The 121,896-nt window shown below is 47.1% G+C and overlaps 2 protein-coding genes across 8 annotated transcripts; both read right to left on the bottom strand.

The window, feature by feature from the left end:
* Positions 1-727: 727 nt before the first annotated feature.
* MAN1C1 (mannosidase alpha class 1C member 1) lies at positions 728-69,309 on the bottom strand. Its single transcript, XM_030038842.2, has 13 exons — positions 68,954-69,309; positions 67,155-68,168; positions 46,249-46,345; positions 23,908-24,023; positions 21,641-21,721; positions 19,323-19,417; positions 14,812-14,935; positions 12,264-12,357; positions 8,568-8,683; positions 8,167-8,386; positions 5,816-5,988; positions 4,862-4,977; positions 728-4,188 (listed from the first exon to the last, which is right to left on the bottom strand). The coding sequence occupies exons 2-13, from the start codon at positions 67,725-67,727 to the stop codon at positions 4,071-4,073; spliced, it is 1,923 nt and encodes a 640-aa protein (XP_029894702.1). The 5' UTR covers positions 67,728-68,168; positions 68,954-69,309; the 3' UTR covers positions 728-4,070.
* Positions 69,310-90,094: 20,785 nt separating this feature from the next.
* Positions 90,095-110,417, bottom strand: LDLRAP1 (low density lipoprotein receptor adaptor protein 1). 7 transcript variants are annotated; one of them, XM_041128975.1, is made up of 10 exons: positions 106,405-108,013; positions 105,891-106,323; positions 105,529-105,671; positions 103,813-103,925; positions 100,913-101,027; positions 98,000-98,072; positions 97,463-97,546; positions 95,928-96,058; positions 94,263-94,297; positions 90,095-92,209 (listed from the first exon to the last, which is right to left on the bottom strand). In XM_041128975.1, exons 3-10 carry the CDS (start codon positions 105,622-105,624, stop codon positions 92,065-92,067), a joined length of 792 nt encoding a protein of 263 aa, XP_040984909.1. In that variant the 5' UTR covers positions 105,625-105,671; positions 105,891-106,323; positions 106,405-108,013; the 3' UTR covers positions 90,095-92,064. The 7 variants fall into 7 exon arrangements, 6 of the variants coding, with proteins under 6 accessions (XP_040984909.1, XP_029894875.1, XP_029894872.1 ...); XM_030039015.2 differs by lacking the exons at positions 105,891-106,323; positions 106,405-108,013 and adding an exon at positions 110,204-110,417; XM_030039012.2 differs by lacking the exons at positions 105,891-106,323; positions 106,405-108,013 and adding an exon at positions 108,430-108,605.
* Between the last annotated feature and the right edge of the window lie 11,479 nt (positions 110,418-121,896).

Below are 121,896 nucleotides of genomic sequence, written 5' to 3'. Positions count from 1 at the left end.
CCATCTGACAACCTTGTTTCTCTTGGGGAATTACAAAGGCATGGATTTAGAAACACATTTTTTGTTTTCACAACTTGCTCAAAGCAACTTTATCTTCCCAAGTTGCTGAATGAACCAAGTTGCTGAATACCAAGAGAATGTCACAAGAATGGACAAAAATGTTCCATCACCAAGGGCCACGCAGCTTTGCAGTGACCAGAGGAAAGGCTGCTGGGAGAAAAGATGCCGATCCCAGATCCAGCCCTTGTTGCAGGAACAGTTAAGCAGGTACTCACGACTGCCAGGGTCAGAACAGGAGTGGCATGTGAACACCTCTGCACAGTCATCCTGCTTAGAGTCACAGAGGATGTGCAGGCTAAACTACTAGTTCAGTGGCCAGACGCATGGAAGAATCCGGCTTCAATTTTTTCCTTTCTTTTTCTTCTGTTACTTCATTCCAGAAACAATGTATACTGAAGAGCAAACTTGGCGGGGGATTATTTATTTTTTGCTAGAAAAATAAGACATTTAGTAGAACTCCTGCTAACCCGTATGAGATGGTGAACAAGCAATTTAAGAGAGCTGGTGCAGATGGGAATTGCTGTCCATACACCGGCTAGATTACTCTGGAAATCAACATCTATTGTGAAATATTCTTGAAATCAGCCAGTATTGTCACGTAGTTATTCCAAGCATGATGTAACAGGTCTTTGACAGATGGCTTTAAAGAGGATCAACCCAAACATGCTTTTTATTTTACAAGACTTTTATTCTGTTTCACAGATTTGACTATTACAGCAGTGAAATTATTACAAGTGACTCATAACATTTAGTTCCAAATAAAAGTAGAAAAACACAAAAACGATAAAGGAAAGTTAAATGAGATGTGATGTGCGGTAAATGTGTTTTAAGAGCACAGAAAAGGTATATAAAAATACATCAGGATCAAGAATTTTGCAGACAGGTTTTGATTTAGTTACAATTTTAACACCACAGAATCACAGAATGGTTGAGCTTGGCAGGGACCTCTGGAGGTCATCTGGTCCAGCCCCCCTGCTCAAGCAGGGTCACCTAAAGGCAGCTGCCCAGGACTGTGTCCAGGTGGCTTTTGAATATCTCCAAGGATGGAGACTCCACAGCCTCCCTGGGCAACCTGTGCTAGTGCTTGGTCACCCTCAGAGTAAAAAAGTGTTTCCTCATGTCCAGAGGGACCCTCCCGTGTTTTGGTTTGTGCCCACTGCCTCTGGTCCTGTCACTGGGCAGCACTGGAAAGAGCCTGGCTCTGTCCTCGTTGCACCCTCCCTTCAGGTATTTATATACATTACTAAGATCACCCCTGAGCCTTCTCTTCTCTAGGCTAAACAGGCCCAGCTCTCTCAGCCTTTCCTCATAGGAGAGATGTTCCAGTCCCTTAATGATCTTCGTGGCCCTTTGTTGGACTCTCTCCAGTATGTCCATGTCTCTCTTGTACTGAGGAGCCCAGAACTGGACACAGTACTTCAGGTGTGGCCTCACCAGTGCTGAGTAGAGGAGAAGGATCACCTCCCTTGTGCTGCTGGCAATACTTCGTCTAATGCAGCCCAGGATACCATCAGCCTTCTTTGCAGCAAGGACACACTGCTGGCTCATGGTCAATTTGGTGTCCACAGGACCCCCTAGGTCCTTTCTGCCAAGCTGCTTTCCAGCCAGGTGCCCCAGCATAGATTGGTGCATGGGGTTGTTCCTTCCCCGGTGCAGGACTTTGCACTTCTGCTTATTCATTAGGTTCTTATCAGCCGGCTTCTCCAGCCTGTCGAGGTCCCTCTGGATGGCAGCACGTCCCTCCGGCATATCAGCCATCCCTCCTAGTTTTGTGTCATCAGCAAACCTGCTGAGGGTACAGTCTGCCCCATCATCCAGATCATTAATGAGGATGTTGAAGAGGACTGGACCCAGTATTGACCCCTGGCATACTCTGCTAGCTACTGGCCTCTAACTAGACTTGGTGCCACTGATCACCACCTCTATGCCCAACCATTCAGCCAGTTTTCAACTCACCTCATTGTCTGCTCATCCACCTCATACATCAACAGCTTGTCTATGATGATCTCCTTTGACAGTATCAAAGGCCTTCCTGAAGTCCAGCTAGACAATATCTGCTGCTCTCCCCTCATCTACCAGGCCAGTCATTTCATCGTAGAAGTTTATCAAGAAGTTTACCCCTTGGTGAAGCCATGCTGGCTACTCCTGAAGATTTTTTTGTTGTTCACGTGCCTGGAAATTGTTTCCAGGATTAGCTGCTCCGTCACCTTCCCAGGGATTGAGGTGAGGCTGACGAGCCTATAATTCCTTGGCTCCTCCTTTTTGCCATTCTTGAACATAGGAGTGACATTTGCTTTACTCCAGTCTTCGGGCACTTCTCCCAGTTGCCATGATCAATCAAAGATTATTGACAGTGGCCTTGCAATGATATCTGCCAGCTCCCTCAGCACTTGTGGGTGCATCCCTTCAAGGCCCATGGACTTATGTATGTTCAGTTTGCTTAAGTATTCCCTGACCTGATCCTCTTCCACCAAGGGTACATCTTCCTTGCTCCAGCCTTTCCCCTGGTCTGTGGAACCTGGGATTCCTGAAGGCCGGTCTTGCTAGTGAAGACTGAGGCAAAGGCAACATTTGGTATTTCAACCTTTTCCATGTCCTGTGTAACCAGGTCCCCTGTCTTGTTGAGCAGTGGGCCCACATTTTCCCAGTCTTCCTTTTGTCACCTATGTTCTCATAGAAGCCCTTCTTGTTGTCTTTGATATTCCTGCCTGAATTAAATTCCATTTGGGCTTTAGCTTTCTTAACGTAAGCCCTGGAAGCTCAGACAATGTTTCTGTAGTCCTCCCAGGTTACCCATCCTTGGTTCCACCCTCTATATGCTTCCTTTTTGTGTTCAAGTTTGGCTAGGAGTTCTCTGTTCATCCACACAGGCCTCCTGGCATTTTTGCCTGACTTCCTGCTCACTGGAATGGAACTCTCTTGAGCTTGGAGGACATGATTCTTGAATATTAACTGGCTTTCTCAGGCCCCTCTTCCCTCCAGGGTCTTATCCCACAGGACTCTTCCAAGAAGATCTTCGAAGAGGCCAAAGTCTGCTCTCCTGAAGTCCAGGGTTGTGAGTTTGCTTTTTACCTTTCCTGCCCACAGGATCCTGAACTCCACCATCTCATGGTCACTGCGGCTAAAGCTGCCTTTGATCTTCACATCCCCAATGAGTACCCCTCTTTGTTGGCTCCTCTGTCACTTGGAGGAGGAAGTTATCATCAAACCACTCAAGGAACCTCCTGGATTGCTCATGTCCTGCTCTGTTGTCCCTCCAGCAGATATCAGGGTGGTTGAAGTCCCCCATGAGGACCAGGGCCTGCAAATTCAAACCTGAGGCTGCTTCTATCTGTCTGTAGAGGGCCCGATCCTGTTGTTCCTCCTGGTCAGGTGGCCTACAGCAGACAAGACACCCACTGTAATGTCACCTTTACCTGTCCTCTCTTTAATCCTAATGCATAAGCTCTCAGTCAGCTCTTCATCCAGCCCCAGGCAGAGCTCTATGCACTCCAGCTGCTCTCTCACATAAAGGGCAACTCCCCTTCCTCGTTCTCCTGTCCTGTCCTTCCTAAAGAGCCTAGAAAGCTTACCACCTAGAAAGCACAGTATATTGAAAACTGTTAATTAGAAAGGTGATAAATCCAACAGTATATAAAAGGCAAAAATGAAACAGAAAAACGAAAAGAGGACGTCTGTGTGTGTGAAGTCTATTTTATGGCAAACTTCCAGTCCTTTGGCCACTATTAAGCAAAGTCAGTGGATTTCATATAAATTCTCTGTATAAAGGAATGTCTATGAACTGTGTACAATATGGCCCAGAATAAACATCTCATTATCAGGCTAATAGAGCTCCTCACAGAGGAAAAGAAGGTGCTTACGTCATGGTTTCATCTTCCCAATATAATACTGTCCGGAATTGGACTAGTGCCCCAAAATACCATTTTAGGAACAATGCGAATTCCTTTAATGGAAAGGAAATGCAGTAACCCGCCGATGCTGCAGAAGCATGGTGCTGGGCAATGGCCTCACTACTGCACACTTGCTTTAAAGTTCGTGTGGTTGACTGGCAGGGGGTGAGCCTCTGTGTTGAACACCCAGTCGTCCAGGGACAGCACGTCATCTTCACAGAACAGAAGATAGAGGTACCTGGAGCCATAAGGCAAGGGTGGGTGGGAAGAAGATGGACACAAAGGAAGATTAAAGGAAACTCAAGTGGAACTCCAAGCACGCACAAGCAAGCACTGTCAGCAGGACTGTGATGGGGACTGCCATTGGCCTCAGCTGCCACGATTTATGGTGACACATTTCCTGACTCCCTGTCTCACTCTCCTGCTGGAAACTACCACTCCTGGTGCAAGGGTGGCAAAACGGGATAGGCATCTGCACTCAGCCACCCCACAAACATTAGCTCACGCTACCAGCAAAGGCAGATCTGCACCAAGGGGCAGCAAATTCAAGCCATGGTCATGCCTCCTCCATATGCAGGACATTAACCTGGCAGAGGAGACAGCTGTCTCTTAAACCATCAGGGCTGAATTCAAGGAAGCTCAGCAGTCGGAGCCCCCCACTTAGAGCAGCTCTAAATCACAGGAAGAGTCTTTTAAATCTGGCACATGAGCATAAACCTCGAGAGTGCCAATGACAGCAGTGGTTCTACTGGAGGAAACTACCAAAGCTTTGCAGCACCCAAAGACCAGCCCAGTTTTCCCCACAGAGGATAAGACTTCCCCCTTATTCTTAGAGACTTTTTAAGCAGACAAGAGTGTTGATGCTGCAGGAATTATGCTACTCTGAAAGGCCTCTGTGATACTAGACTTACTTCAGAGTCTCTGCGAGGAAAAAACTCTGTTGCATGTTGTCATGGGTTGGGGTTGTGGTGTAAACATCTCGGATGCCAGAAAAGCCAGCTTCTACTCTACAATGTTTTTCCAGGGCCTGAGAAAGGAAAAGAAATCTCAGTAACACACAATAGCATGGAGTAACTCATTAATCATCATCAGTTGCACTACAAGTCAGCTTTACAAATTAAATTCCAGGTTTGTAGTAGTCTTTGTCTCTCACTGAAGAGCATGGTGATTACTCCAGACTCTGGGAATAAAGCTAGTTCTAATGAAATAGCAAGAGAAACATAAACCACCTAACTTAGTTGATTGATTGATTGAGCTTGACGTTACACACATAGCAAAACCAGATCTCAAGTAGCAACTCTAACTGTTTGCGGAGCCTCTTTTCCAGGGCAGCAGACAAATGACAGTTCTGCCACTGAAACGCAGCCCCTGCTAGGATATGGGGCAGCAGCCAATGGGCTATTGCATGAGCTAAAAAGAGGTGAGGGACTTTTTGGCTGGGTGGTCTTTGTGGGAAGAAGACGAGACAAAGGGCAAAGCAGGTTTGTTGATTTTCCCTGGCCAACTACGAACCAGTGGTTCTAAGTAGTTGAGATATTTCAAATAGAATGTTGACTCCTTTTTGCAGAGGGCTGTTACATTAATAGCAGGTTTTGGTGTCTGCAGCACTCCTCCCATAAACCTCCACTGTTTTGATTGACTGATTGATTTTAGCGTAGCCCAAAAGGGAGAAGAAAACATTCACAACGATCAACAGAGACACAACACTAAATTGTTCTATTTTGTGTATTCCTGCCCCATTGCTAATGTGTCTTAGTCTCTAACACAATTTAAATAATTTCTGCTCTTTTCATTGACCGAAGGAAAGATTTCTGTAAGAATCCAGCAGCCTGTAAGAGTTATTACCATGAGTTTTCCAACCGTACCTTCACAACCTCCCAGCCCCACTGTCTGTACTTGGGATCGTGTGTCAGCCGCCACATATACATGTAGCTTTCTACCACTTCTGGACGTAGGATGTAGTAGCGCTCGCTAAGCCTGGTTGCCATGGCTTCAGTTCCAGCATCAAAGCGAAAGGCTTCAGGGCCGAGTTTGGTATCTAGACAAAATCACACACATGCAATGATCAGTTTGAGGAGAAAGCAGGTAAACACTGTCCAGGTGCTTTTATGCTGCTCAGAGTGCCAACATTTAACGAAGGCTTGCGTGAGGTCAGACTAGCAGGTCAGTCAGGCCTGTGTATCAGATCAGCCTCACAGCTGATGTCAAAATAGGGGCAACTCTACAGAGTGCGTGAGCTGAGCCCACTGCCACTCCAGGTGTTGCTCATCCTCTGGTATGTCTGGGTACTATCCAGGTGAGGATAAAATGTTTCCGAGGGTGGATACAACTGACAAGACACAGACTTGGGCCAGATTTGGGCATGGAGAGGGGCAGGTACAAAATCCCCCCATGTCCTAGGACTTTTGCTGGGCTGGTATTTGCTCCTAGGAATTGCACTGTCCCTGACCCTGAGAGCAGAGTTCGTCATTGAAGACAAACTCAGAACCCATATGAGAAAGAACAGAGAGGCAGACCCCGTCATAAAGCCTCAAAGAGAAAACACATTCAAAGGAAAATCTAGCCATGCAGCTGACCCTGCCATCACAGAGATACTGATACACTGCTCCCAGGCAGGGGGTTTGTTTCACAATTATCAGTCACCATACTGAGCCATTTTGCCTGCACTGCAGCAGGGAGGCTGTAAAAAGTAGTACCTGAGACCTGCAATTACTTCTGCCTTTCCTTCTGGTCCATGAGCAGCCTCTTTGAAAAGAAGACATTAGGATGATGGGGAAGGCTTAATCAATTTCACTGGTATTTTATAAACAAAACCTTAAGAGTACCTTGGTCTTTTTGAGTGTCCCTTACATGAGAATCTCAATCTCTTGCAAGCATTAGGTAGCGCTCAGATCCCTGCTTTCACCACCAACCCTTTCCCTATCTGAAAAACAGGGAAACTGAGCATAGAGGTTGCTTATGATCATGCTACAAGGTTTCTCTTGCTGCACCCAAGCGTCTACCACAAGGCTGTGTTTCAGGGAGTCTTTTTATTTCTCTAAATATTTTGCACACCTTCCCTGGGCCCTCCTGTCTGCGTGGGGAATCTAACAGTTGTTCACTAGTTGGACTATTTGCTGAGAGCCAGGGTGACATGCACAGACATTCTCTGCAAAACAATGAGCTTGCTGAAATGACAGCACTGTAACCAGTGCAGGCAGGCTCGCTACTGTCCTTTCTATGCTGATGGATATTGTTGAAGGTGAAAATTGGCTCCAGGCACTCACCACGAGAGGGTTATTAGTTCAGGTGGCTTGTTTTAGTTCTGTAAGTGCTGGGAGGAAAAAAAGAGTTACTTGCAAACATCATTTCAGGTTAGCTTGAAGTTTATTGGGCAAACATGTTGGACACCGGCTGCCAATATGGGCTTGCTGATATGGTGAAGGTGTGAAACAATCTTTGGGAACAGTTAGTGCAGACAGACCTGTGCTTGACAAGGTCCTGGAAAGCAGACTGCTGCTTCACTGCCTGCAGTCTCAGAAGAGCTACAGAGATGCCTACAAACAAAGGAGTGGTGTCCAAAGCAAGCTCATCTTGCTGAAAGCCCTGCAGGCAGAGAACTAACCCAGTCTCTCATTCATCACCAGTCACTGCTCTCCCAAAGCACTGACTGATAAAGCACACTGGGTGGTGAAACAAATTTTACTGGACTTGTGAAATGGAAAGACTTAGCCAGCCTCTGCTTAGACAGCTGGGAGAGGCTGAGCAACTTCATTTTTTTGGTTCCTACCAGCAGCTGCAGGTCTCCAACACCTTCCTGTTGGACTTCTCAGCTGCTCTGCTCCATATAGTGGGACACCTTGCCATTAATCTCTGGTAATCTCCCCTTCTTGTCTGCAAAGGGATGTGCAAAGACAGACTCAAACTATAGTCTTGTTGGGACAAGGCTAGTTGTGTGACTGGGAGGCAGGACTAGGATTCAGCTCTGGGTTCATTTCCCAACTCTGCCACAGAAGCTCACATCTGCCTGTCCCTCTGCTCCAGCTGTCCACTATGTAAAATCTATTGCTTTCTCTTCTAGATATCTCAGAAAAGACAAGTGAAAATCATACACAGGGATGCAGATGTTGCTGAAGCACAAAACAGCCTACTGCCAACCTCTGCCACACAAAAGCTGAGTCTCCTAAGGCTGCAGGCGATCCCTTACTAACATTTTCTAGGCAGCCCACAGGTTTACCTGAGCGTGCATAAGACTCGTGACATGTGTTTGTTATTTCTGCGGCAAGATCCATGTAATGTTGCTTCCTCTCTTGTCCAGCGTGTTCAGCTCCAAGTGCTATCATGCCCCCAGAGAAGCAAGCCAAGTGACCCATTTTGTGATCCAAGATGCCACCCCTCCATTCAGCAATGTAGGTCAATCCTCCAGCAGACTTCTTGACCAAATGCTTTTCTATTGCCTAAAGGGATGAAAATCAGCATTTAAGGTTACTTAGTGGATAGTAAGTATAACTTACTTATTAACTTAGTGGACAGGAGTGAATACCAAGGAAACCCAAAGATCTAAGACATTTTTGCCTGAAACATTCTGATGAACAACGTCCCACACAAAAAATACAGAGCAGCAACCTTGCTCCTTACCTCTAGGGCATCATCATACATCTTTTTAGCTTCAGAGTCTTTCTTGTCTGACATCAGCCAAGATTTGATGAGATATTCATAAAAGCTGTCCCCAAGCCCCCCAATGGAGACGTGGTCTGTGGTGGGAAAGCCAGAAAAGAACTTCAGGTTCATGATATACAATGAGCAGTTGCTTTACAAAGAGCAAACAACCATGTCCTATTTAATGCCCTTGTTCTCTCCTTCCTCTTTCCAGTTTCCTGGGGAGAGCTTGCAGCATTTCTTTTTCAAAAAGGAAGAAAGGTGGAAAGTGCAATCAGAAGAAAAATGTTCTGTCATTTTACAAAGCATTAGTATCCCTTACCAAAACTATTCAGAGGTCTTATTTTGCAACAGTTATTTATACTGCAACTTGAAGATGCTTCCTGTTTATGAAGCAATCATCATAAATCCCAGCCTCATAAACCAAAAGCAATGGCAGGTACTGATAGATCTCTACCTATATGAAGCCACTGGGTGCTGCCTCCCTGCCTCAGGAAAGGGAGAACGCATGTTGGATCACACAGAGCTCCCAGGAAGGGGCTGCTGTAGGGACCTCTCAATTGTGCCATTTGTATTCCTGGCTCATGGTGGGACTCTGTGCCCTGGGGAAGGCTGGGGCTGTTGGCGTATTAAAATGATAAAGTCAGGTACAAGGATGTGCACTGAATATTTTCTTCTGCAGAAATCGGATTTTCAAGGCTATCTGTTCAGAGTACACAATGCTATGACCTTACTGGAGAGGAGGATGCTAAAGAATTGCACTGTGAAATGGGCATGACAGCTGCAGGTTTCTGCCTGGGGGGAACTGCTGGATGGATTTATATCTTTAAACTATACCACAGGGGGAAAAGCAGCATTCATTCTTTCAAGCAGCCAAGTACTCCCCTTTTTAGATCAGCAAGACAAATTACCCACCACGGACTGAACCATCCCTGTTAATTAACAGTGTCCACCTCTGTGTCTACACGCATCCTCATTTTAAATGTAAGCAGATGCAGCAGGGTTTTCGGAGTTAGCTGTTCAGATTTTTATTTTCCCTTTCACTGTACATATATAAAGTCCTGAGGCTTATCCTAAATGCTAAATCCTACCAACAGAAGAGATCAACAGCCATGCATTTTCCTGACCTGAAGAGCAAATATCCCTGATACAGTGTGTCCAATGATCCATGGAATAATCCATAGCAAAACAATGAGATTAGACGCATGAATTCAGAAAAAAAGAGGACAGACTATTTGCAAACACCGTCTGCACAGCCTGTCTTTAAAGAGAAGCTCTGTGATCCTAAGTGTGTCATTCATAAAATCACCAAAGCAGGAGCTCTGGTACATAATTGCTTTCCATATGGCATCAGCTTTGCCAGCATTTGCCTCCTAGGCACTTTGCATAAACAAATCTCTTATTTCAGCAGGGGACCGTGCTTTAATTTTCTAAAGGTAACAACGGCACTCAGAAGAGGTACAGCACTGCCTCTTCATTTAGAAGATCTGCTCATTCAGCCAGGTCAAAGATACACCTTTTAAGAAAATCACAGCAATTCCAAGAAAAACAGCTCCCCACAAAGAGCTTTAATGACAAGAGAGAAAATGAGAGCCTGGCACCTACAGGGAACATCTCTGTGGCAGGCTGCAGCTGCCTCCCTACTTTGGTCCTAATCTATTTCTCACCAGCAGCATTGGAGATGCAGAAGAGGCTGATCAGTCTTTTCCTCACTGGAATACGGATTCAGACCACAAGGTCATATTATGAGCAACTGCCACAAACAGCCTGTGCCATGAGTTGCCCTCATGACGTGAAAGTCTAAAGAGAGGCTATCTCTAGTCCTTTGGCATAAACCAGCCTATCCCAGAACAAGTAATCGGAGGCTACTTTTAATAAGCTCCAAGAACCAGCAACAGGCCCCTCTAGATGTCAGCAAGGCGTGGGAGCAGGTCAGTACAATGAAGTGAAATTTGCAGACATAAATAGAATTAAATTAGTGGCAGAAGAGATGAATACTGAGCATCAAGCTGAGTATTTTAACCATCTGAATTAAGAGCACAGCTCTTCAGTTTCCCAAAGATTCTGTGATGATCAGTTAAGGCAACAGACAGGCACTTCTCCTCTCAGCACCAATGAATAGGCAGAACTAATGCTTGTGTCTGGTAAAATGTGCAGTATGGCTGCCAGTTGGGAATAACCTAAAGAAAATGGCATCTCAGGGGTGCGGTAGGGGATGGGAGATCAGCTTTTCAAGTGGAACATATTGCAACAACTCTGCAGAGACAAATGTGGAGAGGAAGCTGAACTGCTTACAAAGGGACTGGATAACTTAGAAGATCAATTAATGGGACAAACACAGAAGCCTATTTTCTTTTCTCATGGCACCAAAGGACAGCTCTGGTTTAATGGGACAACTACAACCATCCAAAATGCTTTGCTGAGACACCTTTCAAGCCAAGCCCTGTCAATTACCATTAGAGGTGCTGACATGGCAGTTAAAGGTCAGGGACTGCTCACAGCTAGAGCTCCCTCACTGTCTCAGATGATGGCAGCCATGCAACTGCCTGTCAATTACAATCAGAGCTATTAATACAGTAGTTAGAAAGGTCTGGAGCCACCTAGCAGAGCAAACAGTGCAACAAGACATGGGGACACAAGGTAATGCAATGACTCAAAGAAAACCGCTTAAACAATATAAATGTAATCCACTGACAGGTTAAAACTAGCTTCTGCAAAAAGAGACTTTTCTTTCCTTTGACAGAGAAACACGAAATCCAGCAACTCTCCCTTGCCAAAACAAGCAAACCCTTAACAGAGCGGAAAGTTAAGGTCAGAGATCTGGGGCACAGCAGCAGAAGTAGCCTCTCATGTTCCTCCCAGAGAGCAAGCTTCTGCCCTTTGGTGGCACAAAAAAGGGGTACAGTCTCTTCTCTGGGTAAGGAAGAGGCTGTGTACGTAAAGCAGGAAAGTAAATAATCTTTCCGTGGGTACACTGCTTCTAATATTTCCTTGCTCTTTTCAAGTCCTTTCCCGGTTACTGCTCCTCTTTCCTATCAGAACAGTATCTCATTTAATGGTCATGTCTTTAGTGCTGGCCAGTGCTGGGTTCCCAACAAGAGAAAAGAACACATACTTGTCTCACTCTTCTTGCACAAAATTGCACTACACAGTGGTACCATGGTAACAAGTACACGAATGCGCACAAGAGAACGCATCCCTAGATCCTAGGGGGATCTGAGACTCTGTAAGCCCTCTGCCTCTCCGGGTGGTTCCTTACTTGCTGCAGCACACTCAGGAAGTAAATCTCATAGTGCTTCTGTTCATAGCCTTCACGTCCAACTCCCAAGTAGGTCTGTGGGCTATGTGATGACTGCAGGATGAGGTCTCAAAAAGATGTGCTGATTTCTAATATCTGTGTGATGAACCATGTACCATTATCCTCCCCTGTGCAAGAGAGGCCTTAATTCTCTCTGGAGGTGAGACAGTTAGCTGGAAACAAGGCTGATGGAGTAAGTGTACAATTACTATATTGCATCTTACAAATCGGGTTGCATTATCTAATCACATGTATAACAGGCTGCCTGACAAGACATTTTCTTGGCTTGCTGCTCTGACAGTTGCTATTGCTTCCTAAAGAATAATGGAAAGGCTGAAATGCTCCAGGCAGGATTCTGAACGCGGAGTGATACCTACGCTGCACCCAGTTCCCTGTCACCGGGCTGAGAAAGTTGGGATAAAGGCCCTGTGGCTTCTCGACTCTGTTCAGGACTTTGCGGATGTTCATCACCTAGGAGAGATGAGAGACAAGAACTATGTTACTTCTCTGCTGAAAAAGCCGACAGTTTTGCACTGTCACTGTGAACTCTGTAATTTATCAGTGCTGATCCCTGGCTGAACAAGCACAGCAGCCTGTAATGTTGTGAATCATCATGCAAACAGAACCCAATGACATGGCTCTCCGGCGAGACGTCTGTGATGGAGAAACTTTTCGGCTGGACTCCTCAGCACAATCTTTATCCAGCTGTGTGGGATTTTGGAAATGATTCTAAAAATCCTGTAAGGCAAGCAGTTCAGCAAGCAGTAGAAGCTGTTTGCTAACAGTCATCCAGAAGCAATCCTGAGGGTTTGGAATCTGGGTGGAAATGTATGAGATGTAGAGGGTGATTTTTTCCATGATCCAAAGGGAAAGGAGTGGCAGGGATGAGTGACTCACACAGTACTTAAATTCACCATGTGGTCACTTAACATGATGAATTGGGGCCTTTAATTTCAACAACAGACAGCTCCTTTAATATGCTAGACCAGCTGTACTTATTCTCTAAAACCTCCCTTGGCTTCACCCCCATTAAATCCAATAGGCCTTTCCCATAAGGGACAAAGTTAAATGGTATGCAGCATAAATATTCTATTATAACCTACAGAGCAGCTAATACACTCTAAACCTTTTATAAAATTAGACAATTTGTACGCCAAAAGCTGGCTACAGACTTAAGTCGGTGCTTCCAAGTAAGTCGTCAGGCTGCATAATATTTACTGAAGTTTAGTAGCATGGCATATTAATGACATGTTTGAATAAAAGACACAGATGGACTTTATTCTTGCTAAAATCACACAAGTCCCAAGCTGCAAGTTAATGAGTTGATCTGTTCCTCTGAAGTAATTTCCCACAGGATGGGCTGTTTGAGCCCACATCATCCTACATTTTTTCTCTCAGGGGGTGTTAGGATGAATGCAATACATTTTCTGTGGCACACACCAGGCACGCTCAGCGCAGGAGAGTCCATTAGAAAAGTTCTGCCCTTATCCCTCTATGGGCTTAGAAGGCAAAGAGGAAAACATGTTAGGCTAGGGACAGAGGCTTGACCCTGGCTCAAAATGCCACAGTTTGAACCTGGAATATGGATGCAGATCTAGTTTTTAACAGTGCACCTTCTTGCCCTTGGGTTTTCGGTGCTCATCTCTCCTCCCCGCCCCCTTCATTTCCTTCTCACACATTTTCTTTCAATTCCACTGTTCCCTTTACTGGTCTTTTCTCAGCTCCCCCCTTAGCTTGTCTCCTTTATTTCAAATTACCAGTCTTTCTTTATCTTCCTTACAGAGTTTCCTGGGTTTCTAGTTTTCCTTCACCCTCTGCGACACTCCTCTTGCTCACCCCAACCTTAATCCTTTCCATACACTCCATCCTATTCTCCATTTTGCTCTCCCAGCTTCTTCCTTCTCTTTCTTCCTGTCTCTTCTTCAAATTCTTTTCTTGTTTTTTCACAACTGACAGACCTGCACTGGAAATATCCTGGAAAAGTACCATTTTGAGCTTTTTACTGGCAATCCTAGAACCACTGTCTGTTTTCACCCCACTGTGGGACTCTGGACAGGCCCCATTTCCTTTGGGCTCATGGGGGCAGTTTGGATTCTAACTGGAACAATTTGTCTCCCTCAAAGCTGGTTCCTCAGGGACGTGCAGTGAAAGCTAATGACTTGCTGGTATCCAACAGCATATTTATTAAGTTCCTCTCACATGCACTACAAGATCACTTGTGGAAAAAAAAAGCTCAAGGTAATGTATAATATTAATAGATTTTCAGTTACAAGTTACACAAAAGGAATCCAATATGTCAACTGTCAGGCCTTTCCTACACAAGAAACCTCAGCAGAAATCTTGCTGGCTGGAGCATAACATTTACTGCCTGCTTAGAGTAAAAAGGTCTGCAAGTACAAGGCACTAGTATTAGGATATCAGAATTAACAATTATCTTTGCAGTCTGCATCCAACAGATGGTTTGATTTTGGCTGTGTCCTTGTCTGAGTAAGTTTTTGCTACAGCTTCACACAACTGAGACATTGGGAAAAACATCCCCATCTCCCTGGTGGCTGCAAGTGATGGAGAGGCGGGTGAAGGGGCTACAGCAAATGTAAATGACCAAAGAAAACATGGGGGTAGCTGCCTTCCCAGGGCCTATTGGTGTGACAGGATCTCCAACAGGAGCTCTCTGTAACCTTTTCAGTGAGCTGGTGCATAGGATGCTCTGAGGCCTGGCGACCTCTGCAGTCTGCAAGGCACAGGTTTCTGAACCCGCGTCCCGCTCTGGAAAGTTTCTCCTCTGGTGAGTTGTACTGGTATTGGGAAGAAGGAACACTTTGCTGCCACATTGTCTGCTGCAGGCAGACGAAAGTGCTGCTCTGCTCCAGCACCTCAGGAGTATGAAAAGACCAAACACTAAAGACCAAATTGGGAAGTACTTGCCTTTTCTGCAAACACCGGATTGCCAGAGAGCTCCGAGAGGTGCAGGAATTCTAAGTGCAAGGTACCAAATTCTGCTAAGATGCTGCTTCCAGCAGATGCCCAACCCCAACTCCAACTCATGCCACTGCAAGGAGAGAAAAGGGAGTCTTCATTGCCAGGAAAACACAGCCAAAGCCTGAGGTCCCCCCATCGCCCCAGATCCTGCCTTTGCTATGTGCATGCGCTGCACACCAGGTCTCAACGGGGGCCGTGTAAAGGACATACATAGATTTTTATGACTCTCACATGGAACAGGATGGAGCAGTAGTTTTACAGAGGATTGTTTAGGATAGGGCAAACACATGGACGGCACATACTGGGAAACTGCATTTTTTGTGGGAGAGTAATCCCTCCCAAACAGATCAGCTTAAAGCAAACTTTGGAAGAACACCGACAACCTGCCCTACACAAGATACTTTGGGATAAAATGTGTCTGTAAGTTGCCTAGGCTGAACTCTCGCTTCTCAAATGCCCCACAAGTCCAACAAGTCTCCTATTTTATGGAGAATCCAGACTGTCCCTAAGCACCTTGTTTCAACAAGATCTCACGCTCTTTATGTACACTTGACGCTGACACTCCCAGCATGTGCTTGCTTGCAAGGGGATACAGCAACATCAGTGCTAGGGGAAAGATGCCACTGGGCAAACCTGACTGTAATGCAAAAAAAAAAAGGGACTCTTAACAACTGCACAAGACAAATCTGACTCTGAAAGCACCCCACTGGTGCTCATCTCATGCGCCTTGCAAGAATAGGAGGGCCAGCATAAAACTACAGAAGGTGGCAAACACTACCTGAAGAAGCCAGTTATACAAAGTGCCTCTGCCCCTACTTTTGATGTACTGGGATCCCTTCTCAGTTTCTGTTTGTCTCCCCTCACCCTGCCAAATCCATGCAAAGGGCAAAAGGGCAGGGATAGATAGAAATCATCCTTGGAGAAGAGCTAGGAGCCAATTCTGGGCATAAGGAGGGCATCACTTCTCTCTTAAATCTGAAAGAAAACTACCCAAAGGACATGGCAGGATAGAGGCTCTTCCAAGCACTAACAGCCTCACCCTTGGATTTGGTTTTATGTTCAACTACTTCCTTCTTGTATCCCACTGCTACAGATTACAGCTCTGTGCCTCTCTGAAATCTACACAGACATGAAAATGCCCTACATCCTTAAGCCTTGGTCCCCAAACAGCCTCTGCAGGTGCTGGCCCAGGGAAGCTTGGCTGAGCCATCTCAGAAGTGACGTGGCTTTGATTTTCACGTCTCTCTGCGAGCGCTGTTTGCGGTTGATACTGATGAGGTAACAGGTTTCCAGTGATAGGGGGGGCGGGGGTAACACTAGATGGCGCCTGAGAGGATTAGAAGAAAGAGAGGAGGAGAAAAATAAAAAGAGGAGGGTGAAAAAAAGTTTCCCCTCCATGTGATATACAGAAAACCATTTCAGGTCCAGAGCTGTTTGTTTCGCCTCCAGACAAAAAGAGCCATTAGATAAGCAATATGTTCATGCTGTTTCAAATTGCTCAGTCACTGCCAAACGTCAGCCTTCCCTGCAAACTGTCAGGAGGCTGTATCACCAAGCTTTTCATTTGAAAACACTGTATGCAGCTAAAATGGGTACCCCAATAACATTGAGTGTTTATGGCAGAGACCTCCCTGTGCAGGCAGAAAGGTCCTCCAGTCTGACCAGGTTAATGTTGATATTAATACAGCATTGGACATATCTGCTGAACCTGGCAGCAGCTGGCCCTGGGATTGGTGTGCTAAACAATCCCATGGTGTTCTCATATCTATAAAGAGTCAATTACTTTTTCTTTATTTACTGCACTGAAGGGAGTTGTAACAAATACGATCTCACAAACAGAAACTGCCTTCTGAGCTAGTTCAAATGAGGAGTGCTTGGAAGCAGCCAAATAGGGCCGTGTTTGTTGTGACAGCAGCTATGTGGGGTCACAGCAGCCGACACAACCCTTCCCCGGGAACTTCCGTCCCAAACGCACAGCCAGGCCCTGCCTGCAAGGACCGTGCTGCCAGGAATCCAAGCTCTGGGTTACAAATCACAGCAAAACTCAAGGAGAGGTGGTCTGGAGGAAACAGAGTATGTCTGCAATGTGTCCCTGGGTTAAAGAGCAGCCTGAAATGACCCCCTGCAGGAAAACATTTTTTCAGCATTACAGACTGGACAAACTGGGTCTTCACAGCTGGCCTGTTTTATAACATCTCAGATGAAACTAGCCTTTAAAAGACCTTGGTCTTCAAGACAAAAGAAAATGCCCAGAGCTCGCTCTATCCACCAGAGAAGTGGGTCTTCCTTAAACACTGTCCAGTGCAAGCATGGACTGAAAATGGTTGCATCATCTTCCCTCACAGAGATCCAAAGCAGCAAAACAGTGCCAAGTCAAGAAAGAGACCAGGAGAGGACGACAAAGCAAAATCTGGAGGTGCAGAGGGTTTAGGGGAGATGTGAAGGAAAGCAGGGGCCAGGGACCTGGAACAGGAGGCATGGGGAGAGAAATCACAGTGCAACACAGAGGCAGAGAGCACAGAGTAGCAGCTTGAGAAGACAATGTACTCTAGGACCTGGCAGACAACGTGGCAGTTGGACCAGCAGGATGGAAAACAAGCTGTGTGAGATATGATACAGTGCCTCTGTGAAAACAGAAGGCCACAGGGAAGCACATCAGCAGAGAGGGGACACAAGAGGAAAAGGTGGTGTGAGGCGATAGGAAGAGATAAAGCCAGTTGGCTATGGAAAGAGCTGGGAGGGGTGGGTGTCTTTGTACTTGGGTCCTCAAAAATGTATATGCAGAATTGACTTAATGCCAGCTTTTGTTTGTTTCAAATTTCTGAATGTCATTTTTAACCCAGCCCCCAAGCTACCACCAACAAAAGCCTACACATGCTGCAAGACTCTCCTCTGTTTGAGATGATGAGGTCTCTCTGGAATTAGCACATCCTTGCAAAAGCAGAATTGGAGAGAGAATTCCTTCTTGCAAAACTCTTCTGGGCTTTGATTTGGCCCTGACATTTGGGTCAGCATGCCCTCACAGCATCACCTCACTCTCTTCTGCTTCTACTTCCACACGCTATCTCACACTGAATAACTCCCTTCCCCTTTGGGTTTACAGCCTTTGGCTGTTCATTATGTTCCTGCAGTAGTCAGACTACAGATTTAGCTTGCTTCATCCTTGCTCCTAAATCAATTGATACTCCGAGCCCTCACAGAAGTTTCATGGCCCTGAAGCCAGAGCTCAAGCCAGTAATATGGGTTCTGGATTGTGGGCTCAGTGTTATTTTGATTTTCTTTGCTCTTAGTCAAGGTCATCAGCAAAACATTTTGGGAATGTCTAGGCAGACACAGTCTGTTTCAATTGTCTTCACAAAGGGCAGGGGAGGGTTTGGCATTTCTGTGAAAGGTTAGTCTATGCGGAGTCTTTATCAGCCACAGAGGAAGCAGAATGTCTCTTCTGTAAAAAGACACAATTAAAGTTGTGGTGGTGGCTCAAATTTTCACTGGGATCACGTACAGGTAAGACAACTGAAGGGTGACAGTGATATTTGAGCAATGGATCAGTGTGAGCCAAACATTTTAAAGTCTTGCACTTCACAGAGACATGAGCCAAAGAAGAGATTTGGGCTAAGAGACGAATTATGATTTTCATGGCTGCTGCTCTGAGTTTTGCAAGAGGTGAGGACGAAAGGCTTTTGTTAACCCACATTTCCTGCTGTCTCTGTTTCAGTCGGCATGCAGCTTTTACCCTGGGGGATTTGTTTGTAGGCATCAAAATGAGCCAATGAGCCCTTTTTGGCAGGGAACGCTGTCTACTAGCAAGAATCAGACACTGGGAGTCCAGCCCCCAGGTTTGTATCTGTTTGCCGAGAGACCTTCAGCAAGGTATTTAACCCAGCTGCCTCAAATCTCCCCTCCAGCATGAGAACACCACCTACCTGACATGAAATGTTGTGGCTCTAAGTGAAGGATACACACCTGGCTGAGTGCTGCTGGCAGGGAGAAAACTAGAGGATCTGTATAATCCCCCCTTTCTAGCAGCAAAACTGTCAGCCGGTCCCATCCAGTTCCTTTCCCAATTTTTCCAAACATGGAGCTTGAATAAATTCACATGCATCTAGTTGGGCACACTGCAAAAATACAGAGCACTGCGTGCTACGTGCAGACTACAAATAACCTTTCAAAGAAAATGAGAGCGAGGAAAATGCTATTGCAGCAGGGAGCCCTGCCAAGAGGTAGAGGAAGAAACTGCGGATAGCCCAAAATTAATAAAACACAGCTGGGTTTAACTTGAGTCACCTGCAATCTCTGCCAAGGCACCTCTTGGTTTTGAGTTGGCAAAACAAATGACCTCGAAGAATCTGCACTAGAGGGGGGCACCTCTGAGGAACTGCTGCTGTTCCTGCTTGAATCCTGGTCTTTTACAAACATTCAGTAATAAAATGACATGCTTGTAAGGACGTGTGTCTTGCCTGCCCAGATTTATGACGCCACGTGGGATACCAGTGGGGGTGTTAAAAGCTGGCAAAAGTTTCTCTCCAAGTTCCAGAGCTTTACTCTTGAACACCTGTTAAAAGAAGAAGAGAGGATAAATATTTGATGGACTGCTTGTGAATACTAGTCACACTGGATTCTTTCAAATCCACTTTTTCAAACACACCATTATAAAAAACTAAAACTGCTGCACCATAAGAATCTCCTGTTTCAGGTATGCTGCTGCCCTAGTTCCACTGCACGATAGATCTGAACCAAAAGTCATGCTGAACTTTGGTATCTATCTGAATGTCCTCTAAAAATCTACATTAAACCAGTCCCAAGTCCCCTGCCAAACCATCAGCCTGGATGAGAGCAGCCAGAGCTGCAGAGCTCAGAACACCTCAAATACCTCAGCAGCAAATTTCTGTGATCTGAACTGATACAAAGACTACTCTTTGGGGATAAATTCTTCCCTTTTCCCAGGGTGGCAGAGGACAGAGGGAGGTGAAATGACTGAATTAAAATCAGAAGAAATCTTTCTAGGGTGAAGCATTGTTAGATTTACAACATGGGTTTGCCTAGCTTGTGTCATCTCCTGTTGTAAAAAACCCATGATTTCCAATGAACAATCTTTTACTTGCAACTCTTTTCCAGGAAGGATTCACAGTTTCATGGCTAAGCTGCTCCTTTTCCATTTGTAATGCCTCAGTTCTGGGCTTTCAAATCAAATTATAGCTTATGGTGGCTTGCAGTACAAAGCCACCATACACAATTATTTTGGGACAAACTGATACAAGCACTAATCTTTGCTCCAGAGATTAGTCCTGATCAAGGGAAGCCTGTAAGTGACTTAGGAGATAAAGCACAAGCCTTTTACCTCTAGCCCCCCTCCACCAGCCCAAGCTGTCATAGTAGTTCTCAGAAAGCAGGAATTTATTGCTCTAAAAATACAGCACTGAGGAAACCTGAGCTCTCCTGTGGGCTTGCAGACCTTTGATACACTCACAAGGAGATAGGGGTTTGGTTCAGAAGGGAAAGCAAGAGACAAGGACTTGATTTTTGCCTTTCAGCCTGGTGACACTGACTGGGTATGAGACAGGCACTGCCCTGGCTGCTGAGCACCACTGCTGACTGCACTTCAAGAGGTCACTGCTGGAGTTTTATGGTTTAATGTGGTTTCTTTTTGCTCTGTTGATCTGAAGCCTGTTGAAGTTGTGACTGAGACAGGCCCTGAGTTGGGGCACTGAGTCTTTGAGAGTTTTCCCTGGAGGGAAATCACAGAGAGAAGTCATTCCTGGAACTCATTTAAAATGCAACTAAAGTAACAGAGCTGCTCCTGTGACTCCACGGATCAATGGTGCCACTATGCAGTGATGAGCCATCCCATCCTATTATGGTGGACAGCACCCAGCCACGGTCACTGTATGGCATGAAAGCTAAGTTCTCATTTAAGAGCCAGTCTTCCAGTTCCTTCACTCACAGAACTCCCCCTTGAATCAGACTTTCTGCTCGCCTAAGACTTCCAGGGCAAAGGAATAATCTCTTCATCTCTCTACAACCAGCTGTAAAATTCCAGTCCAGTCACATTACAAAACAGATTATGGCATTAAGCCCTGGCCTCTGCTGGGCTGGAGAGAAAGAAGGAAAGCGAAGCGAGAGCCTCCTGCTTTAGCCAGGACTCCTGGGGGATGGGAGCATCCACTGAACAGGTGCTCTACCACACTGCAGGAGAGGCTGTGACACCTAGCCCACATCTACTGGTCAAGGAGACATTTTGTGGAGCTGTATCACCTTGTCACATGAGTTGGCAGGATGCGGGTACCCTGCCCTGGCAGTTTGCCACCCTCCTTTCCGGTACCCCAGGGCACTTTATCTTAGAAACTACTGCTATGGAGAGACTGGCCAAGTAGAGTTTGGAGCACTTGTCACTAACCAGTTGCCCTCCTTAGTCCGAGGCAGAATCTGGAATGATGTTTGATGAAATATTGCCTATGTTTAGAATACAAAGGAACAAGTACAAAGATCACTGCAAATGGCATTTCACTGGGGAGCAATGTGTCCAACCAAAACCATGTCTTGCTAGAATTGCCCACAGGAGAAAAGATCTTTGCAAATGAGCCATGCACGGTGTGTGCAAGGTAATTATGCGAGACTTAATTAAAAGAACATTAGTGGCATTTCGATATTCATAAAAATGATAGGTTTAGCCTGTTGTTATGTAGGGATTATCTGATGCTCAGAGAAAAGCTGCTGGAGAACCCTTTCAGTTCATTATTGGTGACTACGTGAGACATGCAGAGCTGCTGAAACAAACCTCTTCTCCAGTTAAGTAGTATGCAGCCAACAGTCCTCCAATATAGCGGATGTTCACCTCAAACAAGGATGCTTCTCCATTCTGAAAATACATAATGATATACTTGACTGCAAAGTCTCCACACACAAATGGCAGCTAAGGGGAACAGATTGTAGGCAGATACTTAAGTCTCCCAGTCCTCACCCACAGTGTAACACAGCTTTTTGTCTAAGATCTCACAGCACTTTATTTGCTCTACAGTGACAGGTGGAGCTTGAAGGGAAGAGAAACACCCAAATTGGTCATTTATCACCAGCTGACAATATGTAAATCAGTTAGGGCAGATGTATTGTCCATTCATCCAACCCCATCTTGGGTTATGCCTTGCAAAAAGCTGTGAGTTAGTTTAGGGCAAAAATTTGCCCCTTGAAATGTTTTATTTAAAGAGAAAATTGTACAGACACATAGAAAAATTACTTTCTCCATTTTCGTGTGAAGAGGGCACTGCATTAGCTAGACGTAATGCACTTCCCGCATTAGCTAGATATTTTCTGTCATTCAAAGACTCACCCCAGTCTGCAGGCTCAGAGAGGACCACAGCCAAGAGGGTGCCTGTCATGGGCGTGCTTACGGAAAGACAAACTGTGTGTTGTCCATGTGCCCCCCCACCACAGACAGCAGACACAGATGGATATGGTTCACTGAATCGCTCAAGAACCCACTCACCTGGAACAAGTTTTGCTCTACCTACTCAGCTGATGATCAGCAAATGTCAAAACGATTGCATTCAAAATGTGCCTTTAAAAAATACATGCTCCTGGCCATTGAATCTGCATGATAAATGATTCCTACCCTCACGCAAATGCATAAAGCCAAAAACCAGAAAGATCTTCCACCAACAGAACACTTTCAGTGAGCAAAGGGGCACTTGAACCTCTGCACTAGCCTGCCCCTTCCAAATACCTGCAGGTTACAAATCAGAGCAAGTGCTTTCTTGAGATGGTGACTGAAATTGCATGAGACAGATCACAGCACTCAGCTTCAAACAGAGCTTGTGGGCCTTGGAGTCCCTGCCTCACTTTTCTGGACTATTAAGAGTTCCTTGTATAGAGCCAATTTTTAATTAATTTCCCTCCTTCTCTCCCTCTGCTGTGCTTTCTGACTCCACCGATCAATCCACAGCATTCATTCTTGTCTTTGCAGATCAATCTATTCTGCAGGCCAAGATTAAAAGCTTTTATGAAATCCAGATAAATTATCTCCCAGTTGATTTTGTCCCTTGTTTATCGATTCAGTAACATACTGAGAGCATTCACCAAATTTATCAGATGTGGTCTTCCTTTTATGAATATATGAATGCCAGTTGTGCCCTCCCAAAGGATGCTTTTCTATAAAGGCAGCTGCATGCATTGTTCCCATGGGGAGAACTGTTTTTTGCAACAGGCAGCTAGGCTGGCATTAAAAAAAAAGTTTAAACTGCACTCTGGTTTTAACATTCTCCATATGCCACTGATGAGATCCCATCAGCTCTCCCACAAGAAATGCAAGAGCTGGCTTGGAGACCAACAGTCAGAGCTAAGGCAAGGGGCCCCGGCCACAAAGTGAGATAAAGGACAGCATCCTTCATTTGATAGCACTGCAAGGCATGTGTTGCATCCAGAGTCCCAGCAAGTCTAACATTAGCTCTAAGAAGTGGCTAGGAAAGCCTCAGGGGCCACAGACAGCAAGGATCTCTGGCCATCTTGAGATGACGCCCTTTGTTCCAAATCTAGGCTCGCTATGTGCTCCGACTTTGCTGCCCAGGTGCCACGTTTCCACTGCAAAAGTCCCAGCAATGACATACCAACAAAGGGCCCAGTCAAGGAGATCAGCATTTTCAATCTTAATCTATAGCATGTAAGAAGAAAACTTGTCTTATCACAGGCAGACAGTGAGCTCAGATGAAACAAAACTTCCTTGGAGTATCCAATAATTTACAGCTGGTTTTATAACCCAGACCAAACACAAAAAACATTAAACACTGAATCTCATTTTCAGCTAGACACTGGGAGTCTGATCTGGTGGCCCCTTGCTGGAACCCTGTGCCATGTATAGGCAGAAGGTGGGGTGAATCATCACAGTAGTCCCTGTGGCCTTAAAAAAAAAAAAAATCAGAGTTGAGTGGTTTCTTCCCCCACAGACTTCATAGTTCCCCTCCCCAAATGACTCTTACAGAAGACTGTGATCAGAACTGGCCAAACACGCAGCATTTCGGTGACACACGCGGGCATTCCCAGTAACTGACTCACCACATTCAAGTCAAAGCTTTTCTCCACCCACTTCTTTGCTTCTTGGAATTCCTCCTCGAGTTCCATGATGTACAGAGTATCTAAGGCGTCTACCACCGTAGCTCCTCGAAGGCCTCCTGCATTTCAAACAGAACAGCATGATGAAGCCCCATTCATGCAGTCTTTGGTTCTAAATCAATCTGCAGGAGCTGGGACAGGAAGCAGCTTCCAGTCCCAATACTGGGGATGTTTGGATGGGATCCAGACTGGCCATGGACTAGGCTGAGATCTGCTAACAGGACTAGTGAGCTCTGCTACCCAAAATGGGCTGATTTGGAGAGGCCCAATTTTCAAAGGCCTGACACTTCTGAAAGAATACCCCCAAGGAACAGCTCAAGGTCCACACTGTAAGCCACTAGTCATGACTGCAAGCCTTGGCCTTGTTTTCCAGTCTTGTCTTGGCCAAAATGGTTAGGCAATTCCACCCCTAATCTTTGTTCAGCTGTAAACCTAAATTCAGCCTCTTTCTAAGCCAGTTACAAGCATAACCCTCTTCTAAGTGAGAGAATTGTATTTTTATTGTGCAAGAGCATCCAAGACAGGACTTTGATCATTCTGCCCTGATGCAATGTTTGTTATCTGGGGCACAAAGTACTTTTACACCATGCCATGACCCAGGGTTTCCCGCTACCAGCATATATACAAAACACAGCCTCATCTGGCAGCAGAGAGACCAGAAACTAATCTCAATGAATCCTGAACAGAGAGTGGGTGACTCTAGGGACAGCTCCCTTCCTTTGGCTAACAGAACAGTCCCTGTGAGCATGCTCACCGTTCTCCAGCAGATGGCAATGGGACACATGCAGATGAAGCAAATGCCACCCAAGTACTTGGACCAAGGACCAAGCATGTCATTCATGTAAAAAAATTGCATGCCAAGCGTTGTCTTACACAAATGGACTATAGGAGAACTTCCAGTGAGACAGAATGATGTGGCATGCCATGCCACGAAAACTATGCAGGATATGTAGACAGACAATCTTGTAGCAGTTGAGATTAAATGAAACTAGAGATGTTAACAACCCTGGGTTTGGAACATCTCAGTGCTGGAGTTTCATTTCTGTTAGGTTTCCCTAAAAGTATTCCTAACACGGAAAAGCAAAGGGTATGAAGCACATTGTGACTCAAACCCCTTTGTGCTTAAATTACAAAGGCCATTGCTTCCCTGGGTAACTCAGCAAACTCAAATCCTCATGTGGAGGATTCCAGTTTGGAATCATCATCAGCCATCCCTCTGCAGATGTAACACACCAGGGACATAGGCGTGAAGCTGCCTCTATATTGCCATCAGCAATCTGCATGTGCAGCCCCCCCCCCCCGCCACTGCTCAGTTGCAGCCACATTCCTACCCACCCCCTGATGGTCAGACCTCTTGGAGTCTCTGGCAGCAACGATGCTTGGATGAGGTTCAGGTTTTGTTTCTGCAGGAGAAACTGCTTGTACCGGCTCTGTCCCTATCATCTCCCTTTCCAGTGTAACCACAAAGACTCACACGCGCTGCTTATGCCCAGAGGTTTTCCCGAGACATATTTCTATTTGGCTCAGGTCAGTTCCTTCTTCTCACTAACAGACTTTAAAATACTACCCCAAATTCCCCCAGCTTTCCCAGCCTTTTATTGCATGCTCAGATTGGCTTGGCACTTTTGTAATACCTTCAGTGTTACTTCAATTCTAGTTCTGCTTAAGAGAGGAAAACCCAGCTGGATGCACTGTCAAGGAACTACTGCAGAGGAAAGAGGAAGGCAAAGGTGAGTCATGTGTCATGAACCTTAAGACTTTGGTCTTTTCTTATTAAGGAAAAAAAGTGACCATGTCTGAAGTACATCATACCTTTTCCTCAGAGAAGTGCTCAGATCCACCAATTTCATACAAGGCTCACTTATGCTTTCAGCATTCCTCTCCCGTAAGAAAGGCATCTTGCCTTATTTTGTTGATGTTACAAGATTGCAGTTTTGACACTTTTCAGCCAGTCAGCACATCATTGCTTTAATGAAAACCCAACCAAGACTTTACTGCTCAACTACAGATTGCTGGCTTTCGGATGCTGTCTGCATCAAAAACAGGGGCTGTGGAAAAGGGATGAAGGCAGTAAAGACAGCCTCTAGAAATCCATTTATTCCTGCAGGCTTGCAAAATTATCATCTAACTGGAGCTATCTCTGAGAGTGCAATAGATGGAGTCAAACAGCCACTAGATCAACTGGTGGGTTCTAAAAAACAGCTGAGCTGATGTTTGTATGGCATGTTTTCCAAAAGCAGTCACCATGAAAAACAACATCATCGCAGTCAGAGCTGCTTTTATCAACCTTAATGATTCTTCAATATTAACGATTATGTGATTTTTATACACTTTCCTATTAGCAAGGAGAGACATACCAGCTCAGAGCAACACGGACGCAGGCAAAACGTTTTAAAAAGAGAAGGAAGGGCAATGCCTCCTGAGGCACAGCCCATTACTGTGATATTCTGAAAGTAACACTAACAGGCTTGATTTAATTTGATGATATAATCCACAAAGCCTTTCATAATCTGCAGAGAGACAATGAGAAGAGTTGGATTTGCTCAAACTAAACAGAGACAAAGAGACAATAAAGTTACAATTTTCTGGGATGATTAATTGAAGTGAAAAATATTGCTTGAATTCACAGAGCCTTTTATGTTTTTAGCAAGTAAGGCCTTTAAATACATGAATTGCATCAGGGATTAGGAACATGCTTGGATCTTTGCTAAAGCATAGCTCGGAGTTGCTTAGCTTTCCTCCCCTGTATTTGACAAAGTGGAGGGCAAACCTTGCTTCCCTGCTGGTTTGTCTTCGTGTTATTTTAAACATTTGTTTTAAATATTCCCCTAAACACTCTGTATCTGAAGAACCGCAGGCTGTGTGTTTTGTACAAGGGTCTTGTCAATGTTTTCTTTCTTCTGCACCAGCTTTGAAGCAATTGCAAAATGCATGGCTGACTTTTTCCTGCAGCTAACGAAGTCTATCGCAATACTAAGAGCTACCGTGTCAGCTTCAGCCGTCTCACAAGTGTGATAAAAAAGAACCTCCTTCCCCTCCACAACTATGCAAAGAGCAAACCAGGCATCAGGACTTTGCTGGTGCGACTGTCACTTGCCAGGACAGAGAGCACATCTAGGAAGGACATTGACCCCCCTGTGCACACTGGCATGTTACTTCTTTGCTACAGGAGCATCTTCCTTCCTGCTCAATTTGCTTCATCAGATCATGACAGAGTTTGTGATACAATGTCCAATGGCTCTGATTATACTCAGCTGTCAAAAGATGGTGCTATACGTACCCTAGCATGTTTATTACAATATATATGCACCCATTTATAAAGGTGGTGATATTTGCTTGACATGCTGCTTTTGAGAGATGTTAAAAAATAATCACCTTTCCACATCTACACATTATAATGTGAGGGATATAATCAAAGGGGAAGCAGCTTCGAAAGGAAAAGTAATCAAAACCCACTCTGTCACTTTTGACTCTTGCAGACACTCCCCTCTCTAAATTACTGGTTTCAGCCTCATTGTACTCTCTCTGAGGGAGCTTTAAAGTAGAAACCAAGAAACCCTCAAAAGAAACCCTTCTGAAAGTACCCAGAAATGGTAGCAATGACTTTTAAGCAGGACTCCATGTCTGAGATTCTACCTGTCTCCACTAATCTAAGGCCCTGTGCACTATGAAAAGCTCCCCCTGATCCTGCTGCAAAACTGGCTTGGAGTGGGGATACACCTCTCTTGGATGAGGCAATGTCACTTCACTGATGGCCAAAAGGGGAGGTGTGTCTATTGGACACAGCTCTGTGATCCCCACCAGCTCCTACAGTGCCCAGTGAGAGTCCACGGCCATTCTGAATGGGAAAGAGGAACCCTCCACTGGGAGCAGTGGGAAGAACTGGGACCTCAGGCAGAACTCAGGGATGCTTGTCTAGGGGCATTTCTAACTGAAGGACTTCATGGCAGCTCTTGTGACAGCAAGTGCAGGGCCTCTGCCTGGAGTTTCATCTGTGAGAGAACAGCAGCACACCAGAAGCAGCAGCTCATGGTAGCAATACAAAGGTTCATCTCTTCTTGAGCTGAAGGAGGGCCTGTACCACCCCGTCCCAAGCCACAAGTGTATTTGCTCTTTTGTGCATAAGAAGAATGGAGACATCCATGTAGGCAACAAGGCTGCTCTGTTCCTACTTCCACCCACCCAGAGGAACAAGCATCCATCCGCTCGCTTGTGAACACTGCCGCAGAAATCACTAACAAATGTAACATTAATTAACATAATTCTTGTGAAAGGTGCTGAATGGAGCACTCCAGAGAGAGGAGATGGCATTGTATGCACACTGTACTCCCACAGCCTCAGTGGGACGTGCTTTAATGCCAGTCTGGAGGAACAAGACCATTCAAGCAATAGTCTCAGAAGGGCCTTAATGAGAATTAATGGTAGCGCTATCTCTAAAAACCACAGATAAAGCCCACAGCAGCTTGTTCTAGTCTGGGGTAGCTAATCTGAATAGAAGGCCTCATCCTCTTCTCCTATCCCTGACTCATCCCTGCTGCCTGCTAGCTTAGGGGTTCATTGTAGCCACTTGCCGCAAGAGTTTCAATTCCAAAGGCTCATTAGGAGGTTTAATGTGCGCTCACCGGGCCAGAGGGGGAACACTTTGGAAGACATATGCCAATCTCAACAACCAAAGGAACTAAAAGGTACAAAAGCCTGCCAGGCTACCCGGGGAGCTGCCAGCCAGGCTCCTCCTGCCAGGCAAAGGGCAGCCCTCTCTGAACCCGCTGCAGAGCACAGGGCAGAAGAGAAGAGCTGCCACTGCAGCCTGGGGCTCCTCTGACCCCAACACAAGGTATCGACTGTGAGCCCATGGACTATGGCCAAGAAGTGACAGATATGTGGTCCCAATCACAAGCTGAATGAGGATTGTAAAGGGTGAAAAGCTCCAAGTCAGGCAAGTGGGGAACCTATGAGTAACAGATGGGTCCCCTGGCACATGCACAAGATTCACCCATTTGCACATGTCCCATGGCCCTGCTCTCCTTCAGCATCCTGGCAAGCTAGCGCGTGGAGGAGAAAAGGGAACAGCTTTCTTCTCAACATATAGTTTAAAGGGAGGCCATGAGGGCTGATCAAAGGTGGAGAATATCTACCCTACCACCTGCCAAACATGTAAGGGCTAATTAAGGCTTGAAAAGCACTGCAAAACACCAAGCAGAGACTAAGTATAACTGTGGTAACAATCACAACTGCTGCTGCATCTGTGAACTTCCTTTTAGCTACCCATTATCTGCAAATCAAACCCACCAATTTAGGCAGAAACAGGCCAATCAAACATACCAGCATCAGGTACACAACAGAAACTGCACGTTTGATCATTAGTAGAGCAGTGAGAGTTTACATCTGACTTGCTGAAGCCTTCATGAGCCACCAAATCCACATGTGAAATTCAACTGATGTGAACACTTTGCATTTGCTCACATTTACAACCCAGGCTTGCCTGGGAATAGCAAGGGATGACCACAAGTTGTATTGGGCTAGAACATTGATCCAGGCATTGCTCACACAGCACAGCTGAACTCCCCTATTAGAAAGGGCCCAGAGGACAGGATTACATTTTTTACAAAGTAGGATGATCTACTGAGCAAAAGACAAAGTCTTCACACCAAAGAATTGCCTTTTATCAGGAGACTGTGACATTATCTTGGTTTTAGCTCTCCTTCAGTCTCTGTAGGAGCTACACAGAACAGAAGACAGTCATGTCAGAGAAAGCCACAACTTTTCATACAGCTTCTTGCAGCTAAGGTCAAAACCTTCACCTTGATATAACCTCTGCCTCTAGCCTCTGCACCTTGCATGCAGACAATAGCAAGCTGAGATGCACATTACTGGGTAGATTTTTCTTTAACAGGAACTACATGACTGAGGAGTGAGCAGGGACTGAAGGAAAGGACAAAAATTAGGAAAGGAAAGGGAAGAGGGACAGAACCAGACTGTGAAGAAAGAAAAGTGAAAAACAAAGAGACTTCAGAGCACTTGCAAGAGCATCCAGGATATTTTCAATGCATTCCCTTGGCACCAGAAAATAGATTGTGGTTTTTGCTGCGCTTAGAAAACGGCTTGTCTTCGCCTGCTCTGCTCCTGCTCTATCAGTTCAAACTGCTAAAGTGTTGCCCATAACCAAGGAAATCTATCAGCCTTCTGGGCCGTGGAGCCTGAGCCTCCTGCCATCTTTTCAGCCTATCCAGCTGCCATTGAAACAAAGCCCCATCACACTCCTTCCAGAGGGAACAAGGCCTGGGGTCTGTCAGCTGCTCTAATAAGGTGTCAGTGACTCACTGACAAGAGAAGAGACAATAGTTAGGCAACAGAGTGACTCACTGGTAACAACGAACGATTCATTTACCTTCATCCTACTTCAGAGGGTTTACATTAAGTAGGATGCAGAATAGCAGGCCCAAAGAGAAGGGACAGCCAGTACAGCAGCTTGCATTTCAGGGCCTCTCTCCAGAATCTCATGAAAAACCCTTGCATGCTCTCTATACCAGCTCACACAGGTGAACCAAGCCCTCACTCTTCCTTCTGGCTTTTCCAGCTCCATTCCTACAAAGTCCGACCAGCTCTCCTACCTGATGGGTATCACTTTTTGGGATCAAAGAGCACTCCTTTGTCAAAATCAGTTTTGTATTGGTTTGGGTTGGTTTTTTTTGCTTTGTTTTGGTTTTTTTTTTTTTGTGGGAAGTTACTTGGGCTTTAGGAAGGAATTTTGGCCAAAATGGAATACCTCCTTGGGGTAAGGTATTTACAGGCTAGGGATCTACCTGCTCAAGTCCTTTTGCTACCAGACTTAGCACACAGACCTGCACCTGCTACTCTCAATGGCTAAACAAGTGGCCTAACCCAGGACATATTCAGCCTCCATAGCTTAGCAAATGTTTGATTTTCCAGACAAAGTGGAGCAGCTGTGATGGGAGGGACAGAGAGAGTTGCCTTCCCTCACTCCCCTCTTCCCAAAATAGCCAACTTGGAGTATCATAGGCCAGATATGAGACTTGAAGGGCTCCCAGCTGCAAGTCTGTCCCTTGAGAGTCTTTAAAAAAGCTGTAAAAGTGATGCTTCAGCAAATGAGTAGCTAAGAGTGGGGTCTTTAATAGCCCTCTTCCTTAGGAAGGAGAAATGCCTTTCACCAACAGCTTTGCCTAACTCCCACAGCCACTCTGTGTCTGGGGAGCCACTAAGCACGATGGTTTGCAGGTGTGTGATCTAAAGTGCTGCTGCCCTGCTGCAAAGCCAAAATGGCACATACATCACATGCAATGAGGCAGTCTCCCTGTCTCAACTCTAACCAGCTTTGCTATCTAGGTACAAGGAATAATGATGAATTTAGTGTGTGCCTAGATGCACTGCCTTTGCAATGATGGAAATGGTGCAAGGATTCCCAAGCAGTAGGAGACAGAAGAATCTTCACCAGCTTTTCAACACTATCTCCCTGACATCAGGGTTTAGCTCGAATAAAATTCTTCTTTGTGCCACATCACCTGCGTTTAGAGCGCCACGTACCCCTGCTATTGCTATTATGCTGCTGTTATGAATTGTCTGTCACAGAGATGGATGGAAGCCCAAACTAACCTCACCAACACACCTATTCAGCAGGCAGTGCCAAAGCACTAGAGCAAGCAGAGAGGTTAAGGAATATCGCCTCTAATGTCACGGAGACTAAGACCCAGGGGGCCTGGTCCTGCCATTTGGCAAACAATCCTTTATGAAGTTTCTCAGTGAACAGAAACCAAATCCTTCATTTTCAACAAAGCCATTTAAAAAATCTGTACAGTAATGCATTGTGCCAACGCTTAAAATGAACAGCACAAGTCATTAGGAAGCTATCATACTTAATCTTGCATATAGCAGGACTGTTTAAATGCTACAGAACAGAGAGTTTCAAATAGCTTTTTGCTAACTTTAATAACCAAGTTTACAACTGAAAGGCAAGAGCGAAAGGGGGAGGAATTTAGATCAGTGCAATGTAAACCTAGATCAAAAATGAAAGGTCTTGACTCCCACTGTTCTTATGTCAAATCATATTTGTCAAAACAAAAATTAGTGCTGAAATCTTGTTTGGAATAAAAATTAGGATGCAGTTTCTATGAAACATGACGAACATGTTAACTGTTGAGGCACAAAAGACTCCAGTTGTTACTGGTTATTTATCTTCACCTCTTGGGGTGCAGGCGATGCAGGGCAAAACAAGAACTGAAAACACTGAGATCCCTTCTTCTGGTTATGCTGGTACTGAAGGCTTCAAAAGATTGAACTGGCTTTGATTAAAATCAGTGCCTTGTTAAAACAGGAGTTTGAAAAGCGACCATCTCCGAGTGCTGCTTTTCTTGTTCTTTTTGGTTTTTTTTTTCTCATTTATAGTGCTTGGAGACCAGACTGAACTTTTGACATTTATCCAGAGATTTGTGCGAGAAGCCTGGGAGCTGGCTGAGACCACGTCACCAGACAGCTTCTGGGTAGTGGCATACTGTCGAGTTCTGGGGGAAATCTACACAGAGACTTTTTACATAGCTCAGGATAATCTTGGCAACAAAGTAACCTGTGAAAATCACTGCACAGTTTCTTGAAAAATCTGCTCTGCAGCGAAGATTTGCCAGTCCTCTCTGCAGAGCACTCTGGATCGGGCAGAACAAGTGGTTGGGAGCCTGGAACTCCTGAGATAGGATCTGGCTTTAGACTAGAGCTCCCTGCCCCGCTCTGGACCTTAGCTTCTTCTGCCAGCAAAAAAGCAGGAGGCATCTTCCTCCAAGTTTAAAAAGAAAAAGAGTTTAAATTAAGATAACGTGCTGGTTAGAGAAATAAAACGATTTAAAAATCCATATTCAGGCAAAGTGCTGCAGCACGATGACCAAAGTTTTAGCCTATTCTACTCAGTACCAGTTACAGCAAGACAAGAAACAAGAGTCAATAGACAGCAAGGCACACGCTACCCCTCTGACACTAAGCAAACAGCCCCTTGTGTACTGGCCTGTTGCCTAGTCAGCTGCTGTCTCACCATCTCCATCGATCACATTAGTTTATCCACCATCATCTGACCTGGTATTTCTGTCTGTTCATCCTAAGCACCTTGCACTAGCCATTCATCTCCCCTCTGGAATGGCATTGCTGACTGCGCAAAAACATTCCCACCAGTTTATTTTTTAACTTTTCCTTTCATAATTGTCCTCTAGCACGGAAACCTTGCACTAGGTATCAGTACTGGAAGACAAACTCCAGTTCCAGAAGATATTCTCAAGTAGAAAGACAATCTGCTCACATTACAAGTAGGACTAGGACAGGGTTGGTCCTATTTGTTCAGCTGACACAAATTAAACAGAAAATCCAAATGAAACTAGGAAACAGGTTACAGGCCTTTTCAGGAAGAAAGAAAATTTCTCAGTTAAGTCTTCACAATTGTATCATTACAACCTGGTCCTTCAGCTGCCTATGAATGGTACCTACATTCTGCAGATGAAGCCTGCAAAGCCAACACCACCAGACTTGAGTTACAGCCTTGCCACTGTGCCTTATTTATTGAGGTCTTTGTCTGTGAACCTGATAGCTGTAACACAGAGTAACTTCATTCCCTTTATTTAACGTAAACTAAACAAATTACATCTGAACAACAAGGTAGCAGCAGAGAGAGATAAAGGCGACAAAAAAGTAGTCCAAGAATTAGAAAAGATCTATTTCTTTTTTTATCAGCACATTCTCCTGCAGACTGGAAAAAAAAAAGTCCATTAACTTTTGAGCAACCTCATTTTTCTTTGCTTTCCAAATAAACCACTGCACCTACACTTCAGGGACTTCATCAGAAAACACTTCATATCCAAGGTTATTTTCCTGTCGTCTTCTTATTAATCTTCCTCATTCTCCTCTCCAGATATTGGTCAAAAGTCACACCCCAAATACTCTCCACCCCACACATACTCCCCTGATGTACAGAGCAGGGGGTGACTACGCAGAAGAGCAGAACCCACCTTACAGAGCCCGTGGCTTCCAGCAGCTCACAGGCAGTTTCCGTGGGCAGCTCTGTCCTCTGCTCCCCTTCCAACCTCAGCTGTGAGCAGCCATCGATGGAGGTCTTGGGGCAACATGCGGGGCACTGCCGTGGCTTCCAGCTCACTAACTGCACTAGTTCTGGCTCGCTTCAGATTCTGCCTCTCCCTGGTGCTTGTCCTTCCCTGCAGCAGGGGCAACACACATGGCGGGGATACTGTGCCAAGCCCCCGCAGATCCCAACAAACCAGCCTCCATCACCCCAAGATACAAACCACCCTTGATTTCAGTTTATGTTGACGTGTCACACCTCGTCTCTTCTACTTCGTGATTCCTGATAGATTTAGCTCTGGAAGCTGACAGAATGATGACCCTGCTTTGTAGGCTACCAACTGGCTACTAATCTCTTCAGCTATCAATTATCTAATCTTGGAGATGCTAATTTTCTTGCAGTTCTGGAAGGAATACTTAGTGGATTCATCAGAAACCTATGCATTTTACTAGATGCAGGGCATCACTCAAGACAATGCCGAGATTACCTAAATCAACTCAAAACCTAGTCCTGTACACTGTAGGGTGGATAATGTCACACTTGCCCCAACTAAGGAAAGGTCAAAGTGCTGATCATTCCCTGAAAAGATGCTTAGAAACAAGAGAGCAACTAATCCTGGAGCATGTGGCTTGGAAGAAGCAAAGCCTATGGTACATTAGACTGTGCAAAGAGTCTAAAAGAGAACACCACCTTGAAAGAGCCATCTGCCAAATAAGGATGACCCACTGCCCACCTAAAGGCAAGGAATTTTGAAGACTGGCATTAAGAAGATGGCCCAAACATCTGGCCCACAAGATAGCTCAGTCTGTTTTTCATTGTCAACAGGAGCGATCTTCCGAGTTCACGGCAAGTGATAATGAATCACAGTTCCACCTGCACTACACAATGGGTGTTAGCATATGTGCTGCACAGTTTCTAGGTAAATCTGGCACCACAGAGAAGCATCTTGAAGTGTTGGCTTTTAGGCTGCTATGATCAAATTTAATACAGAATGTGTTCCAGCTGGGGAAGAAATAGCTTTTTTGGATTACAAACCACTCATGTTTTTCAAATATCAATTTCCCCTGAAGAATTAAGCCTATCATTCAAACTGAACTAGCAGTGGCAGCTCTCCCCTGAACAAGTGATGGGTGAGAGAGAGAAAAAGAGAGCTCATGCTCATTTAGGAATGTGGCAAAGTAGACTGTGTTTGGAGGAGATCAGGCTGGTGGGAACAGGTTAGCAATATTCTTATTATGCACTGGAAAAAAAAGAAAAGAAAGGTGTTAAGCATAAAAATGAATTGCTTGTCACAGTAACAGCCCTTCAGATAGTTACTTCCTTCAGTGGAAGGGAAGAAAAGATATATGATAAGCACCTATTGCCAACTGATTCTTAAGTATTTAATACTTGGCAGCAGCTCCCCAGTTTAATCCTCTTTTCCCCAGTTTATTCAACCATCTTTCATCATTTAGCGATCCTCCAACAACAGGCACTGTCCCGTCACTGCATGACTCCAAACCTCCTGGAGCTCAAATCAAACTGTTTCTATTTGAAAGTGTCATAGAGGAGGAAGCCGTTTGACTGAGCCTCAGGAACACAATCCTTGATACAGGAGAGATACTGCAAATCCACACTGCACATGTATCCAATCCGTTTCCCATGACACACAGATTCTATTGCAGGCAGACTATGTCGGCTATGGAGAGCTCAGCAGAAAATTGAAAGCAATAATCATTCAAATGCTCCTTCGGGAAAGAGGTTTTCTCCTTTGTTTGGGCAACAGGGCTCAGATGTCAGTGAAGCAGAGGTAATTACTTCTGGCAAAGACAGGTAATTTGACAAGCAAGGAGTAATTCTGGGAGGAACAGTTCAAGAAGGTTAAGCAGAAGACAACAGCAGCAATACTGGTGGGGCAAAATACTGCTGGTCTCTCCTCTTCTAGATGTTTGAAATTAATTTTAGACTGGTTAAAGGTAATCTGATTATATACTATTTATTGCTTCTTCACATACCTCCTTGAGGACTTGCATCATTTCATGTGAGGGGTCCCAACAGGCCTATTAAAACAAACACACACATCCTACTGGCAACTATTATCCATGGACTCCGAGAGACACAGGTAACATTTAATGAGCAGAGACTGCTAATTCATCTTAGAATTCAAAGGAGAGATGCTTCATTATAATAATCAGGAAGAAGGTGCCCTTCTATCTTCCAAACACACTTCCCCAAAAGTGGCTGTGGCAGATGTGTTATGACAGCACAGGAGAGAGATGCAGCTTGTAACTCTAGGTGGCATTTTTCCCTCAGCAGATAAGATACGCTCTGAAGGGGCTTTGCAGAACAGACAGTGCATTCTACTTTGGGTTATAAAACTGCTCATCCCTGACGTGGTTTTATCTATAGTCCAGACAAGCAAACATCACCTCCCATAGCGTGTTCACAGAAATGATCTGGTCCTTAACACAAGCCCAGGTTTGAGAGCAGAATTCAGAGATACAGGAATGAAACTACCCTTTGCCTCAAAATAAAGTTAATGGGATTAATTATGCTGTTTGGTATGCAACAGAATGGAGGAGCTGGGCCTGGACACCTGCTATCAATCCAGATACTGCTAAGCACTCAAGTTACTGCTCATGAGCTGAGCTAAGATGCCTAATAATCAACAATGAAAGAATCTAAATACGTTTTATTTGTGAATGCAGTGGGTCAGGAGAATGCAAATGGTCCATTACCATGTCTCAGCTGATGAGCAGGAACACATTAAGCCATGGTAACTCCATCACTTGGAACCATCTGTCCATATTCTTCCTTTTCTCTCCTGTATTGTTAAAAGTCACACCAACAAGACCCTGGCTGAAAGACTCCAAATGCTCTCCAGTACGTTGCTTGACAGGATTAGATATCAAAATAATCTTAGCAAATTCGGAAAATAGTCTGAAATAACCAGGATGCAATTCAATAAGGACACACAATGTATTTCACCCTGAGGGAAGAACAACGAACCACGAAGCATAAGGAATAAATGGTTAGACAGCACTCTGCAGAAAATGATACCGAGGCTACAGCAGATCACAAATTCAGCTCAAATCAACAATGTTGTAATGTTGCAAAAAGGAGCAAACCCCCACCCCAGGATGGGTAAATAGTGTGTGTCACCTCCAAGACATGAAAGGGCTCTTGCACTCCACTCTGCACTGGCAACGCTTCAGCCAGGACAGAGAGTTCACTTCAAGAAACATTTGGCTCATCTGGAGACTTCAGAGGGGAGCAACAGCACTGAGAAGGCGGCCATAGCATGTGACCTACAATTAAAGCTGGAAAGGTCTGGGGTTGCTCAGCCTTGAGGGGAGAAGACTGAAGGGAACTTGGCAACATTTTGCAAAGACACAAAGAGATGCTGCAAAGAGTAAGATGGTAAACCATTCTCCACATCCACAGGGAGAGGCCAAGAAGTCACAGCTTAACTTTCCACAGGAGAGTGAGGTCAGACACCAGTACAAGCTTTAAAACTGTAAAGCACTGAAGCAGAATGCCTGCGATGACTTTCCAACATGGGGTAGCTTAGGGATGGCTTAAGAAGGGAAGGACTAAATGACTTCTCACTGTTCCTTTTTTATTCTGATTACTCACTAAGGTGAATGAGAATTGCAGGTCTCCAAAAAGCCCCATGAAGTTGCCCCTTGGAGATGCACCAAAGTGATTCTGAGGAAAGGAAGTGCTACGTAAAATGCTGTCTGATGGCTCGATTCCCTGCAAACCCCCAAAGCTACCTTAGTGACAGAGTACATCACAGTTACAATTTTGGATGTACACAGAAGTCAGGAAATTAAAAATGCTGGTTCCCACAGCAACCAGGATGCAGCCTGCCAAGAGAGAAGGAATGTTCTAGCCTAGTTAAAAGGTGTTAATTTTAATGCCTGAAGGCGACTTCCACTTCCAGATGCCTGAAGAAGGCCTCGGTGAAGTCAATGAAAGCTCTCTGCTCTCACGTATGGGAAAAACTTGATCCTCAGTTTCTTTGTTTCTGAATTATCTGCTCTTGCTTGCAGAACACAGCACAGATTTGAGTTTGAAAATTAAGATGAGGATGAGAGACAGAAAAATCAAGGCTGCTGCGAAGACCATCACAACGAATGCTGTCATCTTGGACCACACTATACTTTAGTATTTGCATAATTTGTGCTTTCCCATCCTCCAGCTCTGTGAAGAAATGATATCCCTATGTAATCGTGTATTCAGATAGAAGCACTGTGGCGAGAAATAGGCGTAACTTAGGTGTTCTTAATTGCATGTTTGTATCAGAGCAAGGATATTATGGGTATATTGAAATTGGTATGGAAACAACCTCTGTCTTTAGAACTTTCTCTTGAAACACCTTCATTTTCCTGCACTGAGTTTTTTCTCCTTTTTTCTTTTGGGAGCTGCATACAAAGTGTGTTAGGGTGCAGTAGATTTTTTGAGAATAAAACATCAGAAGAAGGATGAACAATTTTACTAAGTCCAAAAAAATCCTCCCCATTTTTCACACTGATGCCTCAAGCAAAGGCTAAGGGATTTTCTTGAACTTCCAAAAAATTCTCTCTAGAGACAAGAACAATCCTGAGAGGCTAAAAGAGAGTATTTTTTAAAAGTATAAAGGTCTTCAAATGACAAATGCCTACCACAATATTCTGAACACACAGATCCAACCTTGAAACCAGTGACAAATCTGAAAGTTGACGTCCTATGGGATGATGTTAAACCTACTGATTAAGTGAGATAAGAGACTTCTCTCGTCCCAAAAGGCAGCAGAGATGAAAAAAAAAAAAATCGGAAACAAGTACCTGGAGAAATTATAGAAAAGGAAATTCTGTAGCAGGAGCCATTTGAAATGCAATCTCCTGAAGGTGAATAGAAAAATGTCAAAATCTAACACTAATCCAGATGAATATCCAATGAGATACATAATGAAGGTGGCAAGAAACTTCAGCAGTAGCACAAGAAGAGATATGATAATGCAGTTAAGTTCTAAATGTGAAATCTAACACAGCAAAGCCAGTTCTGAACCTGCCTAATCTCTTCAGAAGTTTCAAGAGTGGAAAAGGAGTGAATTAAAAACAAAGAAGATAAGTGGGCTTTTTGCTACACAGTTTATAGCTACCCATCTCCTCTGAATAAACAAGGAAAAGCTAAATACAGAGGGATAAAGATAGGAAAACCAGAAGTCTCAAGATACTTCCAACATAAAAAGGCATAGCTAAAAGTACATTTTTAAAATCTTCTTAACTTGCTCTGCCTTTTTACATTGTTTCTGGTAGTGCATGTCTGCAGGTGGGTTTGTGGTTGCAGCAGCAATAACATAAAGCATCTGACTGCAAATGGTGGCTAGAAGACAAACGGCCCTCAGCATTTCTAGAAGATATAATTCTGACCAAAGCAGAGGTATTTGTGTAGTCAGGAGCTTCAAGGTTGGTATTCAACTCTGTATATTCTGTGTTGTTATCAAGTCAACACAGAGGGGTGCCATTAAGATTCTTGGAGTGGATGCTGGATGTTAGTTCAAGCCAGTTGGAAGTGCCAAACCTCCAACTCAGCTTTTGCTGTGGAGTTGCCACAACGCCTCCGTAATCCAGAGAAGAATCGGTGAGCAGTCCAACTACACCCACTCTCAGTTGGATGCCTTTTAATCACACGCTCAATATCTCTGAAGATTAGACAATTATTTCCGCATAATTAGTGTCCGGAATGAGGCACAAACAACATCCATAACGGGGTCATTAAAAAAAAAAAAATAAAAAAAGAAGAAAAAAGCTTAAAGACTAGTTCACTGTATTTTGAAATACAGTCCCCAGAGTCTGAAAAAAGGGAAAAAAAATAGTTATAGCCTGGATTGTTCCCCTGTCTACATGGTAACGGGGCTGCTCATGCGTGGCTTGCTTCCTCCACACCGCTGTATGTTCCACTCCTCAGCATCTTGAAAACAGGTCTCAAAGAACGCTCTCTAGTCACAACATCTCAACAAAATTTTCTTTCTTTTTCTGCTTTCATTTGCTACTTTAATGGCTGTTTTTCTAATTTTTTTTTGTTTCCTTCTCCTCCATTTTGCTGTGCAAAGCAGTTCTGACAAATCCCAAGACACTCTCCTACTTTTAGGCCTCATTAAACTCAAAACTGTTCAGGGTCAATGGAAAGTTCATGAAACTCATGAGGAAGCCTGGGATGATTAATGCTTTTACACTGAGATAATGTGAAGTTTGCCCGGTTTCCTGCTAAAGACAGGCTCAGACCAAACCCTTGCTGTCCAATCTTTGCAGCTGTCCTATCTAAAAGGCTGAACGCAGAGAGACACTGGAACGTGCATCTGTGCTTTGCATCTTAGGCCAAGGCTGTTCTCCACTGAATTTTCTGAGTTTGCTTTTTGTTTTGCAAGATGTAAATCTCAGCTGAGGGGAGATTAATCTATTCGGTTCAAATAAATTTTTTTCAAGAATTCCTGCCACAGTGGAGCTGATCAGGTCTAGCTCAGGCCCAGAATAAGGGCTTTGATAGCAAAGGTGTTTGAAGAAGGCCCTAGGCCACTATATGAGACACTAATAGTTTTTTTTCTGTTTAAACTTTTTAAATGAGTATTTCAAGCTGACAAGTTACTCACCTGTCAGCTGAGCCACTGTAATAAGCTTAAATCTCTCTGTGTGAGGTTTAGGGTTCAGTGGAGCCCTGATGTTTGAGCTAATGCTTGAAACAGCACATTTAAAGGAAGCCACCATTCTCAGCATGACCCAAGGTGAAAGCAGAGTGGGAACAGATCTCCTGCAGTATTAATGACAACCTTGGTGTCTGGAAGGAATGATCTTTGGCAGGTGGAAAGCAGGGGAAAAAAACCCCATAACAGGGATAAATGTCAGCTCTAACATGAATCACGCAACCAATCTCCAACGAGTTTGATATTTGGAGGATATCCTGATTCACTGCTTCCTGCTGACAGGAAATAAGTTTGTTGCTACAGATTTCCGTGACAGCAAAAGCCAACATCAACTCAAAATGCCCTTCCTGAAAATAATATTAAACTGGGTAGCATTATACATAAAAAAAAGATGATGATGCCAGGGAGCAACAGTGTTCCAGCAACATCTTCATTACAATATATTTTTCTCTTTAAAGAGCCCATGGAGCCAACCATCTAATGTCATGTGCAACAGGCAGCAGGAATAATTTAGCATACAAATTCAGAGAGCAATTATTATTATTATTAGTATTATTGTTGTTGTTATTACTATTTTAATCACATAAAAGGACACTCCAGGGTTTTGTAATTTTGCGATCACAGGGAAAGAGACTCACAGGCAGAACAGAAAAGCTGTACCAAATGATTGCACAATTGGAGGTTACCATTTCTCTTCTGGTAGTTAGAATGTTGCTAAATTAGTATTTTCATCTAATTACTTTTCCCATGTTAAATATTCATACATCAACTCCTGTTGCTTCTAATTGAGGTGGGCACACTTCCTGCCTGCTTCATGGTTTCCTAGCTAAATCACTGATGAAGGAAGCAGCTATTTGGAAAATGTTTGGCTCAAAAGGCAAGACTGGATGTTTGAAGGGACTAACTCTGGGACGTGGAGCCTTTTGTGTCCAGTTGGGGCCAGCACCTGAGGTGGTGATCAAAGAGCACTCTAGCTGCTGTTAAAAGTTCCTGTGAAAGGAGCTGGGTGGTGTAAGTCCAGTGGAGAGATGTTACTTGAATCTCCATCCAGATCAAACACTGGGCAGGTCACAGTGTCACAATGCAGTGAGAAAGTCTGGTAAGATTGCACTGCATTTGCCAGGGAGAAAAAAACTGAAGGTTTCTGAACCTCGGGACAGTCAACTTGATACTTTCTAGAGGCCTCTCCGTATATATTCATGTGGTCGCTACTTTTCTTCCCCAGTCACTTCAAATCCTTTTTTTATCCTGGAGAGCCAAAATAGCGCTATTTCCAGGCAGCTGAGACCAATGACCTCCTGTCTTCAAAACAGTCAGGACAGTTCAGGCCAAAGTCTGAGCTGAGTATACAAACACAGTCTAAGCAGCCACTGATCTTCCAAGAACTGTTACCCTGCCTGCGCAGATAGCCCTGTGTATTCTGTCACCAAGCAATCAAACATGGAACAACACAGAGGGCCCTACACAAAGATGAAGTCTAAACGCCTTACATCTTTCAGATCCAGCTGCTGTCAGATCTTTGCCATCCAGTTCTGGTGACCTGGCTGTGTCCTAGACGTGACAGTTGTCACATGGATTCACATCAGATAAAGCTACAGACCCTCACAAAGATGCACAAATTCAGCATATGCTGAGAGAAGCAATGGCTGTGGCAAGCAATTCATAATTTTAGGCGTGATTTCAAGTGGGGAGAGAGGAAAAAAGGGGGGAAACCTAGTTAAGGATTGCTATTTTTATACTAAAATTAATATACTAATGTGCAGTTAGGTGGTGAAAAATGAATGTCTAACAGCACAGCAAGGTTCCATATTTACTTGCTGTCACTGATTTCAGAGCAAATTGGCTCAGGTTATAAGTCAAAGAAGAATTCTTTTGCTGCCAGCACTGCACACTTCAAGAGATATCTGAAAATCAGGCTTCTTACCTTATCATTGTTAAAAGACTGCAATCAAAACGTAACTGACAATTCAGCTGATGCATGAGCAGAAATAGATGCCAGCTCACTCTCCCATAGCTAGAGAAACTCTGTAAAGCTAACAGGATTTTAAAAACATTTTGTCAGAAAAATAAGTGGCTATGACAGACCCAGGGAGCGGGCAGAATAATAATTCAGCTATCTAATGCTGGATATCACAGTGACAGGTGCATTTCAAGTGCTGCGCTACATCATATGGTTGCCCTCTCCAGCAGTCTCACTCCAAGGAATTCAACATGCTTTGCAAACATCAATTAATTTAATGCTCACAACACCAAAGATAGGAAAGCTGAGATGCTGGGGTAAGAAGGGTTAAAATAACTAGATCAGCACTGGGAACAGAATACATACCTGCAGATCTCTAGCCTTCACCCTTAGCCACAAGCCCAGCTGTGCCATTTTTCCTAAATAGTTCTAAAGAAGCATGTTTTGGGCCCAATTCTAACATTGGCCAGATACTCTTCAGGTCTTCTTGAGTTAGCTTAAGTGTGGAGAAAAATTTTGCAGATAATTCTGAAAACCCTGCAATTGTGCAGTCATTCACATTGGAACCTTGTGGTGCAGCTTTTATTCTAACATTCTAATCATCCTTCCACTCTAGTAGTGTGCTTTGCCCTTTTCCATGGCATAATTCCCAGGGAAATCATCACACATCTGAAATGGCTGCAAGACTAAAACATGTTTACCCCTCTGGAGGGCATGGGATGGGATGTTTAGCATGGCACATCTTATCACAAGCATCACAGATGAATAAATAATGCTTAGGAAAGAACCACAGCTGTTGGGTTTAAGGAAAGGGCTTTCAAGTTGCAATGATTATAAATGACAGCAATCAGAAGACTTCTGTACAAATAAGCTATGTCCAGAACATGGGAGAATCTTGATGAAATTGATGCCCTAGGAATAGGATCTGGAGAGCATCAATCACAAGTAGGAACGTAAGACCAAGTCACCAGATCCAAGTCCAAGTGAGTGGGAACACTGTCTTCTAGTGTATGTAGCAGCCTAGCACTTACTTGGGTAGTGGGCAAGTCTGACCTCTGGGTATAAAGAAGTACAGAAACTGCACACATAACTCTCCCAGATGCAAGCTGCCACCTTCCGAGGCAGAGGAGAAAGGAAATTAACTAGGGTGGAGATACAGGAATTTTTCTGCCTGTGATTTTCCTGACATCGAGGCAGACACTGGGGAGGGATGCTAGCTCTCAGCTGTTAAGAGAAGCAGAATGCTATGGAGGAGCAGAAGGTGAACGTTTATTTTGTATTTCTACTTTGATTAGAGAGAGTATTTGATAAAGAGCAGCTCCCCCGCTTCCCCCAGGGTGAGGCTGCTAAACTGAAGGCTAGGCTACAAGTGAGCATCGCATCCACAGCAGGAAAATGTATCACCCTTCAAGAACTTGATCGCTTCTTATGCACACAAACATACTTGAAAATAGCCCCAAAGAGGTTCCTTCCCTCCCACATGGAAGCAGCTGCAGAGAAATCTCAGCTTAATATTGACACCTCCAGCCTGGAGAATACCCTATTTGCTTCCATTACATCTGTAGTTTGGAATAAAAAGATGCATGATGTGACAGGAGGGGGAATGGGCAACAAAGACGACGACAAACAGTGCCCTGTCCTAATTTCTAAAAGTCTCTGAAGACAAGAGGGATAGAAGGCTGCAGCAACGGATTGCCTAATGCTTCCGTTCTTTACCAGCCACAGTTAAAAGGAGGAAAAGCCTATTAAGAGGCTGAAATGTACCATGTAGCTTCTTTTCTGCAATTGTCTACAAATCCTTGTGCTCCAAAGCATTTTCCTTGAGAGTGCTCACAGGCACACTACAAACTAGCATAAGTACTGCCAATTGTTTTAGCATGATAAATGCATTTAAAAGCTTTCAATATTTTTGTCTGTTTACAGGCATGCTCCTTGAGGAATTTTGACAAGCTTGCCAGAATGGAAAAGTAGCAAAATGCTTAACTTAGTGCTGAAGTTAATGAAAATTCTCAAGTAAGAAACCTGGGTATTCTTGGGGCATTGAAAGAGGAAGGCAAAGGATGGACAAACTTAAATCACTGCTCCTGACAAAGCAAGACTGGGCAAGAGCAGTGGCTGGTCATATATAGCCTGTGCTAGTACGAGGCACATTGCCAAAACTGCTTCCTCCAGATACCCCACCAATCGTTAACACAGCTTCCATGCAACTTACAGTATTGTACAACCAGATGTCAGTTAACTCTCCTGGTACTTCTACAGGAACTAAAGAGACAAGTGCCTCATTTGGGGCAATAAAAGGACTTGACTGTGGCACCACAAGCAGAACACCAAGGTTTCTCCCCATGCTGTGGCTAAACTAAAAGCCAGCCCTTCCTCCGCCATCTCCATCAGGGCCACCTGCCCTTTTAGTCCAGAAGCCAAACAGGGCTGCTGCTCTGCTCTTCAAGGTTTTGGCCATCCTAGAATACATGTGATGCTATTTCCACCTTCAAACCTTTACTTCCACACACATCTCACAGCTCTCCAAGGATAATGAGGCCTGCGTAGGAGGCTGTACTCAGTCTCCACACAACGCAGTAGATCTCCACATCTACGGTCTGAAAGATCACACCCATGTCATGTACTTGATGTAAAGAAGGACTGGGACACATAGAAAGTCCAAAAACAGGAATGGAAGCGTTTCTTCAAACTGTATTAGTCCAATCCCTTTGCCCTGAGGAAATAAAGCTTGCAGATAATTTGCCCACTAAGGAACCCTATTCCACCCTAATCTGGGTGAGGGACTCTGGGACATAATCTCTGCAAAACAGACTCTTGTGGAAAGAAGCCAAGACACCTTTGTACAGCAAGTATTCCCCAAGGACAGGTGGGAAAGGGCTGCTAAAGCAGATTCTGCTGGCCTTCTCACCATGGCACAACCTGTGCAGGCAAGGCCAAGCTAGGGCAGAGTGAGCAGAGCAGTGAAATGATTTGAGTGCAAATGAAGAAAAAAAGACAATTTATATCCCAAAAAGTCAACAAGTATCCCACCAGAATGAGCAGGGGAATAGCACTGAAATTATGTAAGTGGCTCACATAAAAAAAGGTAATCTGCTAAAGAGTAAAATTATACAAGCCAGTAAGCAGACAGTATAAAGAGCCTTTAATATTGATTTACTCACTCAATATTTCATGGAATTCACATCTTGCTCAACAGTGGAGCAATGAGAGAGAAAATGCTCAGTTTGGTCATGTCCTGACGTCTACAAGCTTAGACAAAGAGCATCGTCAGGTTTCGACTGATTTCATGTTTTAATAAAGACACTGGTTGGTTTTAGCACTGTTCTCAGACACGTTTGGTGCTAGATCTGTACACAGAGGTGATACAGGCTGGGCACTGAGAGATGCCTCTAGGAATGAGATTGTCAGTAATGGGGTATGGGTAGGTAACTCCTAGGACCTGTGTTGAAAATCTTTCTTCATAAGAATGGAAAGAGATCAAAGCTGTTACAGATACCTCACTGCACTGCAGAGAAAGGAACTGACATGGACATGACATGACCTTAAAAAAATTCAACAAAATTGCACTAAAATTGATTCAGAACTCACCAAACATGTTACCGATGTGGCCGTTCTTAGTCAACGGTCGCAGTTCATTTTTTCCAAGTGCGTATTGTTTGTAGTTATCCCAAGCGAATTTCATCATCTGTAAAAAGAAAAATTGAATGAAAGTGCTTAACAGAACTGAAAGTTTTCTGAACTTCAGCTCTGGGAACGAATGGGAGTTGCCCATTCACTGCTAAACCCAGCAACCAATGGCCCATTAATTATAGAACCTTAATTTGCACTGAACACTTATGAATGGGGCTGCATTCAGCAGTTTGCTAAAGTCTCAAACTCATCACTCCTGGTGCAGAACTTGGGACTGGCACATATCAGAAGTACCACAGTATCCAACACACTGAGAGTCCACGTTTCCCCTGGGCTGTGCAAACCAAGTGGGAATTTTGGAAGGACGTCTCCATCTCTGAATTTCTGACCTTTTTCACGGAGTATCAGTATTTCAGAATAGTAATTAAAATGGGCTAAAAATGCAAGGCCAAAGCTTATATAACCCTAAGTATAGAGATGTTACCTTCTGAGTTTTCACATTTCTTTATGATAGTGACAAAGAAACTTGATCAAACTGCAAAACCACCCACCAGCTGCCGGCCTTGCAGCAGTTACACATACAACTTTGGCAAAGCAGCACCATGGAGGTGTACAATGCACTTAATACTGTGGTGAGCAAAGGAAGAAATTGGTCTTTGTTTAAGGACTGCACAGAAATTTGCTTTCTATTAATTAACAGAATACAATCATAAAGGAGAAAGGGGAAATCCATGACATTTTGATATCTTCCTAACAAAACTCGAAAGTGCTTTCTTAAGAGAGTCCTGCAGGGTGATTTCTGAGAAGCCCATTCCAACTCAAACAATTCTTTTTGGGACATTTAAACTGTCCTGTCCAGGCTCAGCACATTAACCTTTCCCTGAGGACTGCAAGGCAGCATGTTTGTGCAAGTTCCAACACACACACACACCACCACAGCTTTTTCTGTCCTCCTGCCCCTTTGGCTCCAGCTGGTAGGAAAAATTAAACCTACAAATATCCTCTCTTCAGCTAGGAGAGACTAGGACTTGTCAGCTTCTAAGGAGTGCCTTAAATAAAGCCCCCTTTTATAATCCACACAGCTTGGCTCTGAGCAGTTTCAGCCCCAGCATCACAGTGACCTGTACATTCTTTGATTCAATCCCTGGAAAAAAGTCAGATAACAAAGGGGAAGAAAGCAGCTTCAGAGAATCGACAATATTCTCCACTGCCGCTTAACAAAGATAAGAGTCTTCTAAAATGCTTCACTCAAACAAGACATTTGAGAGAAAATGACAGTTTAAAACAAATCATTCCTCCACAGAGTGCCCGTCTAGTGTCTGCAACAGCATTTACTGCTCTATTTCAGGATCAGAATATGCAGGTTACTTTGGTCTGAAATGCCTACTGTCATTTCAGTTCCTACTTTTGTCCTTCCCTCCAGCTGTGTGTTTCACAAACCCAACATTGCAAGCCTCTGGCAGTATCCTCCTTAATTAGCGCACATACACAAAAAGCCACATCACCAGATTCCCCCCCCCCCCCCCCGCTTTTTAAACATCAGGCTTCCAAAGTAAAGTTTCAGAGAGCTGGTCATATGGACAAGGATAAACATTTGCTGAACTGATTGATAACACTCAGACTCCAACACCACCAGAGGAAGGAATGTTGGACAAACAAATAAAGTCAACTTGGGTTTTAAAAACTCAGTGTGGGATGAATTAGTCACTGGAGTGCTCTGCTCCAAGGAAACTAAATAATGACCAGGGAAAAAAGAAAAAAAAAAAAAAAGAAAACCCTCCACAAAATTCACTCAGACATGCCTCAATTATATGACTTGGGGTGTTCATTTTATTTTCACTGGATCCCTGGGGTTTTTTTCAGTGGCAGCATTATTCTAAATGGGAAGTTCTCATTCTTCATGAACGTAACAGGGCAAATCTTTGAAGAACTCCTGACTCTCTCTAATGGTACCAATCAAATGCTTTTATGTCTCAGAGCTTGATCCTGAAGTTTACTGCAGGAAAGATGGTGTTTCCATAAAGACAGCTTTCCCACAGTGAGCGATAGGGCTCATGCACCAGAAAGGAAACAGCTAGGCAATCTATTCGGTTCATTTCTCTTCTAAATCAGAGCTGAGAAAGGAGGACCCACCCTTCTGGCACACAGAGAGCCTAGACATGGAGAGGATGTGGAAATGACTCTATTTAGTTGCATAAAACTCCTAACGTTGTAATTCTGAATCAGCTTCATTTTAAGCTGAGTATGAAATCTGAAGTTATTTCCTTCCCTCCATTTTTTAACCCCTTCATTTCAGAAGGTCCGATGTTTCTTCTTCAAAGCATGCGAGATCTCTGCCACACTCCTGCAGATGACTGGGGCCCAGAGTTCGCCGACACCTCCATCACAGGCAAGAAAACTACCCTGGGTTTCCCTCCAACAGCCGCTTATGTCCTACAAGGGAAATCTCCTCCTCTCCTTCTGTCTTCTCACACAAGGAGGGACTACGTGAGGCCTGCTGACAGACTCCCCGAGGTGACTCACTTCACACAGGACTCCCAAGTGCTATTTGAATAAATACTTTTATTCTTAATTTGCCTATTCAACCCTTTAAGCTGCATTTGTCATGGTGTTGCAGAAAGTTCCACTACAAAATGATTTCTTAGGCTGTGCTGGCTGCAGTGTCTTAAACTCTCCTTCTGTGTTCTGTCCTGAGCTGATAATCAGGCAGACAGAGGATGGATGAGATTGGATATGCTGCCTCGTCATACTAAAGGGCTGTCAGTTTTCCTTTACGTGAACAGAATTCTGCTCGCTGCTTTTAAACCCTGTATATTTGGGAGGCAAGATGCATAATGTGGTACCCTTTCCTTTTCCAAGATCAAGCTTTCCTCTCTCTAATGATGGGTCCAAAAGCAGCAACTGGAAAAGTTTAAAAGCCAAAAGCATCTGCGCCGTTCTGCCCATTCTGGCTTTCTGCAGCTGTCTTTCCAATCCAAATTTAGCAGTTCAACTTTCAAACCACTAAAGAGATTCATCAAGTTTCTAAAAGTGGGGACTCCACATTTATATACTGTACAGAGGACTGAGATGGAGCTTTCAGAAGCTGTCTCTGACAAGAGGTTCCAAATGCCAAGCTGAAACACAAGAGGATGTAGCTGAGAGGTGCAAAATGGAAATTTGCATAGTGAGGTGTTTAAGTCCACTTTCTGATGAGACACCAAGGTTAGAAGTGAATATTTGATGCCATTCTAGTCATGACAAATCACAATACGTCAGCATTAACATTATGCCATTTTAGATTTGAAAAATGGCACCAGAACCACAAAAATTATGAAAATAGATCCGTAATTTTAGATTTTGTTCTTACCAGTATGCCATCTGCCATCTAATAGACAATTATCTATTTGGCCCGGAAATTCTAATCACCCTGGATTTCAGCTGATTTATAGCAGAGACTTCCAAATTTACAATTGAATTTGTCAGATTGCTCTTTCTTTTCTACAATCTGTAAGTCACTTTTTACCTTCTAGATTTTCAGCTACCCAGCTAGACGATTATATATGAAAATCAACTACAAGTAACTAAACTGAATTCTGAAACCCCACATTATCACTTTCATCATTTAGGCCATTACCTTTTCTTGTGCTTTGCTCCATCCAAACCCAAAAAAGATCTTGCTCTCAAGCCCACATGTATTTCATATGGACAGCAGCCTGCAGCCACACAGAGCCAGGCACTGAGTGCAGTCCGGCACCGAGCTGTTTGCTGGTTCAGGGTCTTCAACTACGTCTTTGCAGGTTCACAACACTGCAGTATTTAGATTGCACAAAACCAATGTAGAACAAGCCTAGGTTAAAACTGCTTTCAGTGCATTTTTTTATTTAATGAATGGAAATATTTTTATTTAGAAGTCAGCTTTATAAGTACTCTCCTTTAAAATACTGAGCCAAACACTAAATGCTTTTGTCCCTTCAAATACTGCAGCAGGAAATCATACAAGTATTTAATGTTTTCACTGATACCCCAAACTTCTCCATCTGCTAGACCTAACAAGCACACCATAACAGCACCTACTCGGCTACCACAGCTTTGCCCATTCTCTCATTTCCATTTGCTCTTGACATGTCTTAACAAGAACTCTTATGTTTTCTAAGATCAAATATGCCAAATCACACAATAAAAATCACCACTCCACACTCAGTACATAAAAGCATCAACAAGGTTGATAACACCCCCTCCTCTTGGCACACACTACATGACATACTACAGGAGGGCACCACAGCTCCTCGGTCTGGCAGTGCTTTTATGATGCCACCCAGGCTGTAACATGGGAGATACTTAACAGCTGGGATTTACAGCTTCTGCCCGTTTGTACTACAGTCTTGATTTTCAGAGTGCCACCACTTTACTGATTTTCAGGGAACCTGAGGTTATAGAACATCACACTCCAGTGGAAAGGCAGTCGGGAAGAATTCAGAACAAAAAGGCGTTTAGCGAGTTCTGTGATCCAGATAATGAAGAAACAGGGCTCAGAATAAAAACTTGACCAAGGAAGTGTTTTCACTCTGAAGAGATGTGCAAATCTGATGTCCTTTAATATATGTAATAACTAAACCACTGAAAATCCCTGGGTTTATGTACTTGCAAAAAGCAGAGAGATGAGAGTTTAAAAAAAAAAGAAAAAAATCCCCCACACTGTCACTTGCCCTCCTTTTGTTAGCAGGGAAGATTTCAAAATGCAGAGCATTCCCAAACAGCTATTTGATTAGTTTTATCCATCTAGGCTGGGATAATTAGTAAATGCTTAAAAGATGAAATCTAAATATACCAACCAATCAGACCCTTTCAAGAACTTCCAAGGAACATTACACAAAGCCATTATCTTCACAAGATAACCACTTTTGTGGCTCTTTAGCCTCCTTTCTTCAACTCCCCTTCAAATATTTAACTATTGAGCTATCTAAGAAATTTCCGGTTTGGGTTTTTGAAAAGGAAAAAAGAAAGAAAAAGCAAAAAAAAAAAGCGTGTAATTTTCAATATTTCTTTCCCTATTGTATTTCTTACTTGGTTTTTCCCACCTCAAATTACCAGACAGGTTTCTCTTCCTTTCTCTGCAGCTGGAGGAAGATTAGTTGTCATATCAGTCTCAAAACTAGGACCTGTTCTTTCCCATCTCTAACCTTCTTGCTACCCCAAAATAGCCCTGTTCCAGTTTGGATTTTTAACCTGCAATATAATGCCATATATTTTCCCCAGCTGTGTAAAAAATAATTCGCCAGATGACAAGATGCAGAGAAAAAGAGGAACCTACTGTCAGTCCTGCAGACAGAAGAAAAAGTCTGCCTGAACACATCAGGATAAGCCATTTATATTTGGAATAATGGATAGGGGTTTTTTTCTAATCAGACTTGCATACACTTGTATAATTCAGGATTGACTGTGGGAAAGGTAATGAAACAGTACCATGTTTATTATCCATTGCTGTTTCTAATATTATCACATGGAGATATAAATATCCATACAAACACCATGGCAGAATGTTATAAAAAGGCTAGAATTTATTTGAAAAACTTTAATGTAAAGCTGAGCAACTTCTCAGGCTGCTTCTTTGGGACATCGTCCTTAGAAATGTTTTTACATAATAGCAAAATAATAACAAAAAAGCTGCGTGTTAATGCCAGTTGATTGAAAGGTTCCATTTAGGCAGACACTAATATCCACAGGCTTTTACTTCACGGGTTTAAAAGCCTGTAACTCGCAGAACAGATAGTGCTTCAGCACATGAAAGACGTTACCAAGCAACCCACAGAAACAGACACCAACATTGATAATCCATTCTAAAGTAATTACATTTTATAATTAAAGATTACAGTAAATTCAATAGATCCCAACAGGAACTTGAGCAATTTAGAGACATGCTAGCTAACCTGCTTGTTTTATAGCATCCATGTTAGCTTCCGTCTTTGAATAAAACATTAAGCGAATTGCAGAGATTTTCATTTAATAGGCCTTCAAACAACTGATAACCATTACAGAGTCTCACCTTGGTAAGTGTTAATCTAACGTCACCCCATTTCTCTAACTTTAAATAAAGTATCATTCTTCTTTCAACTGATGGTAAAGGGGTGACTGTCAGTAAAACCTGAGTCTGTTACCACAAAATTAAAGCCCTGGCAAAATCAAGTGAACACAATCTCTTTGACTCCAACCGCTTTCTGTTCCTGACCCTTCTCATACACCAGCCGGGCAACGTCCACTACTGTGTGCCTCAGCTTATCCATTTACAACACAGACCTCATCCTGTTCTTCTAAGAGCACTAGGCGTGATAAATAACCAAAGTGTATTAAACAGTGTGGGACTGAGTTCACTTGGTGAATTTGTGCTTGACATTCTTTCACCTAGTGATCTTGCAGACCCAGAGTCATTTTCTACAAGATGGCAGTGGCAGATTCAGGGTCAAAACTCAACGCCTGTCTACGTGCACCTGGTGTCACTGATGACTTAATATGGCAGCAAGAAGTGCATGTACTTGGGCAAGGTCCCTGCCTCAGGAGAGTATAAATTATTCTGCTGCAGCTGCATCAACACAGTGACATACCTCTTAGTCAGAGAGATGATCAGTGCGAGTGAACACTTGGGATTTTACGCACAACCGTAATGAGGCAGAGGTTGATTAGCCTCCCAGATAACACAAGACTGATTCCTGTTGCAAACCCCACTTCCTCAAAAGCAAATTTCTGCAAATACACCCTTTGGAACAACACCCAAAGCTCAGGAAAGCCTCAGCTCCTTGACAGCTGCCTTTTTGCCACTGTTCTACTCAATTTTTCCTTAAATACAAGATAAAGGCTTGTGTTTCCACACCCAAAGCACCAGCCCCAGTACACAACTCCCATGTGCTCTGGCTCTTCCTAACGAATTCTAAAACAAAATTTCAAACCTTGTCAGCCTACTGTGTAAATACATCAGCTGATTGTTTAGTGGTAGATGGTAGATAGATACTCTGAATTACTTGCTACATGTTGCTTTATCTAGAATTAAATAGAGTAATTCAAACAACAGGTGAGTGGGGCTTTGCTTCAGATTTTTGTGGCGAAGTCTTGGCAGCTTGTTTTCAAACATGCATAGGTGTGTTTTTATTACATCAGTTACTATGACAGCTCACTCTCTCTTGCACAAGAGCCAAAGACACAGCAGACCATTGCTCAGAAAACTGACCTCCATCATTGGAAGCAATGGAGGAATTCTTTATGAAGTTAGAAGAAATCACCTTCCATCACACAGCTGCAAGGCACCTTCCAGAAAGATGCAATAAAAAAAAAAGTTTCAACTTCTGCTTGCTGTTCCCAGACAGACAGTCCAGCTGAGTAAAGGAGAGCTATTCAGCTCAGATCTGCAGAGGTAAGCACTCTCTCCCCACCACAATCAGGAAAAAACAGGACTAGAAGCCTGATTTGCACTGGGGAAACAGAAAAAAAAAAAACCAGCACAGAGTAGTCCAAGGTCGTTAGTGTTAGTGACAAGGACAGAAATAGAACTCAAGAGTCTTCCTGACTCACAGCCCCTGCTAGGAAAGCTGAATGGGAAAAAGAACAGCTCAAAACACAATTAAACTAACTCCTAATTAAATTCCTAATGCAACTAGATTTAACCGTGTCAAGAGGGGGGGGAAAAAAAATCCTTCGATAGGACTATCTCAGGCATTAAGACCCAGCTGGATCCAGCTGCATCTAAATCAGGAAACATGTCAGCAAGAGCAGTTGATTTTGCAGTTAGTTTCTTAATGAGATGCTAGACTGTAAGAGGACGACAATGGTTTGGAGAACAAATTTGCAAGTCTAGACCAAAGCACAGGGTGATTTAGTAGAGATGAGAAAAGCTGTAGTCTCATCTCCTTCACTTCCCAGAATCAAAGCTTGCAGAAAATTCTAATAGAAATAAAAGGTATTTGTGTTCTCGGCCACCCTAATGCTGTCAGCTTCGTATTTCCTCCGATCCTCTATCACTGATCAAATATATGATATTCCAGAGCATGACCGAAGCTGATGCTGTACAACAAGGCCAGCAATAAAAACGATGAAGATTCTTCTTGTCCTAAGCTTGTTACCTCTAACTGCTATTCAAGCACTTGCTGTCATGAGATTTAGAGAATTTGCACAAAAAGGCAATCCATGATGTCCAGTTTGCACCCAGCCGTCTTAGCCAGAGGAACTGACCCTATTAAATTTGAGGGATGATTTCTTCCATAGATGGATATTCAAAAGGTAATTTGGCGTGCTGAAAAAAAATTGGGGTCAGTGTTGAAGAGAAAATCTAACTGTAGCTTGTGTGATGCAGATGAAAGTGAAGATGTTGTGCCAGCAAACATACAGAAAGTGAATAGTGAGATACAGGAAAGATTAAAAATTGAAGAGGGGACACTTCAAGAAAGATGAGCTTAAAACCATAGGAATAATTATGATCTCCCTTGTTATTACTACAGAATGAAGGCAGAAGTAGCTCTTTGAGCAACTTCTGTAAGTATGAGGAAATCAGAAAAGAAATTTAAGGTCCTTATAAAACATTGGGTGTTTTTTTGATACTGTGCAGAATTTAAACTTAGCTCTGGTTTACTTCTTCCGTGCATTCAGATTTCCCATCCAAAGCAGATTTCTTAAATGGAAATTTAAGTTGTGAGTATATATCTGTAGCACTTAAAAGTGCTTTCAAAGTAGAAGATATCAGAACATGTTCAAGTAACAACGGAAGATAGGAAATTAATCTCTTTTTGTAAAATATTGGAATACTAGATAATAATATTCTAATATTAGAATATTAGATACTTAGAAGTATTAAAATATACCTATGAACTACATTACACTGTTCTATGCTTTACCATGATGCTAGTTTCAGGAATTACTGTATGTGCTGCACTTTGGAAGTGAAAAGGTACCATATATCCAAATACATACATAAAGACTTTCACGCACAAAGAGGCATATCAAGCAAATATTTTCCCCAACACTCCTGCAATGTCACAAATCATTACCTTTACATCCTAATGTAATGGTTCACTTCACAAGATTACTTTTGCTAACAAAGTTGCATATTAGGAGATGTCTGTCAAACACGCAACAACTCTTTCTACAGCTACTGCCAGGGCTTGCATGCACAAAGGATGGCAGGTGGACCCAGAAAGCAAACAATACACTGTGTGTGACACTATTACTTGGATTTTTCAAGTCCTTTTAACTCTAGGTTGGACAGTCTGGTAATGGCTTTTCTTAGTGACTACTATTTCATTCCAGCATGCTTTGAGGAAAGAAAGCGGAAAAAAATTACTTACCTAGTAATTGTGCTTCTTCAAATGTCACCTCAGAGTCCCCCTCCTGAGTTTTGTGCCTGCAGCATAAATCATGCAGGAAATTCCCCTAGCTCTTCAGATTTTGGGCACTGTGACATACCTATAGGCTGCCTTGAGGGCTCCTACGTTTCAACTATGTCCCTTCAAGCATGTACAGCACACTGTCTTCGTAAATCCCTAATTACACACAGACTACAAATTCTCCTTAAAAGTGACCAACATTCCAGGTGAATGATGTACAACGATTAGTTAAACATCCATGTTAAAAGGGAAGGTGGATGGAAACACAAACACTAAGCAAGATTGTTTTTCCAGACCTGCGTTATGACAAGGTAAGTCATTTTCTCTAAAGATACCATCTGCACAGGATTCTCATTTCTGGAGAGCCAGAGCCCAAGGGGATGCTCTAAAAGAAGCTGTAGCGACAACTCACCAAAAATGGGCAGACTGCAAGAAAAAAAAAAAAATAGTGTGGGGACATATTTCTTTTCTTTTTCAAGGAAAATAATAAAAAAAAGAAAAAAAAGTCTCTAGAACCTGTTAAGCCTACCTGTTTGACAGCCTGTGGGACAGATGTCAAACAGATCAATTATGAAAAGCAACAAAACAGAGAAGATACAAGGCTTTGTACTCCTGAGCCTTGGAGTGGGACCATGGCAGGAATACTCTGTGGGTATGGAAGTGAAAGATGAAACAGAGACCAGAGTCTCTGTGTGTAAATCTGCCACGGAGCTGTCCCGAGGCAAGCCTTCCTTGCCCAGAGCAGAAACATCCTGACAGTCACCATGAAGCATGGTTACAGAAATTATGATGCACCAGAAGGCTGAGCTTCTGTGTAAGGCTCTGAATCCAGCACCCCAAGTTCAACAGCTGAAGAGCTCTAGCTCAGCCAAAGAAACATTTCCAAAGCGTTCTCAGATATAAAAAGTGAAGACCACCCTCACAATCAGCCACATCCTCTTTTGGGAGGAAATTTGTCAGCCTGGGACACAGCAAGATCCTTTGGAACATGAGTGACTCGGCGCTGCTAAGTCAGCACAGGGAGCCAGGTGGATAAACTGAACTGACTCACACAACAGCTCGAGGTACAATCTTGGCTAATGACAACCTAAACAGATTGATCAGGCCTCTGTTAAGCCCTTAAATCCGGAAAAGGGAATCACAGCTCTGAATAGGACCCACACTGTAAGATATGAAAGGAATCCTTTCACATTGGAAGAAAAACTTAGCACGGTCACAGGTTCACTCAGCGGCTCAATATACACGTCTCACTCTTTCCATTTTAGGACCACACATCTGATCTGCCTCTTTCCTCCCAGCACCAGTAAAGTGTGAATTGCTTTTGACACATGGATGGCTCAAGGGCCCAAAAAGCAGTCATAGGCAGATGGGATAACTGAAGGAAGGAAAGAAAGAAAGAACGAAAAAATGTAAATACAGGCCAAGAGTTACCCTGCATCGCTCCTGTTTTCCACTGTGAGAATGGACATAAGGAGCAGAAGAAACATCTGTTTGGAAATCAGTCCAAATGCTGGAACAGGAGAAAAGAGGGAAGTCAAGAACTGCCAGCACACCTTGTGCTTTATCTCACACTTGGATGGCTTAACAGAAGAGATCTGGGAGGATGAGTTTAGTTTAATGATTTCTTGCTGGTTCACCTGCTCCCCATCTGTCTTCGTAGTCCTTGCTCGGAGGGACAGACTGGAGCATTGCTGTCCTCTCCCTCCTCTCCCCTTTCAAGAGTTACTTGTGATTTGAACTTCTGAAGAGAGGAACAGAGCAATTCTCAAGCATTAAGCAGTCAGCAGAGATTAGACCAATAATTTATCAAAGGTAATAGCGAATAACAGACACAAGAAACTCACTCACAGCCTTCCTAGAGCCTCATGTCAGAGTTGTCACCTTACAAAAGTGTTACAAGAAATTCTTGGACCACAGTAGCAAATTTATTAGCCAGAGGCTGATAAACTCTTCCAAGAGTCCCACAGTCAACAATAAATCATACAAATAAGGTTGCAAATACTGGATCTTTAATAAAAATGAAGTTGGTGGAATGGATGTTAGAACAATGTTAGAATTCAGCTGGCAGGATGAAGGGGACTCGCTTTCATTTAGCCTGACCTCCCATCAGAAAAGGGATGAGGGCTTGGCCCTGGCATCATTCCAGCACTGCACTAGACAGTCATCATACGACAATGATTAATGAACTCCTGAAAGAATAAAGCAAGAAATGGCAAGTTAGTGGATCTGGGTAATAAACTAAAGAAAAGAACCATAAAGATTCATCAAAATTAGAAACAGAAAGCACCTCCTAGGTCACAGACTCCATGTCCCTGCCAATGTGGAAGTGGCTCCCACAGTACTGCTCTGGCCGTGCTTCCTTTCAAGACCTGAGGAACAAGCTTCCACTCTGTTCCACTTACCAAATTTCACCCTAATATTCAACTCAACATTTTATTTAAGTCTTTGAAATCCAGAAAAGAACCAGAAGAGAAGACAGCTGTCTATTGCTTTATCCTACACCAGCCAAGAAGTTGCCTTTCAAAAATCAATCTTCTGAATTATTCTACTGTGCAGCCACTGATGAGAGTGGGCAGATCCACACCCAGCACCGACAATGTTCTGGTTGTTGGAGAGCTCACTAACACGCAGAAGAAGTGTCTGTTAGATAAGATAATCAAATACAACTAGTATTTGGTCTCAGCACTGGAGGAAGGCCTTCAAGAAAGCCAAAACGGCACCAGAAATCAGCCAAGGATTTGTTTGTGTTTATCTAGCACAATGCTGAACTACCAACATAAATATTTGTCCTTCCTAGATAACTCTGGAGAAAAATGGAGGCTCAGATGGAAGAAGAGCCAGAAACATCCCATTTCCACTGGAAGTATTTTATTTGTGAGCTGGGCTGGCTAACCCAGACAGCCGAAGGGTTTCAGGATGGATGAAATGTGATTACGTTATAATTATCTTTTGTTACTTTGCAAAGTACATGGTTATGCACTTTCTTAACTGCCCAGGGAAATCACGTTAACACAATTAGAGCAAGAATCCTGTTTTAAACACGGTTTGCTCGGACGTTACTAACATGGCTCCAATTCTCACTACAGACGGTCTTCAGAGCCATCCTGCTCCATAAATCAGTGGGAGTTCTGTCACTGACTTCCTCTGAAGCAAGTACCAGCTCTTAGAGAAGAGACATCCTCTAGGATGTACCGAACATATAGCTTCACTGTACATCATCATCCTGTGCAAGTGCTGTTGGCACAATGAGATGCTGTAGAATTTCTAAATCTCTTGCATTCATTATTCTTTGCAGCCTTACTCTTAGGATATCGTTCCACCCACTAATAAACTAAGAGAGAGAGAAATGTAACAACAGCTCTATGGCCATGCAATAGAAGTATTGGAGGCCAGATTAGAACTAACGAGTTCCTGGCTCCCACTCAATCACAACCATCAGAACAATTAGCTCAAATAAGCCCAAGAACTGTTTTCTGCTCTGCTGTCGTCTGCCCGTCCTCCCTGGTAACTTCTGAGCTGGAAAACTTTGATCAGGTTTGACAGAGGGGAAAGGTCACGAAGAAACTAAAGTTCAGTGCAAATTGCCAGCAGACTGGCAGAGAGACCCACACAATGCCCCACTAAAGGCAGGAGAGCAGCACAAGCTCCCGCTCTGTTCAGCCACAGCCTGCTGAGCAGCAGGCAGCTGTGGGTACCAAGCACCCGGAGCTGGATCATTGCCTCTGGCCCACACAGCCGAGGGGGGTCACTGGGAAGAGCAACAGACACCACTGGGCAGGGGTGGGTGACCGAAGGAACTACAGACACAAGGATGGGGAAAGTCACAAACTGCATGAGGGCCATCTAAGGACGTATGGGGGTTTTAGCACACAGAACTCCTATTCCTAGAAAGCCAGGTTCCACTACCTTTCTACTAAAAGCAGAAGTAAGTCTGAAGAACACACTTTCCCTTTTCAAACACCGTCAAGATCTCTCCTTTGATTCTAGTACACAGCAGATACACACACAAGGGACTCTGCATCTTTGCTGTCAAGATAAGTAGATGCAAAAGGGAAGCACTAAAGTCACTTCAGTTTAGTGCAACCTCTAGCCATTACTTATGCACCAGTGTCCTCCCAGGGAATGCTGAAGTGCCTGAGAGGAAACAGTTTTGCCACATATTAGCTTGCTGGATTAGGGATAAAAAAAATTGTGCCCATTTTACAGAGGTGCATACTGGATCTATACAGTGACATGATGAATCTGCTGTCAGGAACAGAACCCAGGACCAAGTGTCCTGTTCTAATTAACAGTAGGTGCTCTGCCCCCTTCAGTAAGAGTACAAATGAGTAACACGACTGTCCCATAAATAGAGGATGTTTATTATCCAGTCCTTCAGTGTTCCCGCTGTGCTCTCTTTCTTACAATGGTTTGGGTCCATCATGCACAATACACTCGCATTATGCACGGATCACTGACACCACTGCCCATGACAGCTTCTCTGGAGCCCTTCCAAAATATTGTGTCATATGATGAACTGAAGCACCAAGGGGATACGCAGTAAAGACAGCAATCATGGGAGTGTGTTCGCTTCTCATGCCAAACCCATTCACAGCGCTCAGTGAAAAGTACTTTTTGGGGAATGTAAATTTAGGCTCTTTCCTAAGCTTAAAAATAAGAATGCTCCAAGCACAAGATTTCCTCTTCCCACCAATGAAATGGATACTCTTTCCTGCTTTCTCTTTTTGACAGCTTCATGTCAGTTTTATATTCAGATCTAAATGACAGACTGATCTAAGATACATTCTCCTTTCCCCCTCTCAGTCTCCCATCTAAAATCTGAATTGTTTTAAATACTGAAAAACAAATGCAAAAACATCGAAACAAAATTATAAACAATCTAAACAATAATAGACTAATAGATAAAACAAACACGATTGATTAACATAATCTGGTAAAGCCTTGCATACAGATCCAAAGGAAAGAACACTAGACATAGAAATCTTTCTCCCATTAAGGGGAGGATTTAATCGTTGATTAAAAAGTTAATCAGGAGTCTATAAATATTTTGGCTGGAAAGATGGAATCTTAACTGAGGTGACCACTTTTTAGTAAATACTTGCACAATTGCATATACACAGTCCCCAGATTGATGGCAGAACAGGGGAGGGTGACAGGAGCTTGGCCCACCACTCGTACCACGCAGTGAGGCACAGTAGGCCACCTCATCTAGTGCACCCCCCCAGCTATGCGATCCCCCGCTTAGACCACAGCCACATTCGGTCCTGCTCCCTGAAGGTATGCGAATGTGGTTACAGCAGGATGTTAGCAACCGGCAGTAGCCAGGCTCCAGCCCTGCTGCACTAAACCCCTCGTCTTTTTGTCTGAGAACTTTCAAAGAGCTTATGTGTATTTACTGAAGTAATTCAGCAAGGTGTAGGTCCTTCTGCACAACACACTTGTGTGTGTCCTGGAAACTCATTTCACCATGTCCAGCACTTGTATTCAGTCATTATCTGTAATCTGCCTGGAGAGGTCCACACTCCAACAATTTTGCTGTTGTGCGAATACTGCATTGTCTTTAAGTGGCCGTTTATAAACTAGTCTCACACCACATGTAGTTGTTGTGGAACAAGTGCTTTCAGCGCTAGATTTTGTAGATAAGAACAAATGTCTTCAAAGTGCATGGTACGCCCAAATTCCAAAATGCCCTCAGCTCGAGTAACATCAGTAATAGTGTGCACTAAGGTATCACTAGCACCTCTAAGGCAAGCAGCACTGTAGCACGGATCACAGCATGCTAAGTATTTTCTATACTCATGCATTATGCCAACAGAACAAATATATTTTGAGTCAATTAACTGTATACCCTACAGCCGAAAGAGGCTGAGACAGGTTAGGTCTAAATTTTGTTTGCATGAATCCACCGAAGGCTACTGAAGCAAAAAAATACACTGTATGCACCATTTATGGGATTTACAGTATAGTACCCTTTTTCACAGGTTCAGTAAATAAATGCATGAGAAGGAGCATGGAGCAAAGGAAAATTCCAGCAAGCCTGGAGCCAGCCAGTGCTTCAAACTGCAGAGAAATTCTCTCATTGCAAAGGTATTTCTACCCCAGAGAAAGAATTATGATCTGATCACAGTATACTGTACCTGACTGGTTTGAGGTCATCATTCTATTCCATTATAGTAAGTATTTCCTGAGAACAGTTTTCTTTACCCCCAGTGCCCAAATTAAGTCTGTTGAAAGTCACTGGATTTGACCAGCACAAAGGATTAGATGTTTTCTACAGGCCTCAGTGAGAAAGATATGCACGGGGAGGTGCACTTCCATCTAGAACTGTGTGTGGTGCTACTCACGTACTGAAGCCACTGACAGATTACATTATTTGCTTGTAGTTCTGTTCATCCCCAGATTACAGAAAGAAAAGGCATTTTCTCCAAATGGAAGAACAGAAGTTGCACAGTGTAGGGAAAGGGACATGTCTGAAATCTTTTTACTGCTGGCTTCAGAAATGAGATGGCTCAGGGACGACTGATAATGTGATTCACAGCATTGTACCAACAGACCAATTGTAACTCAAACTGTGTGATCATCAATTTATTGAAAGCAGGGCTCAAAAATCCAGTTCCCGGTCCTTATGCACCCATGTAAAATCTCCTAAGAATACCCACGGCTTGCCTCCAAAAAGGTGTGCGAGTGGGAACGAGTGTCTGACCAGACACTTCTCCCACCAGGGGTCAGGGCTGCGGCACAAATTCAGACAGAGAACAAGCAGCACTTCCCCAGCTCTGTCCCAACAACCCGTGCTTCTTCATTGCGGAAGGGATCACTGCTCAGGACTGTCCAAACCACAGAAAGGGAACTCAGCAACCAACACCAAGTAACTTTCCACAAAAGCTGAGCTCCTGATAACGTTCCTGTTTCTTGCAATTATCTCTCAGTGACAAACTGTCAAGATATTTGTGTTTAAAAGACTGATCTACCTTAATAGCAGCCTGCTAATCTGCAGAGTGATGCAGGATAACTGTGTACACGGACTCTTACGGCCTTCTTCCCCCTGGGGTCTGATTTTCAAAAGCAAATACATCTTTAGAGCTGTGTTAAAAGAGGACAGCAGAGAGCAAGGTGAGGCAAATGAAGGTGGAGACAGGAAGAAAAGCCAGGATGAAGAGAACTGCACTGAAAAACAAATAGGCTTCAGTATTACTAATCTGGAGAAAATGAATGCATGTGTCAAACCCAAGGGTACAATCCCAGCAGAGGACTAAAAGCCTGCCTGAATTTGACATATTCCCTTATTTGAAAGGGACAAAGGACACTGTCAGGTTAAGGTATTAGGTATTCTGCGACATCAGGCAAGGAAACTTGCCTTTTGTACCCAAAGAGGAAAAGAAAAACCAGTAAATCTCTTTCACTGTTCACATTTTTCTCACATCTCATGACTGGGAGTAAGCTAGCTAATTTAATTTCCTCAGTGGACACTTTCTGGTCTAGCTGGTTGCAGTGGTTGTCCTTAAGCACTGGACAGCATTAGTAGAGTTGGTATAAAAATACTTCAGCGGAATGCTCTTTTCTCTCCCCATAGCTTCCCTACCTATGAGGCCCATGAAGCCAACACAGCAACAGTACAGCAAGAAGCGGTCTGTTTTGCTTCATCCATCATAGCAAAACTGTCAGCTCAGCTCCAACAGCAAAATCTTTATTACTGGTTATGATGCAAAAGGCAGAAACCACATGGTCTGATTTTCCCAGATCTGAGGCCGAGTCTGCAGTAGCAGCAGTTGGAGGGGAAATCATTTTGACTTTTCACTGAGCCAATTTGATCTGGAAATTGTTGAGAGCAAATAAATATGGAATCCCACTGTGGCACTTCTGCAGTCACTTTCCAACTACAACCACTTTTTTCTTTTCTGAACATCAGTTATTAGTATTTGGCACATGTAAAAATTTAGCTAGTCCCTGAAGCCATGCATGACCGATCAGTTACAGAACTAATATGTTTTTCAGAGGTCAGTTTAAGAGATGAATAATCCCAGGCTCTTCTAAATTTCTCTACCTGCAGCATGGGGAGATTGTTACTTGGTTTTATTGCAGTTTTCTTCAAAAGGTCAGAGTGCCCACAGTACTCAGCTGCCCACAGTAACACACAGCAGTATATCCCAGACAATTCTCCAGGTGACCAATGACCTTTTGCAGTAAGCAGTCTGTGCAATACAGGTGCTCTCTTTTTTGCTTCTCAGGAAAACAACTGCTTATTGACTCTGGACTTGTCTTTAAAAAGGTAAGTTGAACCTAAGAAGTCTGCCAGTTTGCTAAGTTACCCAGTGCAAAGCAACATACCTGCACGCACACGTCAGCTCAGCTCACTGCAGCACTCACTTCTTTTAACAGAATTCTACGTGCCATTTCAACTTGAGAATCCACCTCCTTTTCTTTCCGATTACTAGGAAACACAGCATTCAAAGCACACAAGTCAGTGAGGCAGATATACCCACGGCCAGACTCCTTAATCTGCAAACAGCTCCAGTGCCCCTAGCGCTGCTCAGAGCTTTCCCAAACAGCAGTAAAGTGGGAGACACCACAGCGGTGGGTTTCACACTCTGGACAACACTATCTTTTAAGCAGAAAAAGTCTAGCAGGACTACATTAGTTGACACTTTCCACACCTAACAGCCCAGAAACTAATGACACACCCTCTTCTTTGGCTGAAGCATCAAGCATCTTGGAGGTTGGGTGGGAAAGAGTGGATGCCTGCTCGGACTCCTGCTCAGACTGAAGGGTCCTACAAGAAAACAGAAAGTTCCAAGTCTCTAGGTTGGGCATCAGCCCTAGTCTTTGATCATGCACCACTTCTTTCTCCTGGTGTTCATCTAGGCTCTGGCAGACAGAAGGGGGGGGGGGGGGGGCGGGCAGGAAATAAAAATAATAAAAAAAAATCAACAAATCCCATCCATATTCATCCTCCCTGTTATATAGGTGCTGACCTGTAAGAATGGCCTAAGGGGGTGGCAGGGAACAAACAAAACTTTAAGTACCAGGACACTTTGGAACACATTTTAGCAAGTTACAGGGCTTAAAAGCTCTGGCAGAAGGAGAGAAAAGCTACTTACTGCTACTGCACACAACACCTTACAACAGCCAGCAAACCCACTACCTGCCCCTGCTGGTGTCTCTCACATCATGTGAAGAGTATTTACTAACCCGAATGCTGTATCATGACTCGACTTATTTCTTCCTTGCAATTTTTTTTTTTTTACCCATCTGTTTCTTTTTATACAGCATTTGTCTTCTAACCTCTCTTGGTTTGTTTTCTTCATGTCTTTTTGATTCACGAAAAAAGGACACACCTTATCTCTTCCACAAGCTGCACCACCGTCCCTTGTTTTGCACATTCAGTCTCATATCTCAGCACCATATTTGTTTCTCTCTCTCTTTCTGAATAAATAGAAGTGCAGCCACTTTTAAGGAATAACGGCTCTGTTTGAAGAGTAATTAGCTGTCAGCATAAAACTAGTATTTATGGATTCTCATCCTTGAAAAATCTAACTCTGCTACCCGGCACTGATTATGGCTGTTACAAACAGATGGGGCTGAATCCATACAACTTGCAATAATCCTATATTTAAAAAATAATTAACTACAAATAAAGGACTGAATTCCACTAGCTTTCATAAATTTGATTTCCAATTTGATTTGTTTGTACAGAGTGGAAGCTGGGTTATTCATGGGTACGCTGTGCTATCCTAGCATACTTTGAAAGTGGGAGTCTGCAGCATATTCAAGCACACGCTCCGCAACTCCAAGCACACGAGACGGCCGGGTACTGGAATATTCTGAATACCCTGCAGCTGAGATGCAGAACGAAAGGATGGCTCAATCATGCCCAGGATCATAAAGAAACCCAGCACCCCTGGGTGTGTTGTGTCTGGTTGCCTGGCAGAGAAGTTGGAATTTTACCAGCGGTGCAGCCTTTGTTTTAATGACTGAGAGAGATATCAGGAGGGGAGCTTTAAAAAACTGTTTTTAAAACACAGGTTACAGCAGATTAAAGCCCTCGGTGTGTTACTCTGACTTCCTTCTCTGTTCAACCTGGGGCAGCATCTTTGCTGAATGCCTACACCTCTGTGAGAGAACAAACCCAGGAAATTTATACTCTGCTTAATTAAATCTGCGCATTTTACTTATCGGCACCTCTTACTACACCAAAATTCACTCCAAGTTGGTTATCCATCATAGCAAAAGATACGACAAACACAACTGAATACTACACAGAATCTATAGCTCTTGGTTAACTAGGTCACAGATTGCTCTGCAACGTTCGTGAGGCTGCCAGGCTTTTATGCACGAACCGTAGGCACCAGGCCAAATTCTCCCCTCCGTTACACCCCTGTAACCCTACCGATGAGGTTACCCAGGCTCGGTGGGGTCTAAGTGAGGGCAGCCTTCAAGTAAGCCAGAGTAAGCGACAAAACGATTTACAGGGACAGCCAGCCTCACGCCTCCTCCTCGACTTCTGTGACAGCACATCCCATCCGTCCATCCCCATGGACCAGCGCAAGTTTTGTCACCTACCAGCTTTTGCTTAAAGCAGCCAGGTTTATGCCCGTATCTTGGGGAGGGAACCTCTTGCACAACCGCAGACACCTTTCGCCAAGCAAGTTTTTTGTCCTAATAACCAAACTGAAATTTCCCTTTGCCTGATTTCAGCTCTTTAATTTCTAGGCACACCCTATCAGGCTGCCCTAACATTTCCTCTCTGGTGAGGGAAGGTGTGTGCAGATGCTGACGGGCATGTCCGCCCGCTGACACTTGGCAGGCCATGCTGCAGGACACCCCCACGGAAGGGGACACCCCACAATTCCTGTCACCTTCCTTGGGACAAAGGCGAGAGAAAGGGGCACGAAGGGCCTGTGTGGGAAATGGGGGCGAGGCTGGGGAAGTGAGGGCTGTGTGAGGAGAGTGGGGGCAACGAGGAGAGGACGAGGCCATGAGGGGAGGTGAGGGCTCACTGAGGGGGACACACAGCCATGAGGGGAGGTGAGGGCTGACTGAAGCGGGGAATGGCTGTGAGGAGAGGTGAGGGCTCACTGAGGGGGGAACACGGCCATGAGGGGAGGTGAGGGCTAACCGAGGGGAGGGAATGGCCGTGAGGGGAGGTGAGGTCTCACTGAGGAGGGGAATGGCCATGAAGGGAAGCGAGGGCTCACTGAGGGGGGAACACGGCCATGAGGGGAGGCGAGCGCTGACTGAGGGGAGGGAATGGCCGTGAGGGGAGGTGAGGGCTGACTGAGGGGAGGGACACGGCCATGAGGGGAGGTGAGGGCTAACTGAGGGGAGGGAATGGCCGTGAGGGGAGGTGAGGGCTCACTGAGGGGGGAACACGGCCATGAGGGGAGGTGAGGGCTCACTGAGGCAGGGAATGGCTGTGAGGGGAGGTGAGGGCTCACTGAGGCAGGGAATGGCCGTGAGGGGAGGTGAGGGCTCGCTGAGGGTAGGACACGGCCGTGAGGGGAGGCGCGGGCTCCTCACCTCTTTAATCTTCATCCTGCGGGCGCGGGTCTCGGGGTCCTCGCCGGGCCGCCTGCCCCGCACCGGGTGGCGGAGGCTCCGGCGGAACCGCTCGTAGTCGAAGCGGAGCGGAGCTCGCGTCTCCCGGGCCGGGGGAGCCCCGGTGGCGGGCTCGGCTCGCCGCTCGCCGCCCTGCACCTGCTGTCGGGAGCCCGGCGCGGTGTGGGCCGGCGGGCCGGCCATGCGGGCGACGGTGCGGAGCTTCTCCCGGAGGCGGCGGGGGGCGGCGGGGCTGGCGTGGCGGGGCTCGGCGGCGGCGGGGGGGCTGCGGGGCAGGTCGGTGTCGCGGGTGGAGGAGGAGGAGGCGGAGGAGGAGGAGGCGGAGGAAGAAGAGGAGGAGGAGGCGGAGGCGGTGGCCCGGCGGGGCAAGAAGAGGCGCTTGAAGCGGGAGGAATCGGGCAGGAGGAAGAGGGCCCCGAAGCACAGCGTGAGCAGGCCCGAGAGGAAGAGCAGGAACAGGAACTTCTGCGGCAGCCGCAGCCCCAGCGCCGCCGGCCAGCCCGGCATGCCCGGCAGCTTCCGCAGCAGCACCATGGGGCACCGGATCGCGGCCGCCGGGCGGGCTCCGCCGCCCCCCCCGGGGGACGCCGCTGGCTTCTGCGGCGAAAGGCTCAGGGGTGCCCCCCCCCGCACCACCGGGTGGAGCGGGCGCCTTCACCGGGGACCGCCGGCGGGTGACACGTGGATGGCTCCGGACCGGGCTTCGCCGCGGGGCCCCGCCGCTGCCCGGGGTCCTTGCCCGAGAGGCTCGCAGGGCGCGGAGCGGCGGTTCAGAGTCCCCCCTTCCGGCATGAAGGCGGCGGCGAGCGCATCCCGCCGGAGCCGGGCGGCGGAGCGGCAGGGCTGGGCTGCTCCCGGCGTCCGTCCCCCGTGCAGGCTCCCCCGCCGGACGGCTGCTGTCGGGCTGGCTCAGGGAGCAGTGCCGAGGAGGTGCGATCCCTTCTCTCTAGGCGGTGGGTTCATGCTGCAGCATTTCTGCGGGGAGGGGCGGGGGGGGGAAGATAAGAGTGCCTTCATTCAACACCAAGAAGGATGCAGCCGGCGTTATAAGCCTTTGTCCCGGAGGGTTCTGCCGCCTCCCCAGCCGTTCCCCCCGCCGCCCCGCTCCAGCCACGCTAGTTCCTTTTCCCTCTCTCCGGACTTGCCATCAACTCTCTAGTCTGCGAGCAGCTCCCAGCTCTGCACCATCCCCTACACCTCCGGGCTGCCGGGCTCTTCTGGCGGGGCAGCCCTGGGGCCAAGAGGAGGATCCGCGCCCTGACGAGGAGCGAGGAGAAGCCCGGGAGAGGCAGGGTGCCCAGGGACAGAGAGCAGACTACAGGGACGAGGCTGCTTCTCTCCTCACCAGGCTGCCAGGAGCTGCCTTCGCCCGCAGAGGGCTGGAGACGATGGGGCTGCAAACAAGCCAGGCGGAAAGCTCGGCTCGGGCTAAGTTTCTTGAGGCAAAAAATCTACGGATTTTGTTTTTGCTACATAGATCCCGGCAAATTCCCCCTTTCTCCCAAATCTCTGCCTCGCTGTTAAGAGTTACCCATTGCCCCCACCAATCCCCTCCTTACGTGCGCTGTAAGAGGTAGAGCTCAACTTTCAAACCACGAAAAAAAAGCAGGATCACTTTCAAAAAGCAGGACGCGTTTTGAAGATCTACCTCCAAGCCCCATATCACCCCTACTCCTACGGGTAGGAACGGCGCTGCCCCCCAAACACGCCGTCAAACCCGCTGGGCGGACGCTTTCCTACCCCCAGCCCTGTTTACTCACCCCTCTGACAAATCCAAGCCACTCTGGGTCCTACAGTGAGCAAAATCTTCTCAGTCCTGCCCACGCATCTCAAATGCGAGAACCCCTCGCTGCTGTCAGCGCTCACAAGTGCCCGTTAAATTAGGAGGAGGAAGAGGCTGGCTGGCTGCCTGCCGGGCTCTCCAGGGAGCAGCTCCTCTCTCCCGCCCATCCAAGCACTCAGGAGGGAAGCACCTAACTGCACCAAGCTACTCAGAGGCCTCTGTTTTTCACCTCCTCCCCTCCCCGCCCCGCCTTCCTCCCCGCCGAAGGGGACCCGCCGGGCTGCGCTGCCCGGTGCCCGCACACACAGCCCGCCTGCACCGCCCGCCTCCACCGCCGCTCACTGCGACAGCGCCGGCGGCCCCGCCCCTCGCCCCGCCCCTCGCCCCGCCCCTCCTCCTGCCAACGGTCACTCGGGGGAGGAGGCGGGGGCGTCGCCAGCCAATCAGCAGACCAGGTCCTGCCCGCCGTGACGCTCACCCCCAGGGCCGCTCTCCGCCCTCGCTCCCTATTGGCTGGCTGGCTTCGCCTGGCCTCGCCCGTTGGCTCTTCCAAACGCCAGGAAAGCCGGGAGACCCGCCCACTTGTTTACCACAGTTGCCCGGCTCGAGCTGGGGGAGCGTCTCGCCCCGCCCCTTTCCTCCAGCCAGCCTTCCATTGGCTGCCAGCAATGCCCCATCCCCGCTGCGATTGGCGGAGGGGGATCCAGCTACTTTAAATAGGGGCTGAGGGCGCAGGGCGGGCTCAGGGAGCTGTGAGGGCTCGGCAGGTGCGGGGCGGGGATGGCGTCGTCGTTCCCTCGCCTCACCCGTTGTGAGGGCTCTGGAGGGGCGGATTTACCCGCGCAGCCCCCACAGCCTGCTGCCCGAGGTCTGGTGTGTGCCAGAGGGTCAAGGCCCCCAGGAGGGACTTTGTACCTTCAGGGGGATGTGGCCCCAAGGGCCTGGCAGGTACTGCCTGGCATGAGGAGGGGAGCAGGGGCTTCAGAGAGGGGCCAGAGATGGCTTGGGAACCACCTTTCTGCACACAAAACTGTCCTTTCTGGTTTTTTATGAGCCTGCAGTCAACTGCCATGAAGCGCATCTGAATCCCAAATGCTTAAATCCTCATCACACACCTTAACCTTCAATGTACCGTACAAGCATTAACGAAATCTGGCAGTCACCCCGTGAGGTAATGCTGTACCAGAGGTGAAGATGGTGAACCAAAGTGTTTCTGCTCATAAATGTTACAAAAAAACCCTGACATCTTCTGCAGAATTAGCAATGAAAGAGGAAAAAAGGTACCACCCAAAACCGCGGGCATCCGAAACTGCTCAGAAACAGCTGGATGTGTAGACGAGGTCACCGGGGTGGTTTTTGGGTGCTGTGAACATGAGATAAAGGAGCTGCAGCAGGAGGAGGCTTACAGGAAAGGGTAAACTGCAGCCACCGAAGTATTGATGTGACTAAACTTGGAAGAGCTAAAAGAGAACATTTTGTAGGCTGGAAAGGAGCTGGAGCTGCAAGGAAAGAAATCATCTGCTGTTTGCGTCTTCCTGCACTCAGTGTGCTCCTTCTTCATAAATAACTAACGCCACAGGAAAGAAATACCTGATCTGATTGCTGGGTCTAGCGGCAGCACATTGCAGGGCCCCACATTTTTAATTGTTCAGCTGAGCTGTAATTTTCCTATGAAAAGTGCTTTAAGTGGTATAAAGCAGGCAGCAGAGCAGCTCCAGGAGCAGGACTCAGGAGCTGCTGTTGACCCAGCTATGCCCAAGGCCGGTGATCATCCTGCCTTACCCTTCCTTACACCTCCACAACCGCTGCAGGTTTTCATCTAGCCAAAACTAAAAAGTAAGCCTTGTGCTTTTTAGCTGTCTGGTGGCTGCCAGGTGGACCTTGAACACAGCCACCCTCAGAGGCAAATTTGCATCTTGATTATCTGGTTTTGAAATGTGTGCTTTGAACCATCCCCTGTGGTTTGCAGGTGGGACCCGTTCAGCCTGAGCAAGAGGAAGATGCAGGCACCATCTCTCAGCAACTGCGTAGGGTTTCCTCCGGAGCAGCTGCTCAAGGAGGGCTCTGCACAGCTGCTCTCCCTTCCCTGCCCTGTTGCTGCACCATGAGGGAGAGGGGAATAGGTTTGGCTGCTCCATTTTGGCAGGTCACACAGGAGCCTCGCTGAGCACAGCAGATGCTCCACAGGCTCCTTGGAGCCCAGGGGAGCTGCTTGCAAAGGATGATTTGGTTTTGCTTCTTTGCACGCCTTTGTGGGGGCAGCTCAGGAGAAGGGGGAGAAACCTGAAAGCCAGCTGCCAGTTCCATTATTTTGAGCATCGATGCAGCTGGGAGGGATTTTTTTTACTGCTGCCCTGCCTCGTGCATTTAGCAGGGGTCCCCCAGAGCCAACACCAGCAAGAGACCATCACTCTGTGGGCTGCCATCATCCCTTCTTCCAACACCTAAGACCCTGTCTCAGCCTCAGACTGAATGGAAATAACCCTTCACCCTCCTCAGATCTCCTCTTCCCTGGGGAGACCTCAAGTAACAGGCTGCATTTTGTCTCAGCCTTATAAAAAAAAAAAAACAAACCAAAAACCAACCAACCAAAACCCCACCAAACAAAAAACCTCTGCTATTGTGGTGGTGGTCCTTGATCTTCTTATAGATGGCTCCAGGACTGAAAAGGTTAGATAGCTCTGGTTTCTAAGAGGATTTGGGGGCATCAAGGAGGATAATAAAATCGACAGCTGAGAACAAACCAGAGGGATAATAAAATAGACAGTTATGAACAAACCAAAAGGCTATGCCTAGCTTTTCATTTTATACAGCAGTGACAGAAAAGTTGAAGGCTTATCTTTTAATTAGGTTAAATTAAGAAATCTTTTTGTTTTGCTTTGTGTTTAGCATAACATTGTCTTGAAGGTAAATGCTTAGAAATTAAAGGTTTTCTAAATGAGGTTAAATTAAGATATCATTCTTCTTAAAAAAGACAAAACATTGTCTTCAAGGTAAATGTTTAATTACATTTTTAAAACAATTTGGTCTGTGTAATAATAAGACAGAGAGCCCCCTCGCTGCAGATGACTGCAGTTCCAGACATAAGCCAAATAAAATTAGAAATTGGTGTTGAAGGAGTTAGGAGGCAGAGTGTAATTACGGGAAAGATGGGGGTCCTGCTGCATTATAATTCTTGGGTTTAGTAGGTGTGGTGGATTGACCCTGGCTGGACACCAGGTGCCCACCAAAGCCACTCCGTCACTCCCCTCCTCAGCTGGACAGGGGAGAGAAAATATAACAAAAACCTTGTGGGTCGAGATAAGGACAGGGAGAGATCACTCACCGATTACTGTCACGGGCAAAACAGACTCGACTTGGGGAAAAATATTAATTTAATTTATTACCAGTCAAATCAGAGTAGGATAATGAGAAATAAACCCAAATCTTAAAACCCCTTCCCCCCACCCATCCCTTCTTCCCAGCTTTAACTTGACTCCCAAATTCTCTACCTCCTCCCCCCAGTGGCACAGGGGGATGGGGAATGGGGGTTGGGGTCAGTTCATCCCACCTTGTCTCTGCCGCTCCTTCCTCCTCAGGGGGAGGACTCCTTACTCTTCCCCTGCTCCGGCGTGGGGTCCCTCCCACGAGAGACAGTCCTCCATGAACTTCTCCAACGTGAGTCCTTCCCACGGGCTGCAGTTCTTCGCAAACTGCTCCAGCGTGGGTCCCTTCCCTAGGCTGCAGTCCTTCAGGCACAGACTGCTCCAGCGTGGGTCCCCCGCGGGGTCACAAGTTCTGCCAGAAAACCTGCTCCAGCGTGGGCTCCTCTCTCCACGGGGCCAGACGTCCTGCCAGGAGCCTGCTCCAGCGCAGGCTTCCCACGGGTTTACAGCCTCCTTCGGGCATCCCCCTGCTCCGGCGTGGGGTCCTCCCCGGGCTGCAGGTGGAGATCTGCTCCCCCGTGGACCTCCCTGGGCTGCAGGGGGACAGCCTGCCTCACCATGGTCTTCACCACAGGCTGCAGGGGAATCTCTGCTCCGGCGCCTGGAGCATCTCCTCCCCATCCTTCACTGACCTTGGTGCCTGCAGAGTTCTTTCTCTGACATACTCTCACTCCTCTCTCTGGCTGCAGTTGCTGTTGGGCAGCAACTTTTCCCCCCCTCTTAAATATGTTATCCCAGAAGCACTAGAGCCATCACTGATGGGCTTTGCCTTGGCCAGCAGCGGGTCTGTCTTGGAGCCGGCTGGCATTGGCTCTGTCGGACATAAGGGAAGCTTCTAGCAGCTTCTCACAGAAGCCACCCCTGTCACCCCCCTGCTACCAAAACCTTGCCATGCAAAGCCAGTACAGCAGGACTGGAAGAAATAATTTTGAGAAAATTACTTTTCTATGGCCATAAGAAAAATAGAATTTAATATCTACCTTTCTGTGAGGAAGAAAACTACAAAGCAATAGATAATATTCAAAGCAAAAGAGTTTGGCAAGATAATTACGCTCAAGCCTCCAGCCTATCTTTTAAAGCAGGCTTGATGTTTTTTCCCCCGTCTCACTGTAGAAAATGCTTCCATTCTGGCTGCAAGAGTGGCCGGGATGTCTCTCTTGTGCTGGAATAGCACTCCAGTTCTTAGCCAGAAAGCCCTCTCTGACTCTCAGAACCACTCAAACCTGTGATTTTTAGGCATCACAGCAATGAAAGGATAAAGCAGGCAGATGGAGGAAAGTCTCCATATTACTGGCAGACAGTTTCAGAGTTAACATAGTTAGTTCTGCAAAAGGCAAAAAAAAAAAAAAAAAAGACAAAAGAAAACCAACCCAACAACTCAGCCTTGTTTCATTGAAGTGGAAAGGGATAGTACATTTAAATGCATCCTTAAAACAGGGCAGCCTCGGCATGTAAACCAGATGCCTAAACTTTGTTGATAGCTACTACAAAGTATAGATAGTGACAACAAAACCTGGTGAAATTGCCAGCTTTAAAAAGGAAGGAATCCTTTACCTCTGAAAGAACAAGCACGGCAGTTGACAGAACAAGGTGCTATCTTTCAGTGCGTAGTTAAAAGATTTCTGACACTTTACCGTGGCGTGGAGCCTAATTTGTTGCTCAGCTTTCTGAAGCCTGATCTTATGAGCTGCCGAGTGCCCCGCTGGGACCGAAGGGCTCACGCTGTGGGGGATGGCTGCTGGCTGTTCCCATCCTGGGCTCTTTACTCACGCGTGGCCCAGCAAGGAACGTTTCAGGGAGGACAAAGCTTCTGACGCATCTTCTCTCTCTGTGCAGCCCCAAGGCTGCTTTCCCTCACCTGCAAGCAGCAAGGTCTAATGTCTATTTAAAGGCTTAGATGTGTGTAGGCTGTCAGGCCCACTGCAGCTGCCGTCATTTTATCTGGTTGTGATCAGATAAGGGGAAATCCATACATTTAAACTGGCTGATACATTATGCAAACAACAGCCCTAAACTTTCTCGAAGCAGGGCTCATCTACACACAGGGAGAATGAGCGAAACAATCCCTGATGGTCTGTAATGACTCAGGACAGAAGAAATCTGTCTGATATTGATTATTTTAAGGTTTTAGAAATACAAGGAGAGGACATGAGGCTCCTGAGAAGCCTGGATAATTAGGAACTTCATTATCTGCTATGTAAAAGTGGATTGTAGTTTCACAGTGTGTGTAGTAGCTTGCTTTTAACCTAGGGAAGTGTGCTGTTGCTTGTGTTACTTAAGGATCAAAGAGTGAAAAACATGATTGCTCGTTAGACCGTGTGCTAATGGATTACTGGAATTGTTTTGGTAGGAGGTATTCTAATAAAACACCTGAAAGGCTAAATTGTAATAGTAATGTAACCATGGGAATGTCACCTAGACAGGGTGGATATATAGCCCAGATGACTTTGGCCAACAAAGTTCCCTCCAGCCACAGCTTGGAGTACCAACCCGCATACTGTGCGAGAAAACTAATGTATAAAGTAGATGATAAAGGTGGAGAAAGACATGTTTAAGGCATGTGTCTTTGCAGCAGCCTTCCTCTTCCTCCAGACGATCCCATCAGCATTTATTGACCATCTTGTGCTGCCAAGGAGGAGGTTTGCAGGCTGTAAGTTACAAGAACAGATAAACTAGTAGTGGATTTTGCCCTGATTTTGTTTAGTTTGTGCTGTGCAGGCATACAATTTTCGTGTGATAGTATTCATGTGCTAAACCTGTAAAACAAGGGGCTACTAAGCCCCCTCGTCTCTTTACCAGTCAAGAGTGAATGGCTGATGCAGAGAAGCCAGCTACCTCACCCTGCCTATGAAGCTATTGAAATGCTTGTAGCAGCTACAGCCAAATTCAAAACACAGAAAATAGCATATCCAGCCCCCAAACCTCTGAATTGAGACGCATCATCATGCACTGATCTGCAGGTTTGACTGCTTTTGTTTTAACTCCACATTCATACATACAAGATATTAATTATCTGAATTAAGACTCACATTCAGGGATGCAGAGAAGCCTTGCTGAGAATTCAAATGGCAGTTCTCTGCCAGCAGGAGAGAGAGAGACATTTGCACAATATAAACCCACCACTACCTCAGCCAGACTTAGGTTTTCTAAGAAAAAGGGGAAAAGCCATTCACATCAGAGATAACAATCCATTATATGTCTCTTAAACCAGAATTGGGTAGGAATGAACTTTCACAAGAGGAGGAATCTTTCTTAATTATGGTAAAGGTCTACATCTCAACAATCTTACCTCTTCTGTGCCAGGGAAAACATAGAACAAGGTGAAAAATAGTGCAAAAGCAGAAACACAGCATAAGGAGCAGAAACAGTTCTAGTTTATTACTTTCTCATAACACCAAGCAACTAATATAGCAGGCCACACAAGCTTTTTTTCATTAAAATTGGCATCATCAGAATGACTGTATTCCATTTTCCCCTACTTAAGTAAGATAAGGGCCACAAGAATGCAATGAATTTGCTGTTGTGAATGTGGAGCAACATCCTATTTTAGCTGGTTTCAGAAATAAGATCCCAAGTGGAAAACGTCTAAGAATAATTTTCAGAAAAAGAGTTGACTTGTCAGAAAATGCAGTTCAGGCTAACCAGAAATGCAGACAAATCATTGATGAACTTGGTGAGTAGTTTTGTCTAAGAAAAGTGAAACAAAAACAGTTTTTGACAAACAGAAGGATTAAGAAAACCCAACAATCTTAAATCAAACTTAAATATTTGGTTTGGGTCAAAAAAGTATCTGGAGTCAATCCAAAAAGCAGTTTTCATAAGATGTGGTGGTCCTGATGGCATCCTGGGGAATGAATTACCCTCTGTCTATAGCAGGTTTTTTATCTCAAGTGTTTGGAGCAGGAAGATCTCCCTTCCTTTTCAGGTAAAATCTGGCTATTCTAAGTTTCCTAACAAGTCTGCAGTCATCTCAACTATTTGGAAAGGAACGAGGATGATACCTTCGGAAACTGCCAGGCTTCTTAGTAGTCACTAAAGACTGGTTTAGTCGTTAAAGGAAAATAATCTTCCAAAGCGTGAATTTCCATTTATTTGACAACCATCTGTGTAGTCCATTGTCAGTCCCGAATCCAGAGACATCCTCATATGTCTGCAGCAGCCTCTGCTTTCCCCCAGATGTGATAATCTCTGCTCTCCTTGAAGGGTTGGGCTAGGTTTTCTCTGAGAATGTTGAAAAAAATGCATATTTCACAGAAATCTTCTTTCATCCTATAAATACATCCTGCTGCTGCTGCTTTTTAAGAGTGGATTTCAAGGCAAGCCAGGAAATAATGACCAACATCTTCAAATGCTGGGAAGATTAATCATCATGTGGGAGCATGGGAGGAAAAGCCTTTCTGTTCATCCTATTCATTGTCCACAGACTAGAAGAAAGAAAAAAAAAAAAATCTTTTAGTTCTGCTCTGTGTTTTGGCCAAAGATGAAACACAGTCATACATTTTCATTACCTGCCTCAGAGCTCTTACGGTTTATGTCAGCCCCACGAGCAACGGTCTGCTTCCGACCTGCTGCCTGAACTGTCATTTCTGTTAATAATTATGCCACGGGGTTAGTGATTTCAGCAGGGCTTCGGCAGTTTTCAACTTTGGTGCTGAATCTGAAGAGGATCATGCCCAAAGGATGGTTTTAGATGAGGATTAGTATGTGAATTCTTCTGGGCTAATAGATAAGTGCTCCAATAATTTAGGACAGTGATCTCCAACTTGTGGTTAGCAGACCCTTGGGGTTAATACATTGCTCTGTAGCAATCTATAAAAAAATACTGAAAAAAACTCCACTTTCATCTAAACCATGTGGAAATCTACACAGAGGACATTTGTTTTAGGAGACGACAAGTCAAAGACGAAAACCCACCAGTTTATGGAGGTTGCAAAGAAAGTTATCAAAATAGCTGTTACAGGACAAGCAGTCTTGTTTTTTTCAGCAAGAGATAATAGTATAAGAAAACTTGGGACAGATTATTGACTAGAGTTATTAGACTTAATGGCAAGTGATAACTCCATGAGCCATGGAGGTCTCCTGGCCATTTGTCTACAGATAGGATAAGTTACTGTCCAACATTGCTGTCTCTAGATTGGATTCTCTCTGACACTGTTTAGGAAATCCTCAATAAACTCATTGGATCAAACCTTCAACCCCTCTCGATTATTTTCCTGTGCTACTGAAGCAATGTAGAGAGACCCTGAATCTGCTGCAGAGACACTCCTCTGCACATGGTAAATGAGAAGGCTGCACCATTACAGGACAAGCACCTTCCTAACACAAACAGATCCATCTTACAGAGGAAAAAATATTTTCCTACTTCCCTTGGTGCCAAGCTCATTTCCCTTAAACTTTAATGCTTTTGAATTAGGCTATTATGAGCCAGGCCAAGAGAAATAAAGACACCTTAGAGCATTTGAATGGGATAATGTAAATATTTCCATTACAGGGAAGAAGAAGCACTTCCAAAGAGTTAAAAGTCATTTAAACCGTGTGCTGCAATGAAAATTCCAGCTTATAGCACTATATATTGGCCATCCTCAGGTGACCACTAAGGCTCTGTTAAAATCATTTGTCAACTGTACAGTAACTTACACCGGAGGGTAAAGTAGGTCAGTAGATGCCCTTTGGGCAATTATATTGAGATTAATACACAGGTTCCAGAGTATTTTATTGGCACTACTCAGATGTTACCAGCCTCTTTCTGTAGTGATCCGAAGCTGCCAGGTTATTGATTTGGATAAATGCCTCATGCGTTTTGCATGGATCCTGGTCCCTGGCAGGTGAATTCCCTCCCCAGAGACTTTCAAGGTAAGCAGAATTTAAACCTCTTTCAAAGAGGTCAATAGTGCGTAGGAAAAAAGAAAAGAAAAGATAAGGTTAATGGGGCAGATGTTCCAGCAGCTAAATATATTTCTATTCCCTGTAGAGAGGAGTAAAAGTTGTTGAAGCGCTTTGCTATGCATTGCTTTGCCAAATTATAGAATTACCCTTTTCCCTATCCAGACATTAACCAATACAGGAAAATAGACACTGTGGAGTTCACGTTTCCAGAGTGGGAGTTCCTGTGTCAGATCATTAGTATCCAGACAAGAAATACGAGTTAAGATTTTAAATGATCATGGGAAGTCATAAGCTAAAGCCATAAAAGAAGAAGAATCTGCACTTTGCAGACATGCCGGTGTCACAGTCCTATTTTGCAGGTTATTTTTTTTCCCCTGAAAGGCAGGATTGTTGCTGTTTTTTAAAAAATAAACTTTTCCCAGAGTGCCAATATCTCCCTGTAAGGCCAAATCCACCTCAGCTGGTTGCCTTCTTTCTGCTGTACCCTGCACCATGCTTCCTGGTAAACACTGAAATATGGAGAGGGCTCAGCGTAGCCCAGAATAACTTTTAAGTCACCTTCAGGGTGAAGCTCATCTGTCCCAACCTGAGAAACGGGTCACTCCTAACAACACTCAGATGAATCACTGTCTACACTATATTTATGCGGGAGCCTGGGGAGGTCTACACTAAACTGTTGATATCTTGCCAGTATAAGTCTGGTGAATAGAGATGTCCCATCTAACTCATGGCATATGCAAGCAAAACACATCCTCTGACACAGACACAGCTTGTAAATGCCTCATCATCCCAGCACTGGAGAGGCAATTGCACTCCACTGACAGAGGAGCTCCCTTGCCAGTTATCAGCCGCTTCCCAACTATGGGGCTTTACTGGTGCAAGTGTGCCAGCAAAGCCAGTGCCGTAGGAAGGACCCTGCTGTGTACTGGTGGGAGAGAGTGGGGTTTGATCCTCCAGGTTGCTACTGACTTCAGAAATGTTCTCTGCAGTTGCCTTTCAATTTTTCCTGAGTCAGTACAAAATAAAACAATTTTACGGTGCTGAAGCCCTACAAGACAGGAAAATGCTTTTCCTTACCTGATGTCTCCCAGTGGTACCACCATCCCATCATTCTCCATCTGTTATCCAAGAGATCCCATGGAATGACAAATCTCTTACTTGGACCCATAGATCCAATTCCATTTCAGGAGACGCTTCTCTTTCCTTTTCCTACCTTAAGCTTGCACATAGGGCAATGCCTAATCCATGCAAAAGAACAAGAAAAATCTTCCTTGGATCCTCGTCCAGGCTAAACAGATACCTCTTCAAGGACCCTAAAAAAATCCCGTGTAGGTTGGTGCTTTCTCCCTCTCCCAATATATATGTCTGTGTGAGCAAGTGTGCTCACTGCAGCCAGCAGTAGTGCCCAAAAGAAGGGGAAGAAAGCATTTGTATTTCTGTGCCTCAAGCTGTTGTATATTAGCACACATTTTTAAATACAGGTCTCCTATGGGCTGCACCAGCCATGCACGCTGCATACAGATTAAAAAGGCTCTGACCAGGTGGTCAGGCTGTAAAATAGAAAATGAGAACTGGAGAACAGAAAAAATGTGTGCTTATAAAAATACCTGCCAGGTATCAGAAGTGTGAGGGAGGAGGGAAATCAAGTAGTTATGGGCGAAGGGAGAGGTAAGGAAATTAATGTTTCAGGGCAGTGTCCTCCTGTCCCAGCTTCAGAATGGAAACAAACCCCAAAGATTTCTTGATCAAGACGTGAAACGCATGACCCGTGGGGACACAGTGTCCTCTAGTCTGGCTGATGGGTTTCTCATGGGGAGCTGCAATACCAACAGTCTTCATGCTGCTGATAGTATCCCAGGTTTTGTGGCTCTTTGAAGCCAGAGACACTCGGGATGGACTGAGCTTCCCTAGAGCACAAGCCCACAGACTGTAAATGCTGTATGGGGTATGGAGTTAATCAGCATAGCCAGTGCTGAGGCTACGTACTTTCAAGTACCTTTGTAGGAGTTAGCGAGCACTGTAGGGAGGTTGTAATTGCTCATTTTCTAGCTGGTTGGTAGGGGAAAAAGCAATGTCACCTAGGCTGATCTTGGAAGGTTGTTGCTTTGTGTCTGCTTCAATTTGTCAGGTGGTTTTTCCAGCCATCGCTCTGACACAAGCCACCGAGTCCGTGATGGCCCTCAAGGGCAGCCCGCGGGCTGTGCGGCGCGGAGGAGGGCAGACGCACACGTGCAGCCCGTGCGCTGGGACTCCTCGCCGGCGGGATGGACGGAGCGGCGGCGTCCGGTAGCATCTCAAATCAGGGCCAGAAAGCAGCCTGCAGAAACCAGGGAAGCCTGCGCGTACTTGCCGAAGGCAAATTCAGCTCAGCCTTTAATGCTTTGTTAATGGCCAGCTTCCAAAGCTTTTCCCCCAACTTGCTCAGGGCTCTTTCCATTTCAGCCTAGAAAATCCTCCCAGCGTTGGCATCAGAAGCTCTGAGAGATAAAAGAGGAGGAACTTCAGCCCTCAAATAGCCATTGCTGAGAGACGACCTGGAGACAAGAGGCGGGTGATCAAATGGTTGATTGCAGAATGCTGCTTTACATGGAAGGGGCTCTCCTCTTGAGCTAGATGTCCACCTTCTTGCTCTTTGAGAGGACTTTCACACCTGGTGGATCAAACTTTTGAGGGGAGGGAATACGGTATTGTATCAGGGCTGGAAAGGTCTTTCAGATGTAGGAAATTCTTGTCTCTTTTTTTTTCTTTTTTTACAAGTTTGAAGACTGTGTGTGGTTTTAAAGAGATCTGGTAACTCAGATGGACGTTTGGAGTTCAGCACAGATGTTACTAAGTGACATCTTTGAACCATGTGTTTCTGTATAAAATCAGACTAGGTGCCGATAATGGTTTCCCCTGGCTTTACTATCTCTTGCCCTTATTCTCAACACACAGCCAGAAACCACCTTTCCAGATATTGCATTATGTTATCACTTCAGCACCTTCCTGAAACAGCCTTAGTAGGTCCCAAATCAGATAAAGCCCGAGCTCATCAGGGTAGCCAGCATTTAAGAGGCTTTATCACTCCCTCGTTCAAACTTTGCAGCCACAGCAGGAGGGACGAGGCAGGTTAGGATTAGGCTCACCTTACTCTGGACTGAATGTTTCCCAGATTTTGGCCACAAATCTCAGCTCCCAGCTCCATCTCTCCTGACTCAGCGTGTGGTTCATACCAAGGGTTTGAGAGCGAGTTAATCAGCAGAGACCGATTCAATAACATTTAACTAAAGCTGGCAGGAGCAGCATAAGGGGGGAAAGTGTTGACAATACAAGGGCAGGACCACACCTGCACTCCCTCCAAGCAAAATGAGGAGATCATCTTGTAGCCATCAGACCTGATCTGCTGATCGTGGACCAGAGAGGGGATGACAAGTGGGATCATGTTGTCAGCAAGAATGCAGAGGTGGCATGGGGACATACAAAGGATCTCCAGCGTTGGAAGAGTTTGTTCCCTGCTCTCAAGAGAAGTCACATCACAGACTCTCCTTCGTTACCACAAAGAGACCAGCCACTCCACAGGCATCCCATAAATCACAGCTTGTTGCAAAACGCACGGGTGGGTGCCCTCGAAAGCTCTGCAGTCCTCTGGGCCAGCCCGGAGCCGATATCACACGGCCATGGCAGTCACAGGCAGCAGCATCCAGAGCTCCCCATGGGCTTTCGGTTAGCCAGATGAAACCCAAATGTCTCATCTCCTGAATTTTGCTCTGAGGAAGCAATACTTTTAAACTTGTTTGCAGCTGTCTCTCTCATCTGCTGCTGCTGTGTCAGGTAGGAAATAAAGAGATGTAATTTTATGCTCAGCAGTATTGCACCTCCTTATGCAATCTGGTTAACGAGCCAAGGGAACACTCATAACTGAAAAGATCTGCTCCAGCCTGTGCTGGCTCTGTCTTACCCTGGCCTCGAGAGACCGCGCTCTCATTTTGAGGACATAAAAAGCAGAACTGGAAAGGCACATAGCATCAAGGGCAGGGGGAAGCACCTACGAAATACAATCATCGCGCTAGCCAAGTTCCTCCTGTCATAGTAGTTGTAAAATGACTTGTATGTTTGTACCTGTCTGAAGTCCTTAAATAACTTCACCAGAAGCTTTTCCCATTCTCCCATCACATTCGACAGACTTGAGTCAGGTCAGCTCAATATATAAATGGGAGACCACAAAGGAGCAAGTAACCCAGATACTGGCAGTCTTCCCCTGGAATTTAGTCTCGACTCGTACAACACCAGCCATCCGCTGGATCACAATGTTTTAACAACCAAGGTCCACCCTCTTGTCACCCTTAAAAGCAAAGGTCTTGCCCTGCCAGCACCAACTGTTCTCAGACACAGGCAATCACATTTTGCTGATTAGCTCTGACCCACTGCCCATCCCCGAACCACGGATGCATCCAAGCCTCAAATGTAAATGTTGAGGATCAAATCTGGCCCAGTTTAAGAAGCAAATCCCAAGTGGAGCAGCACAGGACCCATCTCCCTGCCCACAGACATACCACTGGATGACAAATACTCCCAAATACCTGGGGCTGTGGCTTCTGGGATTTATTTAATTACTCAAAGAAGCAAGAAGGTGGATTCAGGGAAGCTGTGAGTCAAAGAGCTCCACCTACGATTAGGAAAACCTTCCTGCTAGACCTGATGCCGTACAGCTGGGAGGGAGGTGGGACTGGGGAATGACAGCTTTAATTTGCTGCCTGGTATCAAAGGTCAGTGCCTAGTATTTCTGTATGATCTTGTGTGCTCAACACAAAGTAAATATTTCTGACTCCAGCTGGACCCATGGCTTTAATAAAGCTGTGCAAGAGTGAACTGGATTGTCTTCTGGCTCATGCATCAACCACAAAATTATAGGTTCCTATTATAGACTCTTTATTAAAAGGTGATTTCACGGGAGCCATAAAGAGGGTGATTTTCAAATGTGAGCCGGATCTGCAGGTCCGACAGATTTTTTTGCATCATTCTCAGTCGTCTTTAACCGCCCACCTTCTCTCACTCTTGACTTTTTTTTAACTCGCATACGAAACCAAGTTGATCTGAAAGTCACTGACAGACAACACACCCGGTTCCTGTCACAGCGTTTGCCTGGCATCACCCCCGATGACAACTGTATTCAAAACTTGCAAGCTCCCTCCTTGGAGCCCCCTCTTTTTCCACAGATGCGGAGTTTCCCCGACCCTTCCTTACAAACAAATCAAACTAGCCAAAGAACTCTGACACATTTTCCTAGTTTTTAACGTTTTTGCTTTGGGCTGGCCTCGGTGAACCCCAACCATTTGTCTGCACATCAGCTCTTATCCTACAAAGGTTAAGTGATAAGTAATATTTTATATTTTTAAAGACTGCCTCATTCCACTGTAATTTGCATGTTCTGCTCTGCAAATACATCCTCCTTGAATTGCAGCCACCTCTGGGGGAAAATGCAGGAAATGATGACCCAGGAACGTACCACACGGCAGTGGGAAACAAAGGACATAAAAAGCAAATCTCTGCTATTACTGATCATGATAAGATCTCAGATACATACAGGTTTCATTTAAGATCTTGTTACTATGTACAAGTACATTTATTAAGCCTTTGTTCTTAACCTGAGCTTTCCAAGAGAGCCTGTAAACATGGTTTACTACCATAATTTCAGTTATAACATAATAATACATGAGCTTAGAGGAAGGCTATCAGCTGCTGCTTTTTTATAAATGAAATCTTTCTGGCTGAGCAATTTCAACCTACTATTGATCCAGATGATGCATATGATTCCCATAATTGAGATTAGAGGAAAAAAAAAATATTTCTATTTCTTCCAGCATGTTTGTTTCTTACATTTGACAGCTCTCTGTGTGTGTATTGGTAAGGCTTTTTTTGTTATTAAGGTTAAGGAATTTTTTCAAGAGGGGAAAGCTAGAACTTCTTCAGACCAAAAGTCACTGAGGAAGCTCAGATGTGGGGATGGTGGCTGAAAAATATCTGGGTATTTTTCCCACCGATAGCCTTTTAAATGTTGAGCAGCTGCTGAAGTTGCTTTCTGGGGGTGACAACTAGGAATTTTGAAAGAATAAAATACAAATAAGGCTGACTCCAGCTTGTAATCTAACAAGCAGGTTCCCGATGCTGCAGTCTCAGCGGTCTTCCCCTTCCCCTTCCCCTGACTCAAGACAGAACTTGCATCAGCTGAACTCGACGGAAATTCTCCAGTTTCACACGGGATAACCAGAAGACACCGACAGATGAGACAGATTCATATGAAGTAAGGATTGTAAGAGCAAGCTTGAAACCCTCCCTCTCTGAGTAATGAAGCATGCTGGCAGTTATTACGTTTAGATCTTTCTGTAGGCAGCATATTGATGGAGAAAGTGCTGTGTATACAGTTGTTTATTTGCAAAAAAGGTTAAAGAAAAAAAATTCTATTAAAATCCTGCACCTCTGGGACTGTCTTTGAAAGGCATGTGATGTGACTCTAGGAGAGAAGTGATCAGCCTGTAATAATTTAGATGTTCCTGTTGCTATGGATACTTTCTTTTTTTTAAGTGAAGCATACCATTATAATTTAAATTTCCAGTAACAAAAAAAGGCAGCATATTAAAAGTAATAAAAAATGCCAGAGACATAACTGTTTTATTCTTTACTGTCAGTTTTACTTGTGCTGTGACAGTACATAGAAGTGATAAAATTGCCACGTCTGAGGAGATTTAGTACTTTTACACATTTTATTACATTAATTAGACCTGGGGCTCATACGTATGGGCGTGTGATACAGGCAATAGCCAAGCGACAGGCCTGGTGCTGGGATGTCACATTAAAATTCATGCCGCCAAGCAGGGGAAGAGAGGAGGGTTGTAGCTAAAACAAGACCTGACAAGCAGCAAGTTTGGGGGCTGTTACGACAAGATTTGGGTAGGGAGATGGAAACACAAAGATACAAGCCAAATAACTCCCTGAAAACTATCATCGTCAAGGCTTTTAAGCAAAAACTTTGCCTGGAGTGGTGTTACCATCCATGGGATTATTAACAGCCGAGACAGAAACTGCCGCTGTGGTTTGCAGCGAGAGCATTGGGAAAACTCTTGCGTGGAGGCTGGAGTTTTTGCTGGGGAAGAAATAGCTGATGGCGATGGCTGGAAAGGTGAAAAAAACCCTTGGAGGCAGAAAGTGAGTGATCTGGAGCAGAGTTTGCAGAGCAGCTGGTTTGAAAGGAGGGGAAGAAGAATCCCCTGGGCATCACCCCGTCTGCCTGGAGAGACGACGGCTTGGTGATGTCCTGGGCACGTGTTTGCTTCTGCTTGCCTGAAACAGAAACTGTGATGGCAAAAGTTTGGGGCAAACGAGGTGCCTGGGCAATAAACTGAAAGCCAAGGAAGGCAGTGGGGATTTTATTATCTAAATACTGGTTTTCTCACATCATGGTTCAAAAGATGTGTGTCAGGGAGGAGAAGGCGGCAGAATTACCCTCTCGTACCGCAGCCTGAAGCAGATGGCTGTTACATTTCAGCCATGACCGGTACTGTTGTTCCTACCCCGTTACCTTGGCCAGGACAGGAGTCTTGGCCCAAGCCTGTGGGCTTTAAAGCCAAGCTTTTAAAAATCCATATTTCCCCCCCTCCTCGCTTATCTTTTCCAAGCTGCAAGTAGCAGCTGGGTGAGTGATAAATCACAGGAGTCAGCAGGGATTTGAGAGCCAAAACTTGACGGGGTTGATGTTTCACAACCTGCCTCTCCTGATATTTTCTTTCGCAGGGAGAGGAGCGACCCCGCGGCCCTGACGTGGGAGCAGTGACGTTGGTGATAATCACGCCTGGCTCCTGGAAGGAAAAGTGAAGAGGAGGGCTGGAAGGTGGCACGGTCCCTGCCTGTGAGCACAGCCGGCACCGCTTTCCCCGCCGCTCCCACGCTGGGTTTGCTGGCACGACCCGGCTCCTGCAACTCCCGACGTCCTCCAAAGAGCCCCCCCGACCGCGCCACGGGGAATAAGGAACGAGCACTCTGTTGCAAAGACACATCTCTGCTCACAGCCGAGGCCAACAGCTTTCCACCAGGTTAATGCCCCGGGAGACGCTTGGCGCTGCCAAAGGTGAACGGTGCCAGCCGGGTGCTGGGTGGGATGGAGAGCCCCAGGCTCCGGCTCCCTGCTCCGAGGCGCCTGGATGTGGGCCAGCACCGGCTGACGACGGCGCGTGGCCCCGATAGCAGAGTGTTAATCCGCTTTCCGGGCAGAGCAGAGGGTCCCTTTGGCTCTGCTCGGCCAAGAGAGCCGCCTCGCTGGGAGCTGCTGCAGAGCTGGGAGTGAGAAGCAATCGCTGCTGACAAAGATCGGAGCCCAGCAGAGAAGGCACTAAGTGCGTGTCCAGCGTGAGAGGCCGGTGGCAGTAAAATTAACCAGTGCTTGGTTACTAATTACTTTCTACCTGCACATTCACTGTGCAACTGCCTCCGATCTTCCCGCGCTTCCTACATCTGCTTTCTGGCTCCAGCTCTCTGGCCCCATTTCCACTCCCATCTCAGAAGACTTCCACTTCCTGCAGCTTTTAATGACTTGACATCCCTTCTTTTTGTAAAGCCAATATTTCTTCTCTGAGCCAAGAACCAGCTGGAGATGTTTGCTTTTAGCAAGGAAGAAAAATAACAACCAAGCCCCAGCAACTCACAACACTCTTTCCCATTATCCTTCCCCTGGGCATTAGAGGAGAGGTGCTAAATAAATGAAGTAATGCAATATTAAGACTCCCTCTGTCATAAGCAGTATCCACTCACTCCTGATAAATTGCTCGCAGTCAGATGCCGCCTTGCTGCTAAAAGGACTTTCAAGCCCAGGCCTGGCAGCAGAGTTTCTCAAGAGTTTCTCCTCGCTTCTCGTTTGCGCCAGGTAATTTCATCAGCTTCTGGCCCTGCGGCCCCTCGTGTGGGCTCCCAGGTCCCCTGGGAAAGCTCCTGGGTCCTCCCAAGCCCACGCTGCATCTCGCTTGGCTCCGGGTGTCCGACGGGACTTGTGCTGTCACCGCAGAAGGAGCCGCTCGGGGAGATTTTATCTTGCAACAGAGCAGGGGCACAACACGGGCACCGTCAACCCCAAGTTACCACCGACTTGATGAAATCGAGGCCCCAGGTTTTAGGGAAAGCTGGACGAGATGGTCAGCAGGATTTCCTCTGAAGGGGGGCGTAAAAAAGTTAACTTTTTGACAACTTTATGGATTTTTGGCACTGAAATGACTGCTTTTTCGGGAGGAGATATTTTCACACATTTGGCAGAATAACTCCACACCCCTTGTTGTTCGCACGGGCCGAGGGCGGCCGCGTTGGCACGCGGCTCTGCAGCTCCCTGCGATGGAAACTTTGACAAAAGCCATTTGCTAACGCTGCATCACCGCTCTGGTCTCCCGCTGCAATATCGTCTCCTGCCATTAAGTGCTGCAAACCCTGGAAGAAGTTCAAAAGCAAAGACACATATTGCAAAATACCTCTTCAGCGCCGTTTGCTGACCTGCGGCGAGCTCCTCTTGAGCAAGCCCCTGCCCCGGGTCCCAGCAAGGCTTTCAGCAAACATCACCTTTGCCCAGTGTTTTTTCTGGTTCAGCTCCCCTTGGCTTTGACAGGGACGAATCTCATCGGGGTCTGGCAGTTTGCTGTCGCCGTTGCAGACAGCCGTCACGCAACGCTGACATGTTTGAGCGGAGGAGAGCAGTGCTCAACCAACACCCCCCTCCATTCCCACCCAGTCCCCCCTCCATCCCGAGCCAAAATGCATTTGTGCTTCTCCACAAGGACAGTTATTTCTTCTTGCTTCAGAGCACAGAAAGCCTTGCAGAGCAGCCCACAGCTCCCGGCACCCTGGGGCCGGCTATAAAAACCATAATACTGCATTCAGGTGTTCAGATGGTATCTTGCTCTCTTTATTTGTACTTTAAAAAGGAATGATCTGGGTAATGACAGCCCTACAGCTCTCGCTCGAGCTTGGCACAAATTTACAAACTCTCTTGGTGCTCCAAGGAGAGAGGAGAGAAGTTCAGAGCTCAGTACCTGCTGCACCGCACGCAGTCGTCCTTAACAGCTCAGTGCTTCCCTGAGTCAGCCGGTTTGTAACCTCAGAGCTGGATTTGGCCTTGACTCACGTAACACAACTGACCATCACTCGAGAGCACTCGTCGAACAGAGAGGAAAGAGCAACACTCGCTAAACTTAATGTCTACATGTAAACCCAGCCTGTAACTTGGCAGCAACAAGCTGGGTTTGTTGTTGCAGTTTTGGGGGATGCGTTAAATGAGTTTAACGAGTTACAGCACCAGCAGTTAAAGAAATTAGCTCTGAACCACATGGCTTGTGCTAGCTGCAGGTTTTGTTTCTTTAGCAGGTGATTTGGAGAGGGAGAGTGAAGATGGGCTCTGAGTTAGCTTCCTCACCCATGCTGGCTACCCTCCATAGGATGGATGGAGTCGTTACATCCTATATACACCCCGTGCCAATGCAAGGTGACAGACCAGCATTTCACAGCACAACCACAGCCCACGCCACCACCTCTGCTGCTGCGGCTGCTCAAAAGGAGGAAAACGGGCAGCGAAGTCGCTCCACGTCCCCCCCGAGAAATAACGCGAATCTGGGGTGAGCAGAGCCACCGGCTCACGGTTGACGCTGCAGCTTCCCCCAGCAGGCAGCTGCCGTTTTGTGACATAGCCACGTCTCACCACCACAAACCCCTTTCTCCCTCCCCGCCAGGCACGCAGCCATCGCAGGTGAAGGAAATGGATGCTGAAAGTTTCTTAACTGGCACTTAAAAAAAGGTCACATCAAAACTGAAAGATCAATTTGTTCCTCGGCATCGCCATCAGTTATGCATGAAGGCGCAGACTGCCGGTACTCAGTACTCATAATCTGGGACATCTCCTCACACTGGAACAGGCAATTTAAACAGAAAAATGAACTTTTATTGAATATTATTTTTTTTTTTTTTTAAGTCTAACACTGTGGGAAGAGAGGCATCTCTGCAAAGCCCCTTTGCTCTGCCCGCAGCCCAGCTCCAATACCCCAAAGGCAGCATGGTGGTACGCGCAGGTTAAATCTTTTTGTCAGCATCCCCAAATGAATTTCTCCGTCTGCTTCCCAGACGAGCGTTAGCAGTGTGATTAAGCCCGGGAGCTGCGGGAGCCCAGTCGCTCCAAGCTCGCAGCCAGCAAAGGCAGGAATTGCAGGGGGAGGCTGAGTACACAGGGCTGTGCCGGGATCTCTGGGCTGTTTGTATTTAAAAGGCAGCTGTACAAATTAAACTCCCCCCCAGGGAGAAGCATTTCGCACAGCGACTCAGAAATCTCTATCAATTAAGAGATTTTGTTTTTTTGATGTTACCAGCATCACGTTTTCTCTGCAGATGAGCCCGAAGCACCAACCTCCCTCTTCTCATCCACCGTCACACCCCTACCTGGAGGACAATCCAGCGACGCAGGGGCTGAGGCAGGGACAGATTTACCGAGCTGGCCGCGACGGTCACGTCCCGGCCCCACGCAGGAGGGAAGGCGGCCGTTGCGCATCCTCTGTGCATCCTGCGTGGCCGCATCCAGTCCCATAAGCGTTTCCTGGAGGCAACACCACGGACTAGTGTCTAACTGCAGCCATCTTCCCACCTGGATGGCCCTGGGAACAGCCTTCCAAGGGACAGAAACCTCCCGTGGATGTTTCCGACCGCTTACTGCTGTGCATCAAGGGAGACGGAGAATTCAACCAGTTAGAAATATAAAGGCTTCTAGACATTAAAAGGACCACGGCAAAAATAAAGTCACCCAGCACAGACACTCCAAAAAATGGTAGAACTTTTATTTTCCTCAGTAGAGATATTCTTTACAGCATTAAGGTTTTCTTAAAAAACTATATACATACATATATAGTATTGTGCATTTCAGTATATGCTCCTAGAGTCTCTAGAAAAGGAGAAAGATCAATGTACAGAGAAATCCTCACGGTCCATTCCTACAGCCCAAGCTCTTTCCCAGGAAGATCACCACTCCTCGGGGTCGGGACAAGGCGCTTACTACAACCGCTTCTGCACAGTTTTGGCATCGCTTACGCGATAGGTTCATGTCTCTACCGTGTGCCTCTGTAGCACAGACAGACTCTGAATAATTCCTTCAGTCGCGAGAGACTGATGCTACACATAAGATCAAGTAAGTCACGGGCACAGTAGTTTCAAGATGTAAAATTGCTTTAAACACAATTTTGCAGGATAAACAGAGCACACATTTTATTAAGAGACATGATGAGTCAGCTTCACAAGTCCTCAATACCTTATCACAGTAACACTTAGGGGGAAAAAAAAAAAATTAAATCTAAGTTAGAGTCACTCAGCTGTTTCCTAATAAATTCTTACAGCTGACAAAGGGGTTTTTCTTTTTTTTTTTTTTCTGCAAGCAGTTTTAAAAGAGTTATAAAGAGCTATCGGGGGAATGAATTAGTGTTTCAAAACCAAGTTACAAATCTATAAAACAGATTAGTATACTTCACATAAGGCCACAAACACTGCAAACGGTCAGTGCGACTATTTAGGATCATTAAAGTTAATCTTTTAATTAGCATAAGCTTTATACCTCCATTACTTATTTTCAATTCCAGGAGCAGATGAAGACAGCTTCCCAAGCCTCACCGGAGATGTGGCTGTCGGGGGTGGGGGAAAAGGATCGGAGTCCTGCTGGAAGGGGCACCTCTTGCTAATTGAACATCCAGGTATTGGTGTTGCCTAATCCAATTCCATTTGAGTCTATTGAGTGAGCAACAACCAAATGGTTCTGAGACAGTAAAAAGGCATGCACAGCCAAATCCACTTAGCAGAGCTAAGAACACAGATCTATTGTGCTACTGGGTTCACCCAACCTGCAACTTTCAACACGCTTTAGCAAAACAAATTGTTACTCCCTGGTGGTTTTGCTTTTAAAGCCAACAGTGCAACGGAGCCTTAGTATTTTGAGTCGCATCAGAAATGGTGCACGTGAGTAGTCAGTTTTGAAACAGATCTGCAGCATTGCAGGGTTGGGGTTTTTTTTTTGGGTAAATAGCTTCTGAAGAGAAGTTACAGGCACTGCTTACCTTGACAATTCGGACCACTGCTTTCAGTTCAAGTTTTAAAGTGCAAAACTTCATAGAGTCTTTGGGTATAAAAGTGTCAATTCCCATACAAAGCTGGCGAAGAAACAGCCAGAACCCATAGGGGTGATTGACAACTGTGAGAATATCACAGACATTCGCAACAAAAGCAAGATCTCTGCTACCTCTTTGATTTTAACACTGTTAGCAGCTGCTGCAAATCTCCTCCCCTCCGCCTAGGCAGGTGATGTGTTGTTCAAGAAACAGTGGATTAGTAACAGTTGTGCTTGCAATTGCATTTGCATCTGCAGACCTTTGTCTAGAAAAGTATATACAGAGAGACTTTGGTGTTGCATAGTCTTTTCAGAGAGGAACAGGCACTGCTGAAGGTTCTTCCATGGTATATTGCCACATAATACTGTAGATGCTCTACACACCTTCCAATAATACATGTAAACTGTAACAGCTATGAATAAATATGTTCAAGAGCATCTCGTGGTTTAGATAAAAGCAAGGTATAAAAATCTGCATTAGATTTCTAAAGCTTTGGTCTAAGCTGTGCTGTAACATCATCTGACTTGGTGAAAAGCCCTCAGAAGAGTCCCTTGCATACAGCACCCAGAACAACATGATTCAGTCCGTAGACTTTTAGTGGTTTTTTTTTTGTCAGCTCTTAGATGCACTTGACCTCAAAACATGAACAGATCATCTTTCTCGCCTGTGTTGGAATCTATTTTGTTCCAGTCTACAGGTGAGAGCGTTTCTGCACTCTGGATGTCTTGAGCCGTCAGTCCCGTTTCGAGGACGTGAGGGTTTGTTCTCGACTGAGCCAGTCTAAGAGGGGAGAAAAACAGAAAGTAAGAACACAAATTCCTGCAGTTTATAGCCTGGATGCTTGATGCATCCGTAATGCTGAACCCTAGCTGCAGTTCCACATTTCAAAATCCTCCAATGGAATGAAATAATTCGGTAAGGGAAGAGCTGGCACATACCATTTGCAGCTCTCTCAAGTTTGTTGCAGCTTTGTTGCTGGTTTATCCTAACATCTCCCCTACAGGCATCCAGGGAATTTGCAGTCCGGACATCCCGTATATTAATGGTCTGGCAGAACAGTGCCCTTTTCCTCCCCCGAGCTATTGCTGGCGGGTGCATCGTTAGCTGGGATCTTAACGTAAAGGCTCTGCTGACCAAAGGAGCAGCCTCATTGCAATGACTCAGTTTTCATGGTGGTGTGTCTGGACACACACAGCAGCAGCAGCGTGTGCTGGAGCTCGCTGCCCGCCGCACTCCCCGGCCCAAGCATTTAGCTCTTTGGGTTAAGACACAGCTGGACTCAGATGATGTTTAATAGCCCACGGGCTCAGCTTTAAGAGGTCTTCATCTCAGCACATCCCAGATGTTTTGCAAAACCTAACAAGCCCCAGTTTATTGTTGTGTTATTAAATACCTCTGTGAAAACGTAACACTGCAGCATCAATTCTCCCAGGGCCAAAGGTTAAATCATATTTGGTGTTTCGTCCAGGGGAGGCATGGTGTCGAATAAGCCTCAGATTAAACTAGCCACATGCACGTTTTTAAATAAAGAAGAAAAATGCCCAGCGATGATGTCGTGGCAGGAACGCTTTCAGAAGCATCCGCCTCGGTGGATGAGCAGTCCAAATACTGAGTCACCAGAAGGCCAAGGGTGATGTGACAGCTTGGCATCCAGCAATGCAAAACAAAAGACCGCAACCAACAACATCTGCTTAATTAAGTAGGGCAAGGAACAGAGGTGAGGAAAATAGATGACATTAAGACGTAAATTCAAGCAGCCCCTTTATCAAACACGACTTGGGACAGGGCTGCCGTGGAAGCGAAAGCTGTAAATCGTTCCCGAGAGCCGAACAAGACACGAAAGTCTGTTTCCTTGGGGCTGAGTGTGCACTTTTTGCACTGCTGCAAACCCCGGCGGAGGCGAGCGGCTCTCGCGGGGGTGACAGCGTTGGGCTCAGCCGTGCTACCGCCCGACTCCCTCGTTCAGCACCTCCCAGCCAGAGGAGGAGGTCTGGCACCTCGCTGCTGCCTGTAGCATCTGCACCCAAGGCAGCATTTTGCCCAAACTGGGCCCTCCGCTGCCCGAACAGCGGCCGGGTGGCTTCATGCACCGATCTGGAGGATGGGACCCACGTAAACTAAAGCATCCCCATCACCCCGCAGGGGCCTGCCTGCACGAGGACAGACAGAAAAACTCACCTGAAAGAAAACGGATTTGTTTAACATTGCTGGATTGCTCGGCATGCATGTGCAGGGAAGCTCTTAATTCCGATTGGAAAGCGAACTAAGCCCCGTGAAGCTACGGCCGCAAACTCTGAATGTGCTCAGGCGCTTGAATTCAAAATTGGTGCATCAGAGTCATCCTGATGCAACCGCGCTGCAACAAGGACCGGTGGAGCGGGGAGGCTGTTGGTTTGGGGACAGATGGGACAGATGGGGACAGATGGGAACGAAGTCCCAGAGCTAGTCCAAACCTCACGGAGGGGCGAGGAAGGGTAAAGTCCCCCGTGCCAGAAGCTGGGACCAGCATCGCCGCAGCTAGCGCAGAGGCTGGAAACAGGCAGCCTCAAACCACCCCGGCAAGCGGGAGCAGACACGCCAACTGCTTGGGGAATTAAATTCCCTATCACATACAGCCTCTCTCCATCCTTAAAAGGTTGTCAAAATATTTGGCTTATCAGCCAGCCTCAAAGCCTATCTTTCAATTAACGGCTGAGGCACTGATGGGGCAGCTGCCTAGGTCAGATCACGGTGGCTGATTAGATTAGAAGCATTATTAAAAGCCAGTCACTAGCCAAGTCTCCCGGGCTGGTCCCTGGTGGCGTGAACTTGTAAAGGGAGTTATTAGAATTACCTTGAAAATGCCTCGTCGAGACCATCATCCATTTCCTTTGTTAAAGAGATAAAAAGAGAGAGCAGTAGTTGCTAAGAGAATGCACAAAAGTGTATTTAGAGATCCGGCTCTGCACTTGAGCACGGCAGACAAAAAAAATATATATGTATTGACTTCCAAGCCCCTAAAGCAACATTCCTCTCGGCAACCTGCCTCCTCGGGCAGGTTTCATCTCACTCTCTGCACAAGCCCCAGGGCAAGAGGCGTAACTCGGGGTGGTCCGGGCTTCCTCAGAGCAGATCCCAGGGCTCGGGTCCGGGATGCTGCGCTCCCCTCGCAGCCCAGGGATGGGGCAGGGGCTTGGCCCTTTCCCACCATGTCCAAACCAGGCTAATTCTGCTCCGCTGCCTGCACGGGCTGGATCTGGCCCATCAGCTGGACCACATCCCCCTCTGGGGTTAACCACAGCCCTCGGCTGTTCCAGCTCTCAGCATGCGACTGGCACGTGCAGCGGGTTTCTGCTTAAGAGGAGGGACCCGGACAGAGCTTGGCAAGATGCTCCAGGCATCCCTCGGGGCTCTTCTGAATCAGGAAAGCAACTCTGCACCAGCACAGGGTGGAGCTGCGCTGCTTGAAAGCACTTCTGGGATCCTTGATCTCTGATCTGCTCTTAAGGTTTCCCAGGGAAAGGATTTTAGTTGCTTGAGGGAGAAAGGTTTCCCATGCAGGAAGATGGGCTCTGCATGAGGGCATCGTGTGATGCACTTACAGACTTAATGTAATGTGTAAAGTATGAAAACTCTGCAAGAAGGGAGGGACTGGAGACCACTCATAAGCCTCCAGGATTTGATATGACTTAGAGTTGATCTTCAGGTTTAACCTGAAAAGCCTCAGGCTCAGACCCGGCAGACTCAAGAAACAGGCTCCAGGCAAAGGTCTTTATCAGTCCATTCTCCAAAATTCAGCAGACAGCGTGTTTCCAGAGAGGGCACGTGGCAGGGATGAGGTCCCAGATCAAGTGGGGCTTCAAAGACCAGCCCCAGCCTGGTTGGTGATGGAGCACTTGGGCATGGAGGAGGTTCCCTGACAGATGCACACCCAGGCACATGGGCTGGGTCGTTATTTTTGTATTAGCGGTCCATGAAACAATTAAGCCAGATGACTGAGGACATTTTAGAGAAGCTATCCATGCTCATACAAGCCAGATACAGCCACAAACAAGAACAAGGGAAAAATAAGAGTAATAATGAACATAAATATAACCTGATTTTAGTGAACGGTAAACAAAAGCCATGGACATAATGATTTTTTCCCCTGAACAGAGCAGTTAGGTGGTCTCTCAATTAAGTGACAAACCACTGAGAAATGCTGCTCAAGAATAAGTAATATTCAATTATCTGACAGTGGCATTTCTCAGAGTGCCTCGCAATCTCATTCATTTATTTACAGAATCTAAAAAAGGCAGTAGGTACTCGAACACTAATCGATCATTTCAAGTAGGACACTGAAACCCAGCTTGCTCAGGCATCTCTGAAACCCTGCCTGAACGGCTCAGCTGCCCCGGAGCTCCAAGGGAGGGTTTATCCCAGAAAAAGCCCCACGATGGGACCTGAAGCACACGAAACGGAGGTGGCATTGCATCCCTCCGGTTCGGCAGATGCCACGGTGTCCCGGGCACACACTTACCCACACCACGTTGTTATTTACAGAGGAGCTGGGCCCAAACATGCTGTTATCTAAGTGCGGGGAGTTTGCGCTGCTGGTCAGGGGTGATTTGGCAGGATCTTCTAAATCCAGCAAGTTCCCCGTGGCTGGTGCTGTGAACAGAGCGGAGAGGGAATGAGGCAGGGGAGGGGAAAACAGAGATGACACGAAACCAAGCTTTTTTGCAGTAATCGCTTCCCCTGAAGAGGGGAATCAAAGGGTTGCATCAAATTCCTTCAGGATGGCCCCAGATTTTAGCATGGAGGAGCTGCATTCACCCCAGTAGGGGCTGTGGCTTCAGCCTGAGTAATTCATGATGCTCAGATCAAGCATCCGAGACCCTCTCGACAGGGACGCAAGGGAGGATCGGCCGGCTCATCCCTCCAGCAGCCATCAGGGGAGGCTCCTGGGTACCCACTTACGTTCAGGATGAGTCAGGATCAGCCCCAGGCAAAGCTGACACATCCCACTCAGGACATCCCAACCCCAGAGCTTCACAGCCCAGGCTGGGAACATATACCCTGAGGATACCCTGGGCGATATCCTCAGCTCAGCCCACGGCACCGATTCACCATCTTACAAAGATGCATCGTTACTTTATAGGACCAAGAGCAAACCCCGCATTGCGTGAAGAACAGTTTGTAGCTTGGGGGCTGCCGGTACACCGCAGGCTGGGTTGGTTCAGAGAAGCCTCAAATCCTCCCCATCATCCACCCTGCACTAAGGGGGGATGCAGAAGCACCCCAGCTGCGGAGCATCCCTCAGGCAGACACCAGAGCCCATTTCTACACCTGTGGCAGTCCCGGGCCTCACTTATCCCAATGTGCCACCATTCGTGACAGATTCCTCCAGTCCTGGGCCTTCACATGAAGAAATGAGACATGCCAGCCTGGAAGGAAGCCCAGTTTAATGCTGTTTTCCTCTGTGCCAAATCCTCTTATCTCCACTGCCAGCATGGAAGAGAGATTAGCCTTTTGTCCCACTTCTCCCTAGCTATGTGTTTTGCATTTCAGAGGCAACAGAGGACCCACGGCCAGGCACTGAGGGGGTATGAAGGGGTTTACTATTTAATTGTTTTATTTTCATGCACCTCTCCTTCCTTAGGGGAGCTGGAGGCGGAGTGGTACCTGGATGTCCATCTCCTTCAGCCAATGGGATGGCAAGTGTTTCAGGTCCGAGACAAACCCGAAATCAAACCTGGGACGTGGGGGTCCACGCTGAGCTCGTAAGGACATTACGGCCAATTTGCCTGGGGCAGAATTAAACCGATTTGGGGTGGCAGCAGCTGTGTACGAGGGGCTGTACGAGATATTTAAGGGGGAGATGGAAGGACTCGGCAGGCAGCCATGGCGTCCCAAGCGCTCTGCCAAGGGCAACATCTCCGCTACGACAAAAATGTTTGCTCCTTGCTGGTCTTCAAAGCCTTCCCAGGAGCCTGCCCCGTTCAGGGAAAACCCTGCAGACCTCACGTTCCCCATCCCTGAGCCCGAAGCAAAGCTCTGCTGTTGGTGACTTACGTGCGTCAGGGTGGGCAGGGGCTTCTGAGCTCGGGCTGCTCATCCCTTCTCCTTCCAAGAGGGACCTTTCCCGCTTCTCCTTCTCTGCAAAAGAAGGAGACCCTGCCACTGCCTGCAGAACGCTCCCCCACAAGCTTTTAGGGAGGAAGGACGGGGGGGACAGCTGGGACAGGCCACCAGGTCTCCTCTGCTCACAGCAGCCCAGGCTCTGGGTGTGTTTATAATCTCATGGAAGGTGAAAGCAAAAAAATCCCAACAGCGGCAGGGCTCTGAGGTACCCCAGAGAAGCACCAGGTCCTTCACGCCCCGCCTGCAACAAAGGAGCGCAGCCAAAATTTGGGTGGATTGACAAGGCTGCTGAGAAAAACTTGGAAGATGCCTTAAATCACACCAGAGGTTGCACCAACCTTAACAGCAGCCTAGAAATTTGGAGGACAAGGGGAAAAGGCACTTGAAAGCTGGAAAAACCCCAAAATCATCCCTTGAGCTTTCACTTGAAGAGTAGGAAGAGGGGAGAAAAAAAAAAAACAAACTTACCTTCCTTAGCTGCTTGCCAGAACTCAAATGCGATTTTGAAGGCCTGGGCTACGGTGAGGGTGACTGCTTGCGCCTGGAAAGACAGCGGTGAGGCAGCACGTTAATTGACGGGTCCTCACGTAGATTTAAATAATTTGGAGCTTTTGCTTTGCAGATTCACATTAACCTGGACCCAACCAGTCCTCCGCTCTGCGCACTCCCCGCCTGGCTGGGGAGGGGTGATCAAATATTGACGGAAGCAGAGCCTCGCTCCATGTAGGACACGCAGCTCGTTGTAGACAAGTCTTTAGGTGTAATGGGATGACAGAGGAGGCAGCGACGTGGTTGTCACAGCCATCGTGCTGACGGGTGGGGAGAGAAGAGCTGCTCCTGACCGCGGGGCACACGCGCAACTCTTCCTGCACCCCACGCTTAAGCGTGATCTAAACAAGGTGCAAGCGCTGCATGGCCCCGGGCTCGTCCTTGCAGCTCCCTGAGGGATGTGGCTCCCTGCTCCAGGGCCGGGCTGGGCTGCACCCGCCGCAGAGCATCACCCACCAGAACGACCATCATCTCGAAGGGAATCAGCGCCCGGGCCGAGCCCCGGACCACGCCGCCGTCAGCCGCACCGGTGCTGGGGAGGGACGCGCAGAGCTGCAGTCCATCCCTCCCCGGCACCGCGCACGACCGCGTGCACGAGGATGCTCCAAAAACAGGCAGCAGGGTAAAACGCCACGGATATGCAGCTCTCTCCAAAGGGCAGGACAAGAGAGATCCCAGGGTCTTCCCCCGGCTCCCCCGAGCTAAGCTGGGGTCTCGCTGGCTTAGCCCACCAGCCAGGGCCACAGCAGGAGCAGGGCCACCTTCCCCTTCAGTCCCTCCGTTCCTCCCCAAGCTGAGAGCTTGAGCAACATTAAAAAACCCCACCACCTTAAATAGCCTGAGTTGCTGGAGATGTATAAATAGTGACATAAATGCCAGTTTCATTAGGAGGAGGCAGAACTCATGAGCAGTTTAAGTGCAAGGAGATAACGAGTAACACTCTGCAAGGCTGGCGCCTCGCAGGAGCCTTGAGGCACGAGTTTGTTTTACAAAGCTGCAAACTAAACAAACCCAGATCCGGGTCCGTAACCCGCAGCCCCTGGTAGCCTGGAGGATGGAGATGTAGGGGGTATCGCAAACGGAGCACAGGCATCCCCCAAAAGCCAGGCAGTCCCGGACAGGAGGGGCGAGGAGACCCAGCAAACCTATTGGTGCCAATTAACTCTCGCAAAGCAGGAGAGCTCATTTGAATGTCGGAGCTATTTACATCTTTGATGGAAGTGCAAACGCTTTATGGCAAAAACTTAAATATGGTAATTAAGTATGAAACTCCTCACAGCTGTTTACAATTTAAGCTGTCACATCTGAATCAAGTTTAATAGACCCAGCTACCGTTGAGAATTACCCATGAACTAAAAATATAGACTAAGTCTATGCCCATGACTGGTAGCTGTGCGTACACTCAGGGACCCTGCCCTGGGGCAGGGACAGTCTCTGGTCTGGCAGCAGGGCATCACCTTAACCAGCGTGATGTCTATAAAGCGCATGAACAAGGGGAAAAAAAAAAAAAGTATTTCTAGTTTTTGCCACAAAAGGCCTTAGAGAACTTTATTTGGAGGGAGACGCACTGAGCTGATGTACCACGGAGATAATTCTTTTAGCACTAGAGAGACTTAAATTTTAATTTGCAGAGCGAGGCTTATCTGTACCATGCAAGGATGGGAGGGCACGCTGCAGAAAGGAGAGACAACTTGTAGCTTCTGTTATTCTCTCCTTGGAAAAAAAAAAACCAAACCCAAACGAGTCAGGAGAAGCGCAGAATATTAACAGAGCTGTGGTGGCCACGCTCTGGGCACAGGGATGCTCATAAGGACCCAGGAATCACCACGCTGGGATGCACCTGCGGATTGGGGAGAACCCGTTCTCCACTCAAGCCCCACAACAGACACGAGGGGAAGGATTTCTGGGGGCAGAGGGATCTGACCTGCCCTTCCTCTCCCCTAAAGCACCTTCCTGCCGTGGGGAAGGGGCTCAGCCTCAGCTCTGGCTCCACTGAAGAGACCCCCAGGGCTCTCCTGGCCCCATCTGCAGCCAGTGCCCAGCGATCCACTTCTCTCCCTCGCCAGCTCATCGGTGCTGAGTCCCTGCCCATCCTGATGCACTGAATCAGCAGGAAAAAAATCCCACGAGCGGGTTCAAAGAAAGAGCCAGAGATCGTTTTCTATACACAGGTCTCTGCTCTGAGCCCCGCTGGCACGCAGTGGGGTCTCCTGCGCTGCTCCGGCTGGGAAGACATGGCCCCGTCTGCAACGACGCTGCTCAAAACTGGACGAGGATCTTCAACGGCAAGAAACGGAAGGAAGCCAGGGCGGCAAGCCCAGAACCACTGGCTAAATGCCTCCCATCCATGAGGCCACCCCCAGGCACCTTGCTGCCAGCCTCCCCGGAGACCCCCCCGCCTGCCAAAGCCTCTCTCCGCACGCCGGGCTCAGCCGGGGAAGCGGATGCTGAGCAGGGAAGAGTCCCAGCAGCTGGGACCGCAGCACGACGGGGGGGTTTCAGGTGCCGGTGCAGGGCCAGGTCCTTTCACCCCCGCCCCAGATCTTGGGGTAGAAAGGCTTTTTCCTGCCAAGACAATGGGCTGAATCCAGCCCGGAGTTACGCCCGCTCGAGAGAGAGCGATGGCGAGCGATGGCCAGGCGCTGGGCAGCATCGCCAGGATTAACTGGCAGGCGGTGACGGCAGCGGGAGGGTGGGTGCTCTCCCGCAGCCGTTCACTGGGGCAGGGTCCCCCCTCGCTCTAACTAGGGGTAGAGCTGTTATCTCACCGGCGCAGCCCCTCTCTGCTTCCTCCTCCTACAGCCACATCCCCATTTCTTCCTCTGGACTGACCATTTTCCGTTTGGTACAGAGGAAGGCATGGCACTCCAGGTTCTCATTGAGCTGGTTCTGGGCAATGTAGGCAAACACTTTATCGTGGATCTTGTCTGCCGTGCAGTAGGATATCCTGAAAGACAGAATGAAATGTCTTGTCCGGGGCACTGCGTGCAAGGGAGATCAACCAACCCCTCCTCTGACCTGCCAGCAAGCGCCTACCCCAGGGCTTCCAGCTCCGGAGCCAAGCAGGGAAGGCAGAGGGAGCACAGGAGCGTTACCAGGCTTCAGTGCAACTCGTCCCAAAGCAGAGGAGTCGACGCCGCTGGTCTGAGCGTAAGGGAAGCCAAGAGCAACTCCCACAGCCGCGGTGTGAACCATGTGCATCACACACAGAGGCAGGAGGGAAGAGAAAATGTTTCACCTTGTGGGAAAGGACAGGTTAGAGAAGGAAAAGACTCTGCAGTGTGCCAGCCTGGGACTACGCCTGACAAACGCTCTGCCTTCAGAAGAGAGACTCGGAAGATTTTCCTTGGAGAATAAGCTTGCAAGGAGAGAGAAGGACCTGTTCTCAGCCTACGATTTAATCTTGAGGCTCAAACCAGGGAAAGAAATTGATGCATGGGTGCCCAAGAAAAGCTGTCGGAAAGGCTGAAATTCAGGCTCCGAGATCCGCAGTAGCAGATGCACAGTGTGCTCCGAGACCCCTGAGCACACGGGACATGGGGAAGGAGGCTCAGCCTCCTCCGTGGAGCATCCCCAGGATGGCCGTGTCTCTCCCAGCCCCCGAGCAGGGCAGAGTTGACTCCAAAATGCCAAACAAGGCTCTGGAAGAGCAACAGGCTGACCTGTTTGGGGAGACCAGGCTCTGACCGAGGGCTCAGCTCCCTTCTGCAGGGCAGCGGGTCCCTCAGCATCAGCCAGCACCATCTCCCACGGGTCCATCCATGCCAGGAGCTGCAGGACTGAGCGTCTCGTCTGGAGCCAGCAAGCACAGGCCGGAGCAGCCCCGGAGGTTTAGTGCAAGGCGGCAGGCACTAGCAAGCAAGCAAAGCCTCTTCCCTGGGCACGCGACAGATCAAACAGGTGTTAAGGAAAGAGAAAACCCGAGGAAAAAGTGGGACACTTCGGTGAAAGTTTTCCCATGGCCCCACGTTGCCCCTTCAGCTCCCACTCTTGCTGCCCCCGAGAATTTGCAGGGAGGGCACTGGAAGGTCTCAGTTGCCAGCAGATGCTGTGACTTAAAAAAAGCCACATTCAAAATTTATTTATACTGCATTAGTTTCCTGTTGCGTGTGAGGATGCCTGTGCTCGATGGCCTACATTTTGTTTTCCAGAGCTGAGCCACGCTCTGGATTAAACAGGCACTTAGAAGTTCATTCCTTTCTCCCATTTTTCCCAAAACAGCATGGCCACTCTTTTAATAATTGTGATGAAGCCATGGAAGGTCATTTGCGCAGGCACGCAGCCCTTCCAACAACCCCCAGCACTCAGCTCGATATTTGATGGCCATTAATTTCCAGGGAATGGATAACTCACACCCGCCTCTGAAGTGAGCCAGTTTTACAACCGAGGCCTCTGGCAGCAGCACGTCTGGTGACAGTGGCTGCATTTTGGCTGCGGCCACCCCATCCCGCCCCAGCACATGATCTGGGGCAAGAGCTCAGAGCCAGGATCATCCTGGTGAATAGAAAAGCTGAAGAGAAAACAGCAGAGGTGTTAAAGGAAAGCTCTGGGACCACCACCGGTGGAGCACGTTCGCAGAGCAGGGAGATGACCCCCCCACAAAGCACACAGACCCCAGGTTTCGCTGTGACGGCCGCTCCCACAGCACCAGCATCTCTGGGGAGCAGCGTCAGTCCCCACATCAACAGCGTATTTAGGGTGGGCTGACTTCAGTCGACTGAATTGAGGGGATGCTCGTACGCGAGCACTGACCAGGAGGAACAGCTTTATCGACGGCTCTTAAAGCGTTGGGGAGAATTTAAGGCGGCATCTAGAAACCCCGGCCCCACGGCTCTGACTGCTTTTACACCAGCGCAACGATCCCGATTTTGGCACGGCCGCTTCGCCCAGCTCTGCCCTTTAGCAGCAGCTTTATCTCCTGGGGAGGGCTGGGGCCCAGCACCGGTGGCTGTATGCAACCGCTTAGTTTGAACTGGAGAAAAGCAAGCGGGTTAGTAGTCTGGTTAGAGAGAGTGCCCCGACCCAGTGCTCCCCACCCCACATCTAGCAAAGGGGGACAGAGCAGCGGGTGAAGGACAGAAGCAGAGCGTGGGGGATGTAGAGGGAGAAGAGATGGAGGAGATAGAAAGGGCCAGATCTGAGCTGAGCTCTGTTCCACCAGGCTTGCGCCTGCCTCCAGCCTCTTCGGAAGAAATACTTGCCAAAGTCAGAGGAGTGGATAGGGGATAATCCATCCTCACCCTCCCCACGCTGGTAATGGGCCTCAACAGCTGTCCCAGCCCTACGCTTTGTCAGAGCTATTTAAACACATCAAAGGTGCAGAGCAGCCAGCAAGGGGAGGGCAGCCCCGGCTCTGTGGCTCACGTCCTCACCTGCTCAGAGATGCTCCGACCATCCTCCATATTAGACTCTTGCCGTCACCCTAGATGCTTTGGCATTCCTATTGCCAAAAAAAGGCAGTAAAGCCACGCATGGCCACGGAGCGCTTGGCTGCGCATCTGCGGTCCGCACACTCAACACCTCCAGGCTCGTCACGTCTTTCCTTACCACTGGCTGGACACTTTTGCACCAGACGTAAATTTACCTTAAATTCAGCAGCCACCCTCCTTCCCCCACCTTTGCTTTCCGTCAAGACGTGATGGCCAGTGAGGCGTCAGCTCAGCCTGGGTGGAGACTGGAGCAGACGAGGAGCCTTGGGGCACGCACACACCGAGGTGCATACCATAACCCACCTGTATATGGAGATGTTCTCGATCAGCTCATTCGTTCCACTGTCGTTTAACACGATCCCTCTGGGCGAGACTTTCAGAGTCACTTTCTGCAGTTTCTTTCCACTTGCTTTCGCCTTTGGAAGGAAAAGAGGAAGGGGAGAGTTACAGGTTTTTAACACTGACACATCCAAAGGTATGCGAGCAGAGCAGAGACTCTAGATACACACTACCTAATAGCACTCGTCACTACTAGACACTGAATTTGCTACCAGGTGTGATAAGGCACTTGTTAAAACTTTTCCTTTCCTGAAGCAGTGATTTTTGCTGGCATTAACAAGACAAGGACACACACCGTCCACCCACACTGCGCAGAGGTACTTCCAGCCCAGCACCTCCAGGAGAATTTCCCTGTGGCCACCCGCACAAAGCAGCAGCTGCTCTGGCCGAGCTGGGCGAGTGCTTGGTGAAACCCTCGGGAGTTTTGTCTTTAGGGCCAGCTCCGGAGCAGAGGGGGACACCAGCACAAACAAGGGAGCTGTGTTGGGAGCAGGATGGTCCTGCAGGACGTGGGCTCCCAAGCAGCTGGCTTCAAGCTGTGCTGCCAAACCCTGCTCAAGTTGGAAAGCATCCCCTGTGCCAAGGTCAGGACGCCAGCTTAAAAAGTAACTAGATTTTTAAGTGCCACTTTCTCTTATTTACTAGCCTCGTGCTTTCAGCCTTCAGGTTACATTCAGCTCACTACCCATCTTCTTGCCTCCCCAAAAATATAAAAAAAATACACAGCTAGCTAGTTACAGACTGCAGACCTGGATCCTCAGCCCTGCTCCCTGGAGACCTCACTTGAGCAATGTCCAGACCGGCTGGCGGTCAGTCCTGCCCCTCCAAAGCTGGCCTTAGTCCTGGGCCTTTTATTTAAAGGCTCCATTCTCAGTCGATCAGAGCAGACGTGAAAGGCTCTGCCAGCAGCAGCTCCCGTTTCATGTGAGCGCTCCCCTTCCGTCCAGCTCAGCACATGCCAGGAAAGGATCCGTCATTACCCAGCGCAGTTCGCCACCCCATTGAGTTTTACGACGGTTTACTGTACAATTGGGTCCTTGCCTCATTCAGTTTTATAAGGGCTTAAAGAAGCGTTAATTTTACTTGGAGCATGGTGAGCAGGGGCTCCAGGGAGGCTTGGTGCTAGAGGATGGCTGAAAATCAGTACCTCTCGCATCAGAGGTTACAGCAGGACGGCAGCTGTATTGGCTGGGAATCGGAGCAAGCTGTCCCGTTCCCTTCTCCTCTTAACCCTCCAAACCCTGGGAAGGAAAACCCAGAACTGCATGTCAGCTCTTGGTCATGCGCTGGCTGCACTCAAAACGCTGATCCCGCCTTGCAAGAGGAGATACAGCCCCGGGGAAGGCTGATTTCACAAGGTCAGAGGCTTCTTCTACACCCAGGGTCACCCAAGCTTATCAAGGGGAGCCAGAGCTCAGACACGTAACACCAGCTTTCCACAGCCTGCCCCATCTGTGGGCTGGGGCTGTCCCTGAGGGCTTCCCAGTGCCGCTGTCTGCATTTCTACCTACACCACCAGACGCCTGCTCGCCCCTGGAAGAGCTGGACCTGCAATCCTGACACCCCCCAGCCTGCAGACGAAGAGCACTGCCTCCAGACCTGCGGCTTTTGAAACTCTCCCCAGTGACAGCCTTGTTCGAACAGCAGAAGACAGGGCTCTGCTCCAGCATGGACACTCACGGTGGCAACGATCCTTTTGACAGCGGCCGCGGAGAGCTCCTCTCCCTTGGGCTGCTCCACCAGCGTCATGCCCATGTATTTGAGGCTGAAAAGCATCCCCTCCAGCAGCGTCTCGCGGGTATCGGTCCAGTTCTCCGGGAGCTCTAGAGAGACAACAGAGGCTCTTAGATTCCCAAACGCACAAGAATATCCCTGTCAAGCCCTGAGGGAAGGTTTAGGTATAAGCAGCGTCTTGGTTTAGCTACTGCCTGGAGTCCCATGCCCGAGCAGCTTGGAGCTCACAGTGCTGCCACGGCTTTCACAAGGAGTTGGGGGAAGAAGAAGAGGCAGAGACCCGGCTGTCGGAAGAGGTGACGGCACACCTCAGCCACGCAGAAACCGCAAGGCGTTCACGCGGGGGACATCATCGTCAGCCTCCGTAGCTCTCCAAGGCAGCAAAAATAAAGCCCCAGAATTTCTTCCACGAGCCACAGGCAAATAGCAGCAACCCTTTAAGATCCATCGGCTCCTCAGTTGAATCGTGAGTGCCGAGGCCCACACCACAACCAAGGGGGGACCCCGAACATCAGCCCCAGCCAGGCGCAGGGGAGGGCTCGGTGCCGCCCCACGCACGGCAATAACCTTACCCTGAGCTAACCATCACCTACCCACAGAGGCTAAGACGGGATTTGCCGCTAGCTAAGCCCACGCACAGCTGCGGGGAGCCAGGTGATGTGCTGCGACTCGCTAAATCGGTCACCAACAGCTCTGAAGAGCCCACCGTGCGGGTGAAGCCTCAGCGAGGAGAGTTCTCTGCTCTCCCCTGGAAATCATCCAGGAGGTCACCGGCCTCTTCCCTTATGTACTGGGAGAGGTGGGAAGGAGGGTCCTAAATACAGAGATGAGTTTGGGACCAAACCGACAGTCAGGTGGGTATTTCTAAGCCTGAAATTGCACCGCAGGAGCTAACTTCCAAACACAGAGCTGGCAACCCGGGATCTGCAGCTCTTGTGTTTGAGAAGGATCTTGCTTTGAGCGGGAGGCAACAAACCCCGGCCTTCCTGAAGCGGCCCACAGACAAAACACGTCCCTGAAGGCTTCGCTGCCTTGTATTCAGCCTCCTTTGGCCGCCTCCAAGCAACGGGGCCAAACTCTGCAGCTCCCTGCAAACCTGCAGCGCCAGGAAGGCAGGGTTGCGGGGGGGGGGGACGACGACAGACGGACGTGCCCCTGGGGTAACCCCCGGTGACTCAACCTCCCGGTGAAGGCGAGATGGGAGATAAGCCATAAACCCGGCACCATTCCCAGTGCCAGGTGTGGGTGCCAAGTGGTGAACCACCCCAACCAGCCCGGCACTGGCTAAAGGCGAAGTGACGGAAGCTGGCGGGGGGGGAGCGGTCCCATGGAGAGACAAAGGTTTGCAGGAGGGCAGGAGCTCCGCACCCGACACGCAGGTCCCAAACCTGGAGAGGGAAAGGAAAAACCAAGGACAGGCAGGATGCCGCATTTACCTCGCGTCCCAGCTAGAAACAAAGGGTGCCAGTGAAAAATGTGGATTTTTCAAAAGCCAAGGGTGCTGCCGGTGTCCTAGCACCCTCGGCAGCTGAAGCCGGGCGAGCACGCCGGGGCGGAGGGTGGTTTGCAAGCGACGGACGGGCAGCTGCCTGCCCCACGCTCCCTGCCTCGCTAGCCAGGCGCCGGTCCCGTATCCCATGCAGGGCAGCTCGGGGCCTCACCGAGGACGGGGACCCTCCGAGCACCCCACGCTGCCCGGGACGATGTCAGCCGCAGCGAGGCCCTGGCTACCCACAGCTCACGCTGCCCTGGGACGGAAACAGGGGTGGTTTAAGCGCAGCCACTGAAATGCTTTCAGAAAGGAAGGAGAACCTGAGGCAGCACAGACACCTCTCCACGCATCCTGTTCTGCACCGTTCGCTACCACCTCACCCATCTTCCCGTTAATTGCAAACGATCGCGCCCAGGCCCAGGGTGTGTCCGTCCCGTGGGGCGACGGCGATGCCCCCCCACTCACTGAAGGGCACAGGGGGGTGGTTTGCAAGGTGGCTCTGCAGCAGGCGCACGGTGAGTCCAGAGGCTGCTGCGTCTCAAGGGACATCTCTGCCAGGCACGTGCTGCAAGGCCACGTTGGGGCAGCACCCCACATTTGCCACACAGCCCCCCCCCGAGCCCCGAGGCTGCCCTCCAGCCAGCTGTCCCCTTCGCGTCCCATAGCCGTCAGCCCTTAATCCTAGCAAAAAAGGTGTAACGATGCCGGGTCAATCTCATCAGATTAGTAAAATCAAGAAGTTTGATCTTGCCTGCGGGCGGTACAGGCAGGACGAGGCACCCTCCTGCTGCCCACTGTGATGCTGGGGGGTCCAGGGCTGGTCCCCCCCTTTCCCGGCCGCAGTGGGAGGACGCCTGGCAGTGGCCAAGTGGCCGCTCGCCCAGGGGCCAGCGATCGGGTGATGGAGCCAGTAGTGGGATGAGGCCAGAAACCACCCGCCGGGCTCCAGCCCTCGCCCCAGGCTGGGGGACAGGGACAGCCCCCCACCCACCCATCCTACCCTACTGCTGCACGGGGGAAGGCGTGCAGGGGGAAGGTGGGTGCAATGGGGGGGGGAGCAAAGCGGGGGACAAAAAGGAGGGGTGAAAAAAGGGGTGCGAGAGAGAGGAGCAAAGCAGAAAGGGGGTACAGGGGGACATGGAGAAAAACAGGGGGGGTGAGCGGAGAGGGTAAAGCGGGGTGAAAAGGGGGTGCAGGAGGGAGGGGAAGCTCAAGGAAGAAGAAAAGTGGGTACAGGGGGGTGAAAAGCGGGATAAAGCCGGGAAGAAGGACGGGGGGGGTGTAGGACAAGGGGGGGGTGCAGGACAAGGCGAGGGGGGGCTGGCGGGGGCGAAAGCGGGGGCGGCGGGTCTCACTCTTGTGTCGGCCGCCGGCCCAGGAGGGTTTGTGGCCGCTGGGGCTCCGCAGCAGAGCGCGACCCGCCGACTTCAGCGCGTCCATCCCCGCTCCGCTCCGCTCCGCTCCGCTCCCGGCCCCGCCGCCAAACTTTCCTGCGGCGCCAGCGCTGACCGCGTCCGGGGGCGGGGCCCGCATGCAAATCAAGGCGCCGTGACGTCGTCGGACACGCCACGCCCACCCCGCCGGGGGTCCCCGCGAAGCTTTTTTTTTTTTTTTTTTTGGGGGGGATGTCCCCAGAAAGCTGCAGGTTCCCCCCAGCCCGAGATGCGGGGAGCTGCTGCTCCCCATAGGGTTTCCCCACTGTGGGAACGTTTCGCCACTGTTCCCAAACGGCTGTGGGAGGAGGGGGGGGGGGGCAGCAAACACCAGCTCCACGGGGGTCCCACCTTTCCCACGGGGGGAGCCCCCTTTCCCACGGTTTGGGGGGGCGTCCCTACAGAGATTCAGGGCAGGAAACCCCTTCCCGGGGTTCCATGAGAGCACGACCCACGTCACCCCACTTCAGCATCCTCGGGCGACACCAAAAAAACCAACCAAAAAAAGTTGCGTTTTCCCCCCCAGGGGTGTTTGATTGCCCCCACCTCAGGATGAGAAAATGCGATACAATATTTTAATATTGTGTTTGACAAGGGTTAGCCTGAGCATGTGCCGCCCCTCCGTGTCACCGCAGCCGCCAGCATGCTTTTAACTCAGCCTGAACATAATTGTATGGAAGATTAAGGCCCTCAAAGGCTTTCCGAAATTAAAGGGATAATAACGAGGAGGTTAAACCCCATATTTAGGATTTGTAGAATAATGCCTTACAAAGCCTATTATTCACAGAAACATTTGTGTAATTGAAAATCCGTTTTTAGTTAAATTTTAACATTCCCCTCTCACGTTTGTAGCCGGGATCCAACACGCAGGAGTCACCAAGCCGAACTGCCGGGCAGCTGGATGGCAGCAACCGGTTCCCCTCCGCAGCAGGACACGAGGGGGTGGTGGAAGGGTTGAGCAGAACCTCTTCCAAAAAGCCCAGTCTAAAATAGGACGGTGCCGCTGGTACGTCTCCACTTAGCGCCTGGTTTGAATCTAGCACGCAGCGGGTGAGCCGGGACGGTGACTGAAACTTGAAAGAAGAAACTTCCCCTGAGGGCTAACCACGTCAGAGCCGCTCTCTAAGGGCAGTGGCACGCAAATACCAAAAAACCTGAAAAATCGCTGCGTCAGGAACAAATTTGAGCATATACATAGATCCATCTCCGTGCAGCAACTCACTTAAGCATCTGTGCTTACTTTAAGCACATGCTGAGACCTAACTGAAGTCCAGGGTTTTAAGCGCAAGCTCAAATGTTTCACTAAATCATCGATGAAACTCAGCTCCCACCCAGCAGCCTGCATTTCACTGGAGGACTTCCCGCTTGCCAATATCTGATGAGTTAAGGCAGACACCTTTGCAATTAATTCATTGATAAACTAGCTTGAGAAAGCCACCTGGCAGGTATCGGACACATCCGTGATTTATTTTCCTATTTCTGTATTTTGCACCACCACTGGCTAAATATATCACACCATGCTCTGGTTCACTCAGGCAGCAGCTTCTGCACTTGCGTGCTGCTCTGCTGCTTCCTTCCCATCGTTTCCTCCGCGGCAATTTCACAGGGCAGCTACTGGCCGCGATCCCGATACGGAAAGATCCGCAGCGTTCCTGCTGCTGCGATCCTCCCCTGCTACAGCCACTCCTGCACTGACCTTTGTAGCTCCTTTCAAGGCGCACTGGGTGTATTCCTCTTCCTCTGGTTGTTATTGCAAAGGGTGCAAGACCCAGCTGCAGCGCTGCCTTCCCTGGCTGAGTTTTCCCACTGAATCCCAGCACTGGTGTTGATGTTTGCCCTTCGCTTTGCTCACTGTGCTGTCTCGGGTGGGTGTTATATCGTGAGAGTAGCGAAACGTATTTCTTCAAGTGTCACCACTCAAGTTGGAAAGTGAAGGATGGTGACAGCAGCCTGGAAGAGAGAGGAGTCATCAAATCAAGGTCTTGAACGTGGCTGTGCCATCCAAGCCAGCCTTCCTGAAAGTCACAATTTGAGTTTAAAATATCCCTGTAATGATAAACTACTACTATCATCTCCCCCCAGGACGGCAGAGTATCAGGCAGCTCAAAAATCACAGTTCCATACTCATCTACCTGCTGCCATGCTGGGCAACCCAAAGCTTTCCTCCCCACAAGAGAAGCCCATGGGCACACGGGTCCTGTGGGCCAGGCAAGCAACAGCAAATCTATTTATTTATGTCTGAGTGCTGAGCACAGCAGAGCAGCGATTTTTTGGAAACCTTGTTTTCTTGCTAGCTGTGAGCACCACGTGGCTGACCTCCCCAGCCCCACCATGCTCGGCTGATCACCGCCCATCCATCTCCCGTTAATTGACATCTCTCCTGATGAGCCACCGGCTCTTTCCGCACGTACTCTCTCAAGGTTATTTTCAGCTCTGCAGCGTCACTGAAACAAGTTTGCGTCTCCGGTATTGCAGCAGCGGAGCTGCTCCTCTCCACTGTTTCTAACGTTCACCATCATCTCTTCTATCCAGGAAATACAAATAAATCCTCACCACTGTTCCTCCCCGCCGCGGTGTTTGCAACCGTGAATCACAATGAAATAAATGCAGCTTCTCAGTGAAACTTCTGCGTTTTTTTGTAATGTCAATGTGTTTTCCCAGCTGGTGGGGCCACAGCCGAGCGAGCCATCCCTGATTTTTTTGGAGAAATCTTTACAATGCACACGCAGCCCCAGACATAAGATCAGTGACAGGCATTATGCTTTGCTGCTAGGGTGTGTGTTTGTTCTCTGCTTTGATTAATCAAGTTAACAAAGCTGTGCCGTTCCCCCCAGCCAGGGACAGCACACACTCCCGAGGCCTTACTCGTTCACCCTACTGTCTTCATATTTATAGCAAAGTGCATTTATAGCAAATTAGCATATCTGGGGCTGGTTAAAAGGTGATCACTAATGGAAATCTGAGCTCCTTCCACTCTGTCAAATCCATCCGAGGTTTGCCTCCTAATAAATTGGCACCTTTGCCGAGAAGGCCTGTGTCTAACCATCTATGTGATAAAAGACCAATTGCTGACATTTGCTGCTGTTTTCCTTTCCTTTGACATTTCATTAAGGAGAAAATAACACCAGCAACTACAAATGTGCTCTCATTGACGTTTGTTGGCCATAATGTTGTGAGTTGCCCTGATTAAGTGAGTAGCTGGCAAGGGGGACGTACCCTGTCTCCAGGATGACAAAACTCCTTTTAGTCCTCCCACGGCCGTACAGCATCTCAGGGCTTTGCAGAAAAGGCTGAGCCGCTCTCCGTTAGCTCCCCCGCTCAGAGAGTCACCTTAACTCACCCCACTGCCGTGAAGTTGAGCTGTAATCAACCCAGACCTCAGATCGTCACTTTAGTCTGTCAGTAAAACTTCTAATTCATAGGCATGCTTAGGACTTAAATTACCACCGTCATTAACACTTTGTTAATGAGTCAATTAACATGATTTGGTATCTATGGAGAAAGGGCATTATAAACGTGCATAGTATCAAATATTGCAGAAGTAAGTATCTGATCGTACCAGTATTTGGCCAGGAGCCGCTGCTGGTTGCAGCGAGTGTACGTACTCTGCTTGGTCACGGGGGATCGGTCACAGCAGTTGTGGTGTTACCCGTGCGAAGGGCTCTCTGGAGGTTGCAGACAGGACCAGCTCCAACATCACCGCACAAGCCTTCGATGCCAGGATGCCCGGGATCAGCGCCGGTGGGAAAGCAACACCAGGCTGGAGATGGGAAACAAAGTCTGACATGAAACACTCATTTTAACAGCAGCCAAACGGGCGCTGTCAAACACAGCATGGGGCTGTGTTTCTATCCCAAACTTTTTGCCACCCAAAAGTAAGGTTTTTAAGCATCCTTAAGGAGCCTGGAGCTGCATCCAGGCCAGAAGCGAGAGCCCCTTCTCTTGGAGTGAGGGATATTCGATCTCCCCCTCCCAGATCCCTGGTCTGGCTCATGCTGCTCCTCACCCGGCTCTGTACAACTGTGCACAAACACAGAGCGAAGCCCCAGCTGCTCTCACCTCCCTCACAGCCCCCCACAACGCAGAGGGGCAGCAGGTGGGCTCACCCCTGGTGGTGCCAAATTAACACGTTAATTACCATGCCCACTGCTAGCACGATCCTCACACGCTCCCCCCAAACACCATGACCTGAATTTTCTATTTTTTGTGACCTCTTTTGTATCATGCTCTCGAGCTATTCTCATAGCCTGCCTGCTTTCGCCTGGATCACCGATAAAATCAGGCTGACGGCTGCACACGCTGAACTGCCCATGCTGATGGAAAACAGGCCCAGGGCAATGAGTAGCAGCAACTTAATTGCAATCACGGCCTGTCAGCCTCGTCAGCATGCCCGATCAGCTGCAGCTGATGGGCCAGGACTGTGAGCTGAGCATGCAGCCGAGAAACCGGAGCTGCGTTTGAGAAGGCTGCAGAGATGGGACTGCCAGCCCTGCTCAAGCATACACACCACCTGCGCAGCATCTTGCTTCCAGGGATGCTCAGTGCCAGACGCTACAGAGGATGGTTCGAGAAATCTCCTAAACCCTAGTAATTAGAGGCTGGCTTAAAACTTAAAGCATAAGACTTAATGTCTCTTACCAAATTTTGTATGTTAATTAGCCCAGCTCTGCAGACTCTCAGGTACCAAGAAGTAAATCTCACTCTTTTTTGGAGCTCTGCACACTTTTTGATCTGAACAATGTCCTGCACAGGAGGAAATCCCACAGCCTGGCTGCTCTCTGTGGCCAGTGCCAATCTTCAAAAATCTGACATCGAAGGAGCTCTTGTGCTTTGCCCTGACAGCAAATTGTAAACAAGGCAGGAGCTCACGAGAAAAGCAGCCTCCCTCCCTGCTCTGCTGCTGGTGGAGGCAGTAGGTGCCTTGTATGCCCCGTCACTGAGACATGTCCCCCTTCTTCAGAGGGAAGAAAGGCTCCCGTGACCAGGGGAGGAAGCCAAGCTGGGGAGCTGAGCAAGGTGGGAGGGATGAGGGATGGAAAATCCACATCAGCATTGCTGTTGTCTAGGGAAATGGGAAGCTATGCTTGTTCCCAGTGTGTGTTTGTGGTTTGCTCCCCCAAGGACTCACTTTTCTTCCCTCTGCAAACATGCATTTGCACACCCAGCACATCATCCCCTGCTTCTTTCGGGTGGCACAGCACAGCCCTGACTGCTGGGCTGAGCAGCGGGAGCCGAGCGTGCCCTCAGACACTGGGAAGCAATCCTGACCCGGCAGGCAGCAGCCAGGGGAGCAGATATCCTGAGCATCCTTTCCAGCTCCATCTCGTCAACGGCCGAGAACAGTCTTGGGAGAGGCTGGAGCGGTCCCTTCCCTTCCACGTGGCCACATCTCCAGGGTCACGTCTGCTCCTGCACGCTGCATCCTCCCAGGGGACAGCCCCGTGGGAGCTCCCCCAGTTTTTGGCAGATGGCAGCTGAAGTGCTGGGGGATTGAGCACAGCCCCAGAGAGGGTAACTGGGAGCTGGGCAAGGACGCTGGTCCCCAGCCACAGCCTTGCTGGGCACAGCGGGCTGCTTTGGCATCATGGTGTTTGGGATAAGCCCCTGTCACACGCTCGGGCCACCAGCTTGTGGGGCAGAAGGGGCCACCCAGCTCCCAGTGCCAGCTGCAGCCCATCTGACCCCTGCAGATGTGATCTGCGGCAAAGATCAGGGCTGGCATAAAGCACTCGGAGACTTTGGCTTAAAGAATACTGAGCGGCAGCAGCGTCTGTAGCCACCGCAGAAGGATTCGGCTCATTTTTGCTGCCTGGGAGTTAGATGCCTGGTTGGAGCTAATTATCTGCTTTTCCTCTGTAGTTAGGGAGAAAGTGTCATCTCCAGAGGGTGAACCAAACCTCGAAGGAGATGAACACTCCTCGGAGGGGTCTCTATCTTCTCCTGTTGACTTTGCACCCAGGCCAGGAACTGAGCTTACATCACATTTTGCTTATTGACCAAGGCAACAAAGTGCACCCCAGCTCTGTGCGTGCAGCCGGGAGCCTCCCACCACCTCCTCATGCTTTCTGTTCTTCGTGGTTTGTTTGGCCAAACTGATTTGCCAAATGAGCATCTAATTCATGAATAGTTTAGTTCCCCAGGAAATGTCTTATTTCATGGTGAATTTATTATTCACCAAAAAGATTGCTCAGCTTTAATGCAGGTGGAGAGGAAGAGTTATTCCCCATGTGTCTTCTCCAGTGGCTTCACCAGGTTCAAAGCTTTTAGGAGGTTAAACCACGGGGTACAAATTCTCCTGGCAAATGCCAAAGAGGTAGCTGAGAGTGAAAGTTAGCTTGTGTTGATTTTAATTATTTTCCCAGCGTAAGGAGAGGGGACCAGGCGCTCTTTGAGGAGTTTAGTCACTTATTTGCGTTAATTCTGCTTTTTATCGCAAGGAATTCAGTCCTCTTCTTAGGCTTGTGTTAAACTGGATTAGTTTTACTGACAGTGCTGGAGCTTTCAGATTGATACTCGCATAACTTAGTTATATAATACAGCAAAGATAAAAATACATCACGGTAAAATATCAACTGTTAGAGGAAATAACTAGAGCGCCCACACATTTAATGCATTCTGAAGAAATGGGGAGAGGAACCATGGTACTGTAATGCACAGTGTTCTGGGGCATCTTTTACCAGAGGATATCAAAGCAATTTACAAATCATTACTTATTTAAGCCTTGTCACATGCTGGTCACAGAAGAGAACAATGCTAGAAGTAGGGCATGAACCCAGGAAGCATCAGCAGAGACAAGGAAATATTTAAACTAAAGAGATTTCCAATGGGAAATGCTGTTTCACCAAGATTGAAACATTTTGCTGGAGCGTATTGATGTCAAGAAAGTTTTTGACAGAAAAATTTCAAAGCAATTCAGCATCAAAATGGGATCTTGCACAGTCAATACGTGGGAGAGGGGCTGGAGGGTTTTATTTTAGTACAAAGTTTACTATGTCATGTGTACGTCCCATGTAAATAGTTGTGGCTGACCTTAGCTAAATATTTCTTTTCAGTCTGGCTAGTTGCGTGTTTCTGAGCATAACTGTTCCAAGTATTTATTTCCATAATTTGGGGGAAGTTGCTGTGAATTTTCAACTTGATGTGAGAAAATAAACATACCTTGCAATATCAGGATGACCTTTATCCTCCTCGAAGACCCCTGCATAACTCACTGCACTTCTCTGTACCCTGATCAGGAAAGGTTACTTGCTCCTGTGAAGACTCCAGAGTTTAATTCAGTTAAACCCGAGATCCTTTTTCCAGGATCTTGAATCCATGTGCTGACAATTTGATCCCTTAAACTGCTGTTTTCGAGGCTCTGATCCAACATCCTAACCTCTTCAAAGACAAGTGGATCAGGGGTCTGCAGAGGAAGAAGGGAGAAGGGATGGTGCATAAGACACAGTGGGGCTTTCCCGGAAAACAGACCCCATCAGTCACCACTCATTTGTGCCCACTATCAAATCCAAATCACGCTGCTTGCTTCTTATCCTGGGAGAGCGTTTACTTCTCATCCCCTGATGCACTTGTGGCTTCTGCTTGCTGGGATTACAGTTCAGCTCCTTCTATTCCTCTGCCAAATAAAAAGCCCAGTGCTCCCATCAACCCTGCCTGCACCAGGGAGGGCATCCCGGGGTGGTCTCCCAGCACCAGGTGCTTGCTCTTCAGCTTATGAGAGTTTTGTGAGATTAAAGGCTGCACAACACGACTCGGGTTCTCACCAGCATGTGGCTGCAGATTAAAATCGGGAACCCGGAGCTGCCACCGCACCCAACCCTGCCCCTCTGCCAGGCACTGCTGCCCCGGCAAACCCGTCGCATCCCCTTGTGCAACAGCTCCTGAACTGCCGTAAATGAAATGTCCCTGCCTCTGGGTGGTCACATCCATCAACAGGACGGGGGCACCTGACAGCCTGATTTTAATCCACCGGCACACGTCTGCTGGGGACCTCTGTGAGGCCAACATAAATCAGCGTGGTTCTCTGCAAGGGAAAGTGATGCTGTGCTGATTTACAGCGGCTGAAAGCATCTCTCTTCCCTGGTCCTACCAGATGGTGAAAACTCACTGCAATCAGCAGCGAGGCTAATTATCGCCTTGCCACAGAAACAACCTTTGTGATTGTTTGATTAAAGACAGAAAGGACTCGGCAAAGAGGGGGGATAGAAGATAGGATGTATTTCCAGCTCTGCCCCTTACCTGCAAGGTGATCTTCCTTGAGTCACTTGAGCTGCTCAATTTGCTTCTGCCAGTCAAGCCTGCAGTTACGAAGCACCAGGAGCAGGCTTCCAGGTCAGACTGAGCCAAAATATCAAACAGTTCCCAAATGCAATCAAGGTTCAACTGAGGTTTTCAGTGCCTTTTGGGAGAAAGAAAAAGACAATGGTCATTTCAGAGCGGTCTTTTCTTAGGGCTATTTAAGCTTTTTAAACCTTTTAAATTATTCACCAGGAACAAAACAAAACAAAAAATTCCATTTTGAGACAACTCTTTGAACTGCCCTGCTTAAAAAAAACATCAAAAAAACCCATCCAGGCACTGAAAATCCCCCATCCTTTCCAGCTGAAACCTTTCCCCCTGTTCAACCCAAAGGATGAAGGATGTTTGCAGGCACATACCGGCCTGCTGGGATTTCGGGCTGCCCATGCTCTACTCCCCCAAAGGCTGGCTGTCACTCGTACTGTCATGCCTCTTGGGATTAACCATTAGTGCCTGGCACCCTGATGATGTGGCCATGTGCCTTAGGGAGGTGAACACACCTCGCACCCATGTGGATATCTTTGTGTTTTGAAAGAGTTGAGTATCATGAGCTGAAAAACAGCGATGAATTTGTGTCTCGGGAATTATTTAGATACGTATCCCTCTGCACATACACCCTCCCCCATCCATACAACCCTCCATGAGTGCACTGGGTCCAGCATCCCTCCCTTTTAGAGGCAAATCTTCCCCTATAAAATAGCCCTATTGCTGAGATGAGGATTTCTTAGGAAAGAGCCTGCAAAATCCATCCCTTGATTTTTATGTATTTCCTTTGAAAAAGGTTTCATCCTCTTCCCATCCCCTAAAGCAAGCTCCTGGCAGACTCTCTATCCCCCTCATCTCACGTCCTTTGCTGGTGTGGCAGCCCTGAGCAACGTTTCTCTGTCAGGTTAGAGCAGACGCAGATAAGGGAATTTGTAACACAAATGCCAAGGGAGTTAATTTGAACTGCATGAAAAGCCACGACCACCTCATGTAATATTACCACTCAGCTCAATTATAATGTGTTCTTAATTATAACCATTTTTCAGTTTTTCCTGAAGAAAACTCTCTGTGTTGCCTTTTGTATCTGCCCAGCAGTGCTGTCTCTGTCCTCTCTCCTGTTACATTACTGCATTTAAGATGCTATTTCTCTCTCTCCAAGCTTTCTTTGCAGGGCCCTTCTTCCCCAGCTGCTTCCACCCAGCCAGCTTCAATACCTCCAGCACTGCATCACTCGTGTCAGATTTTGCTATTGCTGGTGTTGCTTTACGTTCAGGTTGTACCAGAATGCAAAATTTAAGGCGCAAACAGGAACAAAACCATCAAGGCCATGTAGACGTAAAGCAACAGATGGGCACTGCCTTGCTGCTCTGGTTGGGCAGATTTTGAAGCTAATAATAATTGTAAACATCTCCCTCCATCTTGTTTAATCCTTGTAATCTCCTTACCCTCCAGTCCAGATTGTTGTTTTCTTTGTGTGCTGAGATCATTCCTCGTAGCCTGGACATCTCTGCCAGACCTGTATGCACTGCGCATTGCCTTTGGTGAGGTATACCCAATCATCCAGACAAAGACTTCATTAGGGATTTCTTTCCCAACAACACATCCCTCATCCTTCCCATGAAGAAGGGGCTGGCAGGGCTGTGGCAGTTCAAAAGATGCCAGCAAGTTAAAAAAAGAAAAAAACATTTCACGATGAGTACATCCAGAGAACAGGGGTCACATTTTATTCCCAGTTTTGCTCTGGATGTGCTTTGTAGCTTTTGGAGTGGCCAGTTCTTACAAGCCTTGTTGTTTTACATACAGCCCCTACGGTTATGTTATCAGATTACAAGTCTTCCCTTGCATTAAAACATGAGGTTTCTAGATTTTTGTGGTTGAAAATATGAAGAACAGAAGTTCAAAAATCCAGACAGCAAGCAGAGAAACCTGACTTTTTTTTTTTTTCTTTTTTTTTTTAATCTTTAGACTCAGGGGAGGAGCTGACTCTGGGGTTTTGAGCTTTTAATAGTAATACTGGAATCTGGTCACGTGGCTGATGAGCTTGGCCCTCCCAAGGCTGAGTGCTCGGGTCTCAGCTGACCGCAAAGCGAAGGGCAGGCACTGACCACTCTAAAAAGTCACTGGATCCTTTTCTGGAAAACAGTCTTGGCCTTTGCTTTTTTTCCCCGCTGTTGTAAAGCAAAATCATTTTCTCATTTTAAAGTGATTCGAGATCCCTGTGTGAGAGGTGCAGCACTCAGCGGTGATAGCAAGCCTGATTCTCTCTTCTCTCACCTTCAAGCAGAGCCAGTGATGGGAGGCAGCAGCACCATGGACTTGGCCGACAGCAAATCCACCCACTCTGTATCTGGAGTGCAGCGTTACAGGGAGCAGCAGCTTGACCCAAAGAGGCTCTTCAACCTGGGAGACAAAGAGATCTTATCCAATTACTGGAGGATGAAGCTGGATAAATTTAACTCAGAATAGATTGGGGGTTTTTTTTGTTGTGTTTTTTGTTTTTTAAGAATGAAGACAATTGGCCATTGAAACAATTTATCAAGGATTGGTTTGGATCCTCTAGCAGTGGAAAAACTTAAGCTGAGCCTGAATGCCTTGCTGAAAGGGAGAATTAAGTCCTCCCTGTGGCTTCTACTATTCAGGAATTCAGAGAGGCAATCCCAGCCTTCCCCTCTGACCTTTTATTCGCTAAACTGGCCGCACGCTGGGTTTCAGGTTGTTTCATGCCAGGTGCATCTGATAAATCAGTTTGTTCTGCATCTAGCTTCCTATTCCAGCGGCTGCCCGTCTCCTGACCATATGGCAGAGCTACACATCCACCCCTGCCCCTGAACTGCTCCTCTGAAGGCTGCTGGTACCCCGCACCGTCTTTATATTCTGTGCCTCAGACAGCACCAATTCATACTCCAACTCGATGCTGGATATCATTCTGCTCTCGTTTGTACAGAATCAATCACATTTCTTTGGAAATCTGCTTTGAACCCCGCTAGGAGGTATAACAAACCAGAATATGGGTATTGATAATTCCATGTTAATAACTTAAAAGAAAAAAAATAACTGTCCTTGAGCAAAGACAGAAGATGTTAGAATAACAATCTCCCCAGGGCAGGGATTATCATGTTTCTCATGAGCATCTTTGGCACAGAGGAGCGGTCCCTGTTCTGCCTCTGCCATCACAAACGATACAGCTAGACTCTGGGCCCTCTCCTCCAGCACTGAGACCAACAGGAGCTTTACTAACCCCAAAGGAAACTGGACCAGTCCCCGCTTTTAGCTCTGCCACCACACTAAGACAGCAGCCACCCTGCGCGAGTCCCATCCTGGGGCTAATCCCAGCTCCCTGCAGCCCTGGGACAGGTCCTGGAGACCCCAGCCCCTGTTCCCCAGGGACTGCCTCTCCTTGGGAGGTCCCTTCCTATGCTCTCCTGCTGGGAAGGGAGGATCTGCCACACTGTAAGCAGTTTGGGACAGTGAATGCATGTGTTAAGCCCTGCTGCTATTTATGGTGCTGTTTCCAGGACAGATAATAATAATATCATGCGACAAGTGCGTGACCACCCCAACAGCAAATGTGGGGTTTGATTTGCAGCTTTAATTTGAGACTGGCTAGTGCCAAATGCTGGGTCTTCACATTATGGCATGCTCAAGCTGTCCGACTCGGATGTTTGGGGATGCAACAGAGCATGCAAGAACAGGCATGGACTAATGTGCACCCTCTGGCCCCCCTGGCCCTGTCCCCCGCCGCCCAGCATACCAGGTCCCTTCTGCCGCCTCTCTTCTGGGAAGTGCCTCCGGCAGCCTCAGTCCGATTGCGTGGTTCCTGATCCACCAAAAGCAGATTATTTCTGCTGTACCATATGCAAAAGCTGTCTATGTATTTACAAAAGTCCATTATTTCCTGTTACAAGCTCCAGCTCCCCCCTCCCACCCTCCTCCCCAGTCCCAGCTTTTCCACCATATCTGAGAATGAAAATAAAAGAACAATGAGGAGTTACCTGGAAAACAAACAAACAAAAAAAGGTGAAAGCCAAGGTGAGGCAGGGTGATGTCAGTCCCATAGCAACAAGAAGTTTCAATTAATCACATGTAAATTGAGATGCAGTGTAAAGCAGGAAATACATTCAGCAGGGTTCTGGTGGCCAGTCCTCAGTTGTGCGCCCGGCTAAGTGGAGAGAAGTGGCGTGGGACCTGTGCCCTGGGGCTCTCTCCTCTCTTTGGCCATCAGCCCAGGGTTGCAAGGGGTCATTGGCCACCCTTCAGCCCCAAAATACGTGGCTACATCAGGTGCTGCTTCTGCTTAGAGAGCAGAGCTAACCGGACAGTCTGTCCTTGCAGTGAAAGAGGCACCATGGCACCTAAGTTCAGGAATACAAAAAGTACCTGCACGCCATATCCTCAGGGATGAGGTGGTTGTCCTGAGGAAGAAGTACGCAGCCGCTGCCTGCTTGTCCACCGCAGCAGACCCTGGATCCAGCAGCTGGTTTCACCCCTGCCTGGCAGGGCGATGAGGTCCCAAAGATACTCAGTTCCTACAAGTTTCATGCACCCACTGGAGGTGGGTGAATTCAGCTCTTTTCGGATGCTAGATCTGGCAAGGCACAAGCCCGTGGGGAACCAGTCCGTCCACCGGAGCAGAAACAGGACACGGGCATTTGCCCCTCAGCTACAGTGGCAAAAGTGCTGAGCTTGAGCCATACCCTGGTGTCCCCAAACTGTGGAGAAATCCCCAAAGCCATGTTGGGAGATTTCCCCACTGACCCTGGGGGAAGGAACGCAGGGTCCGGCTGGCAGGAGCCCAGCAGGCTTTCCATCCAGGAGAAGGGAGCTCCTTTTACTGGTGCTGCATGGAAATCAAAGCAGGTCCCACCACTGCAGGGAGAAATGTCTTTCCCATTCATTCAGTGATCCCAGAGGAAGACAGGGCTGTGCAGCAGCCGATGGGAGTGTTTGACTCCGTTTTGCTGAAGTCCCGCAGTGTTTGGTTGTTTCCAAATGTGGCATCTCCACTTGCCAGGAGCTGCAGGTCAGGCAGCGCAGCTTCCTCCGGGCTCTAAACCCCCCCAGCCTGCCTGCCTGGGAAGGTATCATAAAATATTGATTATTCTCAGCACA

The sequence above is a fragment of the Aquila chrysaetos genome, chromosome 16, assembly GCF_900496995.4.
Source record: "Aquila chrysaetos chrysaetos chromosome 16, bAquChr1.4, whole genome shotgun sequence".
Lineage (NCBI taxonomy): Eukaryota > Metazoa > Chordata > Aves > Accipitriformes > Accipitridae > Aquila > Aquila chrysaetos.
Note: the sequence above shows the minus strand (reverse complement) of the source record. Positions and strands in the feature narration are given on the sequence as shown.

Coding starts and splice junctions, on each gene's coding strand:
- MAN1C1 (XM_030038842.2), bottom strand. CDS start 67,727: ATGGTGCTGCTGCGGAAGCTGCCGGGCATGCCGGGCTGGCCGGCGGCG. Junction 46,346..67,154: donor GCAGGATGAAGATTAAAGAG/GTGAGGAGCCCG, acceptor TTCTTTTTACAG/ATGATGAAATTCGCTTGGGA. Junction 8,684..12,263: donor GACAGGGAACTGGGTGCAGC/GTAGGTATCACT, acceptor TTCCCACCACAG/ACCACGTCTCCATTGGGGGG.
- LDLRAP1 (XM_030039012.2), bottom strand. CDS start 108,514: ATGGACGCGCTGAAGTCGGCGGGTCGCGCTCTGCTGCGGAGCCCCAGC. Junction 105,672..108,429: donor GGCCGGCGGCCGACACAAGA/GTGAGACCCGCC, acceptor TTGTCTCTCTAG/AGCTCCCGGAGAACTGGACC. Junction 94,298..95,927: donor TAAATAACAACGTGGTGTGG/GTAAGTGTGTGC, acceptor TCTTTAACAAAG/GAAATGGATGATGGTCTCGA.